General features: G+C 38.4%; 2 long non-coding RNA genes across 2 annotated transcripts; one reads left to right on the top strand and one right to left on the bottom strand.

Moving 5' to 3' along the window:
• Nucleotides 1-44449: 44449 nt before the first annotated feature.
• On the bottom strand, nt 44450-129427 carry LOC139084871 (uncharacterized). Its single transcript, XR_011542727.1, has 9 exons — nt 129307-129427; nt 128459-128654; nt 113048-113212; nt 77922-78102; nt 62776-62874; nt 50663-50826; nt 50263-50482; nt 46168-46293; nt 44450-44693 (listed from the first exon to the last, which is right to left on the bottom strand). It is a non-coding gene; the product is annotated as an uncharacterized lncRNA (long non-coding RNA).
• Nucleotides 129428-129515: 88 nt separating this feature from the next.
• On the top strand, nt 129516-136458 carry LOC139084870 (uncharacterized). Its single transcript, XR_011542722.1, has 3 exons — nt 129516-129841; nt 133030-133157; nt 133713-136458. It is a non-coding gene; the product is annotated as an uncharacterized lncRNA (long non-coding RNA).
• The last annotated feature ends 7721 nt before the right edge of the window (nt 136459-144179 follow it).

The following is a 144179-nucleotide window of genomic DNA, read 5'->3' as shown; positions in this document are numbered from 1 at the left end:
ACTTCTATATATGCAGTAGTGGAGCGGCCACTTCCAACTACTAGGTTATCAAAATATTTGATGCAGGAAATAATTAATCAATTATGAGGGTTTCCCTGCGCTTTGATGCAGCATTTTTATATCACTTTTTATGAGGGTTTTTAATAAGCAGAATTTGAACTTGAAAATTCTGAATTTGCTTGAAAAAGCAATTTTAGTTTAAAACCATTGTTTTTTGTCTTCTTAAGCATTACTAATGAGCATTCCATTTTAACCTTCAATTTCAAGATTTTAAGGAGTGTTGAATGGTAGCACTGTTAGAAAAATGATGATGTATATTAAGACAATTCACCGACTGGAAAGAAACCATCAATGATATCACAGACAGATAGTTTCAGCTATAGGAAAAATGGGTCACGAAGCCAATTTATGCTGCAACTTTCAGCGCTGGCACCTTGATACCTTGTACTTAGTTTTTAGAAAGATAAGCAGAGCCTAAAGCTTCCTTGATTCATATAAAATTCCTTAGACTTTCCCATCATTTCAGTATCTCTTTTAAGTCTGAAGATTAGTCTGAAAATATTATTTTTATTGGGAAAGCCTCCTTATTGAAAAGAAAATGTGGGACTAGCTTCAAGATCTTTAGCCTACGTCTAAAAACTATGTGAACCAAAAATAAAAAAAACAAAAACGGAAAACAAACATTTCCCTTGTGCCCATCCTTTCAAGCTGTTCTGTAAACCAAATCACCGTGTCTTAGGAAACAGAATTAGATTAGATTCTTCTCTATTCTCGCTCTTTGCTGCCTCTCTCTGTTTAGTTTTTGATGGCAATTTAAAAAGAATGGAGATGTGATACTTACCTCACAGTGGGAGTTAATGATTGCTCCCATCTTCTAGTCTTCTTAGAACTATTTTTCTTGTTAATGCTTATTTATCTATATTCTGACAACACCATTCCTCAAAACCTATTAAAAAATAAACATCTATATGATCATTTGGTCATTATTTTCCTATTATTTTATTTATACCTATCTTGTTGTAGAAAGACTAACTCTATAGCACCAGTTGTGTAAATGGGTTGTAAGACAATATACATAACAAAAGCTAAAATAAGTGGGTACAGAAATCCAGACTAGAGGGAAAATGAGCAAAGGGTGGGTAAGATAAAGCTGGGAATAAGGCTAGTACCCAAAATACACACTAAGACAAGTGTGTACAATCTTGGCAATGCATGTCAAGAGAAGGCCTTCCTCAGCCTGACTCCTAAAGAAGTATGAGCAGATGATACCCTGTCAATCAACTTTGACATGCTGCATGAGCGAGAAATGATTTTTTGGTGTATATTTCACCCATGTTTGGAGTTGATAGGTATAATCTAGACTTCCCCGGCTGATACAGCCATCACTGAATTTAAGAAATTAGAGACAGAATAAGAGCCATTGAATAGTCTAATAAAATGGATAAATCTCAAGAAAGATTGTTCAAGGAAAAAGAAAATAAGATGCAAATTAAGAATATTAATATTTTCAAAAGGGAAAATTTGCATATGCAACAGAGCATGAAGAAATCCCAATGGGATACCATGAGACATTTTATACCAAATATTTTGAAATTAACTGAGGCAAAATATCCTAAAAATATATAAACTAGCAAAATTGGTTCAGGAAAACAGCTGAATCAAACTTAGCGTTTAAAGAAAGTGAATGAAGCTTTAAAATATCCCTCAAAAAGGCATGAGGTGTAGGTAGTTTTACAAAGTTAATCCAAACTTCAAATAAGAGATATCCCTTATCTTTATTCAAAGTGTTTCAGAGAATATAAGGAAAGTTTCCCAATTCAATTTATGAAGCCAATCTAATCTTGTTATGAAAAAATCGGTAAAAGAACATTATCCGAATGAAAATTATGGGTATTGTTTACATGTGGAAATAATTAAAATTTTTCTGAGTAGTGAGCCTGAAAGACCCTAGTTGGAGCATGCATTTTCCAGTTGGCCACAATCCACACGCTCCCTATGTGTGCTGCCAGTCTATTACAGCTGGGCCGCCATGCTGATCTACTCAGGGGTCAAGCAGGTGGGCAGCAAGGAAGGGAGAACCTTGGGGTGGGCTCTTGCACGCAGCTTTAGAACAGCCCACTGATTTTTTCAAGTGGTTCATAAATACTAGAATCTTGTGTGCCAAGATCTTAAAAAGAGTTGAGATTACTGTCGTCTAGTCCAACACCTGTTCTAATTCACCTATTTGCTATTTGCCGCTTCCCTGTGAACATTTTAGTTTGTAATCATGGAATGTTTGAGAATTAATTTTAGTTTCACTTAACTGAAAAAATGTTGTTGATAATAAGAATAAAATAATACTGAATGTTGCCTTTGGTTATAATTAGTATGGTAAGTCTAAGTTGTACAATTTTAAGTTAAATTTCAGTGTGGTATAAATCGAAACATGATAAATGTGAGGATATCAATAGAGCTTTATCTTACTATTTAATTTGTCAGTTCTCTTAGTTTTTTACATGAAATATTTCATGCTTAACTCCACAGAACACAGTCCTAATCCTAGTAAACTACTGAGTCCCAGTTGAATTGGTTGTAAAGATCTAAGGAGGAATCCCTGAGATCTTTATGATGACAATAAAAGAAAAGATCAAATATGACCCATAAGGAATTGGTAGCTATTTTTGTACATAAAGAAGAGAATGTCAGATATTTGTTGAATTTTGTACACAACACCAAATATTTTCTTAATGAGGTTTCAAGAATTTCTATTAGAGCTTCAGTTTCGTACTGAGGTGAATATGTGATAGAAATACTCCACATACACCGATTCTCGAAAGCAGTGTATCCCTAATTCCGTTGTAGTATCCAGTTGTTTTGTTATTCTGCTTTGTGGTTTCTACTTTATTTTCATCATGAAAAGTCAACATATAAAAACTTTCTCCTAAAGCTTTTTTCTTTAAACAGCTCTGTCATGTTTATATTTGCTGTTTTTCTTAGTTTGAATTACTTGATTTGAATGTTATTCTCCTCAACAAAACATAACTTTGTGCATTTAAATTCTTCTAGAGTATTTTAAAATCCATCACCGAGTCATTCTGTGTCCACTGTCACATCTTTTATAAAGCCAGTCAGACTTCTCTTGTCAGATGTGGTGGCATAAAATAGGCTAGTCATCTTCTTGAGTATCTGTCCTTTGGTATTACTGATTCTAGTGAAAACAAACATCCTTATTTAGAGTTGGAAGGTTATAAAAGGCGTGATTTTTAATTGCCTATAACATATTTACCGAAGTTCATGTTGGCATTAGAAATGAAAAGAAATTAAATAAAGATTCACTTTGATCTAATTCTCACAAATGAATTTCTTCCTAGCTTGCTTTGGAAACATACTCTGCCTCTGTGGTAATGCAGGAAAAGGACTGAATCTACTCTCGGTATGAAATTTGCACATTTTTTAGAAATGATATGTTGCTGGCAGTGGAATTGTGATGTGGTACATTATTCTGCATTTTGATGTTTAGAGATCATTTGTTATTACTGCCACTTAATTGGTCTTGCACAGAGCCAGCCAGCATGTAACCCACATAATAATCCTTCAGCAAATATTTACTTCATGAGGAGATAGAATTTGAAATCTCATTTTATAACTGAAACATCAAAAATCTATCATGTAAGTGTTTTCTCCTCCCATTCATATGTTTCGCTCTCCTGGTGTTCTCTCTTTCACGCACAAAACAGAGATAACGGATTCTTCGTTCTTAACATGACTTGAAATTTCACCTTTTTAAAAAGAATCTTTATTGGACACTACCTCTAATTGGAATTAAGATAGGAGATAGTTTGATGAAACTCCGTATAGCTACTTTTCAAGAATATACCCATTAAATGGTTCATCCACAAGGAAGAAGACTATGGACAATGGCCCTCTCATTTCTTCCACATCACAATTCCATTTAGCCTGCCAATCTCATGTTGTCTTGTCTTCCTGGATTGGTTTTATTCCAGTTCTTGTGTCTTCCTTGCGGCTATGACAATTATGGTCAATTCTTTATCATCTTCTAACCTTACCCTGTTCCATGAGCTTCTCAGCTTTTCTATCCTTTGGACTAGTTCTGGATATACATGTTTTCATCATTAGCCCCAACTCCATGCGAGAGGTGCTCCGAGTAGACCAAGCTAGTCTTGCTCCCAGAGGAGGAATCAGTTGGAAAATGCTGAAAACATTATGTTTTCGTTTGTTTGATGATTTACTTTCCAAAGTCTCATAATAATTGTTTATAAGTCCAAAGGATTGAGAGTGTATATATAAAATCTCAGAATTTTCCACTCTCATTTGCAAGTAATGTTTTCAGCCTGCATCTTATCCAGTTAAATTTGGGGTACAAGTTGCCGCAAATTTTAAAAACACAAACTGTATTTATTTTTGTCAAATAAACACTGCTCATTAGTATGGACTTCAAAGTCTATGTGAATCTTCATACTGTAGACTCATTATCACAATTGTCTTTTTATGGAGAAAGCTCTTTAAATGCATTCTGTGTCTCATTTAATTTATATTATGTTTATTCAAATGGTCCTAGATAAAGTAGATATATTTTCAACATATGAATACTTTTGTTACCCAGAGTGTAGGAATTTTTATGTTAATAGACTATTTTTAAAATTTACGTCTCAGGAAGGATTCTGGTTTTAAGATACCCTCTTATATCCTTCTGAAAGAAATCATTTGCTCAAAGCTGATACCATACTGGATAAATATTTTCACTTATCTCCAAACTAGGCTTAATTGTAACTCATTTTGAAGGGAAATAATGGTAATGGAAACCTTTCAATTTGTCTTTCTAATAATATTAATTACCTCCATTTTAAGCTATTAAGACCAGGAATTTCCATTTTGAGCAGTGAGATCATTATTTTATTTTTTATTTACTTTTAGAATCAGTGGAGAAGACGTCTAACCCAGATTTCACTCAGTTTCAGATCAACGTGATTTGGCAGGGAAGTCACTTGAGATGTTGTAATTCTGTCAGCCAAGGGCTGACGGATTCCAACCCTCACAACACACTTAGTAAAGTCATTATCTTTAACACAGACTCAGGTGCGGTTACGTGGGGTTCTCCACACAGTCTTTATTCAGAAGTTGGTTTGTCCTAGTCAGAGCATAAAACCATGGGAAACAATTCAAACTAAGTTGAATCTAAGAAGTTTGACCTTTCAGAAGTAAAGTAATTCCATGCTTTCATGGGAGGATTTCACATTGTTTCGCTCACTCCCTCTCCCCACTCCCAAAGGCACTAGCTCAAAGGCATCAACTTGGCAAGTGCATAAGAAAATACGCTTCTTTGTGGTTTTGTTTTATTTTCATTATTTTAAGCGAAGATTCCATATAATGTGCTATACATATTTCTATACAAATGAATATGTATAGTGTAAAATATATTCTGAAAGTAATTTTAAAATGTTCACCTCTAAGGCACTGTTAATAATCTTGAACCAGCATGGTCAAAGGGACCACACAGTCTGATTAGCAGGTTCAGCATGAGAACAGGTTTGACTTTGCAATGTGTTCCACAATGGATATTTTTTCCTCCCAATTTGTGCTTAGATGTCTCCTTGTTGTTTCAGGCCTTTATTATTGTATTCATCGAAATATATTGAGTCATTTTATTTCACGTACACTCCTTTCTGTCGCTGCCGTGTAGCTGCCTCCCCTGCCACAGATAACAAATGTTAACTCTTTGATGTGTATCCTTGCACAGTGAACTCCACGGTCATGACTGTGTACAAATGCATTCGCATCCCACGCGCACACAGACACATATATGCATTCAGTTACACAGCTACATATTTTTGTTTTCTGTTTTAAAAAAAGAGTCTGTATTATTTACATTTTTCTGCATCTTGCTTTACCATTTTTTGTATGTTGTAAAAATCTCTAAGTCAGTTGTTATAGATCTAATTTATATAGTTTTTAGTGTCAGTATAGTGTTCTGTGTTTGTATATTGGTGTAAATTATGGTTTATTCAACCTTCCACTTAATTGACGGTATTCCTTTTGTTTCTAATATTTATCTCTATGGACAATGCTTCGATAAACATCTTTATGATTGGAATCATTCCTTTAAAAATTTTTAATTTGATAGGTACAAAGTAGTTAATAATTGTTACTTAACTTCTATTTTTCTGGCTTGGGAAATTGAGAATCTATTCACATATTTAGTAACATTTGTATTTACTTTTCTATAAATTGTCATTTATATTCTTTGCCTATTTTTTTTACTGTAGTATTTCTCTTTTGGTTGTCAATTTATAAAGTCAAGTTTTGCTTTATCTAAAGATACTATGTCAGGACTATAATCTTACTCTTGTTTTGGATCCTTTCAAAATTAATACTTAGAAGTCTCAAAATGTGATTTCTATCTTAGTATTAAACTGTTAATCAGATAACAGTACATGCATTTAGAAGAATTGCTAAGCAATGTATGTGTTTAATTCTTTTCTCTTGCCCTTCTAATTCTCAGGAATAACAACTCGTGAAAGTTTGGAGTTTAAGGAGCTTCCTTTAGATGTTCTGTAGAGCGGATCTGCTGATGACAAGTTCATTTAGCTTCCTTTCATCTGGGAATGATTTTATTTCACCTTCATTCCTGAAGTATATTTTCACTGGATATAGAACACTGGGCAGACAGTTCCTTTCTTTCAGCACTTAAAAAATGTGCCACTTTCTTGTGGTCTCCACGGTTTCTGACGAGAAATTGGCTGCCGTTAGAACTGCTGTTCCTCAGGTAACAGACAGCTTCTCTCTCTCTGCTTTCAAGACTTTTCACGGCCTTCAACTTTCAGAAATTTGATGAAGAAGTGTCTAGGCAAAGATTTCTTTGGTGTTATCCTGTTTTCAGTTTCCTCAACTTGTTTATGTTTTGTTTTTACCAAATTTGGGGAGTTTTTAGACATTGGTTCTTCAAATATTTTTTCAGCTCCACAATTTATTTTCTTCTTTTTCTGGGACTCTGATGAAGTCCCAGTTCTTTTATTAGATCTTTTGTTATTGTCTCACAACTCCCTGGGGATCAATTTATTCTTTTTCAATCTATTTTCTCCTTGTTGTAGAGATTGCACAATTTTTATTGCTCTATCTCCAAGTTCATTGATCGTTTTCTGTGTTGCTTTCATTCTGATATTGAGCCCATTCAATGTTTTTTTTAAGAATTTTGTTTATTGCAGTTTTTAATTCAAAATCCGTCATTTGATTCTTCTTTATGTCTTCCGTTTCTTTGCTGAGATTTTTGCTAGTTTAAATTTGTTTCAAGTCTTTGTAATTGCCCATTAGAGTACTTTTAATGACAGCTGCTTTGAAATCCTTGTCAGAATATTCCAACACCTGTGTCCTGTTAGGGTTCGTGCTCATTAAACGTCTTTTCTTAAACTGAGATTTTGTTTGGTGTGATGGTCACTTTGATGTGTTAATTTGACTGGAGGATAGTCCCTATTATTCTACCAAACGCTGACCCGGGTATTGCTGTGAATATATTTTGTAGCTGTAGTTAAAGTCCACAATCAGGTGACTTTAAGTAAGAGAGATTATTTTAGATAATCTAGATACGTCTGATTTCCTCAGTAGAAACTCCTTAAACACATAGTTGAGGCTTTCCTATGGAAAAACATTTCTCCTGAGGACAGTAGCTTCAACCAATGCCCCATAGCTCAAGGCTGTTCTTCCTGACAGCTTGACCTGTGAATTTTGGAGTTGTCTAGCTAGCCACCACAATCAGGTAAGTCAATTCCTTGTAATAAACTTCTTAATATAAATCTTCTATAGGTTCTTCTCTGGTTAGCTCTTGTCCAATAGACTTATTCTTAGAATGACAAGTAATTTTGCACTGCACTCTGGACATCTTGTGTATTAGAAGATTATGGTTCTTTCATGAATCTTCTATTTTAGTAGGTAGCTAACTTGCTTAGGTTCAGAATGCATTTCCTGGCTTACTTCTGTGGGTTATGGTTCAAATGTGAGTGGGTTGCCACCTCAGTACTAAGGAGGGTGGAAGTCAGAGTACCATTCACAGGATCTGCTGGGGAGGAGCAGACAGAGCATAAGTTATAGTGGAAGGAAACAGAAAACATCAGGAATTAAGAAAGAGTAATGGAAAGGATAAACAAATAAGTAAATATAAGACTATTCTCCTCTTGAGATTTTAAAAATGTGTTTGACATTCAAAAGCAAAAATAATTATAAAATAATTTACTCTGGCTCTCAAAGTGTGAAGAGGTAATATTTCAGACAACTGTCTCATAAAGAATGGGCGGTAAAGGCATAAAAATGGTGATAAGTTCTCTGCACTCCACTTGGAGTCATAATCTACAGTCTTAGCAATCACACTCCAAGGTATTTATATATGTGAATTTAAAACTCACATTCACACAAGAACTTGTGCGTGGATGATCACAACAGTTTTGTTTATGAGCTCTAAAAACTGGAAGTAACTGAGTTTTCCTTCAATACATGAATGATGTGTGGAATAGTATCCATACTCTTCAGTGATAAAAGGCAATGAGCTACCCATGCAGGATGAATCTTAAACACATTTTACTAAAAGAAAAAGCCATACCCAAAGGCTCCGTGTTGTATAACTCTATGTATATGACATTCTGGAAAAGGCAAAACTACTGGGGAGGAAAATATTTCGTCGTGTTTTTAAATTTTGTTTTTATTTTGGAGAGGGCAAAGGGTTTACCCCAAAAGAAATGTGCAGGGAAACGTTGTGTGCTATGTATCTTCTCTCTATGGTACTGGGTTGGTGCATCCTTGACTTTTTGCACTTGTCAACATCTGTACCATTTTATATTACAGAGTGAAATTTAATGTAAGAAAAATTTAAAGTCAACCAGGATGTTGGAAAATCCCAGGATGGAATACAGACTGTTACAAATATGGCATATATCAGAGAGGATCTAGAAGCGGTGCCGTCTTAGTAGAAATAAGCACACCCGGCGCTGAGATTTTAGTTTACAAATACTCATTCTCCAGGAAAAGGAACCGGGTAACTACTAATACTAGTCCTGGAGCAAGGGAAACACACGATGAGCTGGAGCACTTTATAGTGCTAGAAGTTAATAAGTGCTGAAACAGAAAAAGAGAGAGAGAGATAGGTACATGTCAAAGGACACAGAAGGCAATGTGAAAGAGCTCCCCAATGGCCAAGGCTGGAACAATTGGGCACCAAAATAAATAGCATTGTGTTGCATTATAATTCAAAACATTAAATAAATATCAATGAGTCTGTACTGATATACATAAATTATTGAGTAAATAAATGGTGGAGAAATTCAAATCTTCCTTAAAGAAGAATTCCAAATAATATATGCAGATACTCCTCCTGCCAGGAGGTAGAATTTATTTCTCCCCCCTGCAAGTGTGGGCTGGACTTACTAATTTCCAAATAGACTACAGAAAGGAGAACAGAGTAACTTTGCAGTGGAGAAGTCTCACAGCATCACCTTGACCCAGGGATCAAGGTCACTATCACCAGTAGCAGTCGTGTTGACATCATGTGATGCAGTAAGAAGGCAACCACCCCTCTGTGGTGATCTTCAAAACCCCAGTCCAGTCATGAGAAATCATCACGCAGACCCAGATTAAAGGACATTCTACAAAATACCTGGAAAATGTTCTTCAAAAGTGTCATGATTTTGAAAAATAAGCAGAGTGAGACGCTGTCACAGACATTGTTACTTGTTCCCGAAGGACCAAGTAGTCTCTTTATTATTGTATTGCATCAGTCAAGAACTCTTACCAGCTCTGAGTTAATTTTGCCAGGAAACACTTTTGTATTTCTTATGCCTAGCGTAGTGCCTGGCACAATTACTTTTTGTTCATTTTAAATTAATGTATTAATCGCTTTTGATGAACAAAGTTACATATTTGCTGCAGATTTTGCATACAGCCCCTTTCTCTCAATTTACTGCCATTAACCTTCATCTTGCTACTTGGAATTTCACAGCCTGGTGCTATAGTTCTTTCAACATGCGTTAGTGTTATGTAGGCTTAGTATAAAAACACATGGAGTACACTAGGCATGCACACACACACACACAAACACACACACACTTTAGTATTCTCCCCATCACCTTTTCATCACTAGGTTTCTACAATTTCCTTAAGGCAGAATCGTTGGAGGGCCTCAGGCATCTGCATATAGACTCCCCTTCAGTTCCTTCCATTATTCTAATTAATCGTCTATGCACGTCTCTGCTAAGCCCTAGTCTGTATTGCCTATAGGCTTTTATGACCCCTTAGATTCTTTTCTGTGATAACAATGCAATTTAGAAACTTCAAAAGCAAACTATCAGTATGGACCTAGAAAATCAAGAGGAAAAAAGAAATGCAAAAAACTGATTTTTTTTCTGGAAAATATTGATATCAAAAGTATCATCCTTTTTTCTTTTCTGGGGAGAAGGTTTTTTTATAATCTAGTTAAACTTGGACAAAATATTTCCAATAGGTATAAGTCTGAGGTCACGTTTTAACCAATAATATGCTGGTCAGCCAGCTCTCTAAAACAAAGCCAAAAAAGAACTGAACTGATTTGCAGCACTTGCTGATGTTAATACGGTAAATACTCCTCCATGATGAAATGCAGGCAACCAACACAGTGTCACTGAATTAGAAAGAAAACAGCAAATCGACGATCACGAGGCAGGGGGAACCAGCTCCAGCACACTGGGGAGCTACTCGTTATGTTGTCTCAACATGACAGAAACAGTAATATTTCCCACATTACCTCTGAACCCCAAGGAGACTGTGTGCCAGGGCGAAAGATCTCAGACCCAATGTGCAGCCGTTTGGAGGAAGTCTCTTCTTCAATTAAACCTGAAGCCCGGCACTGTCAAGCAACCAGATTTTCCAACTGGATGTTCTAGGTGAAAGCATTCGATGTTAAATTTCATTTAAGCAAAATTAACTTTGAATTTTTTAAAATTTTCAAATGCCTTGGGTGATTGAAGATTTAATCAGGTTTTGCAAAACACGCCTGTGTATTCGACAACTATAAAAAAATTAATAGACAATTTTTTTAACAACTTTTAGGTTTACAGACAAGTTGAATGGAAAGTACAAAGAGTTCTGATATACCCCCTTACTACCACAAGCCACACACACACACAAACACATATACTGATTATTAGTATCTTGCATTAGTGTGGTACATTTGTTGCAACTAAGGAGACAATATTGAAACACTTTTAACTAAAATCTGTAGTTTACATTAGGATTCACTCCTGGTGTTGCACACGTGTAGACATGTACGTACACATATGTATATGTGGCTTTTGACAAACATGTAGTAATATGTGTCCACTGTTACAGTATCATATAGAATATCCTCACTGCCCTAACAGTCCCCTATGCTCCATCCACTCATCCTCGCTCTCCCAAACTTTTGGCAACCACTGATCATTTTATTGTCTCCACAGTTTTGCCGTTTCCATAATGTCATACAGTTAGAATTCTATAGCACATAGCCTTTTCAGATTGGCTTCTTTCACTTGATTATATGCATTTAAGTTTTCTCCGTGCCTTTTTATGTCTTTATAGCTCATTTCTTTTTAGTGCTGAATAATATTCCAATGTCTGGATGTACTACAATTTATTTATTCATTCACCTCCCGAAGGACAACTTAGTTGTTTCCAAGTTTAGCCATTATGAATGACACTGCTATACAAATCCACGTGCACATTTTTGTGTGGATATAAGTTTCCAGCTCCTTTGGGTAAATAGCAAGGAGCATGATTTCTGGATTGCATGGTAAGCGTATGCTTAGTGTTGCAGAAACCGCCACATGGCTTTCCAAAGTGGCAGCACCATTTGGCATCCCAGCCAAAAAGGAATGAGAGTTCCTGTTCGACATCCTCACCAGCATTTGGTGTCGTCAGTGTTTCAGATTTTAGCCAGTCTAATAAGTATTTAGTGGAGTCTCATTTTAATTTGTAATTCTCTGATGCATTTGGTGTTCATCATCTTCTCATATGCTTTTAGGCCATATGTACATTTTCTTAAAAAACTATTTTTGAACCAAGAACTTACTATGGAACTAGCTTAGTCTGAGTGTGGGGAATAAATGGGAGCAAGTTCAACAAATATTTGGAATGAGTGTTGAGCTGGAGTAAGTAGTCGCTGATGAAGTTCATGTGAGGGACAGCTGTTTTATGATCCTAGGACAAAGAGGTCACTTTTCATTGATCTTAAGACAGAACCTAGGAGAATCTATGCTGAATATATCACAGGCACAGTTGTGAAAGAGTAAAATCTGAGAGGCACTTATATGCTGAAATATTATAATGTATGTTTGTTACCTCCCATTAGTCAGGTGACGACTCATAGGAAAAAAGCAAGTGAAGTGATTCCCGATTGCATCTTATCGCACTCCTTTCACGTACTTTCCAGTGTTCAGCTCCACAAATGCATTTGGAATTTGCACTGAAAATTCATAACAATTTTATTTTTTCATATTTGTAAAATACTGAGGCTGAATCCTATCAGAGACATAAAGGGACATAATAGGTGTTTTAAAGCATCCAACATAGCAACAGACAATACAAAGGAACAGCGTGAAAGCCAGTGTGGAGTTGTCTGCTATTCAAAGCCACTGTGGCGATCAGAAAATGAGTCCTGGGGCAGACTCAAATTTCTGTGCCCCTCCAGTTCTGTTTGAATGAATGATTTTTTTAAGCATGCTTTCTATTCCACATTTTTAAAATAATTAATTCAGAAGAGTATGTGTGTGAAGTCATAAAAGTAAACTAACAGGAAAATAGACACAAGAATATATGAAAGTGAAAATTGAATACCGAATAACTTGAATAAACTTGGGGAGGACGTTGACAGCGAAGAGATGACATTGGGTTGTTTTCACAAGAGAGGTGATCAACAAGTGAGAGAACTAGCACAGGTTATAGAAGCACCCACTTCCTCATAACATCCAAAGGAGCAATGATGGGGGTTACCCAGAAAATTGGGAGCAAATTGGGAAAAGCTGTAAAAACATGTAATCATAGTCCAGTCTATCACCTAAAACAGACATTTACTCAGAGTTACACAGAAATCAAACTGCAATTCTTTTTTTCTTGAGGAAGATTAGCCCTGAGCTAATATCTGCTGCCAATCCTCCTCTTTTTGCTGAGGAAGACTGGCCCTGAGCTAACATCCATGCCCATCTTCCTCTACTTTATATGTGAGATGCCTACCACAGCTTGGCTTGCCAAGCGGTGCCATGTCTGCACCCAGGATCTGAACCAACAAACCCCTGGCCACTGAAGTGGAACATGCGATCTTAACCACCTGGCTACCAGACCAGCCCCTCAAACTGCAATTTTTGATCCAAATACAGAAGAATTAAGCTAGTACGTTGAGTTGAGACAAAAATTTCAGGTTGACAGGTTTGCTGAAAATCTCTGTTGAAGGAGGAAGTGGTGCACTGGAAGGCATGTTTTCAAATGTGTTAACAACATGGTCACTTAGAAGGGAACATCTGTTTATTCTCAGCTACCCACGATTATCTGCAAAAATGAAAACACAAAATTGCACATAGTAAATTTCCAAACATGGAAGTTATGTTTGTGGATGAAGGATCAACAACTCTGACATTGCTTGCAAATCATGTTATTTTTAAAGTGCACAATATTCCATGTTCCCATGAGCATGACATTATAAATATTTCACAAGCAAACACAGTAATAAGATGATGTGGTGCAATTTTCAGAAAGGGCAACAAGAAAATAGACTCCATATCCTGGTGTACTTGTCAGCCTATTTACAGCAGTAACCAGAACAGGACATTCCTGGAAATGATCTTGTAAAGTCTTATTATTTCACTTTCTAGATAAATTCACCAGAACGGTAATTGCAGTGTCATATTGGTGTGCCGATCCGGGACTTCTCTCGTAACAAATGCATTTATTTATTATTGAATTTGATTATTTACAATACAACAATACAGGATAGGGCAAAGAATTTTATTAAGTACCTAAGTTTAAATATAAATGCTTGGAGGGAAAAAATGACCAATTATGATCTATTCCAACTAGCGTGTAGTTTTAGCGTTTCTCACTCACCCCCAGTTACTGGTGACCCCGCACCTCAGTCAGCCCAGGAAGGCGCGTTTGTCTGGTCCTTCTCTTGTGCTTAGCCTCTCCCCCTCCACACTGAGTTAGGGAATCTTGCACCTGCCTCTGACAAACAGTTTCCGCTTCTTGATCCTGGACAACTACTTCCTGATGTTAATGTCAACATCCTAAATCCAGAAAGTTCCAAGGCTCAGTCTGTCCCTAAATCTTCAGATTTCAACATAATTTCAGAGAAATGTTGTTCATGGTCAGTTTGAAACTTAGTTAAACTCTTGACTTAGTCTCACCAAAATTAGCAACAGGCAATAATATCAGTTAGTACCTCTCTAATTTGACGCTAATTTAAATGCAGTTTTAAAGAATGTGGTGAGAAAAGGAAAGGGGATTAAATTTTATGTCTATTGGAAAACAGGGCCCCAGTTTTCAGCATTGCACCCTGTTTGTCTACCTAAAAATAAAAAAGAAGTGCAGCTCCTGAAGAAACTATAGGAAAGACCTGGAAGTTTATAAAAGTAGCATTTTATAAGATACTTGAAGTCTTTCCTACACAGCAGTAATGACCAGAAATGGGCGTGAAGATCGTGAGCAGTCCTGAGTTCAAGCTCACAGATACAACAAGAGGGAGATCATGCATTCTTTGAAAATCACAAGATACATTAGGCTTCATATGGCAAAGAAAATAATTGCACAGTTCCTACACGGTATTTTAGTTGTTAATTTCACCAATGCTGTGATTTTTTTTTTTGGTGAGGAAGATTGGCTCTGAGATAACATCTGTGCCAATATTCCTCTATTTTGTATGCGGGATGCTGCCAAAGCATGGCTTAATGAGCTGTGTGTAGGTCTGCACCCGGGATCTGAACCTACAAACCCCTGGCCACCCAAGCAGAGTGCAGGAACTTAACCACCATGCCACCTAGTCAGCCCAACCAATGTTGTTATTTTACCTAAAACTTGGTGTGACTTAAATGCTTATCCTGGAATCATGGGTCAGCGATTTCCATAGAGGCATCCCTTAAGATTACATGTAGGGTAGTTTTTGGTAATAAAATTTTATTTTATTTTATTTTTTTGCTTTAAAATAGTTTTAATAGATTATTTTGATATTGATCAAGTAGCAAAGAGAGAATCTGGCATGGATACATCTTCTAGACAAGTTCATCATCAGTACTGATGCTTGTGCTAGGAGGGCGAGATGGAGATAATGTTATATATACAGGAGATACAATCAGTGTTTACTCTAATTAGCCAGGAGCATAGACTTCTAGTTGTCTCCTAACTCTGATTTCTTCATAGCATTAGATATTTAACTGTTACATGACTTTCCAGAATAGAGACTTCACTCCCAGTCTCCTGGCAGCTAGGATTACGTCCTGGTCAGTGATGTCAAATAGAAATGTTATTTGGCAGCTTCTAGGAAACTTTCGTCCTGGAAGCAAGGGCAGCTCTATACTGCTTAGGTTTGCAGACTGGTGTCTCCACTCCTAGCTTTGTGATCTTGCTTGTTGCTCAACATCTCTACACATCGGGACCTTCATGCTTAAAAAGGTAATATTAGCATGAGCTTCCTCACCATGTTGTGCAAGTATTAAATGAGATAACCCACACAAAGTCCTAGTACAATGGCTGGCACATACTTAGTGCTTAGTAAATTTAATTATATTGTAAAGGCACAACTCATTTTTGATGAAGTTGATTTTTTTAAAAAAATATTTGAATAGTGCATCCTTTAACAGAGTTATATAACATTACTATCCTTACAGAACCATGATATAAAGAGGTCAGATTATTCAGATGAAAAACTTCTATTCTGCTGCCATACCTCCAAGCTCTGCCAGAAATCTTCAGGGCAGAACGACAATAAATGACTATAAGTTTGCAAAATGGCGCTCCTTCAGTGTCTTCAAATCCCAGTCACTTGAGTTAGAATGTCTAAGTTAAAAAACAAAAAACCCGTAAAACTACGCTAAACAAAAACGAAGCAAAAAACAACAGCAAGAAACCACATCTAGACTTTTAATCCACCCGTACGGATGGATTAAGCCATCCGATGCTCACAAATTTCAAAAACTCTGTTGTCCTTGGGAAAATGAAGAATTTCTCTATTCCCTAATCTGAGGTATTTAAATTTAGCTTTTAACGTTTTTTAACGTTAAAACGTTTTAACGATTTTTAAAATTTTAACGTTTGGCGTAGACAGTGAAGCCCTTGCTCAAGTGCAACCATCTGAAACTGAATTATCTTAAGCTTATTGCTACGAAAGCCTTTCCTCATGCAAAATGCTTTCCTGAACTTAACCGGCTTCCTGGGAAAATTTTCCTCTGTGGCTGGACAGCACCCTCTCTAGACTGCCACAGTTTGTTCTCTTCCTGGGCTTGGCTTTCCGTATCCACCTCAAGCCACTGCTCCCTTGCAGAATTGGCAGACGAAAGGGCATCCCTGGCCTCTGTCCCGGGTTCTTCCTCAGGTTCTTCACTGAGATGCCCCTCCCTGACCCTTGCGGAGCGTTTTCAGCTCCAGTCACCTCTCTCCACCTTTTCTGTGCCCTGAGACAGGAGATCATTTGACAGCTTCCCTGACATGCAGAAGCACCATTATTTGTGCCGGGCTCAGCCCAGATTGTCCTGAACACAATGCACAGTCCTTCCTTCATTGTGGCCCTGCCATGCCTCTCGGTGTCAGCTTGTGAGACCAGACGTCCTGGCAACGTCCAGGGCTCTTCCAGGGACGTGTATTCCTTCCTTCATAATCTGCCCCTGTGTCTACTCTCTTTACTCACCCATACTATCTTGTCTTCCTCCGAAACTAAGGGAATATTCTCCAGCCTCCCCTGAGCACAATTCTCAACTGCAGTGCTCCTGGCATTTTGGGCTGGGTGACTCTTCGTCAGTGGTGGAGGGGCTGATCTCTACTGGCTAGACCAGGAGCACCCCGCAACCCAGCTCAGCGGTGACATTCAAAAATGTCTCCAGATTTTGCCAAATGTTCCCTGTGGGGGGCAAAATCACCCCCAGAAGAGAAACACTGCTCCAGAGAAAAGACACACAGTCCTCAAACCTCACTCTAAACATTTAAATATGTCAGAAGCTCTCTGAATTATTTAAAGGCCTTTAGAATTTTGGAAACAAGTTAGTAAAGACATTCAGAGTATCTTCTGCTTTCCATCTAATTCGTATCCCTTCCCTTGATACAATGATTCCTAAGCTGCTTAATTGAATAAAATGATGGAGGAGGGAGAAAAAAAGGAGGCACTTTCAGGAATAAAACATCAACTGATATTTCAAAATTACGACTGTCTCATGTGTCTGTTGTCCTTACAGGTCTAGTCTTCTGTACGACTGGGGACCTAATGGGCCTTTACATTATTTTTGGAAGAAAGCAGGGGATCAAAATGACTTTCCTGCTTGACAACGTCTCCCTTAGCACATGCGGCACGTCACTCAGGACATCACTCCGCACCGGTTCACGCCAACGATCGGGGGTTACGAAGTCCCTCGCCTGTCTGCACTTCTTTCTTTTATTTTAGTGACTTTTCCTTCCCAAGTCTCAGCCTCTAAACGGGATCCTCAGTCCTCTCACTGATCCTGTCTTCCAGCTGCGAATACAGCTGCGCCACCTGACTCTGGAACACTTCTGCTTCGAATCTGACATCACCAATGTACATGGGCTGTTGCATAGGGAAGACGGCACTGCGCCTCCGTGTCTTCACGGACTGGGGGAGTCATGTTGTCTCACCTTCTCTTCTCCAACGTGTGAGGTTTTCTCTTAGCTTAATTATTCCTGTACTGCTGCTATCAACTTCCTCTTACTTTTTATAGTTTTTGAATATAATTTTTGTTTCTCATTTTTATTTTTTATTTACTTATTTTGGGTCCTATGAGAATCATCTGCAGTTGTCCCCAAGTTTTAATTCTTGTGTCCTCTGGAGGATGGTTCTGTTTTAGGATTCTCATTAAATTTGATTTATAGTCACTCGTTTCCATTGAAATCGATTTTTTTTTCTAAATTTGTTCTTCTGAATCTACAGGATTATTTTGCTCAGGGAAAACAGAGTAGTTCCTGAATCTTCTCTCTCACAAGCTACATTCAGTCTATCAGGAAATTCTGCTGGCTCCGCCTTCAAGATATATCCCAAAGCCAATGACTCTGGTTTACTCTCTGACGTTTCACGGTGCTGGACCAGTGTCTGGAAATAGTAGGTGCTTGACAGGATTTGTTGAATGAATGAAGGACTATGTGGATGAAAGTAAAGCTGTTATTACCCACCTACACTACTCAGTTCACATCCCCAATAAGCCAGTGTATGTAAACCCAGTAGCAGAGCTAATTATGCAGGAATTTATTTTGCCTATAAAAAATAACAAAACTATTATAGTCATATTAATCGCCATTTTATTGTTTGATAAGACAATATTGGCCATATCATGAGATAACCAGTAATTATGATTATAAATTCAAATATTTCCTTATCTCTTAATGAAAAAAATCTTAACTGCACACTGATGAGTTCATCAAACTGAGTAACTGCTGGTATAAAAACACAATTTTCCGCATTCTTCTCCAGGATTGCTTTTTATTAGATTCAGTAAAAGTGACCATTGTCCTTTCCAATATTTTTTTTTTTTTTTGCTTTGCATGTAAAAACTGCACAATTAAGCTCTTCTCAGCATTTTTCTTGTGACTCTATACGGTTTTTCAGGGTTACTTAACTTTTTTTTCTATTGTTTGTACATATTAAACAAAAATCTGAACTGATAGGAGAATTTTTTGTAAAATACACTTGCTTCATTAGGCATTTTCATTTCTTTCTTTCTTCTTTTTTTACTTTTCCTTTAGAAAACATGGTGCCTAAAATCTGGAAGAAAATGAACAGTATTTGTTAAGTAGATAATGAATCAGTATAATATATGAATTACATATTTGTGGACATCTAGATTCTTTGATTCTATTTTCCCTTTTAGATATAAAACATAAAAGCTGGCATATTGTTTCTTTGAATTATGCAAAACACCTTCTACAACCTGGGTATATTTCTTTCTGCATATTTCTGCCCTTGTCAGTGTCATGGTTCCTTACTCCTAGGGACCCGCTCTATCAGCTACATTTGACTAATAGTGGTGTGGTCAGAGTGTGGTCCAGTTTGTCGGATTCCCTTGGCGTTTGCCTTGTCTGTAGAGGATGCACGGTCAACAAGCTGAAGCAAGCATCAGCTAGGTCAGTTTGCTTTGGCTGCAGGAGAGTCCTGGCAGAGGCCTCGGTGGGCAGAGTGCCAATTCAGTCCTCTTGCCTTGGGCCGGTATTGAGAACTGCATGTGGAACTTACCATCTATTTACTTCGTCAAGTCAGATGGCTTATCATACATTCCTCAACTGACGATGTGTGTCTTACTGTCTCCTGCTATTCTCTGCAAAATGAAAATTGGCCTCATTAGTTCTATTTGCTTAGAGAGCTAGATACCTGTTAGATTTCTTTCCATATTCTCCACTCTCAACAGAAAACAACTTGACCTAACTGTGTACAGTTTCCTGTCCTGTTCAAGCTACAAAGGTCCCCTTTGTGAGCTATGGCTTTATCTAGGCCCTCAAGTAAACACCAAGCTAAATTATAAACACAATTAAGTTTGCATTAGTAGTGACTTTTAATGAAAATTTCTTTCATAAAAATATATATGTATACATTAATCATAAAAATGAGACAATAAAATGGTCAGATATCCTTTAGAATTAAAAATGTGCTAATATTAATTATAGTCCTTAGGTGGTGAGGGAGTTTAATTAGCCAGGGCACTGGAAATGGAAAAAATACAACTGGAGTAATATTCCCACTTTGTTTTGTAATTAGAAATCATCTCAATAAGCAAGTATATAAAATGTAATCAATATAGTTTAATAAGTGCCTTAATAGTCCTGTGAAAATCAATGACTTTGATGAGAACTGATTTTCTAACTTGCTTTTTCAGATATTTACAATAAGGTTTCGTTCTGCATCCTCCAAATTCCAGTTAATCTTGAATTCCTTCATTCATAACGATAAATAAAGCACAGCTTACTCATGGTGACTAAAATACACAGATACAATTCCCAACATGGAAATATAAAGATGTGGTAAGAAAGAAGAGAAAATGGGCTTCCGTATGGATGTGTTGTAGCACAGGGTTGGCCCTAGTCCAATTGGAGCATTAATTGTATGTTGTTTCTTGAAAATGGAAATAGTTTCCATAAGAAAGACACATAAAGGGTGGCTATCTTAAAGGTGAATAATGCTACAGTTAGTATAGTAGTCAGTCACAGAAAGAATCAGAAAAAAGTAATTATTTGATGGTGGTTCTTCACGAAGAAGCTAGCAGCACCTCTGGTGTTAATACCTAGTTGGTACCTAGATAATACCTAGCTAATACCTAGTTGATACCTAATTGATACCTAGTTGATACCTAAATGCATGATGCTGCATCTGATTGCCACCTTCTGTTTACTAAAATAAACACAGTTGCTTACGAAGTCTTCATTTAACCAATATTTCATGCACTGATGTATATTTAGCGCTTTATTCTTGTCGAAGTGCTTTTCACTTCTAATTTTCAGTTTTTTAAAGAATCTTCTTTATAAAAGACTTTAGTTATTACGTTCCTCAAGTTATGTCAGTTTGGGGTTTTTTGACAGGAAACACAATTGACAGGAGATGCTTCCTCTAAATAGCAAGGGTGAATTAAGAAAATTGAATATCAATAAATATGAAAAAGATTAAAATCGACATCAATTTAAAAGGAAATAAAAAGGAAATTGTCTAAATGATTCAGAGCAAAATAGGACTGTTATCAAGAAAAGCTTTGTTATAGGTTTTGCTCATTTTTAAATTTTATAGAATTGACAGTTTTTACATTAGTTATACGTATGCGATAAATATATCATGCTCGCGAAGTCAAATTTGCTGCCCTGCTATAGTCACGTCACACACTTCTGCAGACTATTTGAAATAGAGATTTGGTTATCTTAATATTTTGAAAACAAAAGAATATGTAACTAGCATTTTATATAATACAAAGCGAAGAGAGAAAAATGTTCTTTTAAAAAGCATGTGTAAGTTTTTAAAAGTTCAACAAAATATAAAGACCAAAAATTACATTATGTAATCATTTTTTCTTTTTCCTCATGCTTAAAATAGAATGCTATCCCTGGTATAGCAAAGTGTTTTCTTTTTTTCTTTTAATTATTTATTTATTTATTTATTTATTTTGAGGAAGATTAGCCCTGAGCTAACGGCTTCCACTCCTCCTCTTTTTGCTGAGGAAGACTGGCCCTGAGCTAATATCCATGCCCATCTTCCTCTACTTTGTATGTGGGACACCTACCACAGCATGGCTTGCCAATCGGTGCCATGTCCACACCCAGGATCCGAACTCGTGAACCCGGGGCTGCCGAAGTGGAATGTGGGCACTTAACCCCTGCGCCACCCGGCAGGCTCCAAGAATTTATTTTCTATGAAAACTTTGCTTAAAAGTAAATTATCCCCATACGTTATATGACTGTTCTTATTAAATGTCTTAAATTATTTGGATTTTGACACCTGTTTTTACAATCTGAGGGTAGTTGGTAATAGATTCTGGAAGACAGTAATGAAAGGAAAAAATACGTATTATATAATATTATCTTTCTGAGACAGGAATCCGTGAGTAACTAATACACTTTCCTGAAGTAGCAGTGGTGGTGGGATGAGGGGAGATGGGAGACACAGTTATAAGCCTTAAGATCAGCTAGGAATGTGTCTTACGGTATCTCTGTGTATATGTGTGTGACTGTGTGTGTGTGTGTGTGCACGTGTTAGTGAATTTGGCTCCAAATCAGTTCCATAAGCTTTCAGACATAAAGACAGAGATTCAGCAGTTTAGCTACAGGACATAAAGCACATATTTTCAGGCAAGAAGGGAAGGTAAAAGTAAAATGATGTGAATATTGATGAAAAGGGACTTCATTTCTTTAGTGGCTTTTCAGGAAGCAGACCACTGAAAGGTTATACAGGCACACACATGTGAATGACAATATTGAAACATTGACTTTTCAGACTGTTCACCAGGAAATATCAGCATGGTTTCCTGAATGGAAGACAGGAGTTGCCCAATTAACCACGAAGTCCACAGAAAATGTTTTGTAAACTTGAGCTTGTGTTATCAAACGCCTTGGAGTGGTTAAGAGCCTGCGTGTGGAATTAGAAAATCCAGCTTCTCATCGGCTCTCTGAAGATTGAGAGTTGTTTGATTTTTTGGAGATGTGTCAGTTCATATGACTTTACTCTAAAAATATCAGCTTGTTTCAAAGCTTACTATATTAGACTTACAATAAAACTTCCTTCAATAATTTTACCCTCAGGGAAATAGGCCTCCTTTTGATAATAACATAGAAAATATACCTATTTTCCAATATGGCAAGTCGCATATACAAATTCCTACTTACAGTAATAGCGGAGTTATTTGTTGTGGAACCAATTCGTCCACCAATGAAAGCTAGGAAAGCTGAGCAAACTTTAAAACAAACAAACAACACCTGTTTCAAATAATCAGTGAGTTACGACCCATCCGCATAGGAGGGGGCTCAAATACCAGTGAAAACTAAATGCTTCTAGATGAGCTTGAAATTTTGTCAATGATTTTTCACTTGAGGCGTTTGCTGGTTTGTTACTGGTATTGTGTCCAGAGAGTTAGAGTCAAACAGAATAACTAGGAGAGCTGAAAGTAAGTTCAGCCACACTTCACTTAACAACAGGGATATGTTCTGAGAAGTGCGTCGTTAGGTGATTTCATCGTTGTGTGAACATCATGGAGTGTTCTTACACAAACCTAGATGGTATAGCCTTCCACACACCTAGGCTATATGACACTAGTCTTATGGGACTACCATCGTAGATGTGGCCTGTCAGTCACTGAAATGTCTTTATGCAATGCATGACTGTAAAGGTGTCAGTAACTTAAAACTGGGTGACAAAATTTGGATTTCAGAGATTGACAGGAGGGATCTTATATTATGCGTATTTCTAGTAAGGACCTTAGAAACACTGTTACCATAGAAGTTCGTGCAAAAGCAGAGACTGACCGGCTCTCACAAAGAAAGAAGCTCTGTTTCCAACTGCCTAAATCCCATATTATATTAAATTTATATGCCACTATTCTAATTTCCTACCACAAAGTAAAAGGAAATCCTTTCTATTAGAAGATGACACCAGGCAGACTTCAAATTAGTCCTATAAGTTTTTACATACAAGGCATAAATTTAATAGAAACATATGAAGAATGTCATAAAAACAGGACTAAATGACCAAAACCTAAAGGAAAAAACAAAAACAGTAGAAACAGACTTGTTAGTGACCTGGAAATTGGAATAATCAAAGACTTTAAGTATCTTGATAATCATTCAAGACAGTGAAGAACAATTTCTTCAGATATTGCAATTTCTGACAAAAAATTCCAATGAAAATTCTATACTATAAAAATACAATGAATGAAAGTAAGATCCAATAGTTAAACTTAATAGTGGATTAGGCGTAGTTGAAGACAGAATTGGTGAACTGAAAGATGAGAAATACAAAAGTTTTGACTGAAACATACAGAAAGAAAGAAGAAACAATTCAGAAAAGAGAACAGATGTATAGGGCATAGTGAAAAATCAAAAATAGTTAATTTGGGGACCAACTGGGAGAAAAAGAGGCAAGGGCAAAATTTGAAGAGATACTTTGAGACTTTCTCCTAACAGTAGATGATATCAAGCCTCAGATTCCAGAAGCCCTATGAATTCAAGGAGGGAAAGCACACAACACACACACACACACACACACACCCCTTCAAGGGAGCAGCTGTAAATCTGACATCTAATTTTTTTTTTTTTGAGGAAGATTAGCCCTGAGCTAACATCCGCTGCCAATCCTCCTCCTTTTGCTGAGGAAGACTGGCCCTGAGCTAACATCCATGCCCATCTTCCTCTACTTTATATGTGGGACGCCTGCCACAGCATGGCTTGACAAGTGGTGTGTTGGTCTGCGGCCAGTATCTGAACCACTGAATCACGGGCCGCTGAAGCAGACAGCACAAACTTAACTCCTGTGCCACTGAGCTGGCCCCTCACATCTGACTTTTTGAAAGAAAATATAGAAACTAGCATAGAATGAGATGATATAATTTAGTGCTTAAATAAAACAATTGCCAATCAATAAGTCTACATCCAGTGGAAAACACGTAAATATAAAAGTGAAATAAAGACCTTTTAAACAAGCAAAAACTAAGAGAGGAACTCACCAGTAAATCACATTTACACAAATGCTGTAGGAGGTTCTTTAGGCAGTAGACAAATAAACCAGATGGAACACAGAATGGTAGGAAGGACTGAAGAACAACAAAAAAACATAAATATGAGTGAATTTAAGCAAATATCAACAATTCAAAATAGCAATAATAACCTTAGAGGATTGAAGTATAAGCAGAATTAAACACATGAAAATAATAGTAAGATATAATTGGTATTAAAATGTTCTCAAGGTCCTTCCAATGTTTGAAAAGTAATATATATGCTAATGCTTAAACTAACTTATATCGGACTTTGGTAAAGCAAAAAGGTGTGTTGTAACCATAGAGTAACATATGGAAGAAGAAACAATGTATAGTTAATATGCTAAGGAAGTGGAGGAAAAATGACAAAATAAAATTGATTCATTGAAAAAGCCAGAAAGGAGAAAACAATGAACACAAGTCAATTAGTGTGACTAGAAATCTAATAGTAAAATGGTATATTTAAACCCAAATACGTCAGTCATTATGTTAAAGGTAAATATACTAACTATTCAAAAGCAAAGAAAAATTTTCAGATTAAATAAAAATAATCAATATATAGATTGCTTATAGACATACATTCAATATAAGTATTCAGAAAAGTTAAAAGTCAAAAACTCAGTAAAAGATTTTCCAGGCATATTCTAAGAGAAGATGGTATAGCTATACTATCCTCATATCTGATAAAATTGACATTAAACCAGGAATCACTACTAGGAAAAGAGAAGCATTTAGTAATAATAATCTACCAGCAAGATGTAATGTTGCTAAATTTGTAAATGTCTTCTTAAATTTCAAAGGGCTTAAAATACAATATTTATTCAGTTAGAAGGAATTATATTAGAAATAATTATCGCAGAAACAATAGTAAGCATGTCCAATTTGGGGGAAATTAAGAAACATTCCTAAATAACGTATGCATAAAAATATGGAAATTAGAAAAAGTTAAACAATGATAAAAATATAACATTTTAAAACATGGCATATAAGAGAAGCTATAATTAGAGAAATAATCTATGGTCTTAACTACATGTACTGGAAAGAGGAAAGGCTGAAAATCAATGATATGTTCAGTATAAGAAATCAGAGACAAAGTTAAGCTAAAAAACAATAGAAAGGGAACAATAAAGACATGGAAAAAACTTATTTACATTTAAAACAAACTTATAAAGATAAAATCAACAAAGATAAGGTAAAAGGTCGTAATTTGAATTGACTGAAAATTTTGATAAGTTTGGCAAGATTCATCAATGAAAAAACTGAATAAGGAAAATGAACTAACAATAAAGTCATAAAAAAGGTATTAAAACCCACTTTATGACAATGAATTTGAAATTTTAGAAAAAGACAGACAAATATCTAGCAAAACATACCTTACTAAATCTGACCCAAGAGAACACAGAAATCTACTAAATAACTTGCTTCAATAGGCAGAAACCTTCCCATAAGGAAAAATCACGGTTTAGGTAGTTCACTAGGGATCTTTTTTCAAATTTGAGGTCAGATTAATGCCAGTCTTATAAAAATCTCCACCAGAGAATAGGAAAAGAGGGAAAACGTCTCAGTTTCTTGTATAATTTCAACATATATTTAGCATAGAGGGTTATATACACTTCACATGAAAGGAAAATTACAGGACAATCTCCCTCACAACGCTGATGCAAAAGCCCTAGAAAAATATTAGGAAAAGGAATCCAGTGATATATGTGAATTAAAAAAGAGATATATAGAGAGAAACTAGATCAAAGAATATTAATATAATTGTTGATAAAAACAACCTTTAGCAAACCAAGAGTAGAAAAGACCTTTCTTAGTCCAATAATTATTAAAACTAAGAATTGAATTTGTCTACATAAAGGATACAAAATCAATATACAAAAATATGTCATAGTTCGATATCCTTGAAAGACTAGACCAATGAAAGAAATTTTGAAATTGGTGTAATTGGCAGTGGCACCAAAAAATTTAATACTTGAAAATAAATCTATGAATGATGTGAAGGATATTTACAAACAAACCTAGAGAGCAGTACTACGGCAAATTGAAGAAAGCCTAAATAAATGGCTGTATTGTGTCCACAGCTTGGAAGACAATACCGTGAGCAGTTTGGGGAGATTCTAGATATTTCATAAGATTCCAGTCAGAGTCAGGTGATGTCATTTTGTGGAAATTGAGAAGCTGATTCCAGAATTGATATGGAAATGGAAAGGGCCACACATAACCACCACAATTTTGAAATATATTAAAACGAATTCAGAGTATTTGCCCAGTTTTTTCAACAAATGGTGCTGGATCAATTGAAGTCCATACAGAAAAGAAACAAATCTTAACCTCCTACCTCACACCACGCATAAAAATTAATTCCAAATCGTTTGTGGATCTAATGAAGAATGTTCTAAATGATAATATAGTAGAAAAACTTTTGATCCAACATAGAAAAATATCACTTTGCAAGCTGGGCACAAAAAGCATTAGCTGTAAAGGAAAAGATTGAAAAATTAAACTACAGAAAAAGTAAGAACTTCTGTCCATCAAAATGCACTTTAAGAGACTGAACATACTATCCACAGAACTAGAAATGGCATTTGCAATATAAATAACTGACAAATAACTTGTACTCAAAATATATAAAATTTCCTACAAATTCATAAACAAATGACAATCCCATCAAAAATGATTAAACTGTTTCAAAAATGGATTCTTCATAAAACAAAGTATTCAAATTTCCTATAAACATATTAAAAGGTTCATATTAGTCATAGATGCAAATTAAACCGTAAAGAGCTATTCCTACATGTTTACTAGAATAGCTAAGAATTTTAAAAGGCTGACAATAGAGAGTGTTTGGAGAAACCAGAGCTGTTGTATATTTTTGGTGAAAGACTCAATTGGTACCTTAAATATTGGAAAACTGACAATATTTGCTTATAATACACCTTGTGATCAACAATTCCAATCCTAGGTATATATACAACAGAAATATATATATATATATATATGTGAACCCAAAAAAGGTGGAAGAATGCTTATAGTAGAATTATTAATTATATCCAATAAATAAAAACCACCACTGTCCTTCAACAATGAAAAGGAATAAATACCTTTCCTATGTTTATACAATGGCCTACAGAACTGCGTTAATGTGAACCCCCTACTGCTACACACACATAAATGGATCTAATGAACATAATTTTGAGCTAAAATAGACTCCAAACAACAAAACTAATTTATTAAAATAGAAATGAGTAGATGTTCCCTTTGGGATTATATCAAGTTAGTACGGAGAGGGAGCGTGATGGGGATTTCTGGGGTGACGGTAATCTGAAATCTCTTGACCTAGAGGTGGTTACATCAGTGTGTCCATTTTGGGAAAATTCATGGGCTGTGTATTTATGATTTGTGTACTTTCATGTATGCATGTTATACTTTTACTCATAGGTTTTATTTTTAAAAAGTAGACATTCAACTACTGGAAAGGCAGAGAGCTGTACAAGATCACCTTAGACATAATGATGCTGGGGCTACTGCACCGGACTGTTGACTGCCATGAATAGTAGAACAGCAAGAAAGAATCGTATGTTGATGCTCACCCGTGCTAATAGGGGTTGTCTTGGAAAAGCCGTCAGGATTTAAGGTGGTGGACCACACTTAACCCGTTTGCAGAGATGAAGACATAAAGTTAACCCTGTGTGATGTCATTAAGCTCTTGGTATACTTTATTCCCCTTTTGTGAATTCACGTTTACCACAAATTTGATTAAGATTTTACTTCCAACACAAATCTCAGATATGCACCAGTGAGGTGCGTGGCCCAGGAGAACCTGCTCTGCCTGAAAGTTCCCCATCCATCACGCCTATCTCTTTCATCTGGAAGTCAAATGTCTCACTGTAAACTTATACATTGATAGTTTGGTTTTATAAATTAATCTCAGAAATGGACAATAATGCAAGGGTACTAATTGGAACTTATTTTACTTTCAGTTCGCTAACGTTCTCAGTTTTCTGAGTCCACAAGATCAAAGTAAGATTTTTAACTTCTCTATTCATCAAGGTCATGGGAGGCCCAGGAGGCATCTAGGTGCATAGACATCAAGCTGCCTGCATTTAATCATACCGCCAGACTTCCATGTGACGAGACAGTCTTCTTGTATTTCTGGAGCTGCTCTCCGCAAAAATCAGTGTGAGGAAAAAAATGAGTAAAATATAAAAATATAAAGTCTCTCCCACCACTCCAATTTCTCATCTCCTTCTACTTCCACCCTTTCCAACGACACACATGGCTCCTTTGGTTTCCTTAAATTGACCACTCCTGCCTCTGAGCTCAGGCACTCTCATTACCCAAGCTTGAAATAACTTTCCTCCAGATACCACCTGGCTCCCTCTCACCTCCTTCAAGTCTCTGTTCAGATGTCACATTCTCATGAGGATTAACACACTCACACTGTGTGAACTGCATTCCATCCCACCAGCACTGACACTCTTTACCTGACTGTAATTGTTTTTTCCCATAATAACTATCGCCATCTAATACGGTTTAGTTGCTGTTTGTTTATTTTTGTCTGGCTCACCCGACTAGGATGTAAGCTCTTGAAAGTGAAGGGATTTTGTTTGGTGACGTATCTCTAGGGCCTAGAAGAATGCCCGGCAGACACTTTAGCAGATATGAAGTAAGTATTTTGTAAGTAGTGAAAATACCATGCATATTATAAAGCATTACAGAAATGTATTCTAACATATTAAAATAATATTAAAATATATAGTTCCAACCTTTGTATGAATCCCTTAAGTATTTTCAAGCTACCTAAAAGAAGCAAAAAACAAAAAAAGGATCAGAAGGCAAATGTTGTACGATGTCACTCATATGTGGAATCTAAAATAGTTAGACTCATAAACAGAGAGTAGAAGGGGGTTGCCAGGGGCTGAAGGGAGGGGAAAATGGAAGAGGGAAAGTATGAAGCTTTAGTTACGCAAGACAAATAAATTCATAAGATCTAATATACACCATAGTACTTGTAGCTAGCAATATTGTATTTTATACTTAAAATTTGCTATGAGGGTAGATCTTATGTTAAATGTTCTTATCACAAAAATAATACTTATAATTATAATAAGGGGTCGGGAGAAAACTTTGGGAGGTGATGGCTATGTTTATGGCCTTGATGGCAGTGATGGTTTCCCAGGTATATTCTTGTCCTCAAACTCATCTCATTGTATACATTAAACAGGTACAGCTTTTTACATGTCAATGATACCTCAATAAAGTGCTAAAAAAAAAAAAAAAACTTGTGACCTAATGAAATAATTACTCAAACGGTAACATTCATTTTCTAAAAATGGACTTTTTTAGAGTACTTTATAGGTTCAAAGCAAAATTAAGCAGAAGGTACAGAGATTTCCCATATATACATATATACCCCTGTCTGGAGATAGGCACAGCCTCTCCCACTATCAATGTCTCTCATCCGGGTAGTACATTTTTTTTTTTTTTTTTAAAGATTTTATTTTTTCCTTTTTTCTCCCCAAAGCCCCCCGGTACATAGTTGTGTATTCTTCGTTGTGGGTTCTTCTAGTTGTGGCATGTGGGACGCTGCCTCAGCGTGGTCTGATGAGCAGTGCCATGTCCGCGCCCAGGATTCGAACTAATGAAACACTGGGCCGCCTGCTGCGGAGTGCGCGAACTTAACCACTCGGCCACGGGGCCGGCCACGGGGCCAGCCCCGGGGTAGTACATTTTTTTACAGGCAACAAACTTATATCGACTCATCATTATCACTCAATGTCCATAGTTTGCATTAGGGTTCATGCTTGGTGCTGTACGTCATCCGATTTTTGATAAATGCGTAGTGACATGCATCCACCATTATAGTATTACACAGAATAGTTTCACTGCCCTAAAAACTCTCTCTGCTCTGCTTATTTACCCCCTGCCTCCTGGCAACTACTGATCTTATTACTGTCTCCATAGTTTTACCTGTCCCAGAATATCACTTTGCTGGAATCCTACAGTATGTAGCCTTTTCAGATCGGCTTCTTTTACTTAGTAACATGCATTTAAGTTTCCTCTATATCTTTTCATGGTGTGATAGCTCACTTCTTTTTAGCACTGAATAATATTCCATTGTCTGGATGTACCACAGTTTATCCACTCACCTACTGAGGACATCTTGGATGTTTCCAAGATTTGGCATTTATGAATAAAGCTGCTATAAACACTTGTGTGCAGATCTTTGAGTGAATATAGAACTATTTGGGTAAAACTTTATTTGGGTAAATACCAAGGAGCATGATTTCTGGTTGTATCATAAGACTATGTTTAGTGTTGTAAGGCACTGCCAAACTGTCTTCCAAAGTGGCTGTACCATTTTGCAGTCCCACCAGCAATGAATGAGAGTTCTGGTTGCTCCACATCTGCACCACCATTTGGTGTCGTCAATGTTTTCCATTTTAGTCAATCTAGTAGGGGTTTGTTTGTATCTCATGGTGGCTGTAATTTGTAATTCCCAAATGACATATGATGTTGAGCATCTTTTCGTATGCTTAATTGCCTTTTATATCTTATGTGGTGATGTGTCTGTTCAAATATTTTCCCCATTTTTTAATTGTGTTATTTGTTTTCTTATTGTTGAGTTTTGGGAATTCTTTGCATATTTTTGATAACAGTTCTTTATCAGATATGTCTTTTGCAAATATTTACTCCTAGACTTCTCTTGACAGTGTCATTCTCTTCACAGTGTCTTTCATGGAGCAAAACTTTTTAATTTTAATGAAGTCCAACTTACCGTGCTGTTAGTGTTGTACCTAAAAAGTTATTGCCATGCCCAAGATCCTCTAGATTTTCTCTTAAGTTAACATTAGGGTTTTATATTTTTCTGTCTTGAATTTAGGTTTCTAATGCGACTTGAGTTAATTTTTGTGAAGAGTGTCATGTCTGTGTCTAGATTTATTTTTATATGTGGATGTCTAGTTGTTCCAGCACTAGTTGTTCAAAAGATATCTTTTCTCCATTGTTTTGTGTTTGCTCCTTTGTCAAATCTTAATCAAATCTGTTGACTATACTTGTGTGAGTCTATTTCTGGGCTCGATATTCTGCTCCATTGATGTATTTGTCTATTTTGTTGCCAATTCCACAATGTCTTGATTACTGTATCTATATGGGAATTCTTGAAGTTGGATAGTGTCAGTCCTCCAATTTTGCTCTTCTCCTTCAATATGATGCTGGCTATTCTGAGTTCTTTCACTTTTCATATAAATTTTAGAACCAGTTTGTCAATAGCCACAAAATAAATTCTAGGATTTTGGTTGGGATTTCATTGAATCTGTACATGAAGTTGAGCAGACTGACATCCTGACAATATTGAGTCTTTCTCCAACCCGTGAACATGGAATATTTCTCCATTTGTATATTACTTCTTTGATTTTGTTTATCAGAGTTTTGTAGTTTTCCTCATATAGATCTTGTACATACTTTGGTAGATTTATACCTAAGTATTTCATCTTTGGGGGTGCTACTGTAAATGGTATTGTGTTTTTAATTGATATACATTCTTCCTTAAATGTTTGGTAGAATTCACCAGTGATCCCATTTGAGCCTTGTACTTTCTGCTTAGAAAGATTATTAATTATTTTTTTTTCTGCTTTATCTCCCTAAACCCTCCCGTACACAGTTGTATATCCGAGTTGCAGGTCCTTCTAGTTGTGGGATGTGGGACGCTACCTCAATGTGGCCTGACGAGCGGTGCCATGTCCGCGCCCAGGATCCGAACCTTGGGCCGCCGGAGCGGAGGGCGCGTACTTAACCACTCGGCCACAGAGCCGGCCCCTAGAAAGATTATTAATTATTGATTCAATTACTTTAATGGATATGGGCTACTCAGATTGTCTAGTTCTTTTTTGTGAGTTTTGGCAAATTGTGTCTTTCAAGGATTTGGTCCATTTCATTTAAGTTATCAAATTTGTGGGCAAAGAATTATTTAAAGTATTTGTTGATTATCCTTTTATTGTCCATGGGGTTTGTGGTGATGTCCCTTCTTTCATTTCTGATATTAGTAATTGCGTTCTCTTTTTTCCTTAGCTAAACTGACTAGAGGCTTGTCAATTTTATTGAGCTTTTCAAATAACCAGCTTTTGGTCTTGTGGATTTTCTCTATTGATATCCTATTTTCAATTTCATTGATTTCCTCTGTAGCTTTTATTACTGTCTTTAACAAAAATCTTATTGTGGTAAAATACATATAAGAGTTACCATCTCAACTATTTTTAAGCACACAGTTCAGTAGTATTAAATATATTCGTAATGTTTTGCAACCACCATTCTACTTTCCGTCTCTATGATTTTGACTATTCTAAGTATCTCTTATAACTGGGATCAAACACATTTGTCTTTTTGTAACTGGCTTATTCCACTTGTCCTGATGTCCTCAAGGTTCATCCATGTTCTGTGTGAGTTTTAGCTCTGATGTCTACTTTGTCTAAAAATAGCGACTCTTGCTTTCTTTTGATAAGTGTTAGCATGGTGTATCTTTCTTCCTCCCTTTACTTTTAATCTATATGTGTTTTTGTATTTAAAGTGGGTTTCTTGTAGACAATATATAGTTGGGTTTTATTTTTTGATCTACTCTGACAATCTCTGTCTTTTAATTGGTGTAGTTAGACCATTGATATTTAAAGTGATTATTGATATAATTGGATTAATATCTACTGTATTTGTTACTGTTTGCTATTTGTTGCCCTCATTTTAATTCTTTCTTTGATTTTTGTTTATCTTAGACTCTTTCTCTGCCTTTTGTGGGGTAATTGAGCATTTTGAATGATTCCATTTAGAAAAAAGGAGAAATTTTTCCGTTATACTTTTTTTTTTAACTTCTTTTTAGTGGTTGCCCTAGAGTTTGTAATATACATTTGCAAGAAATCTGGGTCACTTTCAGATAACGCTATGCTGCTTCACAGGTAATGCAAGTATCTTATAATAACAAAATATTACTGATTGCCCCCCTTGTCGCTTGTATCATTGCTGTTATTCATTTCACTCATACATTAACATGCGTAAGCATATATACATAACTGAATACATTGCTGTTATTATTTTGAACAAACTGTTATCTATTAGAATAGATGAAGAATATAAATGAAGAATAAGAAAAATGAAAGTTTTATTTTACTATTACTTATTCCTTCTCCGATAAACTTCCTTTTTCATGTAGGTTTGAGTTTCTGATCTACATCATTTTCCTTCTTTATGAATAACTTTTTAAAAATATCTCTTGTAAGGCTGGCCTATTGGTAACAAATTCCCTCAATTTTTATTTTCCTGAGAAAGTCTTTATTTCTCCTTCATTTTAAAGGGTAATTTTGCAGCATACAGAATTCTAGGTTGGTAGCTATTTCCTCTCAATACTTTAAATATTTCACTCCACTCTCTTCTTGCTTGTATATTTTCTCAGCAGTCAGATAGAATTCTTATCTTTGCTTCTCTAAAGGAAAGGTGTTTCTTCTCTGGCTTCTTTCAAGACTTTTTTTTTCTTTTTCTTTGATTTTTTGCAATTTGAATGTGATATGCCTAGGTGCTGGAGTTTTTTTGGCATCTATCTGCGTTTTGTTCTCTGACCTTCCCAGATCTTAGTTTGGTGTTTGGCATTAATTTAGAGGAAATCTCAGTGTTTATTGCTTCAAATACCGCTTCAATTCTTTTGTCTCTTTGTTCTCCTTCCGGTAGTCCCATTATGTCTATATTACACCTTTGTAGTCGACCCACAGTTCTTGGTATTCTGTTGTACTGTCTTTCAAGCTTTTTTTCTCTTTGCTTTTCAGGTTGGAAACTTGTATTGATATATCCTTGAGTTTAGAGATTATTTCTTAAGCCGTGACTGTATTAGTTTACTACTAATGTACCCATCAAAGGCAGTTGACATTTCTGATATAGCGTTTTTGATCTCTAAAATGTTTTTTAAATTCTTCCTTAAAATTTCCATGTCCCTGCTTACATTGCCCACATGTTCTTGCGTGCTGTCTGTTTATTCCACTAGAGAGCCCCTAGCATATTAATCTTAGTGGTTTTAAATTCCTAGTCTGATAATTCCAATACCCCTGCTATATTTGAGTCTGGTTCTGATGTTTGCTGTGTGTCTGGAGACAGGATTTTTTTTTTGTTTGCATTGTTAGAATGCCTTTAATTTTTTGGTTAAAGCTGGACATGATGCACTGGGTAAAAGGAACTCTAGCAAACAGGCCTTTAGTGGGCTGGTGGTAAGGTGTGGGAGGAGGGGAAGCATTCTATAGTGTGGTTGGGTCTCAGTGTTCTGGTGAGTCTGTGCCCCTGGGCTGTGAAATTCACAAGTGCTTTTTTTCACCCACTTAGGTGGTAGAGGATGGTTGTTGGGGTGGAATTGGTTATTCCCCTTGCCATACATTCATTAGGCTCTGATAAACCTGCAATAGGTTAGGTTCTGATGGAATGGTTTCTGTTGGAGGCAGGCCTTGCTCAGAACAGAATGTTCTGGAATATCTCAAAGAGGTTCCTTTAGTCCGCCCTCCCCTCATCGGAAGCACAAGGAATCTTTTCAGATCTTCAGTGTGAGAACCTGGTAGAGCTCCAGGAGCCAAAACTCAAAAGCGTGGGGGGCCCCTGGTGAGTGGCTCCCCTTGGAGTTTTTAACTTTTAGACCTGTCTACACTGAGCCTCCAGGAATTCATCAGTTACTCTTTAGGTTTAGGTGTTCCTACCCCAGTCCTGGTTCTTGTGGATATTTCTGCTTGTGGGTTTCTGCTCCAGTGAGTTATGATTCTATTTATCCACCTGTTTCTCTACTTGGGGGGCACCAGTTTGCCCTGTGACCTCACTTCTCTGATGGATCTAAGAAGAGTTGCTGATTTTCTAGTTTTCTACTTGTTGATATGATGGAGTGATGACTTCCAAGCTCCTCATATGCCAGACTGGAAGCCAGAAGTACACTTGTTTTTAATAAAATCGAAGTCCTGCATTCTCAGGGAAAAAAGTCAGTGATCCGTAAGATACCCTCTTTTGTCCTTCCATGTTCATTACCATTTTTGTTTAAGGGAATAGTGAATAGTTCGACATTTATAACAAAATAGGCTATCAGGATTTGGTAATCATTTTAGGAAAGGGGAAACATAATGAAATGCAATGATAAGTAGAAGAATTTAAATAACACCACGATTTCATTTTCCCCTTTGAGTTGTTAGATGGAAAATATCTATGGGCACTGTTGGCTATTTCAGGGCAGGGATGGGGCGGGTACCTCAGGTCTGTGTCAAGAAAGACTTTCAAAGGATCGGTAAGCATTGTAGGGGCTAGAGGTAATATGTTCTGGATGTGTTACTGGACATGACTGTCATGTGGTTCGATTTGCAATTCTTTGTTACAAGAAAGTGAAAGGAGTTGTTGACACTTAGGTAATTACTCATCACTAAGTGTCATGTAGTGCACTCCGCGTTTTCAATATTCAACAAAATTTCAGAATCTCTGACTCCTACAGGGTTTTTTGTTTTATTAAGATTCCATTTTCATCCATTGGCACAGATTTCATCATGAGTTCAGTATATTGAGGAAGGGACTTCCTGTCATTGGGATAAAATGAGTTATCTCTATCAAAATTTGATTGTGGTATAGAATCACAGGAAGAAGCTCACTTAAATGGTCCAGTGGGTCTTTATGATGTAGAATGATTATGGCGACCTACCTCTTTCATGATATGGGCAAAAATGTATGGAAAACATATATTCATTTAAACAGGTTTGAAGCAACATAGTAATACTTTAAAGTTGTGTTAGTCTTTTTTCAATATCTGGGTTAGCTTGTAGTACCTATGTTCGCTTCTGTTTGCTTTCTTTATGCAATACATATAACGATTTAGTTTGACTCTTTTTTCTTTATTAAAGTTCTCCTCCAGTGCCTTCCAAGGGTCGGCTGATAGAGATGTATGTCACAACCTGCTCACTCCAGCATTTCTCTAAATAGAAGAGGAAGTTTGTGTACTCTCTGTTTTTCTCTCCAAAGTCAGTGATTTCTCTCTTCAAGGACAAGGGCACATTTACTGAAGTGCTGACTTTAATTAAATATTAATATTGACTTACTCTGAGGAAGGAAGGTTACTCCAGTTTAATAAAGAAGAACTATTTCAAATCTCTATACAGTTTTCAAATTCTGGAAATAAGTTTTTAAACAGAAAATATCAGGATTTTATATTTAATACTATGTGTTATAGTATGAAGTTCAAGAATGTTACCATAAATTTTGAATTTAAACTATATTAAAAGCATATATATAAAATATAAATCATACTTCAAACATTGTAACCTATAAAATATGTGATAAATATTCATTTATTCTCTATCATCTTTCAATATAATTATTGTGTATTTATATAAAGAGTTAACTATTACCAGTTATATTTTTGTAGTTATAAATTATACACAGGTAGAGATATCTGATATGTATGCATATATTTATGTGTATATTATCTCATTGATTTGTGTTTTCTTGGTTTTATAATTTTTTTATAAAATTTTACTTTATCGTAGTAATATTTTCCCTCAGAATCTGTTAAAACTGCAAAATAATTGTTTGCAATGATCCACTCAGCATGTTGAAATAAAAGGTAGATTATTTTTAAAATGCCTCCATGTTCTTTTGTTTTATTCTTATAATTGAGCATTATTTTCATATTATACATATTTCCTATTCTCTGGTGCTACATTTGTATGCTATAAAAAATATTAAGATCCTTATTTACATATATGCAATTCTCATCAATGGAAAATTTATCTTCTGGAATAAAATGGAAATAGTATGCCATTAGTGCTTTGAATACATTTGTATTTATATCAAAGTAACTGATAGAATCTTTTTACAAAAAGCAAAAAAAAGTGAGTTCAAATGTCTATAAATTACCCCAGGGATAAACAGAATTCCAAACAACAAGATTCATACCAAAGTAAACAGCCACAGTTGAACGACTAAGGTTTTCAAAACTACATTTCAAAATAACAGGATGATCTGAACAAGAAAGTTTATTTTAGTTTGTTTTAGAAGAGTATTTGAAAAATGTTTTTGCAATCAATTTTATTGAATGGATAGTCCTGATTTCAATTCTCCCGCAAGAAAACCCAGTATGAAATATAGACAGAAACAAATCTTGAGAAATATTTTACTCAAGTAGTGTCTTAAAACTAAGAAAAGTTTTACTCAAGTAGGTATTTGTCCTACACCCCAAACTGCTTATTGGGTAGATTTTAAAATGTGTGAGTTATACAAATTTATGCCTGTGAGTTGAAAGCAGAGAAACTGATTAAAATTAGGTCAGAGGAGCACCAAATAATAAAAATTAAACAATTTACACCTAAAACACTCATAAGGCAGAGATTCAAGGACAGACCTAAAATTTCTTTATTAGTAAGATATGTATCTCTCTTCAATAACTTATATCATCCATAATGTGATTAAAAGTACGGTGGAAATATATTGAGCTACATCCATTCTAATCTCCTTATAAGAAAGAGCAAATCGAACATTAGTTCACCAATGTATCTATAATTTAATCTTTAGTTTCAAGAATTATTATTTTGATTGCTTCCAATGTGCTCATATGGTACTGAATAACAAGTGGTAAGAAATGATCATGTGTTGAAAGCTGTCCATGAACTATACACGTAAGGGCTAGTGTTCCCAAAGAAACACTCCCGATTTGTTATAGAGTAACCAAACATTCTAAACTCAGTGGTGAATCTACACAGTGAGTTGACTTATGGTGAATATGCACAATTAGTTGACTTAACTCACCCTTTAAAGGTAATAAGTATTAATCCACTTCCAATAACCTTTACATAATCTTACTCTTTCTGCCCCAAAATAAATTGTAAGAATTTGAAACCAGAGCATATTTAATATGCTATCTAGTGTGAACATAAATAAAATTTTCAATTTTTCTCAGTTGTTGAAGGAAAATGAACACTTCTTGATTAGATAAAAAAGTTTCTTTGTGTGTCCCTATAAATAAGGACGCTGTGTAATTATTTTTTGTTAGCGGTTTTCCAAACGTCATGGCTGATGTTTGTAATTTCTAGAGTAGAAAAGGGTTTGATTTTGGTTTCCTCAACTCTTTCAGAATTAAAAATCTATAGATGGACTTAAAACGTATATGGATTTGCATATGATTGTAAAGTTGAAAATCAGTTGCTTATTTGGGAACTCCATCTTAATCTGTATATCAACATACCTTTACATAAATCAAAGCAAAGAAAGAATTAATTGAAACTATACAGTTTTTCTCATTGATCATCATAGAGTGTAACAGTGGACTATTTTGGAAATTCTTCTTCCCTTGTGGTAATCTCTTCTTGTTAATATTAATAAGTAATTAACAGAGTTGGTAAATGTGAGCTTGAGCAATTAGTTGATTTACTACGGTAAAGGTAAAGACATATTATAAGTCTTCTTCTCAGCCTTTTTTGTCACCTCCTTGATTTGATCTATAAACTCTGGAGGTGTTCAGGGTGAACATTGTGTTCTTCTGCCTCAATTTCTTCTTTCTCCACTCAGCCTCTTACTCCCATCGTGATCTGACCTATTGCCATGGTTTTTCTTAGTGTGTGTATGCTGAAAAATCTTAAATATATATCTCAGGCATAATGCTGCCACAAATACGGTTTATAATTCAAAAATCCTCAGTGCTTTGGCACTTCCTCTCCTTTGTCCCATGTACTTAATCTAATATGCCTATTAATTCTGCTTTCTAAATCTCTCTTAGATTTATCCTTTTTTTGATCTCCAGTGCTACAATGCTAATCCAAACCACCATTCGTCTTTCTCTTGAACTGTGGCAACAGCTCCTAAGTGATTTTGTTACTGTGGTAAAAAACACATAACACAAAATTTATCATCTCAACCACTTTTAAACGTATAACACATAGTATTAAGTATATTCACATTGTTGTGAAATAGATCTCCAGAAATTTTTCATCTTGCAAATCTGAAACTCTACACCCTTTAAACAACAGTTGCTCTTTCCCTCCTCCCTTCAGCCCCTAGTAGCTACCATTCTACTTTCTGTTTCTATGAATTTGAACACTTATGATAGCATATATAAGTGCAATTATGCACTTACATATCTTTGGGTCTTTTTGTGATTGGGTCATTTCACTTAGCATGATGTCCTCAAGTTTCCTCCCTGGTATAGCATGTGACAGGATTTCCTGCCTTTCTCGGGCTGCGTAATCCATTGTTTGTATAGACTACATTTTGTTTATTCATTCATCCATTGATGGACATTTGGGTTGCTTCCACCTCTTGGTTCTTTTGAACAGTGCTGCTGTGAACATGTGTCAGGATTGCTGGGACGTATTGTAGTTCTGTTTTTTAATTTTTGGGGGAAACTCCATATTGTTTTCCATAGCAGTGGCACCATTTTACATTCCCACCAATAGTGCACAAGTGTTTCAATTTCTCTACCTCCTCCCCAGCACTTGTTATTTTCATTTTTTTAATAGTAGCCATCTTAATGGGTGTGAAGTGATATCTCATTGTGGTTTTGATTTATATTTCTCTGATGATTAGTGAGGTTGATCACATTTTCACATGTTTGTTGGCCATTTGTATAGTATTTTGGAGAAATGTCTATTCAAGTCCTTTGCCCATTTCTTTAATAGGGTTTATTCCATCTTTATTGTTGAGCTATAGGAGGTGCTTATATATTCCACATATTAATCCCTTATAGATATGGATTTGCAAGTATTTTCTTGAATCCTTAGGTTGCGTTTCGCTGCCACTATGTACTCGTATCTCACTATTTTTGTAGCCCCTCTGCCTCTTTTAACATCCCCAACTCATTATCCATACTCTTTCTACAAAAATAGTTGTAAAGCCCAAATATGGTCAAGTAATTTCACAATTTTATAGTCATTTATTTCTTCTCAAAGCTCTCAGGATAAAATTCTAAGTGCTAAAATTTATGCTACATAATCTAGCATCAATCTACCTTACCAACATATTTATGGCTGTGTCGCTTAATGGCAGATATATTTATTGCTCTTAACAATAATGTTATGCTAAATATTTTTCAATCATTTAGAGCAGAAATATGAAGACATTAACTTCAAATGGCAGTTTTACATTCTGGTTGTGACTATTATTTTTCTTACTCTAAGATAGGAGATACATTTTCATAAATAAGTGGAAAGAAAAATTTTCATACTCTTTTCCAGGTGATATTTAATACATTATTGTACATGGAGAGATTTTTGTCCTGACTATTCGTTAAAGATGTCTTTCACCCTTTGAAATGCCAGCATCTGACAATTGTGAACTCCTTGTTTTGTTGAACAAGCTCTAACTCAGGGAAAATATCGAGAGCATATGAGTGATTGTCCTTTAAACAAGGCTTGCCTTCTATACTATGCCTTCTATTGGGATTTTTAAGTCTCTATGGCTGAGCTCCTCTCAAAGGCTTTTTTTCTATTATATATTATCATACGAAGAGTATTTAGTGTTTGAATTGCCAAATAATGTAACAGTCTGTTTATATCAAAATATCAGACTAAGATGTAAAATGTTGAGTGTCCTGATGGTTACATCATCACTTTATCATCATGTAGGCATGATGGGTTTTCCTTTCCCAGGGTGTTGTTTGTTTTGATCAATATTCATTGCATATAAAAGCAAATTGACAAAATTCTATGCTTTGTACTCCTTTTATTTTATCTATAATATCTGTTACATATGTATCCTTTTAGACAAATCAATTTCCTTCAATGTGTGCCAGCTTCCTGCCAGTAAAATGAAGGGTGTTGAATTATCCTGTTGAGCTTTCTTCCATTGCTATCACTCCATCTTATGTAGTTTCAATGGGGAGAATATGGTTTCCAAGGGCTGGAAAATTGTTTCTTTGGGAGGTAGCATCTTAGATATTATAATAGTCTGTGGGCCTTCAAAGGGCCAAAATATATAAACAGATATACAGTAAATAAATGATATTAAAATTCCATGGAAGGAAGCAGTGATTAAGAACAGTAAGTCTAGAAATGTTCCTGAGGAGGTGATAATTTAAAAAAGGAGGTTGAGAACCACTGCTCCATGCATTCGTATACGTCAATCCATGGGCCCAGGCTAAATCTTTTTCACAACTCCCATCCTTTCTCCATTGACACCATATAACCATTACGTGGGTCATGTGTACAGGTGTTCATGGTGATTGATTTCTGTCCAATGTTTGTTTGCATGTAGCCATTGCTTGCATCTTTCAGGCCATTATTTCCAAGAAATGACTTGAACCATAAAGAAAATTCTCCTCATGAATAAGTTGATACATGTAGAGAAAAATTTCTTGTTGGTAATAAATATTCTCTTTGTGCTGAGAATTAGTGGATTATGTTAGCTCTGGATTATAAGATGCGATTTTTAGAGCAAAAAATTGAGCACGGGCATGTTTCGAGTTACTACTTAAATAAATATTTAGAGCACTTTCTTCCACTTTTCAATATTAGATACAAAGTATGACAATAAGTGAATGCTCTTTCTTACCATGTTTGAATCCAACATTTTGGAGACAAAATAAGCATGGATGTGAGTTTAAATAATTTTAACATGGAGAACAGCATTTTTTAAAAAATTTCCCTTTGCTTTTTATGAAGAAAATTTAAAAAAATAAAATAAAAAGCAAAGTAAATGTGGCCAATGACCCAGGAAAAAACAGACTTGTCATCAAAATATAATCAGTTCCCATAAAGGCTTAAGGAGATTCCACTCCTGAAGATTTTATACTCTAAACCAGAGAAGCAGATTAAGTAGTCAAATCACAGAGTTATTACCAGTGTGGGCTTCAAGAGCCTGGGACAGAGAGGAAGCCTCTATTGGCTGGAAACCCCGACCTGCAGGTTCTAAGCAGCTGACCCTGCCAACTGTCACTCCCCCGTTCTGCAGGGGACCCCAGTGGCAGCCCTCACACTGCTTCCTGCAGTTTACTGATCAAATGGCAACTTCCAACAAAAACCAACTCATCAGCAGTTAATACAGGTAACCTTTTCTAAATCTTAGACTGGTAAACAAAAATGTCCAAGGGGCAGTCAATTCAGTGAATAATTAATCTAATTTCTCATTGAGTTGTGATACTATTTTGCACATACACACACACAGGTAAAAAATGCCCAGTATAAAAACATAGTGAGTGTGGTAGGCAGAAAATTGGCCCCCCAACTATCTATATGTTTTAACCCCTGAACCTATGCATATGTTTTATCACATGGCAAGGGGGAATTAAGCTTGTAAATGAAATAAGTTTGCTAATCAACCACCTTTAAAATAAAGAGATTATCCTGGACTATCCAGTAGGCATGATGTGATTACCAGGGTCCACAAATGGGGAAAAGAGAGACAGAAGTGTCGGAACTTGAGAGATGGCATCATCTGAAAGATCAACTGGCTGTTGCTTGCTGGCTTTGAAGATGCCAAGGAGCCACAAGCCAAGGACTGAGGGCAGCCTCTAGAAGCAAAAAAGGCAGGGAAACCGAGTCTCTCCAGGAAACTCCAGAAAGAATGCAGCCCTGCCCTTTTGACATTAGTCCAATGAGACCGTTTCAGACTTCTGAGCTCCAGAAATAAGGCAATACATTTGCTTTGTTTTAAGCCTCTAAGTTTGTGGCAACTTGTACAGCAGCAATAGGAAACTAATACAATGAAATAAAGTATTCAAAGACCAGAAATATATTACTAAGACCAAATAAATTGCAAAAATATTAGAAATTATACTTCTGCCTTTAAAAGCACTATTTCTCTAGATAGATATTACAGCAGAATAGTTTGGGTCTCTAGAAGTAAGCTATGTCGTTTTAAATCCTAGCTCTACCACATTCTAGGTGAGTAACACAAGAAAATTGCTTAATATACCTCCATTTTCTCATATTTATAGTGGATGAAATAATAATTGTACCTCAAAAATTAGACTAACTAGGGGTCAGCCCCGTGGTATAGTGGTTAAGTTGGCACACTCCACTTCAATGGTCTGGCTTTGCAGGTTCGGATCCCAGGTGTGAACTGACGCACAGCTTATCAAGCCACACTGTCGCAGGTATTCCACATGTAAAATAGAGGAAGACTGGCATGGTTATTAGCTCAGGGCCAATTTTCCTCAGCACGAAGTGGAGGATTGGCTGTGGATGTTAGCTCATGGCTAATCTTACACACACACACACACAAAATTAGACTAAACAATACATTTGATAGTATAATCAGTAGTACCTGGCACAGAGTAAGTCTTATTATATCTTTCCTTTTATTTTAACTATTATTTATTATTTGCTATTTATGCTATTCTTATCATTATTCTGAGAGATAAGACGATAGCATCCAGTTTAGTCTTTGTATTCTATCTTATATAGGCATAATTATTTTAGTTTCAGTGTTATACTTCAAAGAGCTGGTAAAAAGTTTTAGCCCTTGACTATTTTTATAGATTGATAGAGGGAGATTTTTCTAAGGTATCCTGTACAATAATTCTTGTTGTTATAGGTGAAGCCCGAACTCTCCTAGGGATCCATCTATGACTGGCCGTATACATGGTCTGTCACTAACATTAGTATCTTCAGCATAAATGTTGTGTCAGAAATGGACATGGAAACTTGATAATTTTAAAACCACTTGGTTGTGGGCATTTCAATGTAAATTAGCCCATTTTGAGGATATTGTTATTTCTTTGCAATTATATAATGATTTTATATATGTCTCTATATATGTGCATGTACTTAAAATTTACCAATTATCTATTTTTGTGTTGTATTATATTTTGGTTAAATAAAGTTATTCTGAAAATGAAACTTCATTTTCAGGTCCATTTGTTTGTGTAAAGAAGACAATTTCTCTTTTATTTGTTTTCTCTTTATAGGGAAGTGTTGATGTTAGCGAATTTTAAACAGCGAAATATCTGTTCCCCTTAATACATTTATGCCACCACAAATTCACTTATATCAGACAACTTCAAGGAAGGGAGAATATTGTACATTGCTCAAAGCTACACAAAACCAGTGAGATGTACAAAGTTATCTAATGACAGTTTTTATCTTAAAAATAAAGTTACTGTTATACAGAGAAAAAATAGAAACTCAGCACTGCAAAATCTTGGTTTTCTTTTTCTCCTCTTCTGTAAAGTGGGATTAAACATTCCTAACTTCATCCCATCTTTTGAAGGCTGTTCCTATTGTACACGACGGAAGGGTGTTTTGCAGTTATAACCACGTCAAACAGTGAGAGGTGACACTTTGATAGACTCAGCAACTCCTGGAGCTGGAAGGATTTTAAAAGTCATCAAATCCACACATACTCAGCTAAAATTCAACAAAACGTCAAAGAAACCATTAAAATGTATAGCATTCTTTTGTCAGAATATTAGAGATCTCATATGTTTACCCTACGACATAAGCCTTTAGTCTGTCTATTTATAGTTGAAGTGAAAAATACTAGATGGTTGTCTTGCTTTGTTTGTTTTTCATAATAAAATTTCATGGCCTTGAAGACTATTTTTAAGCTCGCCTTTTTCTCTTCCTCTTCTATTAAACGAGAGGGCTACTGCGGTCCTTTGTTCCTTAGCTTACTGTGTCCGACGTCTGCTCTTTCCCACCGCAGGCTCCAAGTTCACCCTAAGTTTCTAAAGAATATACCAACTACAATTTCCTTAACTTATTTTAAAGGCAAAACATCTGCTTGCATTCTCATTAGATATCAGCACTTCACAATGAAGGTGAGAAATCAGCCTTGTCCTCATTGAACGCACGTGGCATTCAACTTCTAAGCCTAATGAAAGCTATGATCTCATGAAGATGAGGAAAAGAAAAATTTGTTTTCTTTAGACTGATAAATCTACTCAAACTACAACTGAGATGTTCATTTATAGAAGGAGTAAAACCTGTTTATTTATTACCGGAAATGGAGTTGTCACAGCTGAATTTCCCTGGGCTTGAATTTCACTGGGGTATTTTTCAAAGTAAAGTTGACTTTAAAAGCAAAAAAAGTTCAACTCTCCTTGAATATAGTTTATTTGGAGAGATCGAGAAAGCATAGGTGAACATCACTTTGAAAATGTTGCAATATTATCTTAGAAAATAGGATAGGAAAATGTTCCTTCAAAATAACAAAAGCTATTTCTAGTCAGTTAAAATTTTAGTAATCAATGCCAATTAGGCACTTATAGACTCTTAAATTCAATACCCCTCAAACGTGAACTTGAATTATTGTCTGTAAATTGGGAACACCTACTGGCTAATTCATTTTAAAAGGGTCTTATTTGCAGATTTTTAAGAAAGACAATACTATGACACTAAGCATCAACATACCCAATGTATTACAACCAAAAATATCTGTGATGCTGAGTCAAAATATATGACAAACACCACTTCCCAGTCCCCTTTTGTCCCCCCAAAAATTGCTTGGGAAATTATGTACCTTCATATTTTATAATCTTACATTTCTTTGAAATGGTTCACATGGTATATGGCTTTGGAGAGAGGAAAAAGTCTTTGATTACTATTCCCTGTGTTCTGTTTTGAAAATATGTTTACTCTAGTCAGAGTTAGTGCAAGGAAGAAGAAAATTAAAGTAATAATGTATTATCCAAAAGGACCTCTCAACTATCTCTGAAAAGAGTGAAGTGCATCAGTTCCACAGAGCCCAGTAATGGATAGGACGCACAGCCTCCACAGGTGCGCTGGCATCAAGCTGTACCTAAAGTAAAGGGTGCAGTAGAACAGGAGAAAGGACATACCGTCACAGAGGGTCTGACACTTCCAGGTGCAGCCACATGTTCATTTCTCAATTGCAGAAGAGATTCTTTGTCTTCAGATGATAAACCAGCAAGACATGTGTAAGGCATCTTGTTTTCAAGGTTGCCCTGTCAAAAATTTATAGCAGGATTTTTTGTACCCTACTGGTTACGTAGCTAAAGCCAGGCTATGTAGGTTGAACCAGGTGGCACCAAGTATAAACCATCAATCCGTCCCTAAGCCGCGTAGAGGATTTGGCCCTGGGTACCTGGAGGGGAGCTCCAAACTGTAAAATGCCCTTTATCAATAATGAAAATATCTCACTCTTATCTTGGCCAAATGTTGATACAAGACTTCCAGGCATTCTTGGAGATAAGCAGAGCTGACCAGCCGCAGCTGTGCGGTAACCCTATCTGACACACAACTGGTAGTATCTTTGTTTCATTGAAGAGAAAACAGAAAGGCAGAGCCAAGGATCAGTTCTCTAAAGTTTATTGTTGAGAGAGCCAGAATTGGAATCCATCAATTGACACCTGGCCCTGAATCTTCTAATGGAACACACAACCTCTTAGGGAAGAGTCTGATATTTTACATTTGGCTAGAATTAAACAGCCTATCCATTGAAGATTGTTTTGGCCAGAATGAAAAATACTTGCAAAGAGAGTGAGGGCCTTTGCCCTTTTTCCATTCTTTCTGAGAGCGCTGAGATGGCATAGTGATCTCAGACACAGACAAAGAAGAAGAAAGGAGAAGGTGAAAAGGACAGAAGGAGAAAGAGAGGAAGAAGGAGAGAGAGGAAGAAGAAGAGGAAGAAGAAACTAATCTATGCAGAATTGTAAATGCCCAATAAAAGATTTGTCTTTAGTAATCTCCCTGAGTGCATGTATGTCAAAATGGGAAATAATTTCATAAATTCCAGGAATGATTTGCCAGCGGTAGAATATGAGTTATCATGAAAACACAAGGATAGTTTTCATTGGGGCTAAAACAACAGTGGGAATTTCAGTTTACAATAGCATCCAGATTCGCCTCTGTAGAGCTCATAAACTGAGAAGGTACAGTGTACACATAGGTATCTAGTAAGTAGACAATTCCTGTGTGTGTGTGTGTGTGTGTGTGTTTGGAAGGGCAGGGTCTGCACATTTTAGAACTCATTGGCCTAACTGGATTCTTAATCTTATCAAAGAGAAAAAAAATCATAAGCTAAATCATGGTGTTAAGCAAGCAAAGTATTTGCTGATTGTAAATGAAAATCTCTACAGCAATCATTTAAGCTAAGAAGAGAAAATATCTTTCCAGACCCTGTCCAGCTTCTCACTTTTTTATTTTTCATTGTTTTATTCCCAATAATACCATGTGCTTCCAATGTACAGCTGTTTGTTCCCTGCTTTTAAAACCTGGAGGCCTTATTTGTTCTTGATCTCAACTCCATAGAGAAAGAAATGCACTCACTGTGGCAGGTGTTCTGAGTCACTGAGAATTTATAGTGTTCCTTGAGCAAAAATGGAAAAGAAAATACATTTTTACTCTAAGATTGGGAAAAATGCAGTAAAATTTGTGTGTGAGAGCTGAGTTAAAACATCGTGCTATCATTGTAAGATGTATACATCACCACACGGAGGCTCCGCAGGGGTGTAGCCAGCGCACTTGCTCTGGAGATGGCCTGGCCCGACATGCCTTTCACCTTGTGATTTTAGCACAAGTCAGAATAACTGGGGTGAAGTATCACTCTTAATTGAAAGCACCTCATTATAGACCAGATGTGGCTTTCTCATCACTCATTTGGTATAGACATGTTCCTCAGAGCCCTGTCTAGAAGATGCATTCAAAGTATGAAAAGGAATCAGAAATGCGGCATTCCAAAGTAGGTATTTTTACAAGGCTGCTCCTCTTTCTCTGGGCTATCTGAAGTCCAGTTTACTACTTGCTCTGTAAGTGTTTTGAGTGCTGACCATTTCTTTCCCTTCCAAGTTTCTGTTATTAGTTCTCACCGCCAAGGATGGCAAAGAACATCAAATTTATTTACCTTTCTCGTGGGTGTTGTAGATCTTGAGGAAAGAATCCCTTTCAGCTAACTCAGAGTGGAGTGGCTATAAGGAATAAAGGATCCTAAGAATAAGATCTCTTATATTGACACAGTGTCTGCTACATCCAGGGTCAGATTATCTTGGGCAACTGTGGTAATTCACAATTTCTGTTCCTGTTGGTAATAAATCTTAATAGGTGCTCCTATGTATTTGAGCAGTCCATGGGTTCGTCTGTCTGAATCCAGATGTCAAGAAGCTGCAGAGCATCAGAAGTGAGAGATGTCAAGCAAAGGGAAACTTCAAGAGCCCACGGGATTTCCAACAAATATTAATCCCAATTCAGGCACACCAAAATATCCTAAGGGGGTAAGAGCATATTATCTGACATTAATTCTGTTATTTGTTTGTTCATTTACCCATTCAACACATCTTTACTTAGTGTGTCCTATGTGGCAGGCACTCTTATAGGTACTGGATTTACAGTGTCTTCATGGGGTTTATATTCTAGTGGTGGGAGACATTCAATAAAAAAGTACATACATAAATGGAAATGATGTTAATTATCATAGAGAAAAGTAAAGTAGAGAAGAGAAATAGGGAGAATTGAGATGGGGGATTATTAGTTATTGAGCAGGAAAGGCCTTTTTGAGAAAGTTGTAATTAATAAAATATCTGGTCAGTAGGGACCATGATGAGTAGTTTTTGGAAGAAGAGCATCAGATAGAGGGAATCCTAGGACAACTCTGCTTGGCTCAAATTTTAAACTTGCCTGGCATTGTTGCTGCTCTGCCTAAGTCAGCAATAGCATAGCATGCTATGAAAGCTTGACACAGTTGTTCATAGGAGTTTTGCATTTTGCTCCATTTTTAATCTTTAAAACTATTTGAACAAAACAAAACTATATTTTAAAACTATTATTATTGTGAAACAATTCAAATCTTCAAAAAAAGTAAATAGAATATGCCAAACATCCATACACTCACCACCTGAGTTTAAATTTAATCTCAAATTTTTGCCACATTTTACAAAATTCTTTTAAGAAAGTAAAGCATCTGAGAGACAATGAAGACATTTGTTTACTTGCATTATGTGGAGTTGATTGTTGCAAGTAACAGAAAATAGCGTGGGGAGCAGATTGTTGGCTGATGCTAGCACTGAGAATGTGAACGTGGTTCCAAGCATACACAAGTTCCATCAGTGAGTAGAAACAACCCATCCAGGGTCAGCACGAAGAGAGTTCCCACAGTGAAGAGGACAAAGCTACAAGGAAGGTGACGCTCTAGAAAAGAGCTTCGAATTGCTAGGGATTCAACTTGCTGCTAAACGAGTAATCCACAAAGGCACAGAGCTAGCAAGGAACAAAGACTACAATGTTCGCCATGTTCTCTGATGAGAAGCAAACACACGAAGGAGATCCTTATCCAAGAGATGGTGCACAGGCAGGAAACAGCCAAGCAGGCCACAGAGATCTACTGGGAGAAATGTCCTGTGAGCACCCACAGGAATCCATGGAAAGGAGCTGAGTTGATCAGGGACACAGAAACTTCCTCCAATGAAGAGACCATGTAGAAATATGGAAGGACTCACTTGGCCAGCAATATATGAAACCAGCGTTTGCTGCCTTAATTTACACGTAGTAGGTGAAGAGAATGCACAAGATGTCAATCCCTTCATTATCTCAGAACAGCCACAGATCAGGAGACACATTCAGGTAGGACAGCAATTATGGAGGCAGCAAGGAGCCCAGCCTCTGCACCCCTGAGCTCTTTGGAGAGGCAGTACTTGATGCTGATAGTGAAGGAAGGGAAAAGAAAGGCCAGGGATATGCGGACACTGAATGCTGATTATCACATGGATAAAACGAAGCGCTGGTAAATTGCAGCAGAGATGATCACTAAGCCTGGGGAAAGGCTTAATTTTCCTTCAGTGATTTGCTGCCCCTCTAATGACTTCCAGTTGCAAATAGTACAGTCCCTGCCATCACATCAGCTACAGAAATTATGACACCCCTCCTCAGCCAGGAACTGGGTAGCCCAATAATTAAACTTATTAACTTATTAATTAACTTACTAATTAAACAGATGAAACTTATGGATAACATCTTCAAATCTCAGGACAGCAAAGAGACAGGTGAAGAAAGATAACACAGTGACCGCTAGAAACTTCACAAGTGTGTCCTGCTTCTTACAGCGCAACTGCAAAAATCTCAGCTGTCACCTTGACGTCGGTGGTTGGCGACAGATGACACTCAGATGAATAGCTCCACGGCATTCCTCAGGAATCTGTTCCTCTGCAACAGGATTTTTGAAAATATATTATTGATTAAATTTTTTTAATGGCAAAGTACACAATGAGGTAGAGTGAAGTTAAAAAATAAATAAGAGATCTACGATTACTAAAATGGATAAGAAAACAGAGTGGGCAAAATTGTGGATGGAATGAAAACTTTCCGCCAACTCTGGAGCCTTACATCGGTCTTCAAACTTGCAGCACCGCTGACCCAGAGAGGAGGAGAAAGTTGGACTGTCCGGCTTCCTCAGGAGACAACAGGCTGAAGAACCAACAGGATTCACGCTTTCCAACTCAACTCTGGCTCTGTGCTTTTCTTACATAATGCTTTGGAAATGTTTTAGCCTATTTTTTAACATATAAAATAGTGATGTTATTAAAAATTTAACTCTAATTGTCATTAGACTACTTTACCTAGCTGAGATTTCTTATTTTCTTAACATATGATCAGAATGCATGATAAGACATTTTTTTTCTTAATTTGGAATTGCCTTTGATTTGCTGCTATAATTAGATTCTAACAGGGTTTCTCAAACTTCAATGTGCATATAAATTACTTGAGGATCTTGTTAAAATGCAGCTTCTGTTTCAATAGGATTGAAACCAAACCAGGTCTGAGATTCTGCAGTTCCAACAAGCTCCCGGGTGATGCTCACGCTGTGGATCCAGGGGTCTCACTTTGCATAGCAAGGACCTAGACTTCACCTTACTATTCCAATCACCTCGGCCAGCTGATAGCTTTCATATTAGTAAGTGAAGTCAGGCCTGGAGAAACTTCAGAAACAAATATGACGTATTATCACAGCTTTTAAATAAACATTATCTCATGCCCTAAACAAATTGAGGAATTTTTCCCAAACAGTGCTTTTCGTGCAGCCAAACTGTTAGATCTGTGGATATGTAAATACGTTATTCTTGGTATGCCATAAGCTTGTCTGAAACACTTTGTAATATTTTTTTAATTAACATGTGGCAAGAAACAGGCCTCTGAAAGTTAAGAACCACAAAACAATAAAAGAAGTAAACCCTTTTGTTGAAAAGCTCCAATTCCCATGTTAACGTCTCATTCACAGCCTAATTGCAACCCAATTAGGAGAATTAAGATAAGTAGAAACAGCTGGAACAGAAGGCACTTCGAGTGAAGGGTACCCTCTGCTCTCATTATTGGATGGAGTTCATTACCCAACTCTTCACACAGTGCGTGATATTTAATATGACTGGGCTAATTTACATCTGAAAAGAATAGAGCACCTTATGCAAAGAAATGGACGGACCTATCAGTTCTCATTCTTTAAACACTCTATCATCTCATGTTTCAAGTACAGTCCGGTGATAAACCTAGGAAATGTTGTCGGTCCTCTTTCCCCAAGTCTCCACGGCATTCCTCTTTTATCTTTTGGTCATGGCGGGATGTTCATCCTACGGGTGTTGCAACCGAAGATGCGCTGCACTGATGGCAACGTTGAAACGTCCAGTGTTCAGTTTTATGTGTGGTTAATGTCAAACAGAGAATAAGGACTTGGTTTGAATTTTACATTGGTAATTACATAAATATAGTCTTGCAGTTCAAGAAACTGTCACACAGGAAAATCCCACGTTGTTATAGCATGTTGTTTAAGAACACAAATTATGCACCACAAGGAGAATCGTTTTTCTCTTCTTTTTGTTGCATCTATATGCCATGATGGATGTTAACTAAACCTATTGTGGTAATCATTTTACAATATATGTAAATCAAACCATCACGCTGTACCCCTTAAACTTATACAGTGATGTATGACAGTTATTTCTCAATAAAACTGGAACAAGTAAAAGAATACAAGTTATGCTGTTCAAAGTAATGACTTAAGCTCTCCAAGACCTGCTTTCCTCATGTGCAAATAATAGGCAGTAACAGCACATATCTCACAGGGCTGGTGAGAGGATAAAAAGTAAGAATTCATGTAAAACACTTGGAGTGTGCCTGGTCTATGTCACCACTCAGAAATGATTAGCTATCTTTCTGTTTCGGACCCAGCACTTTGATTATCGTGATTCATAATCTCTCTCCTTCTAGATCAACTCCTAGACCTGTTAAATACGTCGTCATTTATAGATGGTCCAGCGTGTACACACAAGACATCTCACCACCCCAGCACGCCCACCTGCGATTATGCTGGGAGTTCATGTAAACAAGTAAAACAAATGACAGGAAAGAATAATACTTTTGATATGTACGTAAGCAATATGAATATAAGCTAAAGTGTTAGTGAAGACATAGTTTCAAATTCTCTCGGTGTGTTTCCATTTTAAATGGAAATCTAAAGACATTACGCTTTCTTGCCCGACATGGTGTTTAGTTGTTCTCTATGGCTTCTGCATGTCTAGCGGAGAGAGTAAGCAATATAATACAATACAATATAATAACTGATGTCTAAGGACTACAAACTCCTATCCTCCTCAACACACACACACACACATGCACACATGCACTCACTCTACACCACACATCCAAACACATATTCATGGAAAATATGATCATCTCAAAAGTGTCCTGGATAAAGTCTGCTAAACTTGAGCTTTGTCTATAAAATACTAACATGACTCTTCAGTTTGGTCAAGACTGAAAACAACTCATCAGTTTCCTGGGAGATAGACCTGCTTCATGCATTAGCCAGCGGGTCACGGAGCTCAGGGATCAATTCAGTCAACATGTTTGATCTGATAACCCTGGAGAGGGAGCCTGCCAGGGTCAGCAACCTCAGACACTGCGCTGGCTTACACTGGAATAATGATCTGTTGGTGGTATAATCGTTTCAGAGTTGGAGAGAGTTCTCACATTCTATAAAAAAGTGAGCTATTGGCTATATTTTGTAATACCAAAAAAAAGAACATAAAAAGATGTGCTCTCTGGTACATGTGTAATTTGTTATAGCCACAGGATAAACGGGCTAAAATTCCATTTCTGATATAGCAATCTCAGATCCAGAAGAATAAAAATAATATATTCATGACTGTGACCAGATTTGCATTAACATCACTAAAGGTAAAATTTTACTCCTTGTGTTTATGTTTCTAGACAATCTGGTGCTTAATTTTGGAAGGAATTTCTATTCCAATAACCCCAGGGAATATGCATATATAGACACATTCAGCTACTTAAAAGTGACGTGGAAGCAATTCTGCATATCTTTCATGACGAATGGAAATACAAAATAAAAAAGCAGTTTCTAACCAGCTAAGCCTGACAAGTTTAGCTTTATACTCCACAAGCCCAATTATTTATAGTCCATTTATTTCCACGCTAATGATAGAACAACCAAATAGTCAATGAAACGTGACCGTTATTTTGAAGATTGGTAACCAAGTTAGTTTGCACATTTTGTTTAAATTTTTTCCCCAATAAGGTTTTTTTTAAGACTCTAAAGAAAAATAATTGAATGTATGTAGTATTAAAAAAATAATAGTTCTTAAGGAAAAGGAATAATTTCAAAGAACAGTAGTGAGTTTAAAAATAATCAGTGCTTTTTTAAGGACTAATGTTCAGCAATTAAATATATAAATTAATCATTATTGAAGTAATACAGGGTAATTAGGAAAAAATAAAACTATAAAGGATCTGTGCGAGAATGTTTTGACAGCGATTCTCAAAGTTTCATTACATGAAACATGTGTCCATACATCCAACCTTGCAACCCTTTCCCGCTCCCCGACCCTTGCCTTCTTTTGCTTAGGGGCGAGGCCCCAGCTCTCACAGGAAGGCCCGTCTAGGGCAGTGGTGGCAGTGTGAGGCCTCTGAGAGCACCATGAGCCACGTGGCCTCGTGTAGAGACACAACAGTGGTGCTTCCTGAGGAAGATGTACCGCAAACCCTGCTGTGGAAAGAAGCGTGCTGGCCCACGCAATGTACACGGCGGTGAGAGGCTGGGCATCCCGCCCAAGAGTTCAACCTCGCCCCGAATCCATCACTTCTAAATTTGCTAAGAAACATGGAGATGCCAAGAACTGTTCCAGATGTGGAGATTCCACATCTGCAGGTGGAAAGATAACTGGAGCTGGAAAGCCCTGGCACCAAACCGTTTCCGAGGTGCCAAGTGTGGAAAGAGTCTTGAATCAACAACTTTTGAGAAGAAGGTGAAGTCTATTGTCAAAGATGCTACGCAAAGACCCCCGGGCCCAGCAACTGGGCTGTGAGTAAGGAGCTGGAGCCCTTGCCATGCTCAGTGAAGGTGTGAGCCCAGAACCGAGATCCCACGCTGAGAACCTCTGGTAAGCCGGGCGCAGGTGCATCTAACACTAAACTGCTGTGAGATCCTCCACTTGTAAGGGCTGCCTGGTACCCTGTCATTGGACAGCGCGGCTGACTGCTGGGAAGAACCCACTGTATCCTTCTGCTTTATTTGTCAGCATCTTCAAAAACCATTCCTTTTACATTTTCAATAGGACTGCAGCTTGAAAAAAAAATTTCCCTATGCAATATTTACTATTCAAATGTAATATTTCAAAAGCATTAAATTAACATTAAATAAATATAATATGATAAAATATAACTTCTAGTCTATTAAGTTTCTCCCTTATTTGCATTGTTTTGCAGCTGGGACAAGACCATTAACTTCACTAAAACTCAGCCTCCTTAAGTTTTATCTGGTTTTATTTTCCTGCCCACTTTTTAAAACACATGTAGGCTATAAAAGGCGCCCGAGCGAAAATCTGCATATTTTCCTGGAGGTCAAAAGCTGGGTTTGAGGAGTCCTCCTAGGTCGTAGTTGCCGCTGGCTCTGGACAGGAGTAGAGATGGTAATTTAGGGAAGATTCCCAGGGAATGCGTGCTCTCCAGGAAAGTAGACTGACTGTTTCCAGCAAATGCCTGGCATTTCCTCCATCCCAAATTCCCTCAAAAACTCTGCCAATTCTGTTTATTGACTTCAATTGGTGGTTAAAAGCCTACTCTTTGAGGAAATTTCTCTGCTGATTTTATCAAACCCAAGTCAATAATTTTGTGTTCTCCCCCTCAATGATGGACTTTGAAATCTACCTGCCCCTTTGTCTATAGACCCACTTTATTTAGAACAGCCCGCCCCATCCATTCTTCTGATTAACTGCTATTCCTTCTTTGGCACTTAGTTTTGATCTCACTTCATGTAAGTCAGGACAGCCATGTTACACTGCAATAACAAATAATCCCCAACTCTCATGGCTAAGACCATCAAATGCTTATTTTGCTTCCATACTATATGTTTGATGTGGGTTGGCAGAGGTTCTCTTAATTGCAGGCCTTCAAGGCTGGCAGAGGCCCTGTCTCACCCTTTCAGAATTATAACATACAAATGTATTGCATACTTAAATATATAACATAATAAATAATAATTATTTTAGGAAAATAAATAAATGGGCACACGAGGTGCTGGTTCTTCAGATTTCCACTCAAAAGGTGACACATCACCTCTGCCCACACTTCATGAACTGAAGCAAGTCACCTGAACGTGCCTGACTCCCAGGGAGGGACTAGCAGGGCAGTCTTACGGTGTGCCCAATAGAAGGATCGGGAATTTGTGACCATCGCTATTGGCATCGAGGGAATCAAAATTGTGTCCTATTTACTCTGATATGTCCTGGTTATGCTGCGGTTAGATTCTGTCCATCCCGAGTGCCTACTCTGCATCTAGCAAGGTCTAAGTTATTTATTACTGATAAGTACAACACACTATCCTTGCTCTCGAGGAGAACAGCAAGTCAACCCTTTAACCATTAGTTAATTAACCACTCAATCTCTAACTTCCAAAACCAAAACATGCTCAAAAAATAAGTAGGCCTTGGAGATGATTTTTCTTTCTTTCTTTTTTAAATTGCAAGGGAAGACATTCAGCAAATAGGGAGCTTTTATAGTCAAGGGTAAGACGGCATCGACAGTAAGTGGTAGCTGAGAGCACAGGGTGAGAAAAGTCTACTCTCTGGCTAATGAGCCTTCCACTTTCCAAGGCAGGGTTACAGTCAGACAAACGGGAAACTTATCATAATATCGAGGAGGAACCTAGGTTTTCATACCGGATCATATAAAGCGCAAATGAGATCCCAGGAATAATTTCCATTTTATTTTTGACTGTGGCATAGCAAAACCCTTAGATTCCCCCGTAAGAGGAACACTACCTTCTCTACCCAAATAGAGCAGACTGTGGAGGTGTTAATGACAGATCTGATTATGCACCAAGAGAATAGTAGCATCTGTTCATGGACTAAGACTCCTGAAGGCTGACTGATAACTCGGCTCCAGCAGATAGTTCTCAGAAGGCGAAAATGAGCGTCTGTTACCACTGTCACCACTTCGCTAACGAACGCTATCTGGATCTAACTGGCAATGCTCCCCCCAGTTGTACCCAAATAACGGTATATAGTAGCGGTAGGGAGAGCATCCGTCATGTGTGCTGGTGCCATTTCTGTGCCCAGCAATCAGATCGTTCCTTCCTGGGTGCTGGTCATGTGATCATGCGATTTTCTTGGACTTCTAACTGCATTATTTTGCAATGGTTTTATGTTTTAATATTTTGCATTAGTTTCACGAAAGCTCATGGTGGCTGTAAATTTTTTTCTAACAATCTTCCTGTTCACCTCTTTAAATATATGAGACATGCTCTTAGGTTAACAGAGCTAAATGGACACACGGCAAAACCACTTTGCAGCAAGATTAATGAAGAATATTAAGAAGGAAAAATGACGTTTTCATTTGCCTAACAAGGAAGAGGGTCCTGAGCTCTTCTTTAATACAATTTAAAATAAAGTTTAAAAGTTGTAAATTAATCGTTAAGATACTGTATCATAATCTTATCTATTGCAATTCCTTTAGCATCTTGAGCATAGTGGATTCTTAGTAAATATTGCTTCAGGAGAATGATGATCCTCATTCGGTGAAGGATGATAATAAAGTCCAAATGTTTTGGAAATGCTGTAGCAATTCAGGTCCATCTGACTGGCCAATACATCTAAAGAACTTGATGAGGATAGGCATTAGGACAAAATTACGTGGTGGAGAAGTATTTCCCATCCTGATCCACTTCGGCTATTTTCATAAGCTTGCTTTCCAATGCTTTCCTAGCATGTGTACCATGCGGCTATTTCATTACAGAAAAACCACTTTAGGATCTCTCTCTCCTCCACACTTCTATGCTAATACCATTTCCCCTACTGTCTTTTATTTACATGGAACAAATAGAGGTTGTTTGGACAATCATAGTAAGACAGGAAAATTGACCTTCAATTTTCACTTCTTTTGTTCTTCATCATAGGGTTCAGCTAGCGATAGACTTGCTTTTTCAGAATAATAACAATATTTGTAACTATAAAAGACCATCCCTGTAGAAGTTAAAAAAGAGAGTAGTCAACGATGAATGCTATAATTTTAAAGACTTGTGCTCTGATTTGAAAAATATTTTCTTTTCTTGCAATATTTGCAGAAGTAAAACCCTAGGCGCTAGTGTCTCTCTCAATTTTCATAGATGTGCAAATCTGATCAATAGAAATATTAAAAACCATATTTTATTTGCTGGCACAGGTCCATATTAAGTAGACAGTTTTAACATTTACATGTTTATTTCTAATGAGAAAAAGTAAAAAAAAGAAAAGAAAGTTACTATTTATTAGCCATCCATAATTAGGTATAAAGTGCATATAAATACCCATAGAACTATAGCAACTTTATAATACACTATGCATAAAGTACTAACCAGTGGCCTGCACCTAAGCATCCTCTGGAAGATACAGAAAAGCAAATCACAGTTACTGTAGAGGGAAATGAGTGCCACCTGAGAGAAGCAGAGACCCTATGATTGGGACCAGCTATGGAATGGTGTGTGGCAAGGCCTCTCAGAGAAAGCAGTGTTGAAACAGAGATCTGCAGATTGAATAGTAGTTTAACAAAGGGCTGAGGATGGAGTACAAAGGTTTGAGTTGTGCATGTGCATGTGTGTGCAATTGTGTGCATGTGAGTGTGTTTGTGTGATTTCAGACAGAACCAGCAATAGTTCATGCAAGAGTTCATCTTGGCATGAGCTATGGTAGTGGCCAGAAAAATGGAGGGAATTACAAAATTTCAGGATGTAGGATTTAGAAGAAAGAGCACAAGAGTTATGACAGATTGATGGCAGAAAGAGGCAAACTCAAGAATGAATTTCAAGACTTATGTTTGAGTATAAAGAATGCAAGAAATGGAAAAGGATTAGGGCATAAAGTAAAATCACCATTTAATTGAAAATTACAGTAATAAGTTGTATATATGCTATGAAATAAAAAAGAGGTTTATACTAAGAATAGAAACTAGAAAGTCATTGGTATTCCTTAAAGAATTTGAAATGATGGAGTTTTTTAAATGACTTAGAGAGATTGTGTACAGTGAATAGAAAATAAGGCTAGGAACAGAACCTAGAGAAAAACTAACGTGAACATAATTAAGCAGAAAAAAATTCCTGAAAGTAAACTAAAAAGGAATAGGAGAGGAGGAAAACTGGAAAAGTAGGTGTCATGGAAGCCTAGGGAAATGCTTTTCAAGAAGCGATGTGCGGTCAGCGGTGTAAATAATGCTGCAAGGTCAAGTAAGCTAAGAACTGAACAGGACTTAGTGGCCTTGATGGAGTTGGTTTTCATAGAATGTGTGTGTGCGTGTGTGTGTGTGCGTGTGTGTGTGTGCATGTGTGTATGCAGGATGATGAAGAAAAAAGTTGTGTGGACAATTCAGGAAGATTGGCTCTGAAGAGGTCAGAAAGGAGGTGGTCATAAAGTAGGGTTAAGGGACAAGAACAGGAAAGGAATCAGCATTGAATAGTGGGGATAGGAAAGTGTGGGGGCCAGAATAACAGTCCCCAAAGGTGTTTATGCCCCAATCTTGAAACCTGTGAATATGTTACCTTACATGGAAAAAGTGACTTTGCAAATGTGGTTAAGTTTCGTATCTCGAGATGGAAAGATATTCCTGGATTTTCTGGGCGGGCCCAATATAATCATAAGGTTCATTATAGAACGAAAACAGGAGTGTCAGAATAAGAGGAGATGTGAGGATGGAGGCAGAGATTGGAGTCATATGATGGCTAACTGGGAGCCACGAGTGAAGAAATCCAGGCAGGCTCTAGAATTTGGAAAAGGCAAGGAAACAGACTCTCTCTTAAGGCCTCTGTGAGGAACAGCCCTGCTGACACCTCAATTTTACCCCTTGAAGACCAATTTCAGACTTCTGACCTCCAGAACTACAAGATAGTAAATTTGTCTTGTTTTAAACCACTAAATTTGTGGTAATTTATTACAGCAGCAATACGAAAATAATTCAGAAGGTATTAAAACAGAGAAAAAAATGGAAAACGTAGAAGAGGGGAAACCAGTGGTGGGATAGTCCTGGGAAAAAGGAGGAGATGGGCTCCGAAGCCAGTGAGAGAACTGAACCGGGACGGGAGGCACGGAACGAGAGGCTGAAGGTGCAGAAAATCCTGAGCGTTAGGAGGCTGGAAGAAATTGATGGGGTGTAAAAAGAAGAGGGAAAGTGATCATATGGGAGGTCTGAGAAGAGAAATAGAGCTTTGAAGTAATTGGAGAATGGGTTAGAAAGAAGCCTTGGAGAATACAGAGACTTTCCAGGCAGTGTTGAAGGCCTCGTAGAGATGGGCATGAGCAGCACCTGCCTGCTGGCTTGTGTGATTGCATTTGTAATTGCTCCTAAGTTCAGAATCAGAAGATTCAGAGGGTTCAATTGATTTCTATGTGGGACATTCTAACAGAGGAAATGATACCATTGGCAAGAATGTGGCTACAAGGCTTGGCGATGGGTTCCAAATCCATCTGCTCTAAACCGCTGCCAGGAGAAGCTGAGGCATTCACCCAAGGAAACACAGCTAGTAAGAAAGGCCCGTCTTGCACCCCTAAACCTTCATTCATCCTGGCCTCCAAGTTCATATTCTCAGCTACTTCACCATGTATCCATCACTGTATAGCAAAATTAGTAGGAAAGTAGAATCTAGTAGTGAATAACAGGAGACCAATGGAGAAGAAATAAAGAGATTGGAATAGCCACAAACTCAGTTTTGTTCCTCCAAATAATCTTGACTTAATTGTTTTAACACTAACTTGGAATTATTCCTCAGATCATAAATGTAACTATTTCCCTACCTGGGATGCAATGCCACTCAGCACACAGAGTACTATGTGTATATTTCACTCGTTAAAATAGATTGCTTTGATAAATGTGTTCTACTTGACTGATAATGACTAAATGCAGAAAAAACTTCCCAAGTTTTATTTATGTGTGTATATATATATATAAACACAAAATTATGAAAAAACGTTATCTGAATTTCCTCAGAATGGTTCTTCTGAAGATCTGGGCTCAGGAAGAGCAAGAAACATTCATTTCTGGTCTGCTTGGGATCTGTGTCTTTAAGGATCTAGTGTGCCATTATCTGGATCAATGACTGGTTTTAGGGGGCGAAAATGCTTTCAAGCCCCAGGGGCAAGAGTGTGCACATGTCTGACTAATCAGAGTTCTCCATTCCACGGACAAGTAATTAGTCCAAAAACCACTGTAGGGCCCAAGCTGAGCTGATAAGAATCTTTGCTGGGACTTTCACTGGAGCTATCTGGAAAAACACATACTTTTTAGTTTTCTCTCTGACAGGCCAACCTCCAAGGAACAGTAAATTAGCCATCGCCTGAGGCAACTTGTTGTTTCAACAGCGTCTGTCTGAGAATGAAGTCAAAGAGAGCCTAGAGAGAGGGAGATAAAGAGTTCTCAGGACTCTGAATTCCTGGAGCCAGCCATGTCTGAAGACGCTGCCGTCCTTTGAGTCAATAAGTTCTTTTCGTGCTAAAGATAGATAGAGTTGTGCTGTCATTCGTAACCAAAATAACCATGGCTGAAACAAGACAGTAGTGTATGTTTTGCCTTTATTAAAGTTAGTATCAGACTCAATGGAAAAACTCTATCAGTTTGTTTTCTCTCTATGAAAGTCTTAGTCTTGCTACTATTTCAATGATGATTGGATGTCAGAGATAATTTTTACACAGTTTCAAGTGCAGTGCAAACTTACCTAACAAAGAGAATCTGTGTCCAGTCAAATTACAATGCAGGAGATGCATCCAAGAGATTATGTTATAAAAGGACTGAAAGTATGAATTTAGAAATCAGGAAATCCGGAAAATAGTCAGCACAAAGCCATAATTAGAAATTTGAGAAAATGATGTTAGTTTTATTCACCAGGATGATCACTAATCTGTCTATACAGCCACATAATCCAAAAACACAATAAAAAATAAATTTTGGAAATTTTGATCCTGTTTGTTAAATGTGAAAATTTACGGGGAAACATTTTTCATACAGTTTGTAGGAATTTATATTTCTATATTTAAGTATTTCTTGTAGGTAGTTTTCTCTATGTATCTCTCTAACATCTACAAGGTAAATTAACATTTAAGGGTGTGTACCATAATTTATGCAATATTTAAAACCTTTCTATAATATTGAAGGTAAAACATTTACATATTTCACACCAAATAAAATTTATGCTCATGTCATCCTTGCCTATTATACGAAGAATTAATATTAATGCTAAATAATTATGACTTAATATCCCAATTAAATTTATCAAAATTTATTCTAATGCAGAAGAATATCAACTACCACATTTAACTTTGTCAGAAAAACTCTCCGACTTCCATGACCCAAAGATCCTCAGGGATTTTAAGGATTTTGAATGGGATGAATTCATGGGTTGCTGATGCGAGGTTTAGTTGACCTCCATTTTCAGTGGTTGTCTTTGTCGTTCAGAGATGTCAGTTTGCGAGTGCAGTAGAGCGCGGTGCTATGAACGGCGCCAGACAGGACCTGCCCGTGTGAGAATGAGTCACTTGAAATATGGAAAATATAGTCTATGTGGTAAAGGTTATACTAGCCGAGAAAATACACTAACGCACACATACGCACACACGCACTAATGTAACAGCATTAACGGAAAGTTCCATCTAAACGTCCTCACGTCCTCTTGACAGTCGGGAGGCAAAGGCAGGAGATGATTTCCTGAAGGGCTTTTATCTACATATGCTCCTTTGCACTTATTTATTGCAGTGATTTTGGTTTGTGTTGATATTTACTGTTAGTATTAATAACTTTCAAAAATAATTTTATTTTAGTCTATTATATTTGATAATTGTCATCTGTGAATAATAAAAATAACTAGAGTCTATTGTTCTATTTTTAAATTTACACTTCATCTTGCTTTAACTAGATGCACGATATCTGCATTGGGGAAAGGAACATGCAATACTGGCTGTCAGACATGGACTTACATTATCCAGTGTAACTGCCACTCCATCATTTTCTACTCGCTTCTGATCATTGATCAGGCATGAATAAGCAGATGTTCCCTGATTGTTTCTGCATCAGTTCTAAAGGAATAAATAGTTCTCATTAAACAAGGAAGAGCATGCAAACTGAAGAGGTCCTTCTGGCCCCCGAACCTGGCCCCTGCACCCTACAAGACAGTATTTACCTCAGTGAATTCACCACTGTCTGAAATCTGGTAAAGACTCAGAGATGCACAGACTGGTTGAGGGTCACATTTTAAAGGTGTCCATGTCTCCGAGCTGGACACACAACTAACTTCACACACCCTCATCTAGAAAAGCCCAAAGGCTAATATGCTATTTTATAATAAACCTGCAAATGGGACAAGAGTGCTCAAGTTAGTGCTTTTTCTTCCTGAAGCCCAGCAACATGGAAAGTCAACTTGTTTTCCCAATAATATTTTATAAAAGGTACAATGATGTGAAATATGGCTCATATTCTCCCTCACTGAAGGCAAGTTATAGCAAGTACCACACCATCAAAAATTTGCGTGGTGGTTGTGGGAGCAGAACAAGGAATTAGCAGATACTAAGATGTCTCTTTTAGCAGCAAATACTCTCCCTCGCTTTGGGAAGCCCTGATACAGAAATGTGAGGGTTGGAGTCTAGCCCCACAAGCCCTTCTCCGTGATCAACCCCGGAGAGACCTCCACTCCCACTCCACGCCAGCATGTCCAGCACGTCCACAGGAGCCCTGCCTTAGTGGGAAACTAACCACATCTCTTCTATAACACTGGAGGAGCTTCTTCATAGCATTTAGCAAGATGTTGAATTTAAATTACTTGAAATAATTGCTTAGTCAATGTCTATCAAACTGGAAGCACCAGGCCGTCTGGGCTCTCCCCTGTTTTGATTGTTGTTTTATATGCAATGCTGGACACACAGCAAGCATTTGGCAGATTTTTTTTGTATGTTACAGAAGACAAGCAGGCTTCAGTCTCTAAAAGTGGCTTATGCAGTGGTCTGAATGTGTGTGCCCCTGCCTCAATTCATATGTTGAAATCCTAATGCCCAGTGTGATGGTCTTAGGAGTGGGGCCTTTGAGAGAGACTAGGTCCTGAGGGTGGAGCCTCATGAATGAGGCTAGTGTTCCTGTCAAAGAGACCCTATAGAGATCCAGGGAGCAGGCAGCTCTGGCTGGGACCCAGGAAGAGGACCTTCCTCAGAACCCCACGTGCTGGTGCCTTGATCCTGGACTTCAGCCTCCAGAACCGTGAGAAATCAACGTCTGCTGTCCGTACGCTACCCAGTCTGTTATGATTTGTTATAGCAGCCTGAATGGGCTAAGACAGTTTGATGCATGCTTGATCACATTTTGGTTTATTAAATTCAAATCTGACTTCCCTAAAAATCGCCGTCTTAAGATTACTGTGGTTTGCGTTCTGGGTCCTCTTACATTTGTATGGTCTCATCATTCACTCCCTACATGGTTCGTTTATTGTATATGAATTTTCTAGTGAGCCCTCAGGACAGTCGTACATTGTGAAGTTCTCAGTGGGTACTCCTGTTGTTCCAATGTTCCTTCCACTGAAGCACCTAAATTCTAGGACAGAAAACATCTTGTCTGAATGTACACACAGCAGTTCTTTTTTTAATTTTTTAAATTTGATGAGTTTTGGAATATATTTTTATTCAGTTAATGGTGAATATCAAGGCATCTAGTGAGTCCACATGGGAAGTTATATATAAAGGAGTTTGTGTATATTTCTGGGAAAATAAGACTATTTTTCTATCTGAAGTCCTCCAAGTACAAGTCCACACATCTTATTCAGTTAGAATTCTCTAAAATGAATGAATAAATAGACAAACAAACAAACCGGGGAGAGATGTTACAGTCCATGAAATTATTTTAATATCCATACCTCACAAAGCTCTGAAGAACTCCTAACATAATGACAATTTAGTTTGTGGTATATTTCAACTTACATATTTCTTTTTTTTTGAGGAAGTTCAGCCCTGAGCTAACTGCTGCCAATCCTCCTCTTTTTGCTGAGGAAGATTGGCCCTGAGCTAACATCTGTGCCCATCTTCCTCTACTTTGTATGTGGGATGCCTACCACAGCATGGCTTGCCAAGTAGTGCCATGTCCACACCCAGGATCCGAACCAGTGAACCCCGGGCCCCCAAAGCGTAATGGGCACACTTAACCTCTGCACCACCGAGTTGGCCCCTAAACTTATGTGTTTCTGAGTTCGCTATGTAACAGAGACTCACTTTTCATTAAACTAACTCATTCTGAGATTTATCGAGATTTTAAGTGCACAGAGGCTATCAAATATACAACACTTTGCCCAAATGCTCAAATTTCTCCAAAGAGATTTTTATCAGAGCAAAGCTTGTAGTATTTCTATGGGAACACATCGCCAATACAATAATAGAGACACTATCTCTATTTCCCAAGGTTGTTTGCTATACAGACATCCTCGAAAAGAGTCTGGAAAAAAGGACAAGTTGTGTCATGCTAGCAAGACATGTGGAAACATGAGAGCTCCACAAAGATTTGTCTCCCAACAAATGACTCTTCAAAAGAAACATAAATTTTTCTTTTTACGTCTTTCCCAGAATAGAGCAAATAAAACAAAAAGTCAAGGTTAAGTTTTAAAAGACGGAAAGAAAATAGAAAGTGATAGAGTTCTGTGGAATTTCACTTGGATAGGATTTGGTCTGTACAGTACAAAAAGTTTCATAATGCTATCCAAATAGTTAAAAAACCGGAGATAAACAGTTGCTGCCAGATAGGGAGCAAAAGGCATTGATTAACCCGTAGATGACTAGATAAATACTGAAGACTGTCAAGAACTGTGAAGGATCTGAACTTTTAACCTTCTCATGAGCAAACAGTTTAGATGCTGGTAGAAGGACACAACTCCTAGGCGAGACACAAGCAGACTTTATTACTCAGAGCAGTAATAGTAACCAAAATATCATAATTTTGCACCTGTTCCCAAGCCCCAAGTCTCACACGGCAATGAAAAGAGGGCTTGTGCCAAATGCATAAGTTGTTTTTCACTATAGAAGAGGAATCCTGAACACAGGCAATGGCAATGTATTAAAGAGGACAGTAAGCGTGCACACCCTTTGTTTCAGAGGGAGATGCTGTCTCTGTTTCCCAAGGTTGTTTGCTGTACAGACATCCTTGAAGAGAGAGTCTACAAAGAAGGACTGCGAGTGTCATACTAGCAAGACATGGGTAAACATGAGAGATCCATAAAGAATTGTCTCCCAACAATAACTCTTCAAAATAACTGAACAAGGATCACCATCAGGCACCTGAACGATCACTTTATATTCCAGAATAATCAATGAACCTGCACTTATGCTTTTGGATAAAGAAGGGTGATCATTGTGAAACACACCCACCCATTTCTGGAGCTCTGTTTTTACATGACCACTCTCTCAACAAAACCTCCATCCATTCTCCAGAGAGATTTTTTGTTTTCAAAATAGAAGCAGAAATGAATGGTTAGACACCTAGAAAGAAGTAAATCTAAAAGGGTAAAAGGAGATTAATGGATTTAGAGTAAAAACATAGCAGCATCTCTGAAATGGATTTGCCTAATCCTGAGAGAAAACAGAAGGTCCATTAATGTAACTTTCCCCACCCTGTCCTGTGTGCTATGTACCTAGTTAACCAAAGCAGAGGTTTAATGGACAGAATGTGGCTCCAGTTTCTTTAGGAAACATCAGAGCTTTCCAACAATGGTAAGAAAACTGAATTTTAAAATATTAGAATTTCTGAAGTAAGAAATTATCTTGTTTTGGAACTTTAAAATGTCACTTATAAGACTCACATTATCCACATTCTACTCTATTAGCTGTCTGTTGATAGTCTAGAAATAGAAAGGTTTTCATCATCATACTCATACAAGCGCAATTCTTTTGAAAATGGTAATGGGCTTTTGAACTTTGGGTTCTACAGTTTCTTTTTTAAGCATTTATATTTCCCTGATGATTCTGGGACATGACATATCCATTGACTCATTCTTTAACAGATAATTATTGAGCACCTACCATGTGCAAGTGACGGTTCTAGGCAAGAAAGCTCTAGGTCTCATCTTGTTGTCAGAAGAGACAAAATCTTTGTCCTGATTGAATGTACATTTAAATGGAAAAGAAAAATAGTATGATAACATATTTTGAAATAAAATGAATGAACAAGATGACATGATGAAAGAACGGGGGAGGATGCCTACATGGGGTGAAAATGAAGTGCTTCTCTACCAACGAGACGTGAGCTGCGAAACAAGCAACAGAAAGGAACCAGAACCGCGAAGTCCTGAGACAGGCAGTTCAGGCAAAAGATGGAGAAGAAAAGTTCAGGGCCGGAGGCCAGAAGGAGGGACAAAAGGAAAGTCTGTGTGTTTGTAGGTATAAATGAAGGAGAGTTAAGAATAGGAAAATCAGCTGGCAGGTCTGAGACTATAGCAAGAAGTTTGGATTTTATTTTTTAAAACATGCAAAGTCATTGAAGAATTTTTACAGCTGGAAAGGGGCATTATTTGATTGGATTTTTTTAAATAACCATCATTCTAATGTTATACAAAAAATCGATCGAATGGGGTATATTTAGAAATATTTGAGTTATTCCTGAAAGCACTTGATGATGAGTTGGAGGAGGAAAACATGAGTGAGAAAAATAAAGGGATCTGCAACGCTGCTTACTGAGAAGGGGACTCCTGGGAAGGGAGACATGTTGTAATGTGTATTGGACACGCTAAATCTGAGATACCTGTTAGATATCCAACTAAAGATGTATAGTAAAATATGTATTAACCTTGTGAATATATAAATTGAGTAATCATCACATATAAATGTTATTTACAGCCATGGTATAGGATGCAATCACTAAGTCCACAGAATAGTGAGAAACCAAAAACAGACTCTAACTTGACCTCTGGGACATGCCCACATCTAAAGTTCCAAGTAAGTCTGTCCTGAAAAGGAGGAGGGAAAGGGAGAGAGGAGAAGAAAGTCAGGGATGTGTGATTTCAAGGAATCCAAGAGAGGAACTATCCCAGAAAACAAGGGGGGGTTGATGAGATTTCAAGAAAGATGACGCTAAAGAAATACTGATAAGTTTGGCCAGGTTTTTTTTTATCCCCTTGGTTAGTACAGTTTCAGTAGTTGTGGAGCAGAAGCCCAACTAAAATTGGTTGACAAGTAAATAGAAGGTGAGAAAATCAGACACAAATTTTAGAAGATGCTTTGGCTATTTTTCTATGAAGAGGAATAGGAGTGGCCTGTCATTAGAGGGATTGTGTCGTCAGGGAGGAATTTATTTGTTTGTGTTTTGGACAGTGGAGTTTTAATGCATTTAGTAGGAGACACTAGATCAGCTAATCTTAATAATCCAGTGGAGCAAGATAATTTGATGATTCAGAAGAAAGTGATGCATAGTGAGAAAGTGAAAATTTTGAGTAAAATCAAATGGATATTATCCAGAACCAAGGACAAAAGAGACTGATTAGAAAGGAATAAAAGAAAAGACAGATGAAGGATACAAATTTGCGTTGGATTACAGAGGTATTGGTGGAAAAAAATAGTTCTTTTCCTGTGTAGATTCTATTTTCTCAATGAAATATGAAGTGAAATCGTTCCCTGAAAGTGAAGGGAGGTGGTGAGAACTTGGAAGATAAAGAAAAGATACCAATAAAAATAGGTTTCCTTTGCAGCATTGTTTATTTATGTTTGCAATTGTGACAATAGTGAAACTGATCACCATGCTCGTGATATGTTCCCCCAGCTATACCTGGCAGTTTGGTAGCGTGCCCAGAGATGGAAGACTCTGCATTCAAGGATGATGGAGGTTGAGTGGGCAAGAGAGTTAGGAATGTTTTCAATGCGATAATTTTAATAATAGATCAACACACGCAAACTGAGTGGAAATGAAAGTGCAGACAAGAGGGTGCTTATGATTGAAGAAAACGAATACAGAAGGATAAGTAAGTTGGACCAATAAGAAGTGGTGGTAGGAAAGTGAAATGCTGAAAATAAAGCTTTTGAAAGTGGAAGACATCCTGCCTACCGCTAGATCTGAGGGATGTAGGCAAAGCATTGTCCTCAGCAGACAGTTAAATCTTAGATAAGGCTGGAAGGTGAGCAGAAGTAAGGTAGTGAAGATTTATGGATTGTTAACTACTGATTCAGGACGTCCAAGGGCACAGTGTTTCCATTTTGTCCCTCACAAAGTGGATGAAAGATGAGATCAGATTAGGGCATGTCCAAGATGGTAAGGAAATTAGAACTCAGGTGATAATGCATAAACTGGGATGCTTGGTTTCTGGAAATTAGGAATATTTCCCACAATAAACAATAGGATTTGAAATGATTGTGTCATTGAGTAAAGTGGACCATTAGTTCAGACTTGGTGCTACAGGTTCCTGGAACCATTAGTCTGGTTTTTTTTTTTAGCTAGCAATGATATAACATTGTCGAGTAGGGATGTGATAGCAGAAGTGTTGCCCCTAAATGCTGAGGCAATGTGGTTAAAACTATAAAATCAGAGTAAAACAGACATAGCTTCAAGTTCTAGCTAAGTAACCTAATTGCTAGAAGCAGCACATAACTTTAAGCCAAGATTTTTCAGGAGTAAGCTGTTAAAGACTTGTTAAGGAATAAAAAATAAAGAAGAACTACAGGGAAGATAGGCAATTACTGCAACCTTGGAGGGGGAATGTAAAGATTAAAGACTACGAGAATGAGGTAGAGGAAAGTACCGACAGAATGCCTGAACGTTATTTTCCTCTTCTGCCATTTTCCTTACGGGACCTATGCTTCTTCCACCCTTCTCTCTCAACCCACTGCCACATTAGTTGCACACATTAATGTGCAACTCTGTCACCAGCTAAGTATTGATGATAATTTTAATAATTGACAGTGATGAAATTCACTTTTTTTGATAGCCTGGCTCATAGAAAGTTCCCTAAATACTTATCTATTTAATTACTAAAATGTATAACTGTGAATATTCTATTTTATTTTTTTCCTTTTATTTATTTTTTCTTTTTTTGGGGGGGGGGTGGTGTGGAGATTAGCCTTGAGCTAACATCTGTGCCCATCTTCCTCTACTTTATCTGTGGGACTCCTCCCAAAGCATGTCCTGAGGAGCGGTACATAGGTTGGCACCTGGGATCCAAACCAACAAACCCCAGGCTGCCAAATTGGAACGTGTGAATTTAACTGCTGTGCCTCTGGGCTGGCTCCCTAACTGCGAATATTTTAAATCTTCAGATCCAATAATTGCAACTTTTGGGGCCGTCCCTGGGGCCGAGTGGTTAAGTTCACATGCTCTGCTTCAGTGGCCCAGGGTTTCCCTGGTTCAGATCCTGGGTGAGGACATGGCACCACTCATCAGGCCATGTTGAGGTGGCGTCCCACCTGGGAAAACCAGAGGGACCACAACTAGAATATACAACTGTGTACTGCGGGGCTTTGGGGAGAAGAAGGGAAAAAAAAGAAGATTGGCAACAGATGTTAGCTCAGGACCAATCTTCAAAAAAAAAAAAAAATGCAACTTTTGTGCTGAAGAATTACCCATATCATTTTTATTATTTAGAAAGATGTCAAACTTCTTTGACAATTTCGATAGACAACTGTTGGAACCTTAGTTTCTTGTCTTTTTCAGGGAGCTTTACAGGAAAAAGTGATTAGACATTCAAGATAGATGGAAATACCCACTTGTCAAAGGAGTCAACCTGCACTTGAAACAGGATCACCAAAGTGAGACAGACACCCGTGTAGCCCAGATTTTAAATGCCAGGCCTGCTCCAGCTCCTAGTATGTGTGGATGGCACTGTTATTCTGCTCTGTAAATTCTCATGAGCTCCCTTGATTAATGTTTACTGAGCTCCCACAAAGAACACGACACTCTGCCTGGCATTGAATCTAATCACTTCTTCAAGCTGATGACTCAGCGCTGCTGGATCAAAGGATGACCTAAAACACGAGAACAAAGAAAAAAAAGCTCTCACTCCAGATAATTTGTTCTCCTTCCCAATGCCTTTGTCTCCCGGCGCGGGCAAGCAGGCGTTGTCTTTGCTTCACCTTCATAAAGTGCCCCCACGCGCACTGCTGGTACCAATCTTGCTGTTCACTTCTCTTTTTCTTTTGCTGCCTTGACTTAGACATTATAAATGGGTTATTTTCCCCCAAAGAAGAGGACTGATTCTTCCCTTCTTTTGCTTCAAAGGAAAAACTGATAATCTTATAATATTTTTACAAAAACATTTTTGGAATTAAGTCCTTTCTAAATCCTTTCCAGAAATTCAAGTGGGAAATTGCTTTAAAAGTTAGATCACAAAATATTGGCATGTCTTCATTTTACGCGAACTTGATCACTCCTCCTTCTGCTGGATACTTGACATACGCCTGAATTCAATTTAATTACATGAGAAACAATCTCTGATACCACCTGCAACCTTTTCTTGCTGGAGTAATCTGAAAATATTCTATTCAAATTATAAGGAGACAGCCACGGGCCCAGGGTGCTAGACCTTCTGTGCTCACTGCCCGATGTCCCTCACTGACCTGCTCTGAGGGTGCCCGGCCTGATTTAACGCACCACCAGCCAGAAAATGTTACTTCTTGTCTGTTCGCTAATACAGAATAGATAAGGACAAAACTCCTAGTTACAAAACAAAGTATTTGGAAATATCGAAATCACAGACTATCCTGGTCACATGCCAGTTTTACAAACGGTGACTATATTAATAAATAGCCTCGCTGTCAGTCACAAGGAAATATTAATCTGGGGTTAAGGTTTCAACTAGATGAAGATGGGTTTCTTTCATTTGGACCTTTGAAAACAAAGGCAATGATAAGTAACATATTTAACCCAGTTCAGTAATCAGTTAGTGAATTTTTTTGTTGTTTTTGATTGTTTGTCTTTTAAACATACTAGCTCTCCTCTGGTCCCTTGCTTGGCCCAGTGAATCTAATCATATTTTCTGCCTTTGACTTGGTTATAAACTGCTTCACTGGGGCTCTTGTATCCCTGGCTGTTAGAAAAATGTTTAATATGGAATCTTTGACAGGTGACATAGCAGGGAGAGAATCAGGAGACTAGAGTATCTGGAACAATTTCAAGAAATATATAACCAAGCAAAATAAGGTAGACTCCCCAAAATACAAATTTTCTTACCGATAATTATTCTTAATCATTACGTAAGGAGTTGTTGTGGAGGGGCTAACCTGGGAGGAGGTGGTAGAAGAAAGTATAATAAAATCTTTAAAATCTATAAAAATAGATCTTCTCAAATATTTTTCTTCCTGAGACAGATTTTGGCTCAGTCACAATCCGCTTTCCTGATAGAGCTTAGAGCCAAGACTTAAATAAAATTTGCTAAGATTGCATGACCAGTGCTTTTTCTTGACTTTTCTCTTGGATCCTAAATTGCCAATGTTGAAGCACTGTCAAGAGCCTTGGCAATGTCAAGAGTCTTGGTAACATAGATACGCTTTCTTCTAATTAAGGAGTTCAGGGATTAACCTAGCTTCAGATGGGTAGAAGCACGATGTAAGCTCTGACCATGGTCTCAGTTTTAAATCCTCTTCTAAAATTTTATGTTTGCCCTTCTTTGCACGGGGACAGCTCATTTGATTCTGTCTTTATTTAAGTCCAAATTCTAAGACACAACTCAAGGTCCACTGCTCTGCTCCTGCTACCATCACTTTTGTCTTTGAACAATTCCTGATTTACATTTCCTCTTGCTGCATTCATATTGGGCCTTTTTCGCTGAAGGTCTTTTGTTTCTGTTTTCAGGCATAAGCTTTCTCATTTACCAGCTACTCCTCAGAGCTCTAAGAACCTCTTGACTTGTCTTCAGACCAAAGGTCCAGAATGAAATGCCATGTCTTTAAGATGCTTTGCTTTATCTACCAAGAAGAGTTGCCACAAAAGCAAATTTTGTTCAGGGTCCAGTAATTGCTTCCTGCTGACCATCTTGCTGGTCCACTCTGATACTTCCAATGGGTTTTGAACCTTGGACCTAGTAACCTATGTTGTTTCTGCCTACTCCAGTTTGCCTGATGGAAAAATTTTTTAATTTGAAATTTTGAATGAGACATACTTACATTTGGGCTGACTAACTCAAAGTGTACAATCTCATTGGGAAACTGTAGGGAATAGACTCCTTTATTCTTTACTATTTTCCTTCGAAAGACATCTTCCACCCCTTTTCTCATTACTGTGCTGCAGAGTACAAATATCAGCATTTAGTTTGCAGAAGCTGCCACTCATACGCAAACTCAAGCTGTTGATGGCCCATCAAAAGAATATCGTTCAACACTGAAAGTTTATTAACACTTACTGTCCCTCTGTATTTTTAGTTTATACATAGGTGCTACAGAATTCTAAATTCGTGAATTTTCATAAATAAGCCATTTCTTTCTTTCACTTTTAATGACCTTTCTCCTAGTATTCAGTCACAGCTTATGGCACGATCTGTAAAAGCAATAATGAGGCAACACGTGTTTGGCAGCCTTGTCACGATCTCATGAATGAAGAAAGTTCAGACTCTCTCAGTACTTGGATGGAAATCTCCAAAGAGAGGCCAGGTGTTCCGGGGATCAGCACCGGGGCTTCCCACGGAGAAACTCTGTCCTTTGAGACAGAACAGCACACCCTTCACAGACAGTCAGCAACTTCCCCCAGCCCCACCCAGGGAGAAAGCTCAGTTGTTTTCAGGTGAGGAGAAGAAAATGCCCATGCGTCTAGATAATAAAAAGAATTTTAAAAAGGGACATGAGCCATTTTTTAAAACAAGGCTGTTTTTCTAAGAAAGTAAAATAATTGAACTGATGAGATGCAGACTTGTTTATACAATATGGTGACTCTAACTTGCCTCTCTTCCTTCTAACCGTCACGAGGGAAGAAGGGACGGCAGATATGCACGGTGATGAATTACACACACAGCCCTCCCCAGAGTCACATCACGGTGATAGATGTCTGCGGCGTGCTCAATTCCTCTAATTAGGGCCGACTGAGTATGGGAGATTAAAATTCTAAACATTAGGCTTTGGGGAAAAACTCCAGCCCCCGTTCAGTTTCCGTTAGCTGAGAGTCACTTCATATATTCAAAGTCATCTGAGAAATATTTATACATTTTCTGAGAAATTTAGCTACACCCTAGGAATGCTGAAATCTGACAGTTACTTTAAATCCTTAAGCAGACTAGATTGTTTAGGTGGCACTTTCTGTGTACACGCAACGCCTTTAAAAAGTTGATAGTCGAGGGAAAACAGGTGGACTATTTTCTAAATTGTTGTCTTTATTTTGTTTACTCCTCGGTTTTAAAGTCTTAACCCAGTTTTCCTAAGTTACAGATTCACACCTTGCTTGGGTTTTTGTTTAAGCTACTTTTCTAAAGCAAAATCCCCATTTCTTAAGTATGTTAACCCTAAACACATTATTTGGGGTGGAAAGTCAATCCAAGTAAATTTTCATTTTATCTGCTTTCAGTTTCCAATTTTTTTAACGGGAGTTTTTTTTTTAGTACATAATGTACACAAATTTAAAAAATAATGTAATTAGAATAATTACTAAAAAATTTAAATGAGAAAAACAATTTCAGCAGCCCACTGAAAGGTATTGTTAGTAACTTATAAATTTAACTCAGTTAATAGATTTAGCAAACTTCCTTAAGGTCTGGCTATTTGGTCTTCACACCGATTTGTATTTCAACAAAGTCACGACAGGTGATACTGTGTTTGGTGGTCAATGTCTGTGCATCTTCCTCAGTTTGAATTCCAGGAGGGTAACACTGCTGAATAAATTCAGTAAGATGGAATGGAAGGGTTTGGGTGGAGGGAAGTACTAGGAGAGAGTCCTTAATCTAGAACCTCCTCCCACCTCTAAAAATTCCCTCTGGCAGAACTCGCAGACACTACACTGCCTCAGAAATGCAGATAGAACCCCAAATGATGGTTCCAATTACTGAACTTATCCCAGGCTTGAAGACTATCACTTGCCTGTCAGCTGAGAGTTTAATGGACAACTTCACGGGCAAAATGACAATCTGAAAATGGGAAAAACGGAAATTAAGCCCGGAGCATGTAGCAAAATAAAATAAACAGCTTCCCCACTTGGTTCAAGCTGTCTCCTTTGCATTTGCAGGCATGAGCTATCGGTGGCATTTTTGTGTTGGTTTCCAGCTGTGCACTTTTGTACAGCAGGGGTATTTGCAGGCAGACTTCTCGCCAGTATTGTGCATTTTCCCTGATTTCCTGGTCGAGACAGATCAGCAACGGGCATTTTTCTCTGCTGATTTTATCATTCTGATGACTTTAGGTTCCTAGAGAAAGTACTGATCTTGTTCCTGCTTGTAGCATATGTCTACCACTTAAAGGCATGTTTATGCCGTCTCTGATCTCAAGACGGTGCTGGGAAAGAGAGCTGAACACCAAATGGCACCAGTCAAGAGCAGGGTGAAAGGAATCCCTTAGATACAAATAAAGGGGTTTTATGCACAATTATAGAGAACTATGTCAGGCTGCATCTTCTCACTTATCCTTTATATTTTGTTAAATTCTTTTATTCCCTTTCCCACTCCTCCCGCTTCTTACCGTGGCCAGAAAGCCCTGCGGATCCCTTGGTTAACATTTTCCTATTTCTTGCTGCCAGGTTATTATTATTCCTCAGGCTTTTCAGTTACTGTTTATCAAAAAAATTTGAAACCTGTTACCGAAACACTTTTCAGTCCATTATAGAGGCTATTTAGTTACTATTGATATCAAGCAGGACTAAATTTATTTAAAAATAGCAAAGACCAGACCCATCAGTGGCTTGAACAATATCTGCTTTTATTTTTGTCACATGTGGAAGCCTTATGGTAGGCCAGTGAACGCATTTTATGTCAGTTCTCCTCTCTGCAATCTCTGGAAATTCAGGTTATTTTATCTTGTTGTTCTCCTAGGAGTGGTATTTATCCCTATAGTCTTAGGGTACAAACGGATTGGTTTGATTCCAGGCAGCACACGCGTTCAAGGAGAGAGGGGTGGAGAAGAAGGGGCAAAGGACGGGTCCCGCCTTCCTAAGGAAGATGGCCATCAGCTTACACGCATTGGCCACACCTTTGTCGTGTGGTCTACGTCCCTGCAGGTGGGTTGAGAAACGCAGGGCCCAACTAAAATTAGGAATTCTATTACTATAACAAATGGGAAAATAGATATTGGAGACAACAAGCAAACTCTGCCACCTTCTACTAGAAATTAAATCTGTTGTATCTAAGAGCCTTCCAAGCAGCAGATAATAAATGCTCTGGCTTCTGACTTTACTTTTAACTAGCCCATAAAAAGGTGGGTTAACCAACCACTCCAAGCTTTGGAAGTCTTAACGATAAAACGGGGGAAAATAATGGCATCATTCGCAGAAGATTATTGTGAGGATAGATCATATCAAAAAGGAATAGGGGAAAGCCCCATACATAACATGTGTTCAGTTGGTGTTACCCTCCCTTTCTTGCAACTTCTTTCCATGTCAGCTAGTTTGTGGTCCTACAGGAGCTCTAATAATTATATAAAATTGACCATCATTGTCTCACAGAAAAATTATATGAGCTGCCAATGTGAATATACTTCAGTATACATTTTCTAGTATCCATGTTAAAAAATAAATCACAAGAACAGGATGAAATTAGTTTAATATCATAACTTATTTAATCTTATATAATCAAAATGGCATCATTTCAACTTGAAATCTTTATAAAATCATTGAAATAATTTCCACTCTTTTTTATGTACTAAATTTTCAAAATTTCTATGTGTTTTACACATATAACCCATCTCATTTTGGACCAGCCACAATTTCAGCCTCAATAGTCACATATGGCTAATGACTTCTATATTGGACAGCATAATCTATGCCCTAAGATTTTATTGAAGCAAAAACATGCTGATGCTCATGACTAATTTTTTTTCAGACATACTAGATATTTACAAGCCAATATCTAAAATACTCCAAATAAAAAACTTTCTAATTATATGCAATGGAGAAACAAAATGCTCTTTTATGAATTAAAAAAGGCAAAAAGAAGTATTGGGCACACACTTGAAGATTAAAAGCTTCTTGTTCAGGAAATGCACAGCAAATTTAAAAAACGCTGAACATATTGATGTGCATTTGTGTCTGTTCCATCCATTGAATTCCCAACTGAGATATCCTCAGTTTATTTAGCATGCATCAACTTTTGTATTCAATACAAATGCAAACTTCTTTTACTTCATTAATAATAAGAAAAAATCAATAAGATTTTAATGATCCTCAATAAAACTTTAATTATTAGAGGCAAGTTTTTCATCTCAACGTTAAGGTGATATAGTGATAATTAGTTGTTAATATTATAAGTGAATATGTAAAATAGGTCACGGAATCAATGGTATTGAACATTATGTTGTTGTATTGATGAGTAGGAAGAGTCAAATCAACACTCCATTTTTGCCAGTGCTAACAAAATGCAGGTGTCTGAATCATCGCACGACCTCACAAATGAAAAGGGATAAATAGATTGAATGTAGACAATTAAAATGCAGACAAGAGGACTGTCTATGGCAGTAATTAAACTAAATCGATCAACTCTGTACAGGTATTTTTATTGTCCAATTTAATAATCTTATGGTATAATTAATTGATTTTGTGTTTAAAATTTATCAAGAAATTAGAATGAGATTATTTTAGAACAAAAAGTGTTCTTTCCAATTTGAAATCCTTGTTTTGTGTTTGAAGAAACTAAGGCTCAAGGAAGGCGAGTTAATTTACCTCTAACCATTAGTTTGTGTCAGAAGCACTCCAATTAAGGTCTAAAACTCAATAAAAAATCTATATGAATGCCAAGGATTCTAATTTTCAACAAACGTATAAAGGCTAGATTCCCACTGCAATTTGCATCGTGCCCTAGGACACGGGCCGACCTCCTGCTTTTCCACCTCTGCTGCTTGAGCCTGGTCCATGCAGCGCACATGCACTGACAGTATCCCTTTCCTTAGGGTGCTCACTAGAGCAACGGAGCCCTCAAGGTGGTCGGAGGCAATGCTTTCATTCTAGAGTTTTAAAAGTCTCTGTACTGGCTTAAAACAACAGAATTTTACTCTCTCACCACTCTGGAGTCTAGAAGTCCAGAGTCAAGTTTGGGAAGGCCACAATCCGTCTGCAGGTTCTAGCGAAGAATCCTTCCTTTCCTCCTCCAGCTTCCTGTGGGTCCTTAGCTTGCGGCAGTTAACTCCAATCTCTGCCTCTGTCTTCACATAACTTCTTCCCTGGTTTCTCCGTGCCCTTTCCTGTAGAGAATAAGGATATTCTTATTGGAGTTAGGGTCTGCTCTAACCCAGTATGATCCCATCCCCAAATTTACCTTAATTATATCTGCAATTAATTACGTTCACAGGTACCAGGGATTATAATTGAGAGATATCTTTGGAGGGGCATTATTTAATCTAATAAAGTATCCAAAACGTTGCATATGTACAACCTGTTTTTTGCAAAACAAAATGATGTCGTATCCTTTATGGTAGTGGGACTGTGGCTGCCATTCAAGTAAGGTTTTCATATACTGTTCTCTCTCATAATCAGTTTGGGTTTTGGCAACTTTCAAGACTGAGTATGGTGTTAATCCTTCTCGTATGTGGTGTTTCTTTGGGTTTATGGTCTTGATTGGGGTGTCTGGAAGGGGGAATAATTTCAGGGGTTTCAACTGGACTTTGTAGTTCTAGTTTTACAACCAGGTCCTACCCCAGATTTTCAACAAATGTGCCCTCTGGCTGCAGGAGGTAAAGATCTCCTACGTGCTGTAATAAAGACCTTCTGGCTTTAGTACTGTGCCCTGAGGTAATAGTTGGCTGACTTGAGCCTGTCCTCTGCTCCTTCAGTGCATTACCTTCCTTCCCAACAAGTCACTGACTCCAAATCCTTAGAATTTCCCTTGCCATCACATCTCTCAAATGCTGGAGAGATTGCAGAAGCTACTGCTTCCTCCTCCACCTGTGCCTCCCCCGGTTCACCACATGTGGGAATCTTATTAATGTCCTACTCTCACAAGCCGGAGGTTATCATTCCTCTAAGTACTGTCTTCAGAGGGGGTTGTTTACTATTTGTCTGTCAAGCGTTCCAATTTTAGTGTCGTACTCATGGAATTTGCTTCCTAAGACCACTTGTATTATCAAATATCGGCCAGAAGCTGACCCTGTGACAGGACTTAAGAGCAATAAGTTTATTTGAGAGGTGGAAGAAAACTTTGCAGGAAAGTTAAGGAGTCATCCAGAGGAGAAAGGGCAGCCCAGAAAGAGGCTATTATCAAGGGATGTCTGGAGCTTAACACATGGGGAAACTGGAGGAAAAGAGTGAAACATACATCTCAGCATTAACCCACCCAAGAAGGAAGGAGACACTGCCCCCCGCCGTCCATTGAGGACTGTTCCCTGAGCTTGCTACCCATGAGAGCTGTGTGTCCTTTCATGTCTCAGGGGGAAACCAATCTGACCAAGAGACGTGAATGCTGGAATTAAAAGTAAGTTACAGCTCGCTAAAGGGGTGGCTCCAGGCAGGTGAGCACGGCATGAAGCATCTACTACTCCTACACGTGAACTTTTCTCCAATGTCCCCAAAGTTTGTTCTTCTCCATTTATGCTCCCATTGTCCTCAGATAAAGACAGTACAACCTTTATTTTGTCATAATTTTCTTTTGTTGTGATTTTGTCTGCTAAAGTGTATGCCAGGTCAGGACTATTTTTGTGAATTTATTTGCATCAGTCTCAGTAACTGACAGCATGGTTGGCGCACAATAGACTCTCAAAAAAAATTAATTAACATTGCATCAAGCAATATACTCTCTTGTGATCATCTGAACTGGGGATTCTGTCTCTGTAGACAATAGGTGGCAGTTTCTGCCTACCTGTTATTATCTCTGCATTCACACAAAGCTGGAAATCAGATTTCCTACTGACATTTCAAAATGTTGAGACTTTATATTTATTAAGGAAGGTTTTAGGTTTTTGCTTATTATTTGGCTTATTTTGGGAGGAGTAAATACTCCTTCATTGATCTAGCTTTTAAGGGATTGCAGAAAACAAAACAGCAGAAGCTTTCACATAGAAGTGGTTTGAGGATGCTAAACACAATTTGGGCAAGGATGGATTGTGCCACCAAACAAAAGTGGTCTACACAACACCGACGAAGCCTATTTCCTCCTCAACTGCACACATACACACGCAATACCAATTATATCTAGAACTGAGGATAAATTCCTAGAGAGAGAAAAAAATGCTATTCCATGCTTCACCATTTTTAAGAGACTGTACCATGTCCCACATCTTCATCTCCTCTGCCCTCGTACTTTACTGCCATGTACCAGGAATTAAATAAAATTCTTAACTTACTGGGATTCAGATGCAGCTCTATTAGTTCAATGCATTCAGACATTATGCTGTATAATTTCCAGGCATAATTAACACTCCTTAACATTTAAAGCTCATTGCAGTCCTTTCTCCTGACTCTCTTCTTGGAAAAGAGTCATGGATCTTCTGTAAAGTTTAAAACTCACCTATGTCAATCTGGTTTGTTTTGTGTGTATGTGTGTGTGTTTCATTTTAATATGAGTGTTTGAGGATTGATTTAACAAGAAAGTTTAAAGAAAATAAAAACTACTATTAAAATAGATTCCCAGCATTGAGCGCAAAGCTCAGTTCATAGAAGATGTTTAATAATTATTTGTTGAAGGAATTGCTCTGGATTTCTACTCAAAGTCTTCTGGTAGCACAGTTATAGAAAATATCTTTGAGGGGCTGGCCGGGTGGCGCAGCGGTTAAGTTCACACGTGCTGCTTCTCAGCAGCCTGGGGTTCACCAGTTTGGATCCCGGGTGTGGACGTGGCACTGCTTGGCAAAAGCCATGCTGTGGTAGGTGTCCCACGTATAAAGTTGAGGATGATGGGCACGGATGTTACCTCAGGGCCACTCTTCCTCAGCAAAAAGAGGAGGACTGGCAGTAGTTAGCTCAGGGCTGATCTTCCTCAAAAAGAAAAACAGAAAAAAAAGAAAATATCTATGAAACCTCAAAACGCCTGACATTACAGAACAAAGCGGAAAAGACCTGCTAGGATATATTTTTAAAACTGAACAAAACTAATGGCCATTTAATTTTTTATGCCTTCAGAACAGCATTGAAAGAAGAAAAAAAATTACTAAGATGTAATACTATATTAGATATTGTTGATTGCTAAACTAAATATCATAACACAATTTATTTTCCTGGAATAAATATGAAGGAAGTTTCTTTATCCAGTTAGCTGGTTGTCAGAAATGTGCAGTGAATAGATCTGAAGAAGAACATTACACTAAACAGAATGCATTAGGATGTTTCCTTTGATAAATCAACAATTTCCAAAGAATTCATGATGATCTGTTTAACAGGCTAATGATATAATTTGCTCAGTGTTGCTTAAAACTATAATAGCTCCATTCTAAATCAGTAAGTGGCTTGAATGAAAACATGATCTTAAAAAAAATGACTCACACACCGACCGTAGAATTGAGATTGGAAAACTACTGAAAACTCAGCCTTATTTAGACACAAGGGAGGTTTTACATGGGGCAGAGTTAGTAGTGTGGTATAATAGTGAGGTGTCATAGCGATCCTAGACTTCTGCTAGCCTCAGCCACTGACACCAGCTTGCTGAAGTTAAAGTTCCTTGAACCATACGAACCCCCTCCTTCAGGATAGCATGTCCATCAGAGGACTGTGGGACGTAATCCTGGCTCCCAAGCCACCTCGTCTTGGCTCCACCATCCCGGGCGCTCTGATTTCAGGCCAGAAAGGGAATAGGACTTGGGTGTGGGGCTCTTCAGTCTGCTGACTCAAGTAGCAGAAAAAGGGAGCAGTCAGCTTCCTAGGGCTGCTGTAACAAATGACCACGCACAAGTGTCTTAAAATAACAGAATTTTATTCTCCCATAGTTTCTGGAAGCCGGAAGCCAGGAGTCTGGAATCAAGCTGTCCACAGAGTCAGTTCCTTCTGGAAGGGTCTAAGGGAGAATATGTTCCGTGCCTCTTTGTTAGCTTCTCGGTTTCCAGCAATACTTGTCCATCACTGGCTTATAGCCAGGTGACTCAGCTCCCTGCCTCAGTCTTCACGTCGCCTTTTCTTCCCAGTGTTCATAGCTTCTCCTCCCCTGTCTGTCTGAAATCTCCCCTTGCCTTTCCCTTAAAAGGACGCTTGTTGCTGGGTTCAGGGGCCGCCTATGTGATCTAGGATGATCGCTTCGTTGCAAGGTAACATTCCCAGGCTCCAGGGATTAGAATGTAAGCATATCTTTTGGAGGGCCTCCATTCAACTTGCTATAAAAAGATTGTTGAAAATCAAAATAGGAAAAGTTAATGAACCAAGAAGTAGTATAATTATTAGGCAATGACATTATTATTCTTATGCGGTCTGGTGAATTCATAATCATGAAAGAGGGGTTATACAAATATTTTGAGAAAGGAGAGTTTTGGGAAAAAGCACTTTTTTAGGTACTATGAAAATGAATATTTGTGAAGGGGGTTGGGGGCTGGACAAAAGGAACAAAGGGGCACATATATATGGTAATGGATAAAAATTAGACTACTGGGGGTGAGCACGATGATGTATATTCAGGAATTGATAAACAATAATGTACACCCAAAATTACACAGTTATAAACCATTATAATCCCAATAAAATTACTTAAAAAATGAATATTTGTGCGTGTATAATGTGTCAGTGTATTTCTGCATATGAATATGTGTGTGTGTTGAGATAGACAGTTGAAAGAGAATACTTAAGTCTAGTAAACAGCTGACAAAGACAAAGAGTTAAATCTTGTAATAACGAAGAAATATGCTCAACTGTGGGCTAAGGGGAAAGTTACTTTTAAAAAATAATTTATAGATTGAGGGTAAAATTTGGTAGTTTGTGTCTTTGATGTTGACTACGATTCAAGGCAGATGACTGAGTCTTTTTTATCTTGTGAAGAAAAAGTATTTGAAGGACAAATGTGGGAAATCCACTGACAAATTAAAGAAAAGTTTAGTTCCCACTTTCACAGGTGTATTTCTTATCATAATAGCTTGGTACTTGCTACACTAAGAACATTATTTAAGCAGGGACGTCTTCTTATTTTTATCAAACTAGTAAATGAATATGGTTTAAAAAGTCAAGTGGATGTCAGTTAAAAATGCACGTTGGTAATGTGCTTTTAGCTCAGACAGAAATCTCACTAGAGTGAGGGTAAACACAAAAAGGGACTAAATATTTATACCAGGACAAAAAGGAGAGAGAAGGGCCAACAGCAGATAAAGGAGACTAGTCATGACAACAAAATTTTGGAAAATTGGAAGTAGATGGAAGAGTCTTATCTGACCGAGGACACTGGGAACTGTTAAAATCTAAAGCTACAGAGTAAGGAGTCAATCAGACCCAAGCTGGTCCAAGGTGAAGAATTCCCAGATTCTCAGGAATCGGTGACAAGGAGCTGAAAATGACTTGGTTAAAAGTTCTTAAGAAGAGGAGTTGGACTCTGAGATACCTTCCATCCTATTTCAGGGATGACGATGGATGCTCTGAACCAGCTCTGCTCCCAGGGATACTGGGAAGGATGGAGGGGGTTATGGACTGCAAACAGAGGGTTTATGTGAAAATCTACCTGACCTTTCTTTCCCTGCACTCCTCCAGCAGGTAGGGGGCTGGATTTATACTCCCAGGGGAGAGACTAGGGAACGCATCTCAGGGACCCTGACAGACCAGAAAGAGAAAATGTGCGGAAACCTATCTCTGCGGATCTTACAGGAAAGTCTTCTGAGTTCAAGCCACACCTACACAGAGGTTCTAATATGCTTGTGTGTGCCAAAGATCGACAGATATTTGAGAAAAGTACCTAAACTGGCAGAAAGAAATAAAACACACAATCATAAATGTGGACTCTGAGAAAACAGAATCAGAGACATTAACTGACATGAAGGTATATTTTCAGAGGAATGAAAGGAGAGATTGCATTCATAAAATAAGAACAGAAGGCCATAAAACAAACAATCATAAAAAAAGAAAGAACTCTTGGAAATACAAAAAGAGTGGGCATTAGTAAAAAAAAGAAACCACTAGAAATGTTGAAAATAAAGTTGAGAAAAATACCACAAAAATGGAAACAAATTGACAAAGATGAAAAATAGGAGAAATATAAGACAATTTAGAAGATTGGTCTAAAGGATCTCACTCCTGATTCACAGTAGATTCAGAAAAAAGAGAGAAGATGAAAACTGGGATCTTCCTATTATCAAAGAAATAATTCAAAAGGCTTTTTTAGGACTAAACGCCAACAGTTTCCAAATTGAAAGATTCCCCAAGTATCCAGAATAATAAGTGCACACACAGATGCTTGCGCACACACACAGACGCGCACACACACAGACACACACACACAGGCCTGTCATGCTGAAACTGAAGAACAAAAAGAAAGAGAAAAGATGCTTAAAGCTTGCACATAGGAAAAAAAAAATCAGGAAGTGAAATGTTATCAGTTTTCTTAACATCAGCAGATGTTAAGAATGTCTTCAGAATGTCTTCAGATTCAGAGGAAAAAATATTTCAAACTTTGTTACTGTTTATCCACCAAGTTATAGGACTGAATTTATTTTAAGAATATTTTTGGACATGAGAGGACTCAAAAAGCTATATGCTGTGTATCATTTCCCAGAAAGCCTCTAGCGGATGTGCTCCATATAAAAGGTATAGTAAAACGAGAAAAAGGAAGCCCAGGCCGCCCAGGAAACTAACAGACTTTCCTATTGGTGAGAGGTGGAAGGCAATCCTAGGATGATGGAAAGGAAGACACCAGTATCCCAGCTGTGCAGTGGGCCTAGGAACATGCAAACCTCACTGGACCAGTGAAGGCAAGGGTCCCTTCAAGGAGGAGCAGCAGGGGGCAGAAGAAAGACAGGTAAAAGAAACTGATAGTTTTCCTGATGGATTTGAATGTTTTATGAAAAGCCTTCCTGCTTTGTCAGAGATTTTGTAGATAAATTGCTACTGGGTTTCTCTTAATCGAATTCAGTTTAGGTTGGGTCTCTCTAAGACTACAGGTCTTAATAAATATGGAAATATGTGGCCAGAATCATGGTGTTGTGACAGTTGAAAACGAAAACAGGGAACTCTCTGCATGTAGGTTGTACAGGGAAAATTGATGACGATGGCCCTCAGGATGGGAGTTATCAGTCCCCCTTAGGCCGTACTTAGGAAAGCAGACTGTCTCCTGGCTCAGACCACAAGTCCAGTGAGGCCCTGTCCCCTGGGTTATGTCATCAGGTGCTAGACACTGGATGTCTTTTCTACTTGGCAAGGACTTTGGTAACGGACTGTAGGAAAAGGACAGCTTCAAATCCAGCTGGACCAACTGGAAGTAAACAGGGAAAAGCAGGACAACTCTATAATTTTGCGAAAGGACATACTTCCTGTCTGTGCTCAGTGGCCCAAAACAATCAAGATCAGATTATAATGAATCTTTATGAATAATCAAAGTTAAATATTCTGCCACATCCTAAAATTAGTGAACTGATCAGGAATCTTTACAGTTTGGGAAATTTGGGATGGGGGAGAGGGGGAATGGGGGAGAGTCAAGTCACCAGCAGAATTTGTCTCAGAGCCACGCCAAGCACTGAATATGCCCTGCCTGAGAGAGGGCATAATCTCTTCTGGTATTGGACCCACCATTTATGAACCATTTATTAGCTTCTGTAAACTGCAAACTAACACATTCTCTGAGCCACAATAGCCTCATCTATAAACCGCACTGTCATTTGAAAAAGCTGTGTACAGATATACTGTAATCAATAAGTGCCCACAGGTGCATACTTCAGAACTGATGAAATGATGGGAATTTATGGTTGCTTTCACTGGATTTTAGGTATGTGGTCAGTGTTCTGTATATCGTGCTTGACGAATATTTCAAGTATGGGGACGCCCTCTTCCCCTAGCCACCGTCTCTACTGCAGAGTTGGGCCTAAGCAGAGATATTTGCAGCCTTGGGCCTTTGCCCCAGCTGATTGACATCTGCTCAGAGCCAGCAACACTGTCTCGAAGAGTCGAAGATAACTGAAAAGTCAGACAGGATTCTGGCCTACCTCTCCACAAAGCTTTGCCAAATGTCTTCCTAATATGTTCTATGAAATGCTGTTCAATTATTAAAATTAATACTATTTTTGTTCATTTCTGAGTAAATTTTTGTCTCATAAAACAACAAAAAATGTCCCTTAGTAAAATATTTTGGTAACTTAAGCATTTATTAGGTTGTAGATTCTATGCGGCAAACGTACTTAATTCCCCTTAATATAACAGAATAAATTTTTATTATAATATTAAGTATTATATTATATATTAATATGGCCTCTGTAATGAATGTTGCATCAATGTTTACGTCAACATAAACTTTATCTTGTATGAAATATGATAATGGATAATGATGGGAGAATAAAACTGAATTGCTTTTTCTCAAATATCACAAATAAAGAATATAGTATACTACAAACCTCTCAAAGAAAATCTAATCATACGACTATTTCTACTTCTAGTTCTTGATAAGATAAAAAGTAAAAGACAATCTTCTTATTTCTGATTCTGATTTAAGTTTAGTCCATTGGAGGAGGTTAACATGAGATATAAAACACCTTCTGGCTCTAGCATGTATAAATAAGAAGTCGTTACCCCCAATAGCAAGTTAGTGCTATAATTTCATTACTAGTTATATATTGGTTAGTAAAATCAAGTAAAAAACACTTTAATGTTTTCTTGAAGCTGCTCATTAAATTATTGTTTATTGAGGCACTGAGATATCTATGATGTTGAATTTATCATACTCTCTAAAGTTTTAAGGTGAACTTACAGGGGAAGCACAATTGAGCTCAAGATGTGAAGGACTGTAATCCCAAATCATTTCTGATAAACGCAATTGCAAACGCCACAAGCAAGAAGGTGAGTTAAAAGGTTATTCATTTTGGATCACAAGACTTTTTCTTTGCTCATTTATGGTAGTCTTCCCTGCTATTTGGGCATTTGTTATTTTGACAAATGGAAAAGATTTGTAGACATAGCAGAGATATTTGGGGGCGACGGGCATGAGTAAATTGTAATCAAGTACCTGCACCACTGGCGGTCTTCCCACTGCTGTGGCTGGCGCAGACCGTAGCCTGCCCACGGTCTATGTCGGCAATGTCTCTTTGTTACAGTTAATTCCACACGCAGTTAACTTTGTCTTCTCCAAGGATAGCTGAGATGACTTTTCTACATCCAATCAAAAATTTTTGGTTAAACATTTTTTATTTTTGAGGCACTGGACTTATGGTATTGAAAATGCATGTAAGCTATCCTTAATCATCTCAGACTATTCAGGGAGATCTGAAAAGTTAATCACGGCACAGGAAAGATTCATATGCACAAGATTCTAGGAGCCCTCAGCCCCCATGTGACTGTATTGGAGACGGTAGGGCCTTTAAGGAGATGATTAAGGTTAAACAAGGTCATAAGAGTGGAGCCCCAGTCTGGTAGAGCTAGTGTTCTTACAAGAAGAAGAGGGGCCGGCCCGGTGGTGCAGTGGTTAAGCTCGCGCTTTCCTTTCTGCTTCTCAGCTGCCGCGGGTTGGCCCCTTCGGATCCCGGGTGCAGACATGGCACCGCTTGGCAAAAGCCATGCTGTGTTAGGCATCCCACATATAAAGTAGAGGAAGATGGGCACGGATGTCAGCTCAGGCCCAGGCTTCCTCAGCAAAAAGAGGAGGATTGGCAGTAGTTAGCTCAGGGCTAATCTTCCTTAAAAAAAAAGAAAAGAAGAAGAGACACCAGAGGTCTCCCTCTGCCATGTGAGGACACAGCAAGAAAGTGACCAATTGCAAACCAGGAAGCGAGCTCTCACTAGAACCTAGCCCTGCTGGCACCCTGATCTTGGGCTTCCTGCCTCCAGAGCTGGGAGAAAACAAACTTCTGTTGTTTAAGCTGCCCAGGCTATCATATTTTGTCATGGCAGCCTAGACTGACTAATATACGTGGACTTGGAAAAATTAACCTTGGGTGGGGGAATAGGCATGATATTATACTTTACAGAGAAGGTGACTGCAGTAGGCAAAATAATGCCCAAAGATATCTGCATCCTAATCTTCAAAACCTCTGAATATATTTATCTACATGGCAAAAGAGACTGTGCAGATGTGATTAAGTTAGAGATCCAGAGATGGGAAGATGAATCTGTCTTATCCCAGTGGACCCAATTTGAAGATGCTACACTGCTTGCTTTGAAGATGGAGGAAGGGGCCATGCACAAGGAATAGGGGTGGCCCTGAGAAAAAGGAAAAGGCCAGGGAGCAGATAGTCTCCTAGAGTCTCCAAGTGGAATGCAGCCTTGTTGAATCTTGATTTTAACCCCTAAGACCCACTTCAGACTTTTGACCTCCAGAACCGCAAGATAATAAATTTGTGTTGTTTTAGGCCACTAAGTTTGGGGTAATTTGTTACATCAGCAATAGGAAACACACGGTGGCCTTTGATGTGGCTTTGGAAGGCAGAAGTAACTTTCACAAGGAAAACAGAGAACGGAGCTGGAGAAAGCAGCTCTCGTTGCAGACATCAGCATGAAAAGAATGGCAAGTTCAGGCAACTGCAAGTGATTGTTTGACGGAATGTAAGGGGTGAGTTGGAAGCAGAGGGTGATGAATTCTGAAAATATTGGCAAGGTGTGGTGCAATTTGAAGACCTGGTATGTCTTCCAAGTTCTCTGGGTTTTGTTGCGAGGAGCAAGGGGAAGTTTCACAAGAGAGAGGTCATGCTTGGAGATGCACTTATCAGAAGACTGATGGAAAGGCGGTGTGAGAGACAAGAGCTGGGGGTTGGGAATGGGGATAATCGACAGTATGAAGGCCAGTTAGACAGCTAAGAAACACGTGACCTCAACCTGACTCTCCAGGTCCATCCTCTAGTTTCCCTGCGCAGGCTCAGTCATTTTCTGTCTCTTTGCTGGGTTCGATCTGTCCAACTTTTCCCATCCATGTGAAAAGTGAATAATTAGAATGTTGCATGACATAGCTAAAAGAACAATATCAACTTTTTGGTTTTTATCTGATTAAATCAATTCCTATATCTGGATATCAAAACACTTACTGCCCCCAAGAACCAGTTAATTAGAATGTGAGAATAGAGAGGGGTTCCTTTTACAGCTATTGCACCCTCTCTAGATCATTCACTTTCTGGAGATCATGTCTGCCCCAAAAGTACAGGGAGTTACTCCCCTCCCTGCTGCCGTAATCCACGGTGCGTAATCACCACTATATATTTGCACTGCTACTTTGCACATCTGTGTTTATCAGTGGACTGTAATTCTTTTACGGCAGAGAGAAATCTCTTTACCTCTACATCTCTGGCATTTACTAGTAAATAATGAATGCTCTCTAAAAGTTTATTGAAAATATGTTAAATAAATTATAAATGAATACAACTGTTGTAGTGATCATTTTCGCATCCATTATCTTCCCAGAGGAAGTCATTTGAATTGCGCAAGGAGAAAAAAAAGTCAATATCAAATAATATATGTAAGATTCAACATAAAGAATTGAGGATGCCAAGTAACCAAGGAAGATTTCACGTGGTGTGACGAGATACAGCAGCATGTGCGTTCCTTTCAGACGGATCACCTGCAAATGAAGACACGTCAGTACCAGCCAGTGGTCCACACAACAAGCAGCCAGGCCACACTGCTGCACGTTGTACACACATGGTTCACAACAGTTGGTTTGAAAGAAAAACAGAGCAGTCATAACAAAACAGTAATTGTTGAAATTCTTTATTATGATAATTATTAGAATTTTCATGACTGGCTAATTACTCCAGTGTTAATTATTTAACTATTTATGTATTTTTTTACTTGACAATTAACTCGATTTGTTCTCTAATTAATGTGGAGAATTTTACTGTTTCCAGAATCTACTCTATCAGCAATAACATCAGATTTATGAGAGCTAATCTCATTAATATTAATGGAATTTTTGCACATAAATGTCGTCATGTATCACTGATGGAGGAAAGCTTGGTGAAAACTCTAAAAATCTCACGTGCCCATGACATTAAGGAAAATGGATGGTTTCAAGGTGTAGAAAACTTCCAGAGGCATGATCATCTAAATTGCGTCCACCAGCGTTAAGGAATATTGTCATTATGTCATAGAGAAAATGGTCGTTTGTAGACATCAAAATAGACTCAAGACTCTCTTCCTGTTTTGAAAAAAGTAGTGTGGCAATACCTGCAAATGGAAGTTATTGAATCTATCTTTTTGCATAAAATACTTCTGACAGCTGTCAGGCTTCTTTGAAATTATATATTTTCATGCTCTTTTATGTATTCCATGAGGAAGAAAACCTCAGTAAGTGCTTACTCTCCTAAATAGTTCAATCTAACTCTGAGCAGCTCCCTTTCACTGTGCTTAGAAAACCTCAATGAAATAGTATGGGCAGCACCTGTGGGAGCGGCAGTAACGTGATATTATTACCAGAGGAATAGTGATTTTCATCAACAGGCAAGGTTAGTCTGAGGTTGAGCAGGGCGCAGGATGCATAAGGCAACACCTACTTCAGGTATTACTCTGAATAATTTCAATCCACTCATTTACATTTTCAACACATTTGCTAACACATTTATTAAATACTTAAGCATGACAACACTGTAGTAGTAGATACTAGAGTTGGAAGTGGGAGTAAAGTTACAAATAACTATTTAATAAAAAAATTCTGTGTTAAGTGCTATAAAGAAAATTACAAGGTCATAGGAGCGTATGTCAGAGAGACTCAACCCAGACAGAGAGTGGGAAGTGTGGAGGGGAGAAGGCATGAGGGCTTCTTTAGGAAGTAACATCTAAGATGTGAAGGAGGAGGGAGGGATGGTGGATTGGGTGAAGGATGGCTGAGGGGCTGGCGGACAGGAGGGTCCAGCCAGGAGAACAGTGCTGATAAGCACCTGAGTCGGGAAGGACTATGGCAATTCACGAACTGTGAATTCAAGGCTGCGGCTGGAACATGAAGGGGTGGAATGAACAAGGGGAACACAGAGAGAGACTGAAGGACTCTGGGAGACTATGTGGTGAGGATTTTGGCCCACATCCTGAGAGAGAGCCAAGCCGTGGAGCTGTTTTACACAGGGGAGTGACACAATCTTCTCTGGGCCTGTAAAACATTACTCTAGCTTCAAGATGGAAAGGAACTGAAGTGGAGGTTGGGGAACATCAAGTAAAGATTTTTATGTTGGAAGCACTATAAAACACTGTCTCCTTTCAGGTGACAGCTTAGAAAGACGATATACTTCTGGATGGTCAAATTCTAGTTAGTTGAACATTTAAAACACTCATATAATTAAACTCATTATTTGAGATTTAAAAACATATCAGATACTCCATATTTAATAGAATTTCGTAAAATGTCTATAGGTGAGAAGGTATAAAATAAGTAAATAATAATTTTACATAAATAGTAGTTTTGGTAGCTACAGCAAAAAATATATGGAAAGAGCTATTCCTGTTAAGATAAAGATAAACATTTCACTAGTGTTGTGAATATATTTAAAAATAAAGCTCTATCATATTATGATAAATATTTGTATTCCTTGTCATCTTCAGCTAGCCTGTGGATAATGACAGTGGAGTGCAGGAACACTGCATAATTTGCCTTTCCCTATAAACCAAAAAATAAACAACAAAACCATCTACAACGACAACAAAATAGAATGAATTTCATCACAGCAACAGGCGAAAATGTTTTTTCCCATACATTGGTCCTTTTTTTTTAATTTAAAAAATTTATAAAATAACAAACATACCAAATAAGTAAATAACAGTAAAAGCTGTGGCCTGGGTCGCAATGCTTAGATGTCACACATGCTCAAAGCTGAGCCCATTCTTGGTGAGGCACTGAGGCAAAGCTGACATTTAATCTCTCTGCTTTATCAGTTCTCTTTACGAGCTTCTGTTTGTAATGCAGTGAAGTTTGTACAATTAGTCAGAACTTGCAGCCTTTTGACACATTCATCAATAAAAATGTACAAGATTCTAAAATCATTTAAAATTAGCATTTAGTGACACTTACAAGGAAGGCTTTAATTGGTAGAAGGGTACTTTGCATGCAAAGTGCATCTTGTACGTCACCTTTAATTTACTGCCATTGCTAGCTCCGTGCTGGCACGTTTGTAAAGGTAAAGTCGTTATTTATTCACCTCAGACCATGAACATGGCACGCCTTGGAATTTCCAGCCTATTGTAGGTTTAATCTGAATATCTTTAGAATAGTTTTTGGCATTCACTCTAGCAGCCAGAATGCAGACGTTTACCCATGAATCATGTGTGTACTCAGAACATTCAGGCCATTAGCATGTCGACAGTCTGGATAGGTCAAATATAATTTGACTTTATTTTCAAAATAAGAAAATTAGACAAGCTATCGCTGAATTTCTCGAACTTTCTGAAGCATCAATGGTAAACGGGAGATATATTTAAACAGAAAGCAAATTGAGCTATTGTGGTACTTGTTCATAGGTATTGATTTTTAAACTAAAGACATAGCCATCTCCTGGAATTAAAGGCTCAGTTTTCAAAGAATAATGAATAGGCTTAGCAGAGTAGAAGATTTCTAGAGTTGGCATTGCCTGGATGGCTTGGAACTCGCTTCAACGTGGTCTTGACTAGACTTTTAGCTTTGTTTACTTAAAAATATTAGGTATAAATTTTCCCTGAAATCATCAAAGCATTAACAAATAAGTGAGACAGAAAGTAACAAATTTATATATAATACACATGTACATACATAACACAAATTTTGTGTATTATATATATTTATATATCATGTGCATATTTGTGTGTAAGGCTTTATGTTTTTGATAACCACAAATATTTGGGGGCTTTAACTCATATGTGCTTCACAGCCTAAAATTGTGTCCTCATCTTTGACTTATGGTTTTTTAATAGTATCAAAAACACTCCTTTAAGTTGGTATTTATATTTATGATCCTGTTGAATTTCTACAATGTATAAGTATAATGGAGAATGATGGTTTATAAAATGCTCATTACATGTAAAGATGATGATGATATCCTGTCAGCAGGACATGTGTCTTTTCCATTGGTGGTGTTTCCATCAGTGACTAGAAATTTTCCATTAGTGCCTGGAAATTTTATCTGACAGCCTTTTTGACTCTGACCCACAGCAAGTCAATATAGGATGGTGGTGTTTTCATGGTAGTTCCAAGTCACTAAAAAAAATGGCACTGGGTTGGGGGAGAATTATCCAATACTGAAATAACTACCATACCATAGGGTTTGATTATGCAAAATAATATTACTTACGAGGATCTATCTTAATATCTGTTTTCAGATATATTAAATAGGAACTTCTTTTTTTGAGATGGAGGAGGACTAGCCCTGAGCTAACAGCCACCAATCCTCCTCTTTTTGCTGAGGAAGGCTGGCCCAGAGCTAACATCCGTTCCTGTCTTCCTCTACTTTATATGTGGGACGCCTGCGACAGCATGGCTTGCCAAGCGGTGCCATGTCCGCACCTGGGATCTGAACCAGGGAACCCTGGCCTGCTGAAGCTGAACATGCGAACTTAACCGCTGTGCCACTGGGCAGGCCCCGAAATAGGAACTTCTGATTATTTTTATGAATGGTTTTACCTCATTCTTTGCTTTGCACCCTAATGCAATGTCCTGTGTAAAATACACCTTACTACAGGATGAAATGGGCGCCTTATTCTGAACTCTGGCTTATCTTATATATCAGTGTTAATATTCACCTGAATAAAATTTTCTTTCAACTAATAGAATGAAAAATGGGAGAAGAGAAGCAGCCAGAGTCTAGCAGAGCCATAGTCAATAAGATGGCATGAATACAAGAAGAATCATGCAAGAAAACACCAATTGCCTTTTTGTCAGAACAACAGTAGATGAAAGGGACTCAGGAAGCACAGGTTATTTTTAGGAGGGCATTTTTTTGTAGTGCCTCAAATACTTAATTTAATTCAAAATAACTTTGAAATGAGTTCTGCTTTGATGTGCCAACATTGTTAGAAGGATCATAATCAGACAACTGTTGTGCATTCAGAGCCGTGAGTTTATCACTGGTGCCAGCAGTTAGCACATGAAGGAGAGGGCTAAAGAGTCAGGTAGAGCCCACAGCACGTTTGAATCCAGAATTCATGTTCTCAGAGATTTAAAAGCCGTGACACTTAGTAATAGTGTTGACACTACTGATCATTTTAAAACTGTATCCATGGTAGTTTTTGCAATCTGAATTAATAATTTACCTACTTCTTATTAATCTCCCCACTCACAAGATAATTTCCATGGAAACAGGGACCTTCTAGGGCTTATTCAGCTCTGTAGTCCAACAACCTGGGCAGACATGGAGCACGGAGTAGGCAATTAAAAGTTGTTGCAGGGGTGAGTGAAGTACATTTTTATTCTTTATGAATTTCTTTATTTTAAAAATGTTATGAATTTAGTGTATATTTCTTTTATAAAGAAAACCCACAGGAAAGTTATGAAACTCTCCCGTTTATGTTTGCTCTTATAGCATTTGTACTTACAATCTCTTCAAATAAGCTGAAGGGCTGAGGACAACATAGTCTCCTATCGTGTCTATGCCATCAGCAGTTTTTGGAATAACTATTTTATTTTTAATATTTATACATAATTGAAGGATGTTAAAAGAGAGTGAAAGCAGGATAAGATGGGTTTTTAATTTTAGATATAATGTTTCTTCTACTGAGTGTAAAGAAAATATTCTGGAGTCCACAAATGGAAAAAAATTATTTTTAAAAATTCAAATCTTACTTGTAATGGTGGTTACACAAACCTGCATATGTGCAAACTGACATAGAACTATACACAATTACTAATGTCAGTTATCTGGCTTAAATATTGTGCTATAATTATATAGGATATAACAGAGGGAAACTGAGTGAAGGGTATATGGGACCTCTGTAGTATCATTGGAAATTTCTATGATTCTATAATTATTTTAAAATAAAAAGTTAAAAAGAGTGAAAAAAATTCAAACTTGATCATTGACATTATTCTCAACCCGAAGCTATTAGAGAGAGCTCTTTGTAATTAATGAATCTGATATCATATTGGGATATTAATTAAGAACTGAACAATTGTTGAGTGTTTGCCAGATACAGAATTCCTGCAGGCTGCATTTTTAAGGACAGAGATTTCTAGTGTCAAACACAATGCTTGGACCATCATGAGGACACAATATCAATTTGTTAAATTAATGAACAAAAAGAGGGAAAAAAAGAAGAAGCAATGTCTTATCCCCAAATATTCTCATTGGCTGTGGAGGTGCCCCTACAGACGTAAGTGTATGTGGAGTTAATTTTACATCTTACCATGAAAGTGCAGCTTAAAGTGCTGCAAGCAGAGAGAAGTAGAGATTCCCTCAGTTACTAGTGTTATAAATTACAAGGTAGAATACTTGAATAAGTTTAATATCCTCTACAAGTACAGAAAGATGAAATTTAAAGACGTCATACAGAGACATTGGTCCACTCAACATCTGAAACTTAACTAGCTAGAAAAGTTAGGTAAATGCTTTTAATAATTTATGCTGCCCACAACGGGCAGCAACCGCTGTGAAATGTCAGTGCCAACAAAGACAAAATCGGAAGGTCAAAGTTGCATATGGGTTAAAATGATATGTTAGCAAGTGCTTTGGAAGGACACAAGTCATGCACTGTGGAGAGTGTGGGGACGGTAGGGAACATGCAGGAGAGAGAGTACCCGTTGCATAGAGGCCCTAAAACAGGGAGAGCGAAGCCAGTTGCCAAAGCTGAGGTAGGACACACTCAAAGCTGATCTGAGGTCTTCAAACCAAAGCAAAGAACTCATTTAAAGGAGAGTCCACAAGTCTGACTGTGAGCTGTGCACAAGAAACAGAGCCTGGGGAGCTGGTATAAAACCAGGCAAAGTCAAAATGAGAGAAACTAAACATCTCCTAGAAGTGGTCCAGGCGAAATGCTATCGGTCATGGTGGAATCTCTTTTAAAGAGCTACAGCTCTCACCCCCACGCCTCTTAAGGAGAGGGCACACTGATTCCAAGCGCAGACAGAAGTGATGCTCTTTACTGGCTTATTTAGATAATATTACGCCTTGTGTGTTAGTTTCCTAGAGTTGCTATAACAAAGAACCACATACGGGGTGGTTTAAAACAACAGGAATTTATTGTCTTACAGTTCTGGAGGCTAGAAGTCCAAAGTCAAGATATCAGCAGGACCACATTCCCTCTGAAACCTGTAGGAGAGAATCCTTCCTTGCCTCTTCCCAGCTTCTCTGGCTGTTTGCCGTGAGCCTTGCATTCCTTGGCTTGCAGCTGTAACACTTCAATCTCTGCCTCCATCATCACACGGCCGTATTCTCCCTGGGGGTGTCTCTGTGCCTCTTCTCTTCTCATAAGGAAGCTAGTCACATTGGATTAAAAGTCCACCATACTCCAGTATGACCTCATCTTAACTTATATATTAATTACATCTGCAAAGACCCTATTTCCAAATAAGGTCATATTCACAGGTACCAAGAGCTAGAACATAAGCATATCTTTTTCAAGGACACAATTCAAGCCTTAACGTCTTGTTTTTGACTAAATGAAAGAGTCCTGGTGCGAATGTGAAGCTTAGGCTAAAAAAGTTGTGTTTCCATCTAGGGCATTTTTATCACAGTCTGCAAAATGGTGACAAGGAAGAGTGTGCACCAAGAAACCAGACTCCACCATCACCAAGATCTAGAATCATATCCAAATTTTAAAAAGTGAACTGATTTTCCCAACTGTCTTCGTCAAGAGGCTTAGCGTACAGTCTTTTTCAGAACATGTAGGCACAGCTTTCTGGATAGAACCACCATGGTTGGTTGATTTATCAATCTTGCTGAATAGAAAAGCAAAGAGTTTTGCAGACCTTAAAGCGACTTCCATGAACCCGACACTAGGAAACAAGGTCTGGTTCAAATGGCTCCACTTCATGCTTCCATGGACAAGTAATGGAACAATGAAGTCTGCCTACTACAAACAACGGAAACACCGAGGAATTAAAATCGAACTCGAAGTGAATTAAGGTGCTGGTAAGACTACAATATTTCTACTCGTCAAAGAAAATGGAAAAACAAATTTCCAAAGTGATGCTTTTTTTTTTAAGCAAAATAAAGCAAAAATCTAAAGTCATCCTGCAAAACAACGCTAAATGTAGGAAGCTGTCATGGTCGATATCTGAACATCATACGGAACTTTGTTACTAATAAGTCTGTGGAACCACTAGTGTCTATACTGCTCCATCCCCAGTCAGGCAGAGTATCCTTCCAAACTGAGTTTGGGAAATTCTGACCACTGCTCTTTTATGAGGAAGCATATCTCTCAGTTTTGGGGACAAAAACCTACCTCATTTTTGGGAAATTGCATTTTTATTTTTTAAATTACTTTATTGACATAACATTGATTTATAACATTGTATAAATTTAAACTAGACAGCTACAGACAAACGAATGAAACTCGACCACTGTCTTGCACCATACACAAAACTTAACTCAAAATGGATTAAAGACTTATTAAGACCTGACTCTAGAAAACTCCCAGAAGAAAAGAGGCAGTATGCTCTTTGACATCGGTCTTAGAAGTATCTTTTTGAATACTGTGTCTCCTCAGGCAAGGGAAACAAAAGAAAAAAAACAAATGAGACTAAATCAAACTAAAATGCTTCTGCACATCAAAGGAAACCATCAACAAAATAGAATTACATTTTCAATTTATTAAAAGTACTTTTCCTTTAGGATGTCTTGATACACTCCACACCTAACTGAGTATCCTACTGTAACATGATCACTATTAATGGCATGAAACATTTCCTTGAGAGATAGAGCACATTTGAGATAAAACATGGACCTTAGTTAGAGCATTTCATAGGGAGAAGAACACAGTGCAGAACTCTGAAGTAGTGCCCTTAACAAGGCCTCAGAAGAGAAATAGATAGCAGGCCTTCTTTTCATATCAAAGGTTTTTCATGGTGGAAAGAATACTTGTGAAAGGAAAGACTAGAAAGTACAAATCATGTGATTTTCTCTAATAACAAACCTAAACTGTGTTAAAAGGATATGTGATTATGCAAAAATAAGCTGCCCTTCAGTGAACAAAATTCACGTTTAATTCATCAGTGATATCATAGTCCAACACACCCAAGACAATAAAGACGTATCTTACAAAGTCTTATATTTAATGACTAGATCTGGGTAAAGAATGAGAGGTAGGAAGAAAATTTACACACTGACACTTTACTTTTCTCTAGTCTTGATATGAATTTATTGATTCACGTAACGCATATTTATTGATCATCCACTGTGAGCGAGTTGCTCACGTGGGTGCTAAGATACTGCTTCTTTCTATAGTCTATCAGAGTCAGTCATTGGTCACGACTGTAAGTTTTCTTTAAAGTTTTATCATAAAATACTGTAACCATGCCAAAGCAGACAGAAGAGTATAAAGAATCTCCATCCACACAAAGCTAGGCTTCAAGAAGTAAAAACCTAAGGCCAATCCTGCTTCGTCTATTTGTCCTCCCAGCTTTCCAGGCCCCGTGCTATTTTGAAGCAAATCCTGTTCTTTTATCATTTTATCCATGAATAATTTGGTAATTATCTGTAAAATATGAGGCTTCTTTTATTTTTTTTTCAAAACCACTTTACTATTACCACATTGAAAATTTTTTGACAATCTCTGAATATCACCAAATTCCCAGTGTTTCAATGTCTATCTTTAAAATGTCACAAAATCAAACTTAAATGACTTTGAATGTGACCCAAGCAAGGTTCACACGTTTGCACTGTTTGATATGGCTCTTAAACTTCCTTAAATCTTAGGTTTTACTTTCATCTTGTTTGTCCCCCCTTTCAATTTATTTGTTGAAGAAACCAAGATATTTGTCCTGTAGAGTTTCCCACTGTGTGGATTCTGCTGATTGCATCCCATGGTGCATTTTGAAATGTTCTCTGTCCTCTAGAGTTTGATTTATAAGCTCGATAAGATAGAGGTGTGAGTGTTTGGTGAGATGATTTTATAAGAGGTGAGCTGGTTCTTGTGCCGGAAAGCACACGGTATCTGGCTGTCTCATATTTGGGTTAACAGCCTTTGATGCCCAATACTTGGATCTACTAAGTTATCAGAAGTTGTGAAACAGTCTAATTTTAGCATTCTTTGTCATTTACTATGTGGAATATTTCTATAGCAAGAAATATTCTTTAATTTACTATTGAGTTTTACAATGGTAGTTTTCACAGGAAAAATAAGATAAAGAATTGATTTTTTCTCTTAAAGTACATCTATTTAAAATAACATATAGCTCTACTAGCGTTCTTGAATTATGAACAATTATTTTTGATTGTTATGAACTCATAGATTTAAATACATTTGACCTGCTTCAACCTGTTACAATTATTTTCCTTAATGTTAAAATTGCTCCATCTTTACCAGTGTGAGCTAGATTCAACCCTGAGAACTTTTGAAAAAATTCAAGTGGTCTTGGATAGATTCCTTGCTCTCTTTTATGACAAGATTCTTTTTTGAATCATTGTACATTTCTTACTCCCGACCTGGAATCATTTACTTTCAACTTTTGTAAATAGAAATACCTTCATCTTGGGTTTGTCTTATGTTTGTCATAATTAGATTCAGGTTTTTCATTCCAGGTTGAAAAATGAGCTACATGATGTGTCCTTCACAGAGGATCACATTGGGAAATATACAAAGTCAACTGTCTCTCACCGTTAATATTAATTTTTTCACCCAGTCAAGGTGTTGTCCTATTTCTCCACTTTATAGTTACTATTTTTCCCTTGAAACTAATAAGAAAGCTGTGGGAAGACACATTCAGACTATACAAGTATCATGTATCTCATAAAAAATATCCTCCTAGGTTTAGCAACCATTAGTGATTTTGCCTGAACCAATCTCCACTATTATGGTGAAAATGATATTATTCCATCTCCTGCAATCTCTTCACATTTAGAAACTATCCATTGGCGTTCCAGTATAAGAAGAAGCCCTTCTTGTCCTCTTTTCATCTATTTATTCATTTATCTGTTTATTTGTGATCACTGAGTACTCATGGATTCCTACGTTGTTGCTCAAATTGTCCAAGATTTGGCCAGAGGTATCACTTACAGCTGCATCCTGTGTCCTTGTAATGTGCCCCTATTAATTGCGATGATGATGATGACGATGATGTTAGCATCTCCTTACTTTCTGGAATAACAAAGTTTTCAAGCTCATGTTGTGTCTTTCCTCCCCCAGCTTTGGAGTTAAGACATTTTATGAAACTAGGACAAATCTGACATTATAATCTGACACGTACATTATTAGAAAGTAAAATTAGAAGTGAATCTCTGCTATGGATGTAGATGAAAAAATTTTTAACAATATATTAGAAATTGAATTCAGCAATATTTCTTGGTAGCTAAGGACAGTGTTGCAATGGAACTACCTGTCTCCAACATTTTCCTCTCCAAATCAAAAGAAAAGTATATAGTTCTGTTTTTAATTCTTTTTTTTTTTTTTTTTTTTATTAATGTTATGATAGATTACAACCTTGTGAGATTTCAGTTGTACATTTTTGTTAGTCATGTTGTGGGTACACCACTTCCCCCTCCGTACCCTCCCCCCACCCCCCCTTTTCCCTGGTAACCACCGATCAGATCTCCTTATCAATATGCTAATTTCCACCTATGAGTGGAGTCATATAGAGTTCGTCTTTCTCTGACTGACTTATTTCGCTTAACATCATGCCCTCGAGGTCCATCCACATTGTTGTGAATGGGCCAATTTCGTCTTTTTTTATGGCTGAGTAGTATTCCATTGTGTATATATACCACATCTTCTTTATCCAATCATCAGTTTCTGGGCATGTAGGCTGGTTCCACGTCTTGGCTATTGTAAATAATGCTGCGATGAACATAGGGGTGCAACGGACTCTTGAGATATCTGATATCAGGTTCTTAGGATAGATACCCAGTAATGGGATGGCTGGGTCATAGGGTATTTCTATTTTTAACTTTTTGAGAAATCTCCATACTGTTTTCCATAGTGGCTGTACCAGTTTGCATTCCCACCAACAGTGTATGAGGGTTCCTCTTTCTCCACAACCTCTCCAACATTTGTCGTTCTTGGTTTTGGATGTTTTTGCCAATCTAACGGGGGTAAGGTGATATCTTAGTGTAGTTTTGATTTGCATTTCCCTGATGATTAGCGATGATGAACATCTTTTCATGTGTCTATTGGCCATATTCATATCTTCTTTTGAGAAATGTCTGTTCATGTCCTCTGCCCATTTTTTGATCGGGTTGTTTGTTTTTTTGTTGTTAAGTAGTGTGAGTTCTTTGTATATTATGGAGATTAACCCTTTGTCGGATAAGTGGCTTGTAAATATTTTTTCCCAATTAGTGAGCTGTTTTTTTGTTTCAATCCTGTTTTCCCTTGCCTTGAAGAAGCTCTTTAGTCTGATGAAGTCCCATTTGTTTATTCTTTCTATTGTTTCCCTCAACTGAGGAGTTACAGTGTCCGAAAAGATTCTTTTGAAACTGATGTCAAAGAGTGTACTGCCTATATTCTCTTCCAAAAGACTTATTGTCTCAGGCCTAATCTTTAGGTCTTTGATCCATTTTGAGTTTATTTTGGTGTGTGGTGAAAAAGAATGGTCAATTTTCAATCTTTTGCATGTGGCTGTCCAGTTTTCCCAGCACCATTTGTTGAAGAGACTTTCTTTTCTCCATTGTAGGCCCTCTGCTCCTTTGTCGAAGATTAGCTGTCCATAGATGTGTGGTTTTATCTCTGGGCTTTCAATTCTGTTCCATTGATCTGTGGACCTGTTTTTGTACCAGTACCATGCTGTTTTGATCACTGTAGCTTTGTAGTATGTTTTGAAATCGGGGATTGTGATTCCGCCGGCTTTGTTTTTCTTGCTCAGGATTGCTTTAGCAATTCGCGGTCTTTTGTTGCCCCATATGAATTTTAGGATTGTTTGTTCAATTTCTGTGAAGAATGTTCTTGGGATTCTGATTGGGATAGCATTGAACCTGTATATTGCTTTAGGTAGTATGGACATTTTAACTATGTTTATTCTTCCAATCCATGTGCAAGGAATGTTTTTCCATCTCTTTATGTCATCGCCTATTTCTTTCAAGAAAGTCTTGTAGTTTTCATTGTATAGATCCTTCACTTCCTTGGTTAAGTTTATCCCAAGGTATTTTATTCTTTTCGTTGCGATTGTGAATGGGATAGAGTTCTTGAGTTCTTTTTCTGTTAGTTTATTGTTAGTGTATAGAAATGCTACTGATTTATGCACGTTAATTTTATACCCTGCTACTTTGCTGTAGTTGTTGATTATTTCTAATAGTTTTTCTGTGGATTCTTTGGGGTTTTCTATGTATAAGATCATGTCGTCTGCAAACAACGAGAGTTTTACTTCTTCGTTACCTATTTGGATTCCTTTTATTTCTTTTTCCTGCCGAATTGCTCTGGCCAGCACCTCCAGAACTATGTTGAATAGGAGTGGTGAAAGTGGGCACCCTTGTCTTGTTCCTGTCCTCAGAGGGATGGCTTTCAGCTTTTGTCCATTGAGTATGATGTTGGCTGTGGGTCTATCATATATGGCCTTTATTATGTTGAGGTACTTTCCTTCTATACCCATTTTACTGAGGGTTTTTATCATAAATGGGTGTTGGATCTTGTCGAATGCTTTCTCTGCATCTATTGAGATGATCATGTGGTTTTTGGTTTTCATTTTGTTGATGTAGTGTATCACGTTGATTGACTTGCGGATGTTGAACCATCCCTGTGTCCCTGGTATAAATCCCACTTGATCACGGTGTATAATCTTTTTGATGTATTGCTGTAATCGGTTAGCCAAAATTTTGCTGAGGATTTTTGCATCTATGTTCATCAGTGATATCGGCCTGTAGTTCTCCTTCTTTGTGTTGTCCTTGTCAGGTTTGGGGATCAGAGTGATGTTGGCTTCATAGAATGTGTTAGGGAGTTCTCCATCTTTCTCAATTTTCTGGAACAGTTTGAGGAGAATAGGTATTAAGTCTTCTTTGAATGTTTGGTAGAATTCTCCAGAGAAGCCGTCTGGTCCTGGACTCTTATTTTTGGGGAGGTTTTTGATTACCGTTTCTATTTCCTTACTTGTGATTGGTCTATTCAGATTCTCCATTTCTTCCTGATTCAGTTTGGGGAGATTGTAGGAGTCTAGGAATTTGTCCATTTCTTCCAGGTTGTTCAATTTGTTGGCATATAGTTTTTCATAGTATTCTCTTATGATCTCTTGTATTTCATTGGTATCTGTTGTGATTTCTCCTCTGTCATTCCTGATTTTATTAATTTGCGATTTCTCTCTTCTTTTCTTGGTGAGTCTGGCTAGGGGTTTGTCAATTTTGTTAATTCTTTCGAAGAACCAACTCTTTGTTTCATTGATCCTTTCTATTGTCTTTTTTGTTTCAATATCGTTTATTTCTGCTCTTATTTTTATTATTTCCCTCCTTCTACTGACTCTGGGCCTTGTTTGTTCTTCTTTTTCTAGTTCTGTTAGGTGTTGTTTGAGGTTGCTTACGTGAGCTTTTTCTTGTTTAGTGAGGTGAGCCTGTATTGCGATGAATTTCCCTCTTAGGACTGCTTTTGCTGCATCCCAAATGATTTGGTATGTCGTGTTCTCATTTTCATTTGTCTCCAGATAATATTTGATTTCTTCTTTAATTTCTTCAATGATCCATTGTTTGTTGAGAAGCGTGTTGTTTAGTCTCCACATTTTTGCACCTTTCTCTGCTTTTTTCTTGTAGTTGATTTCTAGTTTAATAGCGTTATGATCAGAAAAGATGCTTGATATTATTTCAACTCTCTTGTATTTATTGATGTTTGCTTTGGTTCCCAAAATATGGTCAATCCTTGAGAATGTTCCATGTGCACTTGAGAAGAATGTGTAACCTGCTGTTTTTGGATGAAGTGTTCTATATATATCTATTAAGTCCATCTGGTCTAATTTTTCATTTAATTCTATTATTTCCTTGTTGATTTTCTGTCTGGATGTTCTGTCCATTGGTGTTAATGGTGTGTTGAGGTCCCCTACTATTATTGTATTGTTGTTGATGTCTTCTTTTAGTTCTATTAAGAGTTGCTTTACAAATTTTGGTGCTCCTGTGTTGGGTGCGTATATATTTATAAGTGTTATGTCTTCTTGGTGGAGAGTCCCTTTTATCATTATATACTGTCCCTCTTTGTCTTTCTTTATCTGTTTTGCTTTGAAATCTACCTTGTCTGATATTAGTATAGCGACACCTGCTTTCTTTTGTTCATTATTAGCTTGGAGTATTGTTCTCCATCCCTTCACTCTGAGTCTGTGTTTGTCTTTGGGGCTGAGGTGTGTTTCCTGGAGGCAGCATATTGTTGGATCTTGTTCTTTGATCCATCCTGCCACTCTGTGTCTTTTGATTGGGGAGTTCAATCCATTTACATTTAGAGTGATTATTGAGACGTGGGGGCCTACCACTACCATTTTGTGTCTTGTTTTCCGGTTTTCTTCAGTTTCCTTTGTTTCTCGTCCCATGGTTTAATCTGTTCTGATGTAGAGCTGCTACTCTCTGTTGTTGTCCTTCTACTTATCTCCTCTGCTCTTGGTTTTGTAGCCCCTTTCCTTTTTTGGATTTTTCAGGAATGAGGGTTTTCCTGAGGATTTCCTGAAGAGGAGGTTTTGTGGCAATGAACTCCCTTAATTTTTGTTTATCTGGGAAAGTTTTTATTTCTCCATCGTATTTGAAGGATATTTTCGCTGGGTAGAGAATTCTCGGCTGTAGGTTTTTGTCCTTCAGATTTTTGAATATATCATTCCACTCTCTTCTAGCCTGTAAAGTTTCTGCTGAGAAATCTGCTGATAGCCTGATGGGGGTTCCTTTGTAGGTTAGTTTCTTTTGCCTGGCTGTCCTTAATATTTTCTCCTTGTCGTTGACTTTTGCTAGCTTCACTACTATATGCCGTGGAGTTGGTCTTCTTGCATTGATAAAGTTTGGAGATCTATTGGCTTCTGTCACCTGAAGATCCATCTCCCTCACCAGATTTGGGAAGTTCTCAGCCATTATTTCTTTGAATAGGTTTTCTGCCCCTTTCTCCTTCTCTTCTCCCTCTGGTATACCTATAATCCTTACGTTGCATCTCTTAATTGTGTCTGATAATTCTCGGAGAGTTTCTTCATTTCTTTTAAGTCTTGCTTCTCTCTCCTCCTCTGCCTGCAACAATTCTATATTGCCATCTTCCAAATTGCTAATTCTTTCCTCCATATTATCGGCCCTACTGTTCAGAGCATCTAGATTTTTCTTAATCTCCTCTATTGTGTTCTTCATTTCCAATATTTCTGTTTGGTTCTTCTTTATCGTATCAAACTCTTTTGTGACATAGCTCCTGAACTCGTTGAGTTGTCGGTCAGAATTCTCTCTTAACTCAGTGAGTATTTTGATGATGGCTGTTTTGAAGTCATCATCATTTAGGTTATATATCTCATTTTCTTTGGGATTGTTTTCTGTGTATTTGTTACTTTCTTTCTGTTCTGGAGATTTGATGTATTTTTTCATATTGCTTGATGATGTTGATTTGTGCCTCCGCATGGAGATAGAGTTTAGTTGCTCCTTTCACTTGTTTCAGCTGCTGCGGTGGGGGGAGCAGCTGTTTATACTTCACCAACCAGGAACCCTGTCCGTAGTTGCTAACTGGGCCTGGGCCCCTCTTCGTAGCCACAGTGGCCCTTTGGATTCCCTCCTCTGCCGTGGGGGCCGTCACGGGGGGCTTCAGGCTGCAGGTGCCTACTGTTGTTGCCCACCTAGATGCGCTCTCTCCTTGGGGTCTGCAACGGTGTTATGGGCTTTTCCAGCGGCCAGGGGTGGGATCACTTATATTTGTCGCTCCGTTGCTGTCGGCACCCACCAAATCTCACTTGTCCTCTATGGGTCGCAGGAGAGCTATTGGCATCTTCTACAGTCTGTGGTTAGTACACCTAGCTATGCTGCTTTTGCCCTGGGGTCTTCCAGCCTTGTGGCTGGCGGCTGGGTGCCTTCTACTGGTGCTGTGCAGAGGCTTTCCCTAAGGCTTCTGTGAGCCTGTAGGGTTTCCCCCTAGGCTACTAAGCTGGGTCTCTGGAACTCTCTCCAGCCCCAGTCCTCTCCGAGATCTCCGGCAATCCCTAGCCTCACCGGGTGGGCAACGGCAGCTGGGGGTCGCCCCGTCCTCTGGGCTTCTCTCCGGGCCTCTGCCGGGAGCTCTGAATGCTCAGCGTGGCCCCTCTGCTACCGGCAGACAGAGAGTTTTGTCTGCTGCCTGGGGGAGCTCCGGCGCTTCCCCTCCGGGTCGCCGGACCCGCCTTTGAAAGTTCCCCCGCCCCGGTCCTCTCCGAGATCTCCGGCAATCCCTAGTCCCACGGGGCGGGCAACAGCAGCTGGGGGACGCCCCGCCCTCTGGGCCTCTGCCGGGAGCCCTGAATGCTGGGTGTGGCCCCTCTGCTAATGGCAGACAGAGAGTTTTGTCTGCTGCCTGGGGGAGCTCCGGCGCTTCCCCTCCGGGTCGCCGGACCCGCCTTTGAAAGTTCCCCCGCCCCGGTCCTCTCCGAGATCTCCGGCAATCCCTAGTCCCCCGGGGCGGGCAACGGCAGCTGGGGGTCGCCCCGCCCTCTGGGCTTCTGTCCGGGCCTCTGCCGGGAGCCCTGAGTGCTCAGCGTGGCCCCTCTGCTACCGGCAGACAGAGAGTTTTGTCTGCTGCCTGGCGGAGCTCCGGCGCTTCCCCACCGGGTCGCCGGACCCGCCTTTGAAAGTTCCCCCGCCCCGGTCCTCTCCGAGATCTCCGGCAATCCCTAGTCCCCCGGGGCGGGCGTCTCTCTGGGACCCTCCGGGCGCCCCGAGCACCAGGCTGGGTCTCCCCGCCAATGGCGGGGAGAGACTCTCCCCGCGGGCTCAGGTGTGCAACTCCAAAGTTTCCCTCTGCGTTTAGGAGTAATTGCAGGGGGTTTAAGTAGGGTTCTGGTCACCTGTTTCCACCGTCGCTCCTCTGTTGTGTTCTCGCTCCTGCCCTAGATGTGTGTGGATCCTCTGGGGGCGTCCGTTGGAAGAAAGCCGCTTGCGGGTACTAGGCTGCCCGTCGGGGTCGGAGAGTTTTCACCTATTTCCACATCCTCCCGGAGGAAAGTCCGTCCGCCTTCCGATGTATAGTCGCGTGGGTGTCTCAGACGTCCTGAGATGCTGTCTGGATATCCTTTGTCAAGCGATAAGTGTCCAAATAATTGTAGACTCGAAGGGCGAGAGACAAAGAGGACTACTCACGGCGCCATCTTGGAATCCGTCCTGTTTTTAATTCTTAAAAAAATCAAAAGTGAAAATTAAATTTACGTAAAACTGTACCTACAGTATAATTTGAACATAAAGAAGGCTGAAATTGTAAATAACTCTAAGTTAAAAGGAGCAAAGACCCCAAGACCAGAGCAGGACCTCTCAGGCCACCACACGACTCTCGTCCAGGCACCAGGCTTTGGGGCCGCAAAGGCAGAACGAGAAAAACTGTGGTGAAGACACGAGAGGAAGACCAGTCAGAGGAGCCTAAAGACGAGTGGCATCGGGCACCAAAAATATTAAATCCATCCTAAATCTGAAAATACTGGAACAGTATCTGGGCAGATCAGGGAATAATCTACAAAGAAGAGATTTAAAATTACGTGATTTAAAGGAGAAGGCCACCATTCAAGGGGAGAAGTGAGATTTAAAAGAGTAGATGTCATTTAAGGAGATAGGAGAGACTTAAAGGGGGAATTTCAAGAGACACAGCTTCTAGGGAGAAAAAAGGCAAAAGGAAAGTAGAAGCACCCTTTGGCAATAGGATGGTGAAAAGGAAAAGAATAAGGAGAGACCAGTTTAGGGTTCTACCAGGCAAAAGAGATCCACAAAATCAGAAGTCTCAGAATCTTTCCCCCACCAACCAACCAACCAACCAAACACCTAGATAGTGCTGGACTCTCTGAAGGGAGAAGGTGTCCACGGATCATGCTTTAGTGCTGTGGATAAGAACTCTTTGATTAACTCTAGGTCACAAATATCTTCTCCTGTGTTTACTTTTACAAGTTGTATAATTGTGTATTTTACGTTTAGATTTGTCATGCATTTTGGGTTATGTTTTGTAAGAAGCGTAGGATTTAGGTCGACTTTCAGTTGGTTATTTGTTTGCTTGCATGTGGTTATTATCAAACAGCTTCTCTTTGCATTCTGTCCAGGTTTTGTGGTTTCTTTCAGTGGGAGAGACAGGTGAAATTGCTTACCTTATCTTACTCAGAACTTCCAGTATCCTTTTTAGTAGAGAAACACTAGAAGCATGACTGCTAAGATCAGGGACAAGATAAAAATGCCCACTATGTCAACTATTGCTATATTCTCAGCATTGAAAAGGCATGTACGCTATCCTTCATAATCTCAGAGTCTAATTCAGGGAGACATGAAAACATTTAATTACGGTACAGGAAAGATGCATACGCACATGATTCTGTGATCCCTCATCCCCCATGGCACTGTGTTGGAGATAGGGCCAATACAATATCAATGAAAATGCCAATAAGCTAGTCCAAGGAATGAATCAAAATTATAATAAAATTCACAAGGAAATATAAATAAGCAAGAATAGCCAAGAAAAGGTGACATCATCAAGATGGTGACCTAGGTCATTCCCAGCTTCAGTGTCCCTCACAAGAAAACCAACTAGCAACTATGCAAAGACAAGACACTATTGTGAAAACCCCAGAACTGAGGAGTGAGGCTGAAGCACCACCTGGACCACAGAGACTGACAAGGACCACATTAGAAGGGTAAGATGTGTGGGGTCACTTTGGACTTACTGCTCCTGCCTGAGGCCTGCACAGTGCTGCACCTAAAGGGCTCCCCTGGTCTGCAATTTCTCCCGTGGGAAAAGAGAGGCAAGGTAAACATCCAGCTCCCCCACCGCTGAGGGATGCATTTTAGGAGGCCCACTTGGGTCTCACCTCGTGGAGACACTGGGGAAATGTGCAAGCCTTCACCACTGGGCATCAGACAGGGGTGGAGAGTGAGGCAGGAATTACAGCAACCACAGCTCAGAGTTTGGCAGACCAAATTCCTGCCTGTAGCAGCAGCCCAATAGAGAGCCCAGGCAGCTGCTCTGCCCCTCTACAGAACTGAGCTGGTAGTCCCACTTGGCCGGGGCACTCCATTGGCAGCTCAGCCTGATTTGGGTCTCCAGCCAATGAGCCAGAATGGCCATGGAGCCCCTTTAACAGCCCTGCTGGGGCAGAGAAGCAAGTTCAAAGCCCTGCCCAACAGCTGAGCATAATGTAAGGTCCTGCCCCTCCAGGAAATGTGGCCACAGATGCTTGCAGCCTTGGAGCACATCCTACAGCCTACCCGGGACAGGGACACAAATTCAAAACCCGGCCCAACTAATGAGCTTTGTCTCCAGTCCCACATGACCAGGAAGCCTGGTTGGAGAACCCAGGTAGCTGTGGAGCTCATGCTACAGCCCCATTCAGGAAATTCTGCCCTTTGCTACAACATAGGTGGACCTCAAGGACATTATGCTAAGTGAGATAGGTCAGACAGAGAAAGACAAGTACTGCTTGATCTCACTTATATATGGAATCTAAAAAACCCCGATTCACAGAAACATAGAGTAGATTGGTGGTTGCCAGAGTGGTAGAGAGGGGGTGGGTAAATGGTGGTCAAAGAGTACAAACTTCCAGTTATAAATGAAGAAGTTCTAGTGATGTCATATACAGCATGGTGACTAAAGTTAACACTGTAATGTATTCTTGAAATTTGCTAAGAGAGCAGATCTTTAAAGTTCTGACCAGAAAAAACTATGGTAGCTATGTGAGGTGATGGCTATGTTAACTAAGCTTGTTGTGGTAATCATTTCACAACATATACGCGTATATCAAGTCAGCACCTTGTTTACCTTAAACCTACACAATGTTATACGTCAATCACATCCCAATAGAGCTGGGGGGAAGAAAAGAACCTGACCTAAAACTTAAAAAATAAAATAAATAAAAGATAAAACAATACTATAAATCATTCTTAAAAGGAAAGAATAACCAAGAAATTTAAAAAAGAAATCTCTGAGAGGGACTTATCTCTGCCCCACATTAAAACATACTATACTATCTCTGAAATTAAAGCCGAGAGGTCCAGGCTCACAAATAGACAAACACAGCATCAGAATAGAATAAAAGTCCAGAAATGAACCTCAGAACAGACAAATATTTAGTATACAATAAAGGTGGTATTTTAAACCACTGGGGTAAATTTGGACTTTTTAATAAATAATGCTGGAGCAACTGTGCAGCCATGTAGAGAAAATTTGACCCATATCTCAGACCATATACAAGAATAAATTCTAAATGAATCAGGGATCTCAAAGTAAGAATAAAACCCCACAAGTACCAGAAGAAACCTGAATGGATTACCCCTTAATCATGGTCTGGGGACAGGCTTTCTAACTCGGACTCAAAATCCAGGAACAATGAAAGAAACGGTGATAAACTTGATTACATTAAAGTGCATGGCAAAATCAGTTATAAACAAAGTCAAAAAACAATTGACAAACTAGTGGATCATATTTGCAGCCTCTACCACAAATGGCTAACATCTTCGCTACATAAAGAACTCTTCAAAGCTGAAGGACAGAGTACCAAAAATCCACCTGGTGTTAGAAATTGAACACAGATGTTGTAAAGCGGGAATTGGTTGAAACATGGAACTCTGAGATAGAATGAGATCACCTGGGGAGGAGTGTGGCTGGAAGAGACCCAGGGTGACAGCCCTGGAGTACTCAGGTATAAACACGGTGGGAAGAGGAAGAGGAAAGAGGGAATGGAATTGAAAAAGAGCAACCAGTTGACAGACAAATTGTGTACATGTTGTGTTCTTTTTCCATCTTAATATCAAGAAATGGCTCAGAGTGAGTCCTATTAAATTACAAGGACATGAGAAGCCGTGAATATAACAAAAGCATCTATTGAGAAATGTATTGCTCAAGCCAGGTAGCTCATTGTTATTTTGTATCATTTAAACAAAACACTGTCATTTCTGGATTGAATTAATGATTTCGAAATTTAATGAAAGTAAATTAATTTGTATCATATCTAAAGTACACAAGATGTATCAACTCTTCACTCTTTGTTCTATCACATTTTTCTCAATAAATAATTCAATGCCTTTTGGAACCATTTGGGAAATTGTTGTCTTCTCCGTGCCATGCAGAACCATGAAAATGTAGCTTTTAAAATACAAAATTTCTTCTAGGACACAACACATCCCAAAAGAACGTGGCTTACTAAATCAAATAATTTAAATTGAGAAATAGCCACTTTCTAAAACCATTCAAAGCAGATATTAAGTGAAGAGTGTTAAAGGCCTGAACAGTGTTCCATCTGTGTTGGCCGGTGTTAAAATGCTCTGACAATAAATCGAGCCTGCTGTGTCTGACACACTGTTTAGAGTAGTGATGGAGAGTAAAGGAACGGTCACTGTTTTTAATCATTAGCTTGAAATGATTGATCAGCAGTGTTACTCGAGTGCTAGTCATTTAAATATAAAAAAGCACTTTGAAGTTTCTAATTTTAGAAAGAAATAATTGAGTAAACAGCCAAGTTAATCATCATGGATGCCTTAGTGTCAAGGCAAGCAATTCGTAATTTTGAAAAACAGTAGGATGAAGTAAAAAGAAATCTCATCAAGTTGATGTGATTTGTTTCCTGAAGCGTTATTTAAGTGGAAACTAAACTTGAGTCACTTTGACACAGATTGAGTACAGCAAAATAAGAGACACGGAAAGCTGACTTGCTTCCAAATTTGAAGACACTTGGGTCATTTGTACTTGTACTTTCAGAAAGCAATTCATCACTTCAGAAATGTGTCTTCATCTACATCATCCATTAATATTTATAATAACCAAACTATGTACATATACTGAAAGGCTGGGATATGTTTATACCCAGTTTTCTTGCTGGTATGTTTAGACCGGAAAGGAAGATTATGGAGAGGGTATATTCCATCTGATGGAGAGAGAATTAGAGGAAGATTGGTAGGATCAAAAATGAAAGCTTTAGCCATCTTTGAAAGACTGAAAAAGTCGTGCTGGAATCAGTGCTTTATTCCCCTGAGAACTTCTCTAATTTTCCAGAGTGAAGTTTCAGAGAATTTCCCTAAAATTTGTTTGTAGAGATTAAAAAATTATTTCAAAATAGATAATATTCTCAACTTCAGAAGTCCTGTGTCTACTTTCTGTATAATTTTCCTTCAGTTGAGGATCTGTCTTGCTTTCATTTTCTGTCTGTTAATATCTAGGAAGGAAAGAAACTGTTGAATACCACGATGTTAAGGATCTTATTATATGAGTATTACCCAGGGTAGATGCTTTATGAAAGAGGAATTGGAACAATGAATTCTTGCCCTAAATGAACATAACACCAGAGTATATCATGGTGAACCTGAATCCAGAAGATAATTTTGAAGAGATGGTCATACGGTGAAATTGCTAAGACATAGATTGTTTATCTTTATGGAATACCAGTTAGAGAACCATGGCTATAATTTAGGAGGCATGGTTTGGAGTAGCATAGAGCAGGGGTTCCCAAAATATCTTAAAATAAGGATAATGTCAAAATGTTTTGCAGATCTCACATAAAAATCACTTCATTAATACACAATTCAGTGACAGCAAAGCATCGCTAAGAACTTGAACTTTGTTATTTAAGTTTATCGAATTAACCTGTAATATACTTGGAAAATAGTAAAGGAATTCTGTGTGAACTATATTAATTTTTTTCTAATGACAAAGTCTGGCACATGCAGGAATTTGAGGGTTCTTTTTAACAACTTTGCGATGGCCAAGCCTTCCTGACCTCCCACTCCAAATATCCACCTGCATATGGCAAGTTTACAGCTCAGCAGCTAGAACAGTGTCCTAGAAGCAATGTACACACATGCAAGATATGGCTATAGACAGGTGGTAAATAAATTACTGATGGAAGAAAGCTTGGAGACATTTTAAAATATGGAGAGGCGGAACTAATACAGGTAGTCCTGATGTTATAAAGAGATCGTTTTCCTAAAGTACATTTTAAAATACCTTAGACCTTGAAAATCATCTTCTCGTGGAAACGTGGTGGCTAGGTTGTCACAGAGACAATCTCACTTGTGTACCTCCAGGACAAGTTATTTCTCAAATCCCACTTGGTAGGTGGGAAACACACTTCCGCCTTGCAGGAGAATGAATAATTATCTATTTTGATAGCTGTGGAAAGAGTAGGTTTTAGAGAATTAAAATGTATATAAATAAATTTAAAAAATATATATATATTTTTTTTTTTCCTGTGCCTGGTAACTTGTTTCTTTAATATTTGTGTCATAAGATCAAGCTTCCGTTCTCTCCATGCAGTTTTATACTGCACATGTCTGTAAGGTGGGCGTAAGAAAGCACGTGTTCACAGCACAGATTACCTGAGTTTCAAAGGTTCTTAATCGTTCCTTATTTCTGCAGCCAGTGAAGTTTCAGTTGTTTGACCGAGTGTATACTGAGGAACATCTGTATTGCACGAAGCACACACCTTGAGAGATGCAAGTCTCTGGCACTACAGATTTAGCTCTTCTGCTTTTCCAAATGTGCAATGTGTGTTCCTAGTGAAATCTTTCTGCTGGTGCATTTTAGTTCTGATAAGAAGGCGCAGTCTATGGAAGTTAAGGCAGAGTTCATTGTCCATAGAATTTCACACCTGGCCTTTGTCCTGAGTTTCCAGCAAGGGCTCTCATTAGTATCCATTTTCCTGACAGCCTTCATGATGTGGACACATTAATACTAGGACCTGACCGTGATCACCGACATAAACTACTGAACTGTTGTCAGAGAGCAGTGACTTCAAATCATTTACAGAGGATTTAATGCAGTGAACAAAATTAACCTCATCGAGAACTGAGCTTGTGTATGAAGTAAGGAATATATTTATTACTTCCTAGTAAAAATGATTTGGGAGAGAACATATTTTCACAGCTCTAACTGAATACTGAGCATCAAAATGTGGGATTCCCCCCGTAATTTCTACAGATGTGTGTGATCCCAGGCAAATCATTTTCTTGATTCTTCCTTTAATATCCTATCAGCAGCAAGGGACATCATGGCTATTTAAAATAACGGGCGTTATTGTCAATAAGACATCTCACCTTGAGTATGAGGCTTAATTATGCATTTTCTTTCAAAGACTTATGGTGAAACATCTTTGTATTCTTTTTTTTTTTTTTGGTAAGGAAGATTGGCCCTGAGCTAACATCTGTTGCCAGTCTTCCTTTTTTCAATCTCCTCTCCCCAAAGCCCCAGTACATAGTTGTATATCCTGGTTGTAAGTCCTTCTAGTTCTTCTATGTGGGATGCTGCCATAGCATGGCTTGATGAGTAGTGCATAGGTCTGCACCCAGGATCTGAAGCGGTCAACCCTGGGCCACCAACACTGAGCAGGCAAACTTAACCACTACACACCCTAGCTGGCCCCAAAACATCATTCAATTCTTAAATCAAAAATAGGCATTACTAAATATTCTATGAACATAAAAATGTAGCAATACCTGAAATAGCTCTCAATATCCACTTGTTAAGTGTTCTTCATGGTTCAACAGCTTTTCATAAGGCACAGGAGCACATTCTTAGGTGTCCTGCGATAACAACTCCGAGGTTCAACCTACTGATCCCTGGATCTCCTCCCCCTCCATGGGCTCAGCCTCCTCAGACCGTGGTAAGGGGTAGGGAGCTGCATGTAACTTGCAAGCAACTGTAATTACTAGAATTTCCAGCCCACTCGCACATGTCCCCAGTTCTGTCTTCTGCAATTTGAAGATCTCTCTGATAGACACTCTGACCCTGGAGGAGGCGAAGCAGAGTTGATTTGGAACAGGTGGTTTATCGGCATTAAGAGCAACCAAGCCAGCAGAATAAACACAGATCCCATAAATTACCAATTTCCATAACCTCAAACCTATTTATAATCCACCTGCTGCACAAACTCCTCCCCAGATCTTTCTCTTAGGTGAAGCTGCCGACGTAACGTGTCACTGCTTCACCTCTGGTTACCTTCACTTCACTTATACGAGGATTTTTCTCATCATAATTTGATTGACATGCAGGGAAGGCCACACTCTCCAGACAATCAAGAGTGGCTCTGTGAAGCGTGTGACGGCCAGGGCAGTGCTGCCTCTATTGATGAGGCATTATGTTCTTGGTTTTACGCAGAAGCATCTTAACAACCTTTTTGTGTCTCTTATCTCTGGGAATATCTTCTTGACTATTGGGTTGCAAGCTCCCAGGAGCTTCCAGGGTGTTGTGTGAAACCGGCCCCCCACAAGGATGGTGGGGAGAGACACAGCAAGAGGAAGACCACTCCAGATTGGTAGGTGGCAGGTTTAACGAGCAAGGGCTCTTACAGATGAGGCTTATCTTGAGTGGCCACAAGACGAGAAGATCTCCATATCCACCCTCCAAACCTTAAAAGTTTATGTATAGGCCGTACCCTGGGTTCAGTCACCTACACAGGGGGCCCTCACTGGGCTTATTCAGTACCCAGTTGAGACAGGCTCCTTACCACTGACTCAAGGCTGTGTCCTTGGGGTGGCTTCTGGGCCTGGGGACAGCAAGCAGAACACACATTCCAAAGACAGGAGGGGGTGGGCCACCTCTAATTGCCTGCGCCCAGCTCATCAGTCAAAGGATGGTCACATCTTCTCTTTTTTTTTGAGGAAGATTAGCCCTGAGATAACATCTGCCACCAATCTTCCTCTTTTTGCTGAGGAACTAACATCCATGCCCAACTTCCTCTACTTTTTATATGTGGGATGCCTACCACAGCATGGCTTGACAAGAGGTGTGTAGGTGCGCGCCCGGGATCTGAACTGGCGAAACCTGGGCCACCAAGGTGGAATGTGCACACTTAACCACTGAGCCATGGGGCTGGCCCCCTGATGGTCACATCTTCTTGATGACCTTCCCCAGCACTGACCAAGGCATCTCATTGACTAGAAGTGATAATTATGGCTTTCTCTCGAACCAGGCCATATCCACTCAAAATTTCTAGATCAGTACATTTTATTTTCATTACTTTGATACAAAAGTAAAAGTAATCTCAATCCCATTAAACTTTAAAAGACTTTTGACCAAATGCAATAATTATGGTAATTCTGATAAATTGAAATTATACTTATACTTTCATATGTTCCTTAAAAGTATTATTCTTATATTAAACAATGAAATACAATATAAAAACAAAATTCCCTTCTATTTTCCATGGATCCCATCACTTACTTTCCAAAGAAAGGCTAAGTTAAGATCTATTTGATCTAGACTAACACCCTAGCAGGTATATCTTCAAACTCATTTTGTTCCCTAAAACTCACTTTTAGGACTCAGGAGCCCAGGTGGGGAGCAGAAAATACCCAGTTGCAGTTTCCTTTCCTTATTATCACATTGTGAATTTCCACTATCTTATGATCTCTAAGAAAGGAAGTAACTGTATAGTTTGCTCAACTTACACGAAAACAAAAAAAACACACCTCAATAACTTATAATAAGTATTCTGAAAATCAACCTCTATTGACTGAATGAAAAAAAGGTCAGATCAGTAGCTGTTTTCATGTATTTTTTGTTTTGTTTGTCACTTTAGCAGGACTTTCTGAATAAATATATTTTCTAAATTAAAAATATTTTATATTTTAAATTATCATTAAATGAAATACAATGTATATATAAAAATATTAATAATAATGATAATAAGGATAATAAACTACCTGCAATTTCTGTTATTTGCAGATATAGGGAAAACAATAGGGGAAACATGTTTGCACAGCTCATTTTTTAAGTTAGTGTCCCTAGCGCTTTTAGAGTTGCTGAATTAGGACTACAGAAGACGGATCAATTACTACTCTGCTTGGAGTCGCAAGGATAAATGTTAAATTGTCACCTGATAATAGCAAAAGTAATTAGGACACGTTTAATTGGATGCCTTGTTGTTCTCTGATTGAGCATGCAGCCAAACGACACAAGCACCTTTCTCGGTCAGAAGGATGTCAACACCCTTCAACCTTTTTATAACAGAGACTCATACATACTTAGGCGGCGTACACGCTACTATTTTCTCCATGAGAAAATGCTGCTGCTCCTTTGTCCCACGGAGGGCAAGAGAGAACTCCCAGGGTTGGGTAGTAGATGCCGCGAGGAGTAACATGAGGGGCCAGTTGCACCCTTGATGGTAGAACTAGACGGTTTTGGTCTCCTTCCGGCTGCCGAAGGCACAGCCGCAGTTGTATTATTGTTTGTGTCAAATACAAGATTGTACGTGCAGGAGGGTGTCCTGGGAGGAGGAATGAGAGCCACCCTCAGCGCTGTGAGGACCTTAATGGGATTTGTGTGGCCTGTTTCTCACCTCTCATGTGAGCTCCTCTGGCTGTTAAAAAGGGAAATGATATTATCCTTTGACAGGGGACAAGCACAGCTGCAGGGGAGAATGTGAAAGGGCAGCCACAAGAATTTCCTTCCCCTCTCCACCTAAGCAGGCAGAGTGGAGTGCTGTAGAGTCCTGAGCTCATGGGGAGACTCCAGTGAAAATGTATAGGAATAATAGAATTTGAGAGTTGTTTTAGGGATAAAGCAATTAAGGATAAAAATCGCCACGTTGAAAATAACTTGGAAATACATATATATGTTTATATACACATAACACACCCATATATGTTTTAATAAGTTTATATATATAAATTGAAACTATTTGGAGCAAAATGTTTGGCAGCGGCCCAAACGGCAGGCCACAGTAAATGCCCTTTAGTCATGAGAGGGACTTAGCGCTTCTGGATTTGCTCACTGCTTCCTACCGGTTCCACCCGAAGGCTGGCGTGGAGACTCGTGTGCAGATCTGGAGAAATGGAGGCGCCGCACTGCACCACATCTCCCCTCGCGGATGATTCCCCAGGGCGGTTAGAGTAAAATCAGCCGTCGTCCAGTCTTCTCTCTCGTCTCCACTCACTCCCATCTCACCTGCCTCACACCTTCCCACCTATGTTCTCTCTTGCTTTCTCTGCTCCAGCCACATTGGCTTTCTTTCAGTTCTGCAAAGGGCCATGAGCATCCTCTCTGCCTGGAACATTCTCCTTCAGACCCAGGCATGGCCACCTCCCTGTCATTCACTTCTCAGCTTCAACAGCGCTTCCTCCAGGAAGGCTCCTGCACGCCCCATCTAAACCTCCCAAACCTGCCACTCGCTGAGTATAAACCTGCTTTATTTTCTGAACAGCGCTTGTCCTGATCTGAGAGTTTCTTCTCTTAGTTCTTGTTTGTTTGTTTGTTGTCTGATTTCCTTTCTGTTGTCTCATTTCACACTTTCAGCTCCACATGTGAGCTCCAGGAGGAAAAGATTTGGCCTATTTGTTTCCCTCAGGGCTGTCACAGAGAGAATCCTCAGTTAATGATGATGCAGGGTTTTGATCGTGTGCGTATCTGATATTTGCTAGAACAAATAGGCTTTGATCAGGATTTCTAACTTTTGAATAAAGAAAATCATAGAAGTGAAATTATTAAATGCAGAATAATGGAATGATTTCATAAAGCTACTCTAAATATGCAATTTTCCATAAATCTTTTCAAATAAGATGTGATATTTCAACATATTTCAAACCTTAGTGTACAAATTATCCCTTGATATTTTAATTCAACACAAAGCTTTAGCTGTTAGAAATTTACCAACACATGCGTTAGAACTATTTCAAAAAAGTTTTGGTTTTTTTTTTTTCTATTCCAAAAGAAATCATCCATAAGATACTATTTATCACATCAAAGATGTGTAATAAAATAAATGACTGATCTAATGGTTTCTTTTTTTAAAGCAGAAAACAATAGGGCAACACTGTGCACATATAAATTCAACTGGATAAATGTAATCAGCATTGCCAGATGCAGTTTCAACATTTGCTTGATTTATTTCCACGCCAGACTGTTTATCCACGTCCATTCTGGGCCAGAGAAATGGCGTGAATGATAAATTAATGGAAGTGTCTTTAAACCCTTGTCCTCTTTCACTTGGTCTAATTACAATAGGTCCCTTCCCTGTCTCTAGAACTCCAGTCTGTCCTCCACGCATACCTCATCCCTTGCATATAATCCAATCTCCTCTGTGGCTTCAATGATCAGATCTGTCCCCTTAGTAATATAAATCAATTGCTCCTGCCGTTCCAAGGACAAATTCCTCATTGTAGGGCAACATCTCTTCAAGACCGGAACATCTCCCGCACACGTCCTCCAGCAAGCCAGATCATTCCAGCCGCCCCTCTCTCTCTTGTCTCCATCTAGCTGCACATGTCATTGCTTCCACCTGAAACGTCCTCCCAGTCCTGACCTCTCCCAGACTAGTGTGACTAACTCCTAGTCACCATTCAGGCCTCAGCAATCTTTTCTCTTCCTTCCAGTGACCTACCCTGAGCCCTGTCAGGACTTCCTCTGCTAGACTTTGCATCCCCCGTCATAGCACACATTGCATTATTTTAAATAATTGTCAGTTTGTCTATCTGCATCAGCGGCTTTGAAATTCTTGAGCAAAAGGAACTTTGCCTTGTACTTTATTTCTCTAGCATTGTACTTGAAACGTGATAGATGTTTAATAACATTTTTTGAATAAATTGGTAGATATAGTAAAAAGAAGATAACCAAACGATGGATAATCTGAAATTAAATATAATGGCCCTCAAGCTCCATGAAGATAGATACTGCTCTATCTGGGACCCTGTATTCATCCTCAGGTCTAGCACAGGTCTGGCATGTGGATGGAATTTAGTATACGTGTTTTAAATAAATGAACAACTAAGTTAACAGTAGACAACACATAGACATGGTTGTGCAGTTCAAGCGGTTCTCTCAGTGTGGGAAGTCTACCCATGAGGATAGCAAACTGGCTAAAGACAAAACTCTGGATTTAGGGCTAATTGTGTCTCTAAAACTCACTCAAAAATTTTCTAAAAATGGTAGGGGTTTTTGGAGACTAAAGAAGACAGTCAATAGACATCATCCAGCATCTGCTCTGACACTGATAAGTGGTCGATTCATATAAGATATTCCCAAGGGTATTTCTGCTCTCATTCCTGCTCTTCCTTCTCTTCCTCCTCCTTGTACCCGCACTGCTAGCTGAGAGCCAGACCCTTCAAAATGATAAGCATAAGGAAGAAGCAATGTGTTGTATGAGTAATATGTATGAGTAGTGACTAATTCAGAATGAGTAACAACAAAATGACACACTTTCTTAACCTCTCCATTTCTGTGATGGTTAATTTTATACGTCAGCTTGACTGGGCTAAGGGATGCCCAGAGAGCTGGTAAACCATTATTTCTGGGTGTGTCTGTGAGGGTTTTTCTGGAAGAGATTAACATTTCAATTGGTAGATTTTAAAGATCACCTTCACCAATACGGGTGGGTATCATTCAATCCACTGAGGGCAGAATAGAACCAAAAGGCAGAGGAAGGGCAAATTTGCTCTCTCTACTTGACCTACGACATCCATCTTCTCCTGCCCTTGGACAACTGTGTTCCTGATTTGCAGGCCTTTGGACTCAGACTGATTCTAACACCATTGGCCCCCTATTCTCAGGCCTTTGAGTTTGGACTGAATCTACTCCACCAGCTTCCCTGGGCCTCCAGCTGGCAGACAGCAGATTATGGGACTTCTCAGCCTCCATAATCACATGAGCCAATGCCTCATAAGAAATCTCTCTATATCTATATATAGCCTATTGGTTCTGTTTCTCTAGAGAACCTTGACTAATACAGTTCTTAAAGTATAACTCCTAACACTGAGTGAGTAATGTCTTCACAAAACAACAAATAACAGAAAACCCTCAAAGCTACACCAGTGCATTTTTATATATAATCAAATCATATATTGGAATTAGTGCATTTGTAGTATATCTTTACAAATGGAATAGCGCTAATTTCAGCCAAAAGCATATTTTAATAGAAATTAAATAGGAAATAATCAGTAACTAGTAAATATTGAGAATGTAAATTCATATCCCCATATAAATATGAATTGCCAGGCCACCCACATACCAGCAGTGGAATCCAAGAATTCTCAAGTCGTGCATTTGTTGCCTCCAGCCTCAAATTCATGACATTAGTTTTCTAATTAAGCATGCTTGTCTCACTGTATTCAGTGTTGCCACAATCTGATTCGGCACTAAACTAGTTCAAGTTGTTTCATGTTTTCAGCCTTTTGATTCATTGATATGCATTATACAAAGCACTGTTTTTCTTCCCCGCACAACCAGATAGGAAATCCTTCATTTGTATTCCATACGGTTTGGGGCCCAATCTGGATCTTCTGTCAACATTCCATGATGATGTGTTCAGAAGACTCATTCTCCAGAATGCAGAGATATTTTTAGACTTGACTGGCAAAAAGGGCCAACGCTACTTCACCAGTGTTGTAACAATTGCTTGCGGTATTTACAAATGAGTCATCTCTTCAGCAGGCCACCATCGCAGAAGCTGATTGCTCATTGTATTCACACAGCCGTGCTGATAAATAGCCACACACAGAGAAAGATTAACACAAACTTTACTCATGTGGCTTGCTCCACAGTATTTTGAGACTCTAAACTTGAATTGTTAGCCTACTTTTTGTGTGACCCCTCCCCCAAAAAACTGGTTTATCATTTGTCTTAAAAGAAGCAGATTCTTTCTTTTTTTTTTTTTTTGAGGAAGAATAGCCCTGAGCTAACTACTGTCAGTCCTCCTCTTTTTGCTGAGGAAGCCTGGCCCTGAGCTAACATCCGTGGTCATCTTCCTCTACTTTATATGTGGGATGCCTACCACAGCATGGTGTGCCAAGCAGTGCCACGTCCGCACCTGGGATCTGAACCGGCGAATCCCAGGCTGCGGAGAAGCAGAACGAGCAAACTTAACCACTGCGCCACTGGGCCGGCCCCAGAAGAAGTAGATTTTACATAAGATGGTAACATGAGAAAAAGTACTTACATCACCTCTCTTCATTCCCTACCAGGATTTATGTGAGTTCTCTATGCTGGGAAAGAAAACTGAGGGTTTAGGAAGGAGTTGGGAAATACTCTATGCTATAACTTAAGTCTTCTAAATCGTGGATAATAAATTCTGTAACTTGGAAGGTAAGTGTATGGGGAGGGAATGGAGGAGGGTGACAGTGAGCCCTCAGAAAGCCCAACACATATGTTCCTTTCATTTGGGCATATGGAAGTTGACTATCATGGGGACTGCTACATCAAACACAGAGCTAGAACTTTCCATCTACCGCTTCTCCTACTGTGTCCTCTTTCTCCTCTCATTTCCAGCTCCGTAACTCTCCACTAGGGCCCTTAGATGATTTAGAAGAATGTTTCCTCTTCTTTATTAGACAATTTTCTCTGATTTTTTTGAAGAATCAAACTGTCTTTGGTCTTTCTTTTGTACTGATACCAGAGAAGTCTAAGAAACAATGATAGCGAAAAAACATAACCTCTGGTTCTGAATAAGAAATAAGAGAACAGCATTTTTACAAAAAAAAAAAAAGGAGACATTGTGAGTGTTTGAAATGTCAAGATTAGTATAGCCTGCATTATGGTAAGGTGAATATAATATTTGACATAGCACAAAATGAAACAGGTAAGCGGAGGATAGACTTGATAAACACTCCTAGAAAAGACAGAAAAAGCTTAAAAAGGTAGAATTCATTGGAAAAGAGATAATATATAAGGGCCAGTTTTATATTTTAAAACAGAATATTTGATGTCTCAGAAGAGAGAATCAAATAAATGAAACAATTTAAGACATGATAGGTTAAAGCTTTCCTTATCAAAAAAAAAAAGGAAAGAAAAGAAAAGAGAAACCATGTCTGAAACCAGCGCATAACGTTAGAAGTAAATTTTATTAAAAAAGATCCATGATTGGGGCTGGCCCTGTGGCCGAGTGGTTAAGTTCGCACGCTCCACTGCAGGCGGCCCAGTGTTTCGTTGGTTCGAATCCTGGGAGCGGACATGGCACTGCTCATCAAACCACGCTGAGGCAGCGTCCCACATGCCACAACTAGAAGGACCCACAAGGAAGAATATACAACTATGTACTGAGGGGCTTTGGTGAGAAAAAGGAAAAAAACAAAATCTTTAAAAAAAAAAAGATCCATGATTACACACATATTTAACTTTCAGAAACAAAGAAATTACCTGATAATCCTTGAAGCATGCAAAGAAAAATGAACATACAAAGGTACCAAACAAAATATCTTACCTGGAAAAGAATAAAAGTCAAACAGATTGAAGACTTCTTTATGACAGGAAGAAAATAGAACAAACTCTAATATTTAGAAAGCTTAGGCTGGAATGGAAGCTGCAAAGTAGTTTATGTGTGAACAGACAAAAAGGTATTTTCAGATATGCAAGTATTCAGAAAAGTAATCATGATTTTTTTTCTGAATAAAATATTTGATTCCTTGTATGTTGTTAGATTCCAGAAAGATGCATCAAAATTGGAAAGTCAATATTGGGAAGTAACGACTGAAAAAGACCAGGCACAGAGTAAAGACGTATCAAATGCAGAAATAATCCATAGGGTTACAATCTTAGATAACTGATATTCTTTAAAATGTGGTGTGTGTTTGTGACTATGTGTGGTTGCCAGTGTGTGCACATGTGTATGCTAAATTGTTGGGGTTCTGTCCGGCAAAATGGCCCCCACTTCCTCTGCCTCTGTCTTTTCCTACCATAGTCTAGCCTAGGGTCCTCTGTCCTTCACTTTGTCTGTCAACTAGCTCCCATCAACTGGCTGTTTTTCATAAATTTGTTGAAGACTTTAGACCATTAATGTAACACCTTCTCATTCTCTTCACCACAAGATTTATTTTGTCTTGGGTTTGTTCACTTTTGTTCCAGAGAGATGGGATGTATGGGAAGCAATTCCATCCGTCAATTTGCCAGCTATTAAAAATAAACTGGGGTGCCTTCCTTACACCCTAAAGCACATCCCTGTCTTTATATGTCTGAATTTGGAGTTAATTGCAGCAAATTAAACCTATATATATGTTTGAGGGATTGAGGTTTTTAATAGAAATCTGAACTTTTGTCATTGAACAATCCAGTTCACCTCTTTTTGTTTTTCCAATTTATCAATTTTATAATTAAGAATGCATTTATTTCAGCATATTTACGGTGATTGCTAGAATTTTTTTCTTTAGTTATGCATGCCACATTGACAGAAATCATGCTTTAGAATATTTTAGTAATGCTTAACCAATATTTGAAATTAAGCTGTTTCTGTATTTAAAATGAGCGAAGGGTTGGTCTTTTTACATATTTTTCAAGCTCAACGAAATGGAGGATTTCATCTTTTGCGATTCTATCTATACCACATTTATTAACTATAACTCTTTTCCCTTTGCAAGTTTTATAAGCTCTGGATACTCCGATATCATATTTCCTGGGAAAGACTGCAGTCCTGGGGCCAGAACTTTCAGGATTGAGCCACAGTTCTACGATCTCTGGGCAGCTTAGGAATATTTCTTAGGTGCCCCTCTGCTACAGTTTCCTAATTTATAACGTAAAGAACCTAAAGGAAATGATTTGTTAGGTCCTTTTCTTGTGTACATTTTCCCAAAGTTTAAGGAAATAGTCTGGCAAGCATAACATAATTTTTTGAATAGCATTTTGCACAAATTTGTTACGGTTTAATCGGCATTGGACTGGTTTTATGAGTATCTGTGATCATATAAAGAAAATTCTGCAAGAAAAGCCATCTAGGGAAGCAACCTTAATTTAAAATGGAAACCATAGGGAGGAGACAATAAGACATTAACAATCATCTAAGAAATGGACTGCCCAGAAATAAAGACTGAATCCCAGCTTTGCCTCTGGAGTTGATTAACAAAGACAGCAGATATTACCAGGGGGAAGCAAATCTTATTATGTTTCATTTTCTTAATTATTTTGTTCTGTTTTAAAAAATTTATGTATGACTTCAGGACACCATAGAATTCAAAATTAAAAAGTTATATATATGAAAGTCATAATCTGAAGATATTTTAGCAGGATAATATCATGAACGTCTGCATCAATTTTTTAGGAGGGAAATAAATTTTCCCCTGCTCTTGTCTCCAAGAGGGCCGAGTTTCCATTCCCAGGACATACCACGGGGGACCTTTCTTCTCGAAGAATCCATATTTAAATGAAGTCTTCGTGTCTTCGTACCTGAATTCTGGGTCCTAGAATATGTGGTCTCCACGAGGCAAAAACTTCCATTTCAAATCTACTTGAAGGAGATGAGGCATTATTGTACCTTGAGGTACAATTGTTCCTTTTCTTCTAAGAAAACCATATTTGGGTCTTTTAGAGATAAAAAATTAAGTTTGAGAAGTCTGGCTTCCAGAGTCAAGCTACCTCTGTGGGACGTGGTCACATACTTATAAGTTATAAACAGAATATAAGGGAGCATAAGTGAGGCCCCAGCCCCTCCTCTGTGCAACTACCGGCTGCTCTGCACATACTCTAAAAAATTCACATACTCTCCTGATTGATGGCCTCTGCTTATGTATGTGCTCCCCGAAAGCTTGATAAATTAAAACTTTGTTCTATGAGTTTCTCTCCAGGAACAGGCAGATCACAGGCAGGAAGCACACCTACAAGGGATCCATCACAGCTGACAGAAGAATGGAACAACGTGACGCCTGGAGCCCGGCATGCCTGGAGCATAACAGCCCTGGACCCCTCCTTACTGCCCATTTTCCCTATATAACTCCCTCAAGATCCTGTAATCCTGGAAGATGGGCTTTTGAGACGCTAGTCACCCGTCTTCTGATTAGATGGCTAATCTAATTAAACTTCCCTCCTCAAACTCTAACTCAGATTGTGGTGAGCAGAGCCAGCCCGTGCTCGGTAGCAAGAATTGAATCCTATAGTGAGTGCTTCTTAAGGAAAGAAAATAATTTCCCACCTAATGAAAGTATGAAGATTTCTCCATGCCTAGAAAAAAGGAAGAAGTTTCTTGTTCTCATGAAGGTGTAGGAAGTTGAGGTCCAGGAAGTTGCTAAAATGATATAGGAAGCAGAAGGCCAGCAACTCAAGGTAAGAGGGACAGTTAATTTTATATGTCCGCTTGGCTGGGCCACAGGCGTTCAGAAATTTGGTGAAACATTATTCTGAATTGGTCTGTGAGGAGTTTTCTGGATGAGATTAACTTTTGAATTTGTAAACTGAGTAAATCAGATTATGCTCTCCAGTGCGGACAGGCCTCACCCACTCCGCTGAAGGCCTGAATAGACCACAGGCTGAGAAAGACTCAGTTAGCTCTTTCTGCTTGAAGGTCTTGAAGCTGGGACATTGGTTTCCTGCCATTAGACTCAGATTGGAACTTACACTGTCAGCTCTCCCAGTTCTTAGGCCTTACACTGCAGAGTGATGGACTTCCTGACTTCCATAATGGTGTGTGCCAATTCCTTATGTCTGCTTGTCATTCCTTCTAGTAAATCTCATATACATACATATAACTCCTATTGGTGCAGTTTCGCTGGAGAATCCTGACTAATACAGAACCCCTTGCACGGAGGTGCTACTTCTGGACCGCAGGTGACAAAATTCAGAAGAGATCCATTCTCCCACCTTTGTGCAAAGCTTACACCACCTTGGCATTCATGCTGGTGGTGGTCTTAGGGCGATTGAGAGACTCCCCCTGGCTTTCAAGCAGGCATTCCAACAGAGGACATTGGAGGGGGAACCAGGAAACTGAGAGCCCGAAGAAGTGCCCTGCTCAGAAGAATTTAAGTGGATTTGCTACTGAGAAACAAATTCAGGGGCTCAATGATAATTGGAGGTCATTTACAAGGCTTCTTGAATCTACGTGTAGTTTTAGTAGTTTTTTATAATTTAATGTAAAGGTAAATAAGACTTAAGTGTACCATCTTCAGACATAAAAGCTATGCAGAGTATTCTTGAGCTTGTGGTGCTGGCCGCATGGCTGAGTGGTTAAGTTTTCACTCTGCTTGGGCAGCCTAGGGTACACTGGTTCTGATATGGGGCACGGACCTACACACCGCTCTTCAAGCCACACTGTGGTGGCATCCCACATGGAAGAACTGGAATGATCTTCAACTAGCACATACAACTATGTGCTGGGGCTTTGGGGAGAAGGAAAAAAAAGAGGAAGATTGGTAACATATGTTAGCTCACGGCCAATCTTCTTAAAAAAAAAAACATACTCCTGAACTTGGGTGACTAATTGCTCATCCCACTTCACCCAAAATGAATGTGGCCTCCTGCCTTTCTCGTCAATGATGGAGTCATCCAAAATGCTGCCGGTGATCTTACTCACATTGTGAAAAGAGTTGAGCAGTTCCCACTTTTAGATAATTTTATTGAGTAGCCAAGTGAAGGTTGCAGAATACCTTTGGTTAATAAAATAAAAAGAAATAAAAAATGTCCTTTTACTTATTTGGGCACAGAGGCAAATATTTGAGAACATTATTTTTATCAAGATGTTTTCTTCACCCACTAAAAATGCTGCAAGTGAATCCAAAATGCTTCCTCATTAGGAATAAAGCAATTAAAAATAACTACAACTGCCTAACTGTGCCACTGTTTTTAGATGCCTAATTACAGAACCTCTTCAGGGCGATGGAAATGTCAGCTCATTAGAACACAGTTTTTATTACTGGAAGCAGACTACAACCAATATAAAAAGTGCCATCTTAAAGTTAGCCATTTTTCATGACAGGATGCATGACTAAATTATTATTTCCAAGTCCTTAAATATACATTGATACTAATTCTGGATGAGGTTTATTCCTTATGGGAAAAATGTGAAGGATAAGAAGAGAAAGTAAATCTAAGTTATGCCAAATTGTTTAATTAGGATGATTTCAAATTTATGCTTTAAGAAAAATTAACATATGCCTTCATTTTACAAAGACTATAAGTTGTCTTTTATCCTGATCGCTGTAATTTAAAGCTTTGCTGGTGCTGGGTTGTATCTCAATTAGGCAGCTGTTTTCTCTCACTGCAATTCTTTTAGTGTCTTTGACCATGGTGCTCAGTGGGTATGGGTAGTACTGGGCACGTGTATTCTGGAAGTGAAAATCTCACGCTGTTTTCCATCTGGGATATCCATGACACATACCTCTGAGTGATTCTATGAAGCCCCATCGGTGTGCCTGAAAGGCCAGGCAGGGGATGGATCCGACACTTGTTTCATCCTGACAGTTGCACTGAAAGGTAGTCAGTGCTGACGCCAACAAGTGCTTTCATCTTTTTCTTATCATAACTATGAATGTTTTATTCCAGTGAAGCGTGCACAGTCCTATCTCTCTGTGTTCAAACAGGTTGACAAAACAACTTTAGAATTTCTATGGAAATCATTTGTTGTCAAGTAATCTGGTCTCTAGCTCTCAACTTTTCAGAATAGCTGAGGGCCCTTCAGTGCCCCCTCCTCCAGGCTGGACCCTGGTTTTCTCCAGTGTAAAATCAGACTTGACTTACATGGTCTCCAATGTCCCTTGCAGTGTTGACATTTGATGACTCCATTTTAAGAATCCAGTCTCTCAGCTGTCAGAAGAATCACACCTTCCCTTTGTACTCAGGGAAGTGATTTGTACTGCTACCTTCCTCTTCCATTAGCTCCATTCGGAGGGCAGAGGTCTCCACTCCCTCCTAATCAAAAGGAGCTCTGCATGCCCTGTAGGGAAACAAGAGGATTTTACTTTCGTGGCATTAGTACAAGAGAATAACTATCTATTTCCTCGGGCCATCGGTAATAGCTAATAGAATGAGTGAGTCATATCAGTATTCTATCTCAAAGTGACTAACGAGGACTTCTAAAATATCAAATGGGATTTCTCCTGTTGTCCTAGAATTGATGCCATAGCCCGAAGCTGAGGATAAAATTACTCTGTACCAAACAGTCTAAGTTGAAAATGCCACGAGCAGGTGAGATTAGCCAATTTTCCTCAGTTAATTAAGAGGTTATAAACTCAGCTCCTTGCTCCTGCCTCCGCCCTCAAGCTAATATAAGAAGATGGCTGAGAATGTTATCTGCCTCTTAGAGAGTGCGGGTCCGTGGGTGAGAAGCTAAAGCCAAGAGAACCCAAAAAGATCACTTGCAAAGACTAAACGTACTTAGAAAAAGTGAGCTCAGCAATCCAGCTGATGCTTACTGAGCTTCAGAACCTGCTGGCCCCTGGCACCCAGCAAAGAGCAGAGGGTGCAGAAGCTGTTCCTGAGAACATCCTGGGAGTTTGGCCTCATGGTTTTTATAACTTGTTAGTTCTTCTCTCCTACCGTGGGGAAGAAAAGCACAGCGTATATTCAAACTAAAGAGCAGTGTCTACCTCTGATGTTGGGATTTCTGACCAAGGAAGGACTGCTGACGCCATCTGTGCCACAGTGCTGGCAGGGGACGTGGTTTGGGTAACAACTGGGGAAAAAGAATGGGTCATTCCCCCTGTGTCTGGGGCCCAAGGTGAGGGTCAACAAAATCTTCAGCTGTCCCTATGACCTCACAAAAAGAGCACGGGGCTTCCAGAGGGGGAGGGGCTGTGGGCAGCCATGAGCTAGGGAGAGGCCTGCCCACCTTGGTGGCATACGCCGGGGACATAGCCATGCGAAGGCCACCACGTAAGTGAGGGCTAAAGATGAGTAAGAACAGACCAAATCCGGGGGAGGCCTTCGCTGGCAAGTCAGAAGACCTGGGCTTGCCTAGCCCCTCTCCCTTCTTCCTGGGCCCCACCCTGGACCTCGAGCACAGAAAGGAGAAAGGGCGGAAGGGTCCTCAAGCCGGAGAGCAGAGCCTTTCCTATCTCAGGGAGCCCCGGCCGTGGGGGCAAGGGCAAACTTTGAACTGAGTGAGAATAAAGCTTTAAAAAGGTAAATAACCAAATCTTTAACATGAAAATAACCAAACAACTGCTGAAATGAGGCTGTTCTATTAATGCAAAACGACAGAAATTCTGGAATGGAACCAAGATATCACGACGCGTTCCCAGTGTAAAAGAAGGATCCATCAGAATATGGTTGGAGACAGTTATTTGAAAAAAATCAAATTTATACCCTCAAGAATTAGGACTCCTCCAAACTTCAAGAAGAGTCAGCCTTTCCCTCCACCCAGCGAGGGTGCTTTTGCAATGGAATTTGCTACTTAGGCTTTAAGTCAAAAAATATACCTGCAATTTCCCAGTTTCTGACAGCTTCCACTAAATTCTTTCTCTAAGTGGAAAGTTTCAGAGAGAAAGCAGAGAATGAATGAGACACGGATCAGTTACTGAGGCATAGCAAAATTCCTTTTTTTAATCTTAAATTCAGAGGTAAATAATTTCTCCTTTCAGTTTTCTAGATATCTACTTTCATTTCCAATTTTCCTGGCAACCAGGTGAATGTACTTGGTTTGTGACTATCCCGGAACACAGGGTCTCACATATCAGGCAGCTCTCCCATTGACTTACTGGATTACACCTGACGAATTTCAGGGCTGGGCTCTGTTTCATTCTCGTGCTATCATTACCCAGGCTGACATCTGTGTGCTCACAGCTCTGCTCACCACCACACTCAGACTCATGGTATTGTTTTTTTTTTTTTTTAAAGATTTTATTTTTTCCTTTTTCTCCCCAAAGTCCCCCGGTACATAGTTGTGTATTCTTCGTTGTGGGTTCTTCTAGTTGTGGCATGTGGGACGCTGCCTCAGCGTGGTCTGATGAGCAGTGCCATGTCCGCGCCCAGGATTCGAACTAACGAAACACTGGGCCGCCTGCAGCAGAGAGCGCGAACCCAACCACTCGGCCACGGGGCCAGCCCCAGACTCATGGTGTTTTTAAAGGACATCCTTTGGCCAAATATAGCATAACTTATCGGTCGCCATGAGGGACTAGGATTCAGGATGTAGAGAAGTGATACTATTGACTGCTTCTTCAATCAACACAATATCTCACTTACAACATTTAAATCTAAAGATTTTACGAGGAAAATCAGAAATAATAAAGTCACTATCTTAAATATAAACTAAGATCTGATACCCAGACAAGCTGCAAAACTGAATCCAGGTGAGAACAAAAATCCTTCAAACTGGATCATCTGTATTAATAAACTTATAATCATCAGATCTGAATGAAGAAATAGGTGATCTTGATAAATTATTTTAAGACAAAAACACTTCTATGCATCGTGGTTGTCAATACCTTGGCCAACTTAACTGAATTTTTTCCCATCTAAAATGTTAAAAATCTAAATCTCAGCTTTGCCTCTTTCTAGCTGTGTGAGCTTGAGCTAGTCTCATTTCCTTCTAAATTATCTTCTAATTATTTCCTGCAGAATATGGTGCATAGAAAATGCTCAATAAAATTAGTTGCAAATAGGGCTGGCCCAGTGGCACAGTGGTTAAGTTCACAAGTTCTGCTTCAGCTGCCCTTGGTTCGCTGGTTTGGGTCCCAGGTGCGGACCTACACACCTCTTGACAAGCCATGCTATGGCAGGCGTCCCACATAAAGAGTGGAGGAAGATGGGCATGGATGTTAGCTCAGGGCCAGTCTTCCTTAGCAAAAAAGAGGAGGATTGGTGACAGATGTTAGCTCAGGGCTAATCTTCCTCAAAAAAAAAAAAAAAATTAGCTGCAAATATTAGTATGGCCATCACCAATAAGATATGATTTTAATAGATACTGATATTTGCATGCACACAACCTGAGCATAGGTTTCTTTCATGCTGTGCTTGTGTATGTGCTTTATGGCTTCAATTAATCTTTGGAGAATATTAGAGGTAGATGGATACAAGTCCTTCTGTGGTTTTAAAGAGGAGGATTGAATTACTTACATTTTGCACAAACTCATGGCTCATTACAGTGCTTTCAGAAGAATTTTGTTGAAAATTCAGAGTGCTACATATAAAAAGGCCATTTGGAACAGAAGCACAGCTGATTGATTATGCTATAAACATTGGAAGCAAATATAGTAAACCAGTTGTTTTCTCTGTATTTCTGACCCTTGTATTCAGAGGCCATTGGCATCTGCACCCCTGGATTATTACTAATACACTTTTAAGTTCTATTTATATTAACCGAACAGATTATGAACCAACTGATTGGTTGAAGATTCATAAAACTGCATAGCAACTTCCAGAGGCACTATGTCTCTACTGTCAAGATAGAGGCTGTTGGCTCTAAAGACAGACCTAAAAATTCAGTGGCTTAAACAAAAGAGCCATTTACCTCTCTCAGCTCAGGTGGGGTGGCATGGTCACTCCCTAAGCATAGCTTTTGTGTCTGAACCCAAGGGGGCAGGTCCAATTCCCATCTCACACCCAGGAGGGGGAGGAAAGAATGAGAGGAGAACACATTCAGTTCTCCTGAGGGCAATTTCCCCATGCGGCACACATCAGTTCTCAGATATTCTAAAGACGAGAACTTAGACACATGTAGCCACAGGATGATCGTCTTTCACTGGGTGCTTAGTAGTGCTGGTGTTACACACAGAGATGGCAGCAATGTTGGCTTAAAACCTATGTCCAAATAAATCTGGAGCTACGGTTACATCCACAAAGAACTGAATGAAAGCAAAGGGCCTGGAAAGTTTCTGACTTTTCAAAAGAATTATATTGCCAACTATACCAGAAATTTGGTACATAAGGCCCAATAGTTCCACCTCTAAGATCATCTCGGGCCCCAAACCCACAAAGAAAAAGTGTGAAACACATATAATGCAGCAAAGGAGGTCACACTATATAATGTCCCACTCATATGTGACATGTGAAATAGCAGAAAAGGAAGATTTATCCAGATGGAAAGGCTAGGATTACAAAGCACAATGAATCCGAAAGTTCCTTTCAGAGAGCAGAACCAGGGTCTCCAAAAAGACCTTGACTGCACGTCCACGGCAGAAGGGCCCCCTGGTTCTGCTCTGTGTGTTACCAACCAATGACACCTCTTTCAAAGCCTTTTCTTTTCTAAAGGGGAAGGAGTTTTGTTTTATTTTTATTTACATTTTTGTTTGCTTCTCTGTTTTGGTGGTTATCCTGTTTTTTCCTCACCATAATATATCAGATGCAAAGCACTCATATTATTAATTTAGAAATCATTGGACCAGGAGGAGTCAAATCCAGACCTGATGGAGTGGGAAGCTGTGAGTGACTCAGATTTGACGATGGTGTGGCCTCTTGACCAGCTCTGAATGGTGTAACTCTGGAAAGTGATACTGAAGTAAGTGGATGCGTATCTTGCATAAGTTACTGTACTGGGGATCTCTTTATCATGGCAGTGTGGTGCGTGCCTAACTGATGCAGTCTCCATGTCTAAGCCAGGGTTCTGCAAACTATGGTTCCTGAGCTAACTCCAACCTGTCACTCATTTATGTAAAGTTTATTGGAACACAGCCACGCCCATTCATTTATGTACTGTCATGGCTGCCTTTGTGTTACATGTGAAGTTGAGTAGGCTTAACAGTGTTGGCCTGTTAAATCTAAAATATATACTGTCTGATGCTTTACAGAAAAAGTTTGCCAACCCCTGGTCTAAACTCTAAACAGTGTAAACTGATGGAGAATAGAATATAAATAAGATGGCTAAGAGGGCGATTTCGCTGAGTCATGAGGATCTCTCCCTCTCCTTTTCAAATGGTTTCTGGCAAAAAAAAAAAGTAAGAGAGCGAGAGGGAGAAAGGCAGAGAGAAAGCTCTGTGCTCTTCTTAGACTGCAGTAATGAGTTTGGTTAGTTTAACACTTTTAATCTCTTCCCTGCTTCTTTAATACTGCCCAGTGCCTAAATTTTCCCTCGGCTCTGGCCTTCTCTGCTGCCTCAGGAGAGAGAATCAGCTCAGAGTCCAGTCGTGTCTGAACAGACTCCAGCGTCTTCCAGGAGTGAGCAACGTTTGACAAATGCTAACACTCAGGGGAATGTTCCAGGTAAACGGAGATAACTTCCCTTACTCCAGGAGCCACCTCCTCTTTACTCTTTGTATAGTCCCTTTAATATCCAGTGTGGCCTGGGAAAACAGTCTTCAGCTGTCCAGCAACCTTCCAAAGAGCCATTGCTACACCTTGATCTGAGCCTCCTGAGGCCTGTTGAATCCAGTCTCTTTGGAGTAGTTTCACTTGAACCGTTGCTCATCTGGCTCTTGCCTTCATGGATGTGGCTGTATCTGTGCCATGTACCAGCACACACGCACCTTGAATCTTCACAACCAGTCTGACTCCTTTTATCTTTCCTGACCTCACTTCCATTCATCTTTATGATCATTTCAGTTACTTACCCATCACTTTAAGAAAATCCTTCCATGTTATAAAGCCAATTTAACAGTTACAGCATACGTTAAATTCAATAAGATATTCACTTCGTCTTTTCAAATTACTGTCACATGCCTAATATAACGGAGAAGATAGTCCAGAGAGTAAACTCTTCTACAGGCCGATTGAAAGCAGTAAAGTCTAACCCTCACCAGCACTGGGGAATAATTGCTGCTCGATGTTACCGGGAATGCTGGGAGCTGGGCGTCTTCTTTGCAGATAATCTAATGATATTTATGCTGGACTCTTCTAAAGAAATGGGTACATTATTTTAAAGTTCTTAACACTTAATTCAATCACTGATAAACTTGATGCTCTATTAAATTTTTATTGAAAGCTTTTTTTTTAACAAATAATACAACACCATCTACACTTTCTTCTGATCAAGCTGTATTTCTTCAGACAAGTTACTGAACTTATTTAATAGTAGCGGAAAGTTTCCACCAAATAGTGTATGTAAAAGAATATGTTAAGGTTAGTAAGCACAAAGGAAATTAATGGACAGCAACTGGATATAAATCAAGTTGTACTGAAACCAAATGTCAAATCCGTTTTTTTAATCAGGAGAAGGAAACAAATATTTTTGGTATTTTTCATGTGGATTTAGATTTGTTCTCTTTAGTTGTGTACTAATACATCCTATTATATACAAACTGATTTAAGAGGCACTTTGGACAATTTTTGCGTATGACATATTTTAACAAAAATATTTTAGGCTCAACTCCTTAAAGCATAATGCATTGCATTTGTGCAAGAATTTGCAGTTTATATATTAATATATCTTTAAATTTTTTTCTAGAAAGATTTTATGCCCAGAATGAATAAAAGCCAATGGCAAGCAGAAATTACAATCTAAAAACCTAAAAATAGCCCATTAACATTTTGACATTTGTGCTTTGAGACATTAGATTTTAATTTTCTATATTTCATAATAGACTATATGTAATTATGAATTCTGCTTTATAAATTTCCCTACATGATTGATATTTTGTATGAATTAAAACAGATATGCCATATTTTCTTTAACTTTAATTCCAATTTGGATTTTTTTAATATTATATAAAATGTTGAGATGAAATAATGAGTACATTTGCAGCATAAATATTTGCTTATGTTTCTTTTCATCAATTTTTTACTTGCTTGTATGTTAGTACGTATGGTTGTTGATATAACATCAGAAGAGAAATTATGACTCAAAGTAAAATTTTGATATAATACGGAAGTGGGATTTGATTAATATTAAACATTGATGAGATTCTTTACTTAGAGTTTAAGAATGTAATGTCCTAGCAAGGAACTGGGGCCCTGTAGTAATGTTTCTGGTATGATCCCTTAAAACATAGACACAATGATGGCAGTTTCAGAGACTTAGACTTGATCCTTGCTATAATAATGGCTCTTATTCGAAATGTAGAGGAAGTTCTTGCAAAAACACCCCCACTAAAGTTAAGGTCAAATTACTGTATCTTGCACTATCGACCATAAGAGGCATAGCAATATGTGGGCATCTATGGATTTTGAAAAGCATGTTCTGCACTTGGGAATATTGTTCCCATCAACTTATCAGGTGAATTGGAAGCTTGACAGTTTTGAGTGAGAATCTCATAAAGAGAGGCTTATCCAGTTAGGTTCCTGCTGTGGTGCAAGATCACATTCAATCTGACAAGTACTGTCCGTTTTTTTAATAAGGATTCTATTTGTAGTTTCTGGCAAAACCCAGTTGGAGAGTCACAACATAGACTTTTGAAGTTCTAGAAAAAGGCCAGGACTTCTTCAAGAGAAAACTACTCACTATTTGAAAACCACTTCCTGGAAAGCTACTGAGCACTACCTGAGACTGAAAGCCTGACCGTTAGGTATCAAGTGATGCTTTGACCAGAGCTACTCATCACAAAATTGGTATCATCAGATCCACCAAGTCATCGTTTTGGGCAGGAGCATCAGCAATCTACTGTACGTTGAAAATTGTGCTGTCAGAATCAGACCCAGGCACTTCAGAGGGCCCAGAAAATCACATGAACAATTGGTTCAGAGCTCCATGACCTCTGCTGCAACGATCCCCTTTTATAACTTAAACCTGTGGCCTCCTGGGGCGAAACTCAGGCCTGATTCACAGAGAGGAGATATGGCCTGATATAAGGATATACATGGGCTATTGGGTGGTGCAAATGCCTGGTTGGTCAAGATCTAGATGAGCAAAACTAAAAGAAAATAGAAAAGAGATTCTGGAATAGAGGCATGTAGATGGAACTAGTAGGGAGGATCCAATGCCAAAGGGCATTTGACAACATGGTGGAGAAATAACTTCTCCTGTGGATGCTAGCCAGACACTATGTCCAGCTACGTACACCATTGCCTGTGAAATGGCCTCAAGAATGAGGGGCCATGTTTGTAGAGATGGAGACCATACATGCAGCCAACAGCATGTGCTTTCTCTCATCAATACTGAGCTAACTACTGCTGTATTGAAAGTTCATGTGCAGTGAGCCCTTGCAGGGGATCTGCTAGCCCTTTGGGGACAAGTTGATTACCTTGGATCCCTTCCACGCTGGCATAGGCAGCAGTTTTCCTTGTTGGAACCGATGCCTCACTCCAAATATGAATTTTCTTCCCTACTCCAAGTGTTTCTGCAGTCACCACTATTTATGGGCTTAGAAAATAACTGATATACTGACACGGAATCCCACATGATTCAGCCTCAGAACAAAGGAGCCATTTTATAGTGAAGTATGTGTAATAATGGACACAGGTCTAAATGACCCACTCCTTCTACAACATATCAAAACACCAGGAAATATCTGGGCTAAGACTGACATTCAAGTAAGGCATTAACTTGGGGACTGCCCTGTGGATGCCACTGTCCAGGATGTTATATGTCCATTAAGGCCACATCCAATATATAGTGCTATGTGCTGTATATGTAGAAGGCATGGTCTGGCAACCAAAGGGTGGAATTAAGATGGGCTTCTTTAACTACTACTCTTAGTGACCCACTTTTAGAAGTTTCCCTCTGCTTCTCTACAACTGAGCTCCACTAGTCTGGGGTCCTGGTTCCCAGCAGAGCGACATTATCATCAGAGAACACAAGTCTGAACCTGAGCCTTTGAATGTTTCGAATAACTCTTTTATATCAATGGGGCAAGAAAGGAGTTACTGTACAGTGGGAATATTGGATTCTCATGGTTATGAGGAGGTAGGGCTGCTATTACATAGTCGGGGCAGGGAGGAGTATGTCTGAGACTGAGAATTCATTGGGGAGTCTTTCGGTGCTTCCACAGCTGCAATAGTAATGAAGGGAAAAAGTAGTAACCCCAGCTGAACAAGGGTGGGGCAATCAAAGCTCAGTGTCTTCAGAGAGGAAGGCATGAGCTGACTAATCAGGCAGCACACATCTCAATGAGCTTACTTCACTGTCTTTTAATTTTTTTATTGTTTCAAAAGGGCCATGCTTTCTAATATTTTATTGAGAAAAAATTAGCAAAGTTTTTTGTTTCCTATAGTGTAAGACATATTATAACTAAATATGTTATTAATTCATTTTAAGGTGCTATAAATATAATTTAACTTTACAACAAATAAAAAATTAGAAAATACATATTCATATAAATCTAAAAAGAGGAGTATTTGGGATTAGTTCAGATATCAGCTGATACTTAGAAGGAAATTCATTGAATTCCATATGGATTTTGATTCAGTGGCCCTCACATGCACACCTTTTGTTGACGGACATCCATCCTGAAGGCTATATCTGGAGTTGCTGTGTAGGCTATGATGATATTCTCATTCAGATTCTCTTTATTTCCCACTCTCACGTGCTGCAGTGAACTTTGCACAATGTTATCCAATTGGATTGTCCCAAAGTACCACTTTGATTGTGTTTGTTCCACATTGAAAAACACTAAGGGGTTGATTCCCCACTTTCCAACAAATTTTATATATTGACTTGTCCATACCAATATCCCTCGAAATCCTCCTCTTGCTTTATTTCCCTTTATTCAACAATTCACTATTTACACATTTTAAATATAGAATATCTGCCTTTCCTGAATTGTACTTGCCTGTGTTCACATCCCTATTTATATAGATATATTCTTGCCTCTACTCACAAACCTTTATCTAAAAAACTCCAAATGAAGATCTATCTTCAATGTTCTTCCATAAGATTTCTCCTGTGCTGACCTAAATTGGAGGTGATCTATTTTGGTTTTTTCCTGTGTCACCTAGATCTTTAACTGTTCCTGTAGCCCTTATCACAGAGCATGCTGTTTATGCCACACTATATTAGGCCTATGAAAGAAGTTTTATATTATTTAATTTTAATTTGCCCATGATATAACAAATCCACATGAGTCCAAGTTAACACAGTGTATCATGTATTAGAGATATCAGTATTTGTTTCCTCTTTCATCCACCTGACTTCTAGATTCTAAGTTATTTGAAGGCAAGGTATTTATATGAGTTTTGTTTTAATCTTTTGTTACTATGAAGAATCTTCCATCTTACATACCCTAGCCAAATCAATGTAGGATAAAGGAGGCCTTAATGTTCACAGAGAGTTTCCTTTTGAAAAAATGGTATCGAAGTATGTTTCCATTGCTTAATATAGTCTATTAATACTATGCTAAAATATTTCTTATTACATTTATTCAAGGGTAATTAGGTATTTGAGTGGTACAAATATAATGGAGAAATTTATCCTATCATTTCTTGCAACTATTACTTACTATATGAGAATTTAATTTGTTTGTAAAAAGAGTAAGTAAAAAAAATAGTGAAAGAAAGAAGATATTAACTAATTCTTGACAATCGTTTAACTGTAGAAAAAGCAGATTTGTGGGCCATCAAAGATATGACATAAATGCTTGAATAGCAATATGAAAGTTGAAATCCATTAGCACTCAATTTGTAATAATAATTAATTCAAGTCTATTTGTTGCAATACAAATACAATTATGCAAAGAGAATTTATGCACAATTTTAATATTCCTTAAATGTCATAAAATGTTGTTTTTGAACATGATTTAATTAATCGAATTTGAAAGGCAAATGATGTCATTTATGTTAATGTAGGGTTAATGACATTAAATAGAACAATAAGTTTTTGCTTAAAAATAAAACAGCAAAGTCCAGCTAAAAGGCAAATAAACACTGAATGATATAAATGCTAGGAATTTTGAAAAAATTGCATAATATTTTGCAATATTTTGCTGGTTCGTTAAAATACACACAGCCTAAAAACTTGTCATATGTAACTTTATATGTTTTCCAGTAAATTATTTACTATCTAGAAATAATTATTGAATTCTTAACATATCTTCCAAACCTGAGATTACAACTTTTACATAATCTTTATTCTGATAAACATGATAAATTTGAAAAAAGTATATTAAATTATTTTTTATTTTATGCAATATTAACAATAGATTTACATAGCAACATAGAAGTTTATTCATGGTCACCTGCAGCTATGGATGGCCACAGACAATACTAGCCAACAGAAACCAGAGCTGGGAATTAGGCCAGATATAAAAGGGTTTGGCAGGTACATTAAATTAAGTAGTTCATTGGGCAAGCCCAGAAAGGATAATTAGGGGTGGAAGGTAATTACACACATTTACGCGGTACTTGGAAACAGAAAACACTGGAGAAGTAGCAAAATGAGTAGGACGATAGTGTGCTCAGTGTGATAGTGGGAGAGTTTGAGGAGGAGAGGGCAGGATTTGAAGAGGATGGTAGAGTTTGAGGAGGATGCTGTAGAACGTCCCGGTGGAAACAATACAGTAAACAACTAGGCACACATACCTGGAGTTTGGCGAGATGCTTGAGATGGTCTAAATGACAGCTGAAGCAAGGGAAGGCAATGGAGATCGGAAAGGATGATCAGAATGAGAAGGCAAGAGTTAGTGGGGGCACTGGGTGCTGACGTAGAGGAGGAAAGAGGGGGACGAGTCATCTACGAGGAGACTGATTAGGATTAGCCAGAGGAATAGGGAAAACTCAGGAGACTGAGAGATCTAGGAGGACAAAGTTCTACATTTGTTAGAGGGCAAGACGTGTGAAACGCGATCAACTCTGTAGGGGCACGCGAATAAAGAGACAGCAGTGACCTTGGCAAGAAGAATTCTAGCGAAGTAGAGAGGGCCAGCAACTGTGCTTTCACGAATTGGAACGAAACCCTGGTCAGTGCACCTCAAGCACAAAACGCATGAAAACCACATCAAGGCACATAAGATGAAGATTTCTCAAAACCATTATAAAGAGAAAATCTTAAAAGCTAGCCAGATCAAAAAAGACACATTGCATATGGGACAAAAACAGGGATGATAAGCAGATTGTTTTGTCATAAACAACGGAAGTGAGAAAACAGTACAGCAACACTTTAAAGTACTAAAAAAAAAAGAAGAAACGCTGACCATCTAAAATTTATAAGCTTTGAAAATATCTTTCAAAGATTAAGATGGAATTCAGATATTTTAAGACATGTAAAAACTGAGAGAATTCATCAAAAGCATACCCTCACTACAAGAAATGTTGAAGACTAGCTGGTCAAGCAGAGGAAAAATGATGCCAGAAGGAAATCTGGATCCACACAAGGCAAAGGGGGCCACTGGGAACGGAAGTGTTTTGTGTTTCAGCCACCACAGTCTGAGGTGTTTGCTCAAGAGAAAGAAAGTCCATGCAAAGACTCATACAGCAGTGTTGATAGCATCTTCCTTTGTCATACTCCCACGCTGTACACATTGCCCATGCCCATCACCAGGCGGGTAGATAAACAACAGCATAAAACACTTCTAGGCAATATGAAGGAATGGACCGGTGATACACGGTCAACACAAATGAATCTCAGAATAATTATTCTCAGTAAAAGAAACCAGATGATAAAGAGTAGAGACTACAAAATTTCACTTTTACAAACCTTATAAAAAGCATACTAATCTATAGTATAGGAAACACATTAGTAGTTGCTCCCAGATCCTGAATTGTTAATTTCAATATCATATGAAGAATCATAAAAAAAAATTTAGTGGGTGAAATACATATGCACAAAAAGAGAACAAAGGTAGTTGTCTAATTAAAAGATGCCTTACAATTTCAACAGTGTAAAACTTTGAACTTCAAAACCCAAAGGAGAGGAAAGAGACTGCTAGAGAAAAAGTTTCTTGGATAAATTAGGCAATTAAACACAACAACCCCCCTAAAAGAATATGATTAAAACAAATATTTGGCTGCCATATGTACTTTGTAAAATGATTACATCACCTGCAGATACAGGCATTGAAGGCTTGAACGCAATATTACCAGGATTGTACTGACTGATTTCCGGGCTAGGAGCACGTGTGATCCATTTCCACCCCAGTCCGTGCTGGTTCTTCAAAGGGACCTTAGAATGACTTTCTTTCTCACTTGTTTCTGTGGCACACTGAAACCAGCATGTCTATCAAATGGGAAAATCATGTCTCGCTAATTAAAAAGTTATGCTTGTAAAAAGTGTCGGGGAATGATGTAGTAAGGAAGTTAAGGATGTAATCTCTTAAATAAAAAAAGTCTTAAATAAAATATGAGGGTGGTAGCTTCCCTATTACTCAGCATTTTAACTCAAAAATGGCAGATAATCAATAAACATTACCTCCTTTCCATCCAATTTTAGAACATCTGAGTGGTGGATGAGGTCTGTTTTTGGATGCTTGCTTGATAGGGTGATGAAGCGTAAACATTATGCACTGTTTTGTCATTTACTAATTCTTTGTCCTGAGTGACTCAGCTCAGGCTCTATGACTCAGAATCACAGAATTATGATCATTAACAAACTGGAAGTATGTCAGAGTCCCTTCATCTAGATATCTGGCCACTTCCTGGTGTTTTTCATACACGAATAAACTGCATTGGTAAAACAACTTTCGACTTTTCCCTCACTCTCAAGTTTCCCTTACTTGCTTTTTGGCAAAGGGGTCTAAAAACCGTCTGGAGGTTTTGCCTCCCAGCCCTGGCTGTAATAGATTTACAGGTCTCGGTAGGGATTGACAAATAAATGAAAAGCGATAGGCTATATTGGAGTATGTGAGAAAGCCCTTTGCTTTAAAACTAATCCAGCCTGACCTCGTTTTTCCAAAAGGGCCTGATGTGGCCTGTTGAGCATGCATTGTACATCTGCTTTAAATATTTACTATGTCCCAAAGACAAGAAGGATGCCCTTCAAGACAAGGATGTAGCTTCCCCCATACTGGCATTTCTTTAAGGAAATGAATCTCTCCCTAAACTAAGGGTTAATTACTGAACTGCTGTGACCTTGTGACCACTGAACTGCTGTGTTCACCCATCTGCTGTGCCAGCAAAGTAATCTCATGACCATTGTAAAAGGAGCATTCCTATCATACACGATGTATGCTCTTTGTTTCAGGATGGTATATAACCACTCTGCACATCCCACTTTGCTGCCCTTCTTTCCTTGGGGAAGGAAGGCCCGGGGCTATAGTCCTCAGACTTGGCTCATAATAAACTCACCCCAATTTTGATTTATAGATTGACTATGGATTATTCGCATTGACATGATGAATCACAGGATGCACAAAGATGGTATAAATTAGCCAACATATTACCAGTCATTTTTGCATCCTGGAAAAGCAACAAAAAGGCTAGAGGGAGTATTAACATTCTGGTCTTTCAGAGAAACCTGAGTGGTAAAACCTAAATCTCCTCCAACGGCATGACCCTCCCCGCCCTCCACACACACAGACACACACATGCACACAGATGTGCAAGCACACAGACATATGCAACAACAATAAATGCACTCGGGAAGATACAGAAAGAAGAAAAATGCACACGTTATTTTTTTTTAAAGTGGGGGAGAATGAAAAGAAATGCCAAGCTGCCAACATTTCTGCCAAATCCTCATATTAGAATTTCTTCTGAATTCATTTAACAGGCTACCTTCTTCACTAAAATGAAACCAAGCACAAAATTTTCTGCAAAGAGAGTCCACTGAGGGTTTGGATGTATTTCCAAAATTATAGAAATTTTTTTAGATGCTACACAAAGTAAAAATTCTGACATAACAAACCAAATTCTTTTTAAAATGCATTTTAGAGCACTACAGGGTCCAGGGGAGACTTCTTGAAAATTCTCAAAATGTCGCTATGTAGATGAAAGCCTATCAGCTTGATGAAGTCTCCAGAAAAGTCTGGAATTCTTATTTTTGGAATTCTAAAGAGAGGTTTAAGTTCTTGGAGCTTTTGGAAAACTCTTCCAAAGGAAATATTTTATGATGCCAAAACAATAAAACTTAGAATCTCAAAGTTATATAGAATATTAGCTTTGAATTTAAAATCTTTGGAAAGGTAGTAACGGAAATGTAGTACTTCTGCTTTCTCAGTGTGATTCTTTTTTGTTTTCATGATTTTGCTTCCTACTACTTTTTATATGCTTTTTTTTTCTTAGTGAGGAAGATTGGCCCTGAGCTAACATCTGTTGCCGATCTTCCTCCTTTTTGCTTTTTCCCCACAAAGCCCCAGTACATAGTTGTAGATCCTAGTTGTAAGTCCTTCTGGCTAGTCTATGTGGGGTGCCGCCACAGCATGGCTTGATGAGTGGTGTGTAGGTCCGCACCCAGGATCCAAACCAATGAACCTTCGGCTGCTGAAGCGGAATACACGAACTTAACCACTATGCCACAGGGCCAGCCCCCTCATTGGGATTCTTAATATTCACAATTCTATGACTTGCTCACTTTTGAATCTCAAAGTAGCTATTTTAATAGAATAACAATAATCACTAAGTGTGTTACTGATACTTTTGCTATTAAATAGTAGTCATAATATGGATTTAAAAAATATTAAAGATTTTTTCAAATGAAATTGTTTCTCATATAAATGTTTATTTATGTCAAATTCTTTTTATATACACGTTACAAAGGTAAATAAATTACTATATTGCTACTTTT

Source organism: Equus przewalskii, chromosome 1, assembly GCF_037783145.1.
Source record: "Equus przewalskii isolate Varuska chromosome 1, EquPr2, whole genome shotgun sequence".
NCBI classification, from domain to species: domain Eukaryota; kingdom Metazoa; phylum Chordata; class Mammalia; order Perissodactyla; family Equidae; genus Equus; species Equus przewalskii.
The sequence above is the reverse complement of the archived record's forward strand: the minus strand, read 5'-3'. Positions and strand labels throughout refer to the sequence as shown.